At 40.8% G+C, this 142,221-nt stretch overlaps 1 protein-coding gene across 7 annotated transcripts; it reads right to left on the bottom strand.

Moving 5' to 3' along the window:
• Positions 1 to 31,795: 31,795 nt before the first annotated feature.
• Positions 31,796 to 141,398, bottom strand: LRRC8D (leucine rich repeat containing 8 VRAC subunit D). Of its 7 annotated transcripts, XM_036918378.2 has the most exons (4): positions 140,767 to 140,906; positions 121,236 to 121,381; positions 65,941 to 66,037; positions 31,796 to 34,738 (listed from the first exon to the last, which is right to left on the bottom strand). In XM_036918378.2, the coding sequence occupies exon 4, from the start codon at positions 34,734 to 34,736 to the stop codon at positions 32,160 to 32,162; it is 2,577 nt and encodes an 858-aa protein (XP_036774273.1). In that variant the 5' UTR covers positions 34,737 to 34,738; positions 65,941 to 66,037; positions 121,236 to 121,381; positions 140,767 to 140,906; the 3' UTR covers positions 31,796 to 32,159. The 7 variants fall into 7 exon arrangements, with proteins under 7 accessions (XP_036774273.1, XP_036774277.1, XP_036774274.1 ...); XM_036918382.2 differs by lacking the exons at positions 65,941 to 66,037; positions 140,767 to 140,906 and adding an exon at positions 141,261 to 141,398; XM_036918379.2 differs by lacking the exons at positions 65,941 to 66,037; positions 140,767 to 140,906 and adding an exon at positions 141,191 to 141,330.
• Positions 141,399 to 142,221: the final 823 nt, after the last annotated feature.

Below are 142,221 nucleotides of genomic sequence, written 5' to 3'. Positions count from 1 at the left end.
TATTGAATCTTTACAATAAGCTAGTTTAATATGCATAATTAGCAGAAAAAAATAGTGATACTTCCACTGGGAAAAGTGCAAGGCAGTTAGGAATGGCCTAGAACCTTCCTGGTATTATTATGAACACCAATCATTTTGTCCTCTCCAAGTGGCAAAATGCTCATTAATGGGGATTTCTAGTTAACTGGAGACCAGTAAGCACGGACATACTATATGTTGGGAGGGAAAACATTCTGTTCTGTTCTTCCACCAACGTGCTGAAGAAAGTGTGTCACTGAATCTGCGGAAGGGAAATACGAGGACCAAACCTGGCAACATGGGAGGTTTCTATCCACATTACTTGCCCTATCTCTCCAAAAAATCAGCCAATATATTTTAGTCTGGGTAACAAACTCTGAGAGCATAGACCTCTGCCACCCTTTATGACATGTTCTAAGGGTAAAATTGATGAAACCAGAGCACTGCATCACAGCTTTCTCTTCAGATCCCTGGAAATCTTCTTGAGGAAATGAAAATTTTGAGAACCCAAAATGCTCAGACAAAACACCCAAGATTCCCCTTACATAACAGACAATGTCAGGGCAATCCCAAGAAACACAGCTCAGGGTAGCATTGTTCTCAGCAGACTTTCAAAATCCTGTCGCCTTTCTGTGCTGTCTCAACTCTACAATTACATATTCTCTCACTGCTTCCCATAGTCCCCTAGTCTAGACACTGTAATTATCATGACAATTTCTCTAATGTCCTAATTAACAGAAAACAAAAAGCCATGGAAGGAGAAAGCCAGGATCCCAGGACTTGAGTTCAGCAGTCATATCTGCCAGAGCCAATGAAGGAATTAGCTAACTAGAGAGGAGAATGAGTCATCTCTTTCTTCACATCCCTATCTCCCCTTCCTTGTCCTTCCTGGGACATATCAAAACTAGCCTTCCATGGGTCCTATTCCCCTATTTAATCTTCCTACACCATGTGGCCCTTCACAGGCCCATCTCGGCCAGCAGAATTCAGTAGATAGTCTCTACTAAACCAAGACATTCCAGTTTGCAGTGTGTTTTGGAAAAACTGTTTTATGAATAAATCATGAATTTTTGCAGTATGCTTCAGTACATTTTTATGTGGCAACCTAAATGTGAGCAGCCTGAGCCTTCTCGAATGGGCCTGGAGGCCTTGTAAAGAGTTCTATCTGCAGCCACTTCTCCCCTTGCCTCCTGTGCTTGTAGAGGCACCTGGTGAGCTCAGCAGCAAAGCCACTGGACTCAGTGCAGGGCCCACCCTCATTCAGCTACCTCAGCAGTGAGTCAGGGAGTCCCAGGGCTGCCCAGATGCAGCTCTACCTAAGGTCAGGCCCACTTTCCATACAAAGGACTTGGTATTTACCAGCAGCTTTACAGGATGTTCAGTTATGAGCCAAAATTCCCCAGCAGTTTAGCCCTGTGGGCTGAACCACCCTGCCCTTTTGGGGAGCTCACACCCAGTATCATATGACTTCTGCCTATTTACTGTCACCTCTCTCTTTTCAACTCTGATTTTTAAATTTCCTGTTTACTTTCCTCTCTGTCTTTAAAGAAATTTGGAGAAGTTAGTGATGAAAGGGGGCCATGAGTAGAGGGGAGGAGAGGCTCAGAACAGATGGAAGAGGGTTCCTGTATTCTCTGTCACTCATTTTACACACGTGCACACACACACACACACACACACACACACACACACACACACACATCCAGCACCCAGAGCCTTGTAGGACCCTTAGGAGCAAGACTCCTAATTAACTACCCCTGTACATCCCTTAACTCAAGACGGCAGGAATTTCCTGCCCCCTAGCACTCCCCACCCAACACTTGTTTCCTGACACTTCTCTCTTTCTAGATGAACGGCTGGCCTTGATGAGAGATCAAGTGGGTCAAAATGACTTGAGGTTATTACTTTCTGATGATAATACCATTAGTATAATATTTAACAGTTTGCAAAGGACTTTCACCTATACATTATCCTGTTTAAGCCTCACCACAACTCTGTGAAATAGGTTTCGTGATTATCCCTTATTTACAAAAAAGAAATCTGACTGCTGAAGAGTCAAACAAAGTAGGTCTGTGATGGCACAGGGACTCAGTCAAATTCAAGCCCCAAAGACTATTATCTAACAGTGACTTCTAGTATAAACTGCCCTGTCCATAACCCCAAACCAGGAAAATTGATTCAGGCTGATGTCTGTGTATTGGTGACCACTGAGTGGACTAAATGTGGGCACCTGGCCTGAGGCAGCCTGTCCCTCAGCTGGTTAAGGGCTCCTGAAGATGCCTTGGGCAGAGAACTCTACCCAGAGGGACAATGTGAATGAGCAAAGTCGTCTGGACTAGCTCTTTCTGGCATTTGGATTGAAGAATCAGCCTGTTAAGAAAGAGAGGAAAATAGAGGAGATTCATCATAGAAGAAAGGCAGAGAGATCACAAGAGGGAGATGGTACACACCATGAAAGAGTCCGAGGGGACAGCCAGTCCCTTGAGCTGCCTTGACCCCTGATCAGCTCTCTGGTTCCAGTTTTACATCTGTGATAAATCCTCTCTTTCCTAGATGGCTTCAATGTTCCCTTGCTCCTTGAAACTGAGGGAACCTTTCCACTTCCTACTTTGCAGTGATCTTTGCTGACTTACCCCAAAGCAGTGGCCCCTGTGAGGGGGCAGAAAGAGGAAAGGTGGAGCAAGCAGGTCTCCGGAAGCCCACCGTGGGAGGTGGCTGGTCTTATTTCCAGATTTGCCACTGCCCCCCTTCCCCCTCTCTGCCTACAAGCCAAGGATCTGGCCAAGCAAGTAAACTCAGTTCACTGTGGTCTCCCCAGTTCAACTGGTGAGGGAGGCCACACAGAGAACATGCCGCTGAATCCGGGTGGCTACTCTGTCTTTTTGAAGATCAACTTTATAAAGCGCAAAATTTCTGAGTCAGAGAAAATAGTGTATGATAAGGTAAACAAGTAGTTTTGATTTACAAACTCTTGAGATTGTGTTCCAAGGGAAAACTTATAAACAAAAGTTCAGATTTTTTTCAGTAAGAAAATACTTTTGAAGTTATACTGCAGAGCAATGTGATTGCCTTAGAAAAATCTGTTTGGTAAATACCTCCTTGTAATTAAAAGATGTACTATTTGGAGGAAGGGAGACATGTGGAGGAATTTTCTATCTCAAGGAAACCCTCTCCTAGGAGGCTCTATTTTGCCTTCTCACCCTGACCTCAACAAAGGGAGTGTAGTGTGACAGTTGCCTGAAACTGCCCTTTGTACTCTTGCCTTTTCTTCTCTTCATTTTTTCCTTTTCTTTTTTTCCTTCAGCTCTATCTTTTTTAAAGTTTATCTGTGTCATTTTTATTGTGTTCAGACTCTGGGGAGAAGACACTCCCTGAATACTTTTTACCTGTTTTAACATGAATTAAATCAAGGTATTTAAATCAAGTCATTTCAAAAGGCAGCTAGCTCTGCAGCCCCAAGTACAACAATCTAAATTCAGTTTGAATTTGTGACAATACCCCGAGCCTCCCAACCAGACTGGGAACTTCCTGACATGAAGCAGAATACAGAAAGTACCTGCAGTCCTTCAAAACTAAGGTATAAATGCTCAGACCCCTACTTTTTGTTACCAGGGAGGTAGGGAGTTAAGGATGTGTTTAGCAGCAAATAAAAACAATGGGGGAAAACACCCAGAAGCCCTTAAGAGTGAGAGATACAGTAGCATCTCAGAACAGCTAAGACAGTGCTTAAGCAGGACCAAAAGCAGCTTGACTGGGCCTTGAAAGAACCATGTCCTTTCTTTACAATTCAACATCCTTAGCACGTGGCCTTCCTCCCCATGGTCACAGGATGGCAGCTGCCCTACCGGTTCATAGGTTTAGATTCAAGGCAAGAAGGAAGAGGGCGTGGGGAAAAGGGGAATTAATGAGTGCCAGCTGTTATTACCACTTTGGAGACCCAATGTACAAATACCATCACAGTCTGAGGTGTATAGGGATTAGAGCTTCAGCATTCGAATTTAGAGAGGACACAATTCAGCCTATAACAGGGGGCATTTAGGTAACAGCCTAAAACCTGCTACTACTTTCCTCTTATATCAAAATATCTCACACACAATCCTCTGGGGGAGGATAATAAGTTTCCACATGCAGGCAGCCTGCTAAGAGGATGATCTGTCAGTTACTCCCACTTTAATATGAATTGCTTCCTTAAAGGAAAGGCTTTCCTGCTAACCATATGAAACCCGGGATACTGGCAAGATAGGAGGTGCAAGAAATGAGAAATAAGTCAGTTGGTTCACAAGTTGCTACTGGGAGGCACAGAGCTAGGTAGGCCTAGGAATAATGGTAAATATAATGTATTAGGCAGCTACTGTGTGTCATGCTAAGAATGAGTGACATTAGTCCATTTCTTCTATTTATTCTTAACATTAACTGTGAGGCAGAGACATTATTATCTTCCTCATTTTACAGTGAAGGAAGCTTAGACATAGATGGTTAGGTCAGAACACAGATCTGAATCTAAGTCTGTGTGAGGCTAAGTTTTCAACAAGAGAACATAGGGAGCACAAGAATAGGAGTGTCAAAAAGAGGCGGGAGGGCAGCAAAAACAAACTTTTGCACTACAATTTTCCAAAAATAAAAATTATAATTGTATGCATCAATTTAGATGTGTGTGCTGGAGGCAGCCAGTGCCAGGAAGATAGATGGCAAATGCCCTGTGATTTACCTCCCCACCCCAACGCAGTAGCCTGTTTGGAAAGCGCAGCTCTTATCTTTGCAGGAAGGGCTGGACTCAGGCCTGGGTGTTCCCCATTTTGGACAGCCTGTGGAAACAGATCCTATTCTTAAACTACTCCATGAGTCAGGGCTTTCTCTAGGGCAATGGTTCTCCACCCCATCAGACCCAATACTCTTTTCTTACAACAAATGTTTTGTAACACTTCCTTTACCATCATGGAATTAAATTCTTAGATCGTGTAACCTACATACACATCCTTTAAGGGAAAAATAACACTATCAAGGATGACCAGCAGTCTTGGTTTGCCTGGGACTGGGGGGTTTCATTGGACACTGGATTTTCAGCACCAAGCTTTAATTGTAATATATAGGAGAAATAAAAGGTGAGTAATTAAAAATAAATTAATATGTATTAGAATCCTTTGCTTGGGCCATGTTACATTAGAAGATAGACTGAAGTAGTCAGTTGCTTATACTTGGAATGAAAAAGTTAAGAAATAAAAGAATGGATTTTATGCATCTCTGCTAATTTTAAAAGTTTGGATTTTAAGTCTATGTGCAGAGCCAAATCTCCTATGTTACATATTTGCACATGACAGTTCCAAATGCAGACTGATACAGTTGTATCATTTTGGTGACTCAAATACCATGAGAAGCATTGCACTGGATACTGTGATTTTCTGAAATGGTGAACAATTCTTGATAAAGTTCCAAATAAAACAAGTATGATCGCCCCTCCGTTTAGTTGCTGATTGCATTCCTAAACTCTCTGACATGAAACATTTCTCCACCACCACCTGGGTGTCCCGCATTTCAATTCAATTCTGATATTAACTGAAGTTAGCACAGACCCATATGGGTTAAGGCTCCGTCCCACAACACTGCCCCCAACTTGTGATGCCAATGGCAAGTCCTCTGGTTACCCATAATTCTGTCTGACTTGGCTACAGATCAGAGGTTCCAAGGACCCCTTTCTTGGATTAGAACATTTGCTAGAACAGCTCATAGAGCTCAGAGAAATACTTACTTATGTTTACCATTTAATATATAATAAAGGATATGATAAAGGATGTTGATGAACAGCCAGATGAAGAGATACATAGTGCAAAGTATGTGAGAAAGGGCATGGCGCTCCTTCCATGCCCTCTCAGGGCACACCGCCCTACGTGGCACCTCCATATGTTCACCAACTTGGAAGCTCTCCAAACCGTGCTTTGGGGATTTTTTTTTTTATGGAGGCTTCACATATAGGTATGATCAATCATTAACTCAATGCCTTGTCCTTCTGCCCTTCCTAGAGGATGCAGGATGTAACTGAAAGTTCCAAGCTTCTATTCATGGTTTGATCTTTCTGATGACCAGCCCCCATCCTGAAGCCATCCAGGAGCACAGCCAGAGTCACCGCATTGGAACAAAAGACACTCTCATCACTCAGGAAATTACAAGGGGTTTGGGGGCTCTGTGTTAGGAACCAAGGTCAAAGACTAAATATTAGAACAAAAGATGGTCTTAGTGCCATCACTTAGAAATGACAAGAGTTTTAGGAATTCTCTGCCAGGAATATATAATATATATATATGTAATCTATTATAATATATATTTTTTCTCATATTTCACAACTTTATGTGTATATGTAAAATGGAATTAGATCTTAGGTTTGGTGACTACAAACAGGTTTCTCAGCTACATGAGCCTTGATCTGGTGGGATATTTGATAACACTGTGTGATGAGGGACAGTTCTTTGTTGTGTGGGCCATCTCACTTATTAAAGCATATCTCTTTTCCCTGGTGCCTACCCACTAGATGCTAGAAAGGCTAGTCACAAATTTCCATATAGTCCCACAGGAGACCCACTTCTACAGAGGTAAGAGAATTCCAAGTGCTAACAGCACTGAAGTTCTACCTGTTACAGGTAATGTAGGAGATACTTTCTACCTTTGAGGGTATTATGATTGATTAAAATGAGATAATATATGGAAGCACATAGCACAATGCCTGGCCTAGTAAACACTCAGTAAATAGTAATCATCCCAACTTTATTCTGTTCTTTGAACATCCCAAATCTATTCTGGGCTGAGAGTTTTAGAATTCCTGCTCCTTCTGTTTAGAATGCTTTTTCCCAGTCTTGTCCCACTCAAGTCTTAGCTCTGAAGGTCCCTTATCAGAGAAGCCTTTCATAACCACCTACCTAAAGTAACAAACCCCATTCCTTCTTATGCCTGTCACATGACCTTGCTTATTTCATTCACAGCAATGGTCACACTCTGAAATGACCACGTTCACTTGTCTACTTGTTTATTGTCTCCTTCTGCACACCGAAATACAAATTCGGTGAGCCCAGGTACCTTGTCTGTCTCCCTCACTGCCCTGACCAGCATCTAGAGGAGGCCCAGGCACAGCATAAGGCCCTCAGTGAAAGCTGACTGAATGAGTGGCTAGTGTGATGGTTAAATCAACATCAATATGGCTGCAACTTGAAACTGATCTAACTGAAAAGATCTTCGAACTAGAAGCCCTCCCATGAAATCCTCCAGTCCAGCCTCTGGAATCTCTCCTTGTTACAGATCAGGCAAAGAAGGAGAAGCCTTCACAGCATGGACAAGACCAGGCAGCTGAGCATAAAAGTGGGGTAAATAACGGCTCACATATTTAGTCTTGAATGCCCAGGAACATGTCTTTTCACTCCTTACTGGGATCTGAGCAATTAATTTATAGAGAAGTAAAACAGGAGTGGAGCTGGAGCTGAGGGCTAAGAAGTTTGTACCTAGTTCACCGCAGTGCAACAACAACAAAAAAGTGTTAAAGTCGGCCAGGAAAATGCAGAGGCCAGAAATGCCTACAGGAGGACCAGTCAAAAGCTGGAGCCCCCCTTGGAGCCAGAAGCTCTGCAGATCTCCCTTGTCTGCTACTGACTTTGATAAGCAGCTGGAGAAGTGAATGTGTGACCAATACATATTGGGCACTTCATATATGCAAATCAAAGGGTGGAAATTAAATATCCATTTCCATCTTATCTTATTCCTGAGGATTTATCCTGAGGAGCTTGGAGGGGCCTGTTCTTTCATGATGACTAGATCTCTGTATCTTTGCAGACAAACAGCTACTTGTAGTGACAAGCCCAGCCAAGCAGGCTGCAGGGTGTCTTAATCCTCTCTAATTCTGTGTTTATTTCTGCCCCTTAGGGATTTAGATGCAGGGAACATCCTGTGGGAAAGGCACTAGAAAGGGCCAGAAATTTGGAGTCAAGTGGACACAGGTTTGAAATCCACCCACCAATGATGATTAACTAAGACCTTAGACAATTTGCATAACCTGCTGTGCTTCAGTTTCCCACTTTTAAAATGGAGTGAATATCTCTGCTACTAGGTTCATATAACAACTAAACCAAATTGCAATGTATATAAAATACTTAGCATACCATTCAGGGGCTGCATGCCAAGCATTTATTTCCTCACTATTAAGTGGGAGGGTGACAATTACCTCCAAGTGGGGGAGCATGATGAGGGAAAGCTTCCCATAGCTCAGGTTCTTGGAGAAAATAGAAAAGCAGAGACAAGGGGGAGGACGCAAAAGTGACTAATGCAGAAAGAGGTCACAGCTGAGTTATCAAACAGGCTAAAATTACCTGAGTTCATAATCAGCCCTGGGAGGTCCCAAACAGCTTTGTGACTTTTGCATGGGTTTTGTATTCATATCCCAGCTCTGCTGCTTGTCGGTGGGGCATGTCACTTCATTTCTCAGGCTCTGAGAGGCAAAAACCTTAGGGCCAGTAATACTTGCCTTTGAGACTATCGTGAAAATGTACTGCACTGCGAGATGGAAGGCACCTGGCTCCCAGCAAGGGTCTGATACGTAATGGCTGAGCAAGCATGTGAAGAGAGGCAGGACTGATGAACACGAACTTCAGCTCTTTGATGACATTTTAGTCAGGATAGGCAAGAGGATGCTGTGGTTCCAAGTAACCCTAAAATTTCAGTGACTTAAATGTGAAGATTTATGTCTTACTCATTCTATCTCTATCCTGTCAGCAGGAGGCTCTATTCCATGCTACTGTCGTCCCCACTCCAGGCCCCTGGCAGACAGACAGAGCAGCCACTAGTGGGAAGGCCGCTGGTTGCCATGACAAGAAAAAGATTAGATGGTGATGCATCTTGACTTTCAAAGCTCCCACTCACATTTCATTGGCCCAAATAAGCCGCATGGTGGCACCTTCAAGTGGGTGGGAAAGAACAGCCCAGTATATGTCAGGGAGGAAGAGAACGAGAATGTTTGTGAACAGCCCTAATGACTACTGAAGTTAGGGAGCAAAGACTTCAGGAAGAGTTAATTATCTCTTTTCCCAGAGAAAGATTTGCTGTGAAGTAGCTTGTGGAGAACTGGCACATTACCAAGGATGTTTTCTTTTCTTGATGGAAATAAATTATTAGCAAACAACCTTGCTGAGTCGTTGCACTTTTCACAGGATCGTCTGTCGCCATGCCCACTGCTGGGTTTAACTGCCCTCCATCATTATAGCCAAGACGACTGCCTTTCCTTCATCCGTGGAGCTCCTCCTCTCTCCCATGTATTAAATGGGTACTCTCTCTGATAACATTTTTGAAACTCTACATTTCTAACCCAAAAATGGAACACAGTATCAAAAGCCAATGGGTCTGAAATGTGCCTTTTTGTATTTGATTTCCCCCTAGAGTTGGCTCTCTTGTATTGTGACGTAGAAGCGCGGGACAACATTGCTTCCATTTCAATTTTCAATATGCAGGTGCTTCTCAGATCCTTCTTCTCTAGGGAGCTTTCCTAAAACTCGGGAGTGTGTTTGTTATCTACTGCTGTGTAACAAACTACCCCACTACTTAGTGGTATGAGAGAACAATAAACATTCGTATTTCTCACACTTTCTGTGAATTGGAAATTCTGGAACAGCTTAGTTGGCAGTCTTGGCTCAAACTCTTCCATGAGGCTGCAGTCAAGCTGTCAGCAAGGGTGGGACCCCTGAAGATTTGACAGAGGCTGGAAGGTCTTCTTCCAAGACAGCACCAAAAACACACTTCGAAATTACTTGTAAGGCACACTCATATGGTTGGGAAGTTGGTACTGGCTGGTGACAGGAGGCCTCAGTTCCTCCCTGTACATGGCTTCTTCACGAGGCTGTCTGAGGGGCCTTTCCCCTGATAAGTGATCAAAGGCAGGCAAACACAGGAGCTGTAATGTTTTTTATGACCTCAACCTGAATTTTGCCACATACTTAAAAAACTATAAGAACTATACTTATAAGCCTATAAGAAACTATTTCTGATTAACTTTATTGATTAGATTGTTCCCCCATAGGCACCAGGTTTGAGAATTAAATGTGTACATAGGTCTGGGTTTGTTTAAGGTCTGTAGGATCAGTTTTTAGTCACATAAAAAATTTCAGAAGCCTTCTGGGAAAGAATTGACTCTAACAGAAGTGAGAGTTTGGTTCAAAAAAAAAAAAACCTTAAAAATGGGAAGGGAAAGGCAATTTGAAAAATAGCCTCACATCTACCTATCAAATTATATGATTTCCTAGCCCCTGTTTGCTCATGTCTGATTGCCCAAGAGATGGGGCTAGAAATAAAATGGATGCATTAAAATCTGCAGCAGCTTGACACAGAGAGGTTTTTCATGTGTCACCAAGAACTGAACACAGTGCTCCTAGGGTGGTCTGATCACAAAGGAAGAAAATGTAAACATTCCTCTATCTGGTGAATTATGAACTTAAAATTCTATTTTGGAGGGGGTGGATTTTATCAACTCTTAATTCACAGTGAGTTGACAAAAATCAAAACTTCATGCTACATTGTAGTAACCACATCTTCACCTGGACTTTATATTAAACACCATCTTGTGAGAGTCATCCCATTGTTCTTCTCAGTCTAGCTCCCTCTGGATCCTGCTTTATGTTGTTAAGCAAGTGGTACCTCGGGTAAGCATCCCAAAACTCCACACTCTCCCCCTCCTGCATTTGATATCCTGTTGGAGCCCCTTCTGGCCGGACCCAACCATAATCCATGGGAACCCCCTGGCATTGGGTGCAGCTAAGTCAGCCTCTACAGAGAGCAGGCCGGAGGTAGGAGAGTGCCTCTGCAGGAGCAAGTCCAAGCTAGCCAGCACAGGTAGTCTTTTCTGGGTCATTAATTAAAATGGAGACCATCCAGAACCATGAATAGAAATCTTCTGCACAGCCAGGAGAAATTTTTCATTTGATATTCATCTATTCATCTGAAACGTGCAGTCTGTACAACGTATCTTAACCAGGAAAATTCTTAAGGTACTAATACCTCCTTCTTCTAGTACTTTTTTTAACAGTTTGACATATAATTCACACATCAAATAGTTCACCCTTAACAGTGTGTAAATTAATGGACTTTAGTATTTTCAAAGTTATGCAACTATCACAATAATCAGCTTTAGAAAATTTTTTATCATGCCAAAAGAAACTCCATGTTCATTATCATTCACTCTTCATTCCTTCTCAGACACCCCAAGCCCCTGGCAACCCCTGATCTACTTCCTGTCTCTATAGATTTGCCTATTCTGGACATTTCATATTAACAAAGGTATACAAAATGTGGTCTTCATGTGTTTGGCTTATTTCACTAAGCATAATGTTTTCAAGGCTCATTCATGTTGCAGTATATATCAGTGCTTCATTTTTTTTTATTGCCAAATGATACTTCATTGTGTAGATAGACCATGTTTTCTTTATCCATTCATCAGCCAGTAGACATTTGGGTTGTTTGGGACTTCTTGCCTATTATACATAATGCAGCTACAAACATCCAGGTACTAGTTTTTGTGTGGACATATGTTTTCATTTCTCTTCAGGCATATGTTTCCTTTCTCTACCTAGAACAAGAATGGGTAGGTCATATGCTTATTCTATGTTTAACCTTCCTAGGAGCTGCCAGATTGTTTTCCAAAGTGGCTGTCCCCTTTTACATTCCTGTAAGCAGTGTGTAAGGGTTTCAGTTTCTCCACAACCCCCACCAACACTTGTGATTTGTCATTTCCATTATAGACATCCTAGTGTGTGTGAAGTGGTATTCCTTTACAGATACAGACACCAAGTGGTATCTGCAGTTTTAATTTGCATTTACCTGATTGCTAATGCTGAGCATATGTTCACATATTTACTGATCATTGGTATATATCCTTTTTGGAGAAATGCCTATTCAGATCCTTTGCCCACTTTTAAAATTGGGTTATGTGTCTTTTTATATTGAATTATAAGAGTTCTTTATATATTTTAGATAAAAGTGCTATTAGACATATGGTTTGCGATTTTTTTCTCCCATTCTGTGGGTTATCTTTTCATTTTCTTGATGATATCCTTTGAAGCACAGTTTTTAAATTTAAAGATGTCCAATTTATCAATTTTTTCCTTTTGTTGCTTTTAGAGTTATATTCTAGTGCTGTTTCTAAAGCTATTTTTCTTCTAGCTTGCTATTCAGTTTTAGAAAAATAGTTCTAATTTCCCTTTCCTGCCCCAAATTACATAGAATTGTGGAAGCTAATATTTATTAAGCCCTTACTGTGTGTCAGGCTCTTGCTAAGAGTTCAGACAGCTTAGGTAACCGGCCTCTGGGCTAGGAGAGACCAATCCAGGCAGTCTGACTTGGGAGTCCATACTCTCAACCACTTCACTGTCCTACCGAATGTATCGTCCTCGTCTTGACATTTGTTTCACTTTTGCAAGAGGAAAATGCTACATCAGCTGTTGGTGTTGGACAAGTTAAGCAGCTCTTGTTCTTTGTTCCCTTCCCTGCCCTGAGGTGAGCCCCCACCCCACCCTTTCCAGGACTGCTAGAATCTACAAACTGTCCAACACACACACACACTCATCCAAGAAGGCAAAACAACACCCTTGCTCAGCAGAATACTGAGGTCCTGATGCTGCAATGGCAGTCAGTTACTCCCTGACTGTCCCTCCCCAGCTGTGCTGAGTCTTTTCTTTGGTTGCGATCCTCTAGGTTTTGACATCCAGGGCAGATTTGGAACGGAATTCCACTCTGTGGCTCACCTTGGAATCCACGTTAAAAGCCCCCAGGTTTAAAATATTTCAACTATCAGTTCGATCAAGTAAAATCATGTGGAACAGTAGATAGTGAAATCCTCTCAGTTCTTCCTTTCCCTTTGAAGGTACTGATGTTTGACTTCAATTTTATTTTCCTAAGAGAGGTCAGAATTATGTAACAGGAGCCGAGGAGCTTCTTGCCCCCACACTGTCCCCTTTCCCACTATATCCAGTTGCCTATCAAATCTGTTTGAAACTACTTCAGAAAAATCTGACTCAGCCTCCTTCGCCCATTTCATCAGCTGCATCTGTTCTGATCCTTGTTATCCCTTAGGTGAACAAACTGGCTCATTTTGCAGTCTTCTCTTCAGTCTAATTGAATTGAAATGAATCATCTCTTCATGATGTCTTCCCTAGTAGATATGAGACCCTTCAGGTCAGAGACCAAAAAAAATTAATTTCCCCAGAACTTAGCATAGGGTCTGCTATCTAACACCATTTAAACAGCACTTGTGCAAAGAATATCAGTGCCAAAATGAGCCCAACACCTGCAAATCCTTTATTTAAAAAAGACTTTTTAATAACAACCTTTTAGTGTCACATGCCCCAGATGCTCCAGGAACCCCTTCCTGTCCTCCCACATTCATGGACTTTGCTAGCACCTGAGGGAAATCAAGGTAAAGTAGGCATCTGGTCTGTCATGATGAGGAAGTCATCTGCTGGTTTGTAAACTCTTTATCTTAGTTACGGGGGAGTCTGGCCTGTGTCCCTCTTAGACCTGTCTCCACCAGGGCCCACCAAGCGATCAGGAAGTTTGCAGCCTTACCCAAACACATCCACACTGCTTTCCTAAGTCCAGGCAGCCCCCTGAGCACTGATGAAGGAATAACCAAAAAAGGTAGGTAGGCACTGCAAAATCACTCCTAGTATGAAGACCTGTAGTCTGACCCTATGTCTTAGTAACCTGCTCCCTCTGACCATATCGGACAAGGGGAGGTGAGCAGACGGAACCGGAACTCACAGGTCAGGCCTTCAGGAGCTACCCCAAACGGCAGCTACCTTGCTCTCTAATTCTGTCGTCCTCGGCCTCCGCTGTCCTCCCCCCGTGTGTTCCCTCTAAGGGCCCTGGGTGATGTTCCCATCCCTTTGCCACAGTAAACTGCCCCATTCTGCCCCATTCCCCACAAAAGGAAGTGGTCCCAAACTGCCGCTTGCCTCTTCTCGTTAAGTGCAAAAATAAATGTTTGAGCTTCAGCTAATGTTGATAGAAGATTTCCTCTGCCCAGCCAGCAGTTAGCCCTCAAGTGGGAGGACCATGGTAGGGGAACACACGGGAGGACACTAAATGTATTTCACTCTCAGGCAGCGTAGGCTGCTGGCGGGACATTTCCTCCTGAATCACCTAAGGACAAGTGTCTCCCCAGGGGCGGTAGGACTCTTCTTCCAGTGTTGCAAAGGCCAGTAACACAGGAGCATGTCTTTCAGCCTAATAACATGGTTTTTGCCTGATTGTATTATTAAAACTCTGGCATTATTGTGGTGAAGTAGTCTTTGTTTCCTCCTGGATCTATTTTCATTACAGAGGCTGCTTGCTGGTTGAGAATGTTTGTTTACTTCCTATGATAGAATTTGTTGATCCCCAAATCTCTTCCCAGATGGAGGGGGTGTGGGAAGGATCTCTGCTTACTCCGCCAGAGCAGTAAACTTAGAAGTTAGACTATAGAATTAGCAGGGTAATTGCAAAGGGAATGTTTAGGGATTCAGGGCCTTGATCTAGTCTCCTTAAGAAATCGACATCTTCAGTTTCAAAGGAAATAGTGAGATTCCTAGCCAACATGTGTCTTTCTGCCTAGGAGCTAAACTCTGAACTCCTTCCCACCCACTTTCAGCTCACTGTCTGCAAGATGAAAGGAAACAATCTAAGATTTCCAGAAGATCCTTCAAATTCTATGTAATTCAATTAATGTCTACTGAGTATCTTCTATGTGCAGTATTGGGTGGTGAAAATGCAATTTTGTATCATTTGGGGGAAAGTTCCCATGATTTCTACAACCCTTCTTTGAGAAATCCTGCTAGAGAAAGGTTAACACAGAGCATTATTTCTTTTGCTACGTCAACCTAACAACAAAAGAAGAAAACTTTCCCCAAATGATTTATCTTAAAAACCTTGAGCACAACTGTAGAGTCTGATGGCACAGGTCACTGGGGTCCAGAGTTTATGGAAAGGCACTGAATTCCTTCTGTTCTTTCCTTCAGTAGTGACTTCACTTAACCTTGGTAGTGACAAGGAAAAACACCCTTGAAGAGAAAGAAAGTATTTGAACAATAATTCAATCTTAACCATTCTTTCAGCTGGAAATATGAGCATATTAACGGTATAGAAAAATGTGTTAGAAGTTCAAAGGGAGCAATCTCTGAGAGTAGAACACTATGATTTAACAGTGGGTCTTCAGAAATACCCTCACTTTCCATCCACTCCTATTCTAAGAAATCATCTACTTCCATTGGAAAATTCCAGGCTTAGGCAAAAGGGTCTATTTAAATTGCACTATATTGCAAAACATTGTTCCCAGAGAACTCCATCACTTATCAGGGGAGCTTTTTTTTTCCTTTTTAATGATGTTAGCAAATTATTCCAAATTCTCAGATGCATTTATTTACCTTTCTACCTTCCTTATAAAACCAGATTCTAAGTGACATTTTCATCTGCATACTTACAAACAGATGCTTTAGGAGAGTCATTCTTGATTTTCCCTTTTCCCTTGGCCAAAAACACAAGTTTCGTTTTTTGCTTTTGGTTTTCTTTCTCAGAAAATGGTGTCACCTGCTGCTTGTTGAGGAAAACACAAATCCAGTGGACATCCTTGATACATCCTTCCTATCTCCCCTCTCTCCCACCTACCCATTTGTCTGATTGGCTCTGCCAGTAAATCACAATCCAAGTCTTCCGCTCCTCTGTTTCGATTGCTACTGTCCTGGTCCAAGCCACTAGCACTGCACACAAGGGTACTACTCTGGTCCCCTAAAATCCCTTCTCCTTTCACTCCTGCACTCCTAAAGTTCATTCTTCCCATGGTTGCCAGGTTGATCTTCAAGGTTTAAATTTGGTCATGTCAATCCTTGCCCCTTTGAGATCTTCCCATGTCCTCTATCATAGTAAAAGAAAAGTTCAGGCCTTTGAGGCCCTGTGTAGTGTGGCCTCCTTCTCTGATCTTACTGCACACCCCTCATCCCTCCCTCACTACTCCCTGCATCTGTAAAATGGTGTTTCTAGAACCCAAATATCAAACTCTTTCTCACCTCAGCACCTATGCAACTGCTGTTTCCTCTTCCTGGAACTCTCTTCTTCAGATTCTTTTCATTATCCTTACAGCAAGTGCTCCTTGGGCTAGAACGTAAATATCACTTGGGACCTTTAAAGAAATGCAGTATCTCAGGCATCAGCCCTCACCTATGAAATCATAATCTGCATTTAAACAAGATCCCCAAGTGATTCATATGCAAGTGAAAGTTTGAGAAGGTCTAGCTCAGGTATCCCCTCAGTTGTTACCTCCTCAGGAAAGCTTAGCTGACCCTCAATCCAAGCTAGCTTCCCAAATCATTCTCTATTATTTACACCACATATTTGATTTTTCTCACAGCAATTAACTTGAGATGAAAATACCTTACTTGCTAACTAGTACCTTTATTGTTTTTTCTCCCACCAGAGTGTAAACTCCATGAAAGCAGGGGTCATATTTATATTGCTTACTACTGTTTTACAACTTCACTATTTCACTACAATCTTCAATATATATTTAATAGAAGAATGTATGTTCAAGTACACATTTAATCTTAATGTTCAAATAGATAGTGAAATAGAACAAGTTTCTGAGTTCTGTTTATCTGGTTCTTTTCTGACCTAATTATCACACAGAAAAACCGTGAATCAAATCAGTCGTTTTGGCACAGATCACTTGTAGTAGCCTAACTGAATTGAAGGAAGGAAGGAAGGAAAGCAAGCAGGCTGACCTTGGAAGATGAGATGGTAATAAATGAAACGGCATTACAAAGGACTACATAGGACAGGGCTGCAGAGACAAGCAAAAGAAATCACCAGGGGACTTCCTGGCATGGTGTAAAATTATGCCAGTTTCTCACCTTCTAGAGCTTGTAAAACACTGAAGATTGAAGCTTTCTATTTCCTATTGTACTGCCTGGAATAATCACCAGTCAGTATCTATTAAAAAGGAAAAAAGTATGTTAACATTTGTGTAGTAAAAGCACCTCAGTCCTGGGTTTCTTCTTGCCTCTCACACTACTACCACACTCACACCACTTAGGACAACAAGAAATTCTGCAACATCAGCTGTGTGTCCCGCAATTAACTCAATTCCCACAGGTTAAGTAATCAGTCCCAAGACTGGCCCCCATTTCAGATGCCAATTGCAAGTTACCCATACTCCTGTCTGACTTGGCTGCAAATCATTGGTTCTCATGAACTTCTCCTCCTTGGATTGATTATTTGGTACAACAGCTCACAGAACTCAGGGAAATACTCATATTCGTCAGCTTATTAAAGAATATGATAAAGGATACAGATGAACAGCCAGATGAAGAGATATATAGGGTGAAGTCTGGGAGGGTCCTGGGTGCAGGAGCTTCTGCCCCTGTGAGGCTGGGATGTGTTCACCCACCTGGAAATTCTCCAAACCCTATACTATTGGGATTTTAGTCAGGCTTTCCTCACACAGGCATGATCAATTATTAACTCCGTTTCCATTCCCTCTCTCCTGTCTGGACAATGGGGGACAGGGCCTGAAAATTCCAAGCTTCTTCTAGTCAGGCTTGTCCTTCTGGTGGCCAGCCCCCACCCAGGAGCCATCCAGGAGCCCACCCAGAGTCACCTCATTAGAATAAAAGATGCTCCTAGTGCTCTTATCACTTAGGAATTTACAAGGGTTTTCAGAGCCCTGTGTCAGACACAGGGAGCAAAGACCAATCTATATTTTTTCTATTATCTCACAATTCAATTAAGAAATTAATCACATGACAACTTAAAGCAATGTATGATCCTCGATTGGATCCTGGGTAAGAAAAAAAAAAAAAGAATATTCTGGGGACATTTGAGGAAAGTTTGAATATGAATTGTGTATTAATTATTGTTTTGTACCAAACCATTCCAAAATGTAATGGCATAAAAGAATAATGTAATCATTTAGTTTCTCACAATTTCTTTGGTCAGGAATTGGGAAGTGGCTAGGTTGGGCAGTTCTGGCTCAGGGTCTTAGAGGGTGTAGTTAGATGTTGGCCAAGGCTGCAGCCACCTGAAGGTTTACCTGGGGTGGGAGGATTCGATGTCTGTTAAGCTGGTGCTGGCTAGTTGGCTCCTATCCCGTGGCTGCTTGGGAATTCTCGCTACCAGGCAGCAGGCTTCCCCCAGGATGAGCAATCTGGAGAGACCAAGGTGGACCCTGGAGTGCCCCATATGGCCTAGGAAAACACAGACCAGCACCTCTATCCTGTCGTGTTCTATTGGTTACATGAACCAGGCCTGGACCAAGTGGGAGGGAAGTGCCTAAGGGTCTGCATACCATGAAATGAGGATAGGGTGTCGACCTGGTAGCTGTCTGTACAGAATTTATATTAGACAGCATACTATAGTAATTTAAATTTCCTGAATGTGATCACTTTAATGTCTCTGTTCTCAAGAGAAACATGCTAAATAAGGTATTTAAGGCTAAATGTTGCAATATCCATAATTCACTCTCAGATGGTTGAGCAAAAATAACTATAAACAAGAACAAAAAACAAACAGAAAAACTTAAACACTGCATATTTCATATTGTTGCATTCATATAGAATTATTATATATATTATGTTAACTGTTGGAAGCTGGAAATCAGCCATCGTGGGAATTTTACACAACACAGAAGACAGCAAACATTACAAGTGTCCCAGGAGGGAGAGAAAGAGAAAAAGAGAGAAAGCAAATGAGGCAAATGTTAAAAATTGGGCAACCTAGGTGAAGAATGTACAGGTGTTCTTATACTATTTGTGAAACTGCTATAGATTTAAAATTTTTCCAAATAAAAAGTTGCAGGAAAATGTAAAATATACTCATGTGTAAAGGTATATTACAAATGAAAAAACATTAGCCATAAGTTGATATAGTTAAATTGGATGAGGTGCTCTTAAGGTTTATTATAATATTCTTTCTACTTCAACATATTTGTGAAACTTTCCACAATAAAAAGCTAACAAACTCACACAAAATAAATTAATATATAAAGGCATTTAATTAGAGAGAAACACATTGCTGAAATATGACAAATGTTAAGGACAGAAATGTTCTTTGAAATGTACTAATTTTGCTCAGGCCAGGCTCTACCTGGCACGCCTTGAAGACAATGCATTCAGAGGACAAGTGTTTGCAAGAAAATCTGAACTTTCAGTAAGTAACCACACTAGGAACAAGTTACCCCTATTTTTATGATGTCCGAACCATAAAACCTATGATTCTACTGAGAGTCAAATTGAATAGTTAAACATCGGGAGTTTGTGCTGTCCACACAGTAGGCAATCAGTACCTATTTACTGAGTGAATTAAGAAAAGAAAGGTATCCTTCCTAATCTCAGGATAGGTAAGTGCACGAACAAACATTAAGACACTCGGGCCAAAGATGGAAACTGTGTGGTGAGAACAAGGGAGGGCACAGTCAGAAGGTGTGTGTCACAGCTCCTGAAGCACACCATCCTTCCCCTTGGGGTGTGGAGCAAGGAGCAAGGTCTGCTTTGAGAATGCGAGGCCTGTATATGTCTCACACTTGGTTTAATTCTCTGCTGTCACCTTCCTGAGATTTTTTATAATTTTATCTTTGAACTTGGATTTCACAAGTCATTCTGATGGGCCAAGGGAGCAGGTGTGTAAGCAGACAAGCTTGAATGCAGCAAGAAAGAAACGGCACTTTAAATGTGTTAGTTATTTAACAAATGAGGAACTCCATCATACCCTTTTTCACTCATGGTACTTGCCTGACACAGTCAAGCACTTAGGCTCAAAGTGATGATGTAGACAGAAAGAGGAAGATGGCAAACTGAAGCTTCTTTTCCTCCCAAGTTTTCCCTGCTCATCTGTAAACTTGAGGTAAAGTATTGATAGCACATATTAGTATTGAGAGGTGAAATAAAAACAGCCGAGTTAGTTTTGTCTAGCATTTCCACTGTTCTGGTAAGAAAAAAATCCATATGCATGATTGAGCTATGAAATACAAATTGTGTAATTTCACTATTTTGCACTTAAGAGTCATGCTCTTATATTTGCCTTTAACTGGGACATTGCACAATATAAAGATGAATGGCAGAATATATGCTAATCATCTAAAATTAAGATTTTTCTTTTCTTAGAATATAAATAGCAAATTAAAAACATCCTGACAAGTCAAGAGAAAGAATGAGGCAGAAAGGATAAAGCTTTCTATTTAAAAAATGACTTCTTTAACTCTAACCTCTAACTTGCTTCTAGCTACAGTTCACAGGCTGCCAAGGGGCTTTTTTTAAAGGAGATCAGCCTTCCTCTCCACCCCCTGAAGCACTGCACACAGCTGGAAAGTACAGAGTTGAGTACCTTCTCCATCTGGCATCCTTTTCCTTTGATATGGAGATTTGCTCATTAACCAAACCTTCTCAACAGCTCAAGGGGAGACGGAGAGGAGATTGTTTTCTGCTCCCTACAGGCTCAAACCAGGGCTTACCCAGACCAGAACAACCTGTCAACCCAGGGTTAGGCACCGTGGCTTTAAAGTTTACACAAACAGTGCAGTGCAGTCCAGGGCAAGGTCCATAAAGATAGGTCCCAACACCCTTACCTTTTAGTGTCTTGATGGCTCTGAATCATGAAGACTTTGAGGTTTTGGCCTCCATGGGAGATTTCAGAGAGCCATTTCTTGTCTGGGCCCCACGGCCTAACCCAAGGAGAGGGAAATGTAAGAGGCAAGAGAGTGCGTTTCAGGTGGAAAGCTCTATGGTGGCTGGTAGAAAGCCTGGGATGTGAAGTCAAAGCTCTCTTCTTATCAGCTGTGTGACCTTGGGCAAATCACTCTCCCTGTCTAGGTCTCAGTTTCCTCCTCTATAATGTGGAAGAAATGATACTTATCCTGCCTGCCATATGAGACTGTTATAAGTAAGTAAAGTGGAGTAATTTTATAGGAAAGTGCTGTTTAACAGTAAAAGCACGCTGAGTTATAAATTAATAAAGATGAAAGGCTCTGGAAAATATTTTCAAGTTAATGTGTTCAGTCACTTAACAAATATGTGTCAAACACCCACTATTGACCAGGTTTTATTCTAGGCAAAGGAGATAACATAGGTGAACAAAAACAGGCAAATATACATCTTGAATTTGTAGTTTGTTAGCCAAGGATAATAACTACGAAAAAAAGTAAGGGTAGAGTTGCAGTTACAGATAGGTTCAAATAGCAGATAGTTACAACCATGGTCCCTGGCAAATCATACTGTCCTATGTCCACATCCCCTTACAGTGGACTCCACTGTTCCTGACTTGCTCATCAGGAGCCCAGGCCCTGAGGGTCCTTGAAGCTTACATTCTTGCCCTTTGGAAGCATTCATGCTGTTGTGTGAGGAAGCCAGACTAGACAGTAAAAGAAATGAGATACCCTATGAAGAGGGAGACCTTGCCAACAGCAGGACTGAGGACCAGCTACGTGGGTGAGGCAAGCTTCCCCTGCCGTCTCAGTCAAGGTGCCGGATGATTGCAGCTCATGAACATCCTCAGGGAAATCAGCTGGCCCACAGAACTCTGAGAAATAATGAAATAGTGCTCTTAGGAGGAGGCCAGAGAAAGCTTCTCCAAGGTGATATGTAAACAAGGATATAAGAAGGAAGCTGTCAGGGACGAATGATTGTCCTTCCCAAATTCCCATGTTGAAGCCCTATTCCCCCGTGTGGCTGTATCTGAAGATAGGGCCTCTAAGGAAGTAACAGGTTAAATAGGTCATGAGGATGCCCCCAGAAAAGGCCATGTGAGGACATGTCAAGAAGGTGGTTGTCTGCAAGCCAGGAAGAGAGTTTTCACTAGAAACCAAATTGGCTAGGGCCTTGATCTTACTCTTCTGGTTTCTGGAAATGTGAGAAAATAAATTTCTGTTGTTGAAGGTACCCAGTCCATGGTATTTTGCTATGGCAGCACAAGCTAAGACAGGAGCCATGCAGACATCCAGGCAGCGCATTCCAGCAGGAGCGGCCGGTGCAAAGGCCCTGAAGTGCAGGTAATCTGGAAGGTTGTGAAGGGGAGCACAGTGAATGCCGGCAGAGCTGGAGGACAAGGGATAAGGAAGGAGTATGCAAGTCAGTAGGCCATTTAAAGACTGTGCCTTATACTCTAAGTTAAAAGGAAAGTCTGTGCAGAGTTTTGAGGGGTGGAGTGATTTGTTTTCAAAGAACGTGCATTTCTTTAATTTTTGACTTTTATGTAACAATGAACATATGTTACTTTTGTAATCTGGAAATAAAGGCATCTGAACACTTAGAAGATGACATAAAAATAAGGAAACAAATACAAGCTGTGTCCTTTAATGCCAACATGTGGGTGCAGAGGAAAGCAGGGAGAGGCAGTGAGGAGTAAAAAAGGGTTGGGGGAGAGATGGCAGCTGAGTAGAAGTGTTCATCTCCCCACACCACTACCCTTGCCTTGGGAGGATTTGTTGTGTCTTTTGACTGCTCTCCCCCTGGAAATTGCACTTCTGGACTAGTGCCTAGCAAGCAATGGGGTCATGGAGTAGAGGGTGGGGCAAAAATAGAAAACAAAGCATGGATTGAATTCTTTCTTGATAGGAATCAAGCATGTCTGATTTATCCCAGCACTGAGCACATTGCCCAACTTACAGATGAGCAGGAGCTAGATTCTTTCTCAATGAAATGAATGAACTGGCCTGAACAGTCTCTCTAAATTATTCTGCACCCCATTCTCTCCCCCTTCTCTGTTGGCACAATTGAATTGTAAAGGGGATCTTTTGAACAAAGAGTGGGTGTAGTAGGGGGCTGACCTCTGACATAATAAAACAGTAAAAGTCTGCTGTATGTAAGTCCTGAATATTTCACAGTCTGTGACAGACTGAGCTGAACTTCCAAGTAGAGGTTGAGATCTCACAGGTTCTCAGATAAGCCCTCCATCTCGTCGTCATTTATAGCTAAGTGTGGCCTGGGACTTGCAGAGTTAAAAGCGCAGTGGAAATGTTGTACGAGTTGTGTTATCTTGTGTAAGTTCTATTCACTTTTGTTTCTTCTTTGGTTGGCAAAGGGACAGATGACTAGACAAAGATGCTCAATGCAAGCCTGGACCAAGGATGCTATTTAAACAAGCATACTGTTTAAAGTGCAAGTATGCTTTGCTATAACCAACAGATGCACTTTCTAAACTTCCTACTGTACATAACCCACTTTTGCTGAGTTCCAGAGGAGCCAGCCCTGAAGTACAAATGGAAAGATTGTTTTGTTTTTGATTTGTGGATGACCTCTTAGTCATTTGTTCTATAAACTTGGCATTTTATGGATCAGGTATTTTAAAAACAGGGTACATATCTATATTTTTAAAATGAATTCTTTAAAGGGAGCAATGACCAATTATTTGTGATCACAGAGATGATTTTTCATATTCTTGGATAAGAAAATGTCAAACACTTTTAGCCCCAATGACCAGTCTTAGTATGAGTTTCAAGTTAACCAAAAAGCAATACAAAATACTGCTCATCCCAGTGAAGAAGTATATGCCATCCCAAAATATGCCACCTTGGCATAAGGATTATTTTGAGCTAAAAGCAATTGAGAAAAAGCATACAAGGAAAGCTCTCTATCCACATCCATTTGCCTAAAAGCAGCACATAAATTTGCAAAGCTGTACTGTCCCCCTCTCTACCAGGGAGGACAGAAGTTAACAACTGGAGACCTGTAGCCCTTTATCATCTCAGAGTTGGCACCAGAGAAATCTACAAAACAAACTTTGCTAAAGTTAACTCTTATCTGCTATTAGTTTCCCCATATATTTGCCTGCCCACAATTTGCCACCTCTAGAAGCTCAAAGTCCTTTTCCTTTGCTTGTCGCTTCTCTAAAAATGGATTATTCTTTTGTTAAAATGTTATATAAGCCCAAGATCTAACCATCCATTTGAGTTACTTCTCTTTGGGTATTCCCATGTGTATGCACAATGCACAATGGGAAAATCAAACCTCTGCTTGATTTTCTTTTGTTAATGTCTTTTCTCAGTCTAATTTATACCAGTGAACCTTAGTAGAGGGAAAATCATTTTTTTCCTCCTCAATACCAGCAACCAATTCCTTATCTTCTGCACAACTAACACAGTCAACCTTCCTTAGTGAGGACCCAGAGCATTAGTCCGGGGCAGTTCCTTGCAGTTGTTCATTGGAAATCTGTCTTTAGGCCTTTGGCCAAGTGGGTCACTGGGTCTGACCCAAGTTTGGAGAACTGCTTAGACACATTCATAACCAACCAAAGAGAGTTCTTAATAATACAAAGTCTGGTTACTCTGATTTGCCAAGCAAAATACACAAATTAATACATGTATGAAAAGCTGCTTGTGAGATGGTCATTGCCCAATGACTTTTGAAGAAAGAGAGCACAGTTAGTTATTTGGGCAGTGTTCATATCCTTAACCCTAGATTAACATCACATTTAAATAGCTGTAGTTTCTTTTTTTCTTATGGACACATCTTCCAAATGTTTTAGAAACATTATTAATGAAAACCATTAAAATGTATTAAACACTCACGCTAGACATTGTCCCAAGTGTTTTATATTTGTTAACTCATTGAATCCCACAACCATGCTCTGAGGTAAATACCGTCATTAACCTCATTTCACAGAGAAAGAAGTTAAAGCAGACCCATGCTAAGTACCTTGCCTGCAAGGCAGTTCCAGTAGCTTGAACCCTAGTCACTAGACTCTGCAGGTTCTCAGTTCCAGTGACAGAGCTAGTGGTCAGACTTTGGGCAGAAGGCTGTATTTGTACACAAGGAATTAAGTCTGAGGCCAAGAAAATTTATTTAATTTTATACCATTAGGAGAATTTTAGCGACTAAGAACTCAGTACAAGTAGTTGACTACCTCTTCTAATCTTCCCCAAAGCAATTGCAACAGATCCTGATTCACTGCAATTTAGCACACATTATTTACTACATTTTTAGCTCCGGCTGGTGGAAGAACTGAGGCTATACTCAGAATGTGTCATTGGGTTAATTTTATTCTGTAAATAATAGAATAACTGTTTACAATATTTTAAAACCTTTTTCTGGGCCTCCTCTGTGCTCCTTATTGATCCATCTGCAGACTTTCTTGGTCACTACTGACTCTAATTTTAGTCCCGGTGAATGAGAAGATTCTTCTGCTTATATTGATTGTATATGAGTTGTTATCTTATAAAATCTCTGCTCACTTTTACAAGGGGTTAAAGATATGAAACACACATAAATGCTTTCCTAGGGATGATTCATGTTTTGGTGAAAATTCACTCTACCAAACTGAGCTCACTTTAGGCATTAGGACTAATTACAATGGATAATGAAGGAAGAAAGGCACCTACCTGCCTTCCCACCCCTCTAAAAAAATTAAAATATTCTGGAGGCTTTGAAATGTAAATCTGAAGTGTGGGGGATGCAAAGGCAGGGGAATGTTCTTTCTCTCAATCTACTTCATTCTTTCCTTCTTGTAAGCAGTTTATTCCATGTAAAACTGTTTCTTTCTCCCCACGGACCACAAATAACGGCTTCTTGTCCTAGCCCAGATGGCGGAGTACAGTGCCTATCAACAGAAGAAAGAGATTCACTGAAAATAAAGGTCAGGACGATGCTGGCGCCAGTGCCGCCTGGGCTGGTGACAGCCTGGGAATCTGCGTCTGAAATGCCATGCTGAGAAGAAAAGTCACATCTGCCCAGAGGGCTCAGCAAATGTTAGTGTTTTCCTGCACCCACCGTTCTGGACCTGTTGAATGTCACTCAACCACATTCACTCTGCAGCAAATAGCTAGGAGATAGAGCTTTCTCATTTCTGAGTAAATGACCATGAGTAAAGATGGTCATGAGTAAAGATGGTCATGCCTTGAACATTTAGTGAGGGGAAATAATTACATTACCTTGAGTGGATTGCCCTTTCATGACTGTCAGGCAGCCGACAGAGGAAACAAGTTGTATCGCTAAGGACAGGTGCTGAAGCACATCAAAAACTTCTCTCTAATGCTAACAAATGAAGGAAGATCTTAGCTTGGGGCAGACTTATGTAACCGGATGTCAACACAGATTTCAGAACCTCCTCTGAGTTGCTGACGAAGCAGCAGGCATCTGCCATGTAGCTTGGTGGCAGAGCATAGGTCTGGTTGTAGGTATGCTTGAGTTTCTGCAGCTTACCATGTGGAACCAGAGACAAGTTAGCCTCTCTGTGTCAGTTTATTCATCTCTGGAAAGGGAATAATGCTCTTCTCTTATTGGTTTTCTGAGGATTCCATGAGATAAGATATGTACACTGTTTGATGTATCAGAGCCCCTGTCTCCTGCTGGCTAGGTGACCTTGGGCAGATTGTCCAACCTGTTTCTTCACCTGTAAAATTCACACCTCCTGGGACTGCTGTGGTGAGTAAGTCAAAATAAGCCAAATGCCCATGTGGCAGAGAATCAGAGCTATTAATATTGCTACTTACATGTTCAACCTGCTTCTTAATGTCTTTTACCTTCAGAAATGGAAACCTGAACAACAAAATCTATAGAATACAGTTACTTAGAATTGATCAGTGGAAGGTGTAGTCTTGAATATACATCAACTATGTCTCGGAGATGAAAAAACTGTCTTCAACTGAATTTCCTGCCTACCACAATGATACATTAACAGCAAAGCATATTTATGCACCGTTCATCACCAGGGAGCTCCAGGCACGGTGCTGATAAATCTTTGCAACATCCTGGGGAAGAGAAGAAGATTGGTTAATCACCATCTTCAAGATGAGTTACTATCTGGATGGTGACCAGCTACTTCCACCACAGCCAAAGGCAGATAAAGAGCCATCAGGCCTAAGTTGCAGGAAAGACTTAGGTTAAACCCTTGGAGATACATCTTGAAGAGGTTTCCATCCAGGTGGTACTTTATTTCAAATCACTGAATTATATGCCTACTGTTTATAGTTTTATGGTGGCAAATTGAGAAATGTTTCTTTATAGTATCTATATAGTTTGGCTCAACACGTGGCTGATTCCTTTGGGTCTTCCCTTAAACTACTCCAGCCAATTTTCACAAGCTATTTGGCAGTTTCCCAGGGACATTCTGAGAAGGCTCAAAATGAGCAGGTTATGATGCAGTTGAGTGAGTTTTATGCAGCTAACCTGGACCTAGCCCGAAGGTTCAACAATGGAACGGAGTTGTTTAGCGACCTGGGCTTATGAAGGGCTAAGCATAAGCATGTGTGTCCTTAGAGCAGTTACAGGACCTTCAACCTCACAGTCCTGGGAGAATGACATACAGTACTGAAGCCTCTTAAGCAGCTGGACTGCTAGCCCTCCTTCCTATGGCTGCTGTGGTGACTGATATGATTACTAGCAGGAACTAATGGGGGGTATGGAAGTTGGTATAAACCACAAGCATCAGCAAAACCCTACTTCCTCCCCAGTTAGAGCCCAGCAAGGAGCTGATGGGACAGACCCCGATGACGGTAGAAGCACCTGTCACCAGTGCCCTCTTCTCCCTGGCTCCTGATGAGGACTGGCTGACTGGCTCTTCGCAGGTGTGTTAAGTAGCACAATGCTTCTCACATTTTAACATGCCTATAAGCCATTTAGAGTTATCATGTTAAAAAAACAGATTTTGACTCAGCAGACCTGAGCAGGGATCTGAGACGCTGCATTTCTAAGTTCCAAGTGCTGTCCCTGCACGGCAATTTGAGTGGCAAGGTCTTTAGGAATTGCTGCATGTATCAGGGTCTTAATCAATAGAGGCTTAAACAAGACTGAGTTTATTCCTCCTTTATGTAATCCTGCTCCTTGAAGCTGTCAGGGGCTCAGGCTGCTTCTACCCTGTTGCCGTGCCTGGCTTGCTGCCCTGCTCTGCCCAGTCTACACTGGACTCATTTCTGTGTCTGCAATTTAACCAGCAGACATGGGACAGGGATGGTATGCTCTTTCCCTTTTAAGGGCTGGAGCCAGAAATCATATATTCCACTTCCATTCCCACTCTGTGGACTAGAGTTTAGACACATGGCCACATCTAGCCCCATGTAAGGGTGAAAACTGTTTCATTGTAGGCACATGTTATTCTGTATTCCTATGTGTTCAATGAAAATTCTATGTCCAAGGAAGGAGAGAACACATATTAAGAGAGGTTAAGTCACAGTTGGGGATAAAAATAACAGTGGAATGTTACTGAGTGCTTACTATCTGTCAGGTGTAGTAGTACCTTAAATGAATCACCTCATTCAGTCTTCACAAAAAATGCCGCTGATAGGCACTATCATTATTCCCATTTAAAGAAACTGAGGCATAAGTAGTAAGTAACTTGCTATGGTCCTAGACAGGCAGGATCCACTCCAGATCCTGGAATCTTAGGGGTCAAAAAAAGGACCGATGACAGAGACAGCAGGCAGTTCCTGGGCAGGTTCTACCTCAGGGTCCCACAGCAGTGGGAGGGTGGTGATCCTGAGCCTACAGGATGAAACCCTGCAGGACTGATCAAGCAAAACATCTCATGCATTTCCACAAGGAAGACCATGCTTACCTGGGACAATTTATACATTGTATTTCCAGAGGCAGAAGGATGAAGGACAGCTATTCTTCAGAGTAAGAATTTCTCTGGATTTGTGAGCTAAGGGGCTTCTTCCTCTGATGGTGGCATGACCATCACCCCAGACTGGGTCAGACTTGAGAGGCTGTCTAGGCTGCTGTTCTGTCCCTTCACCCCACTCCCCTGCAGCAGACATCACTCTGCTGCACTTGTCACAGGAGAGCCACAGCTAGCTAGGACCAGATGGGGCCACTTCTTTGTGTCCTAGTCACAAGTTAGAGGACATTTGAAAACTGTTTTCCAGAGTTTCTTTCCCCCCACTTCTTTTCATGAAAGGGGCTTTTTGTTAGTACAGCTTTTGTTTGGGGATTCGGTTGATAAAGGGACCATTTTATTGGAATGAATTACTGACGTAAGTGCTGCCAGCAATCTTCGCAAGAGCACAGCACTCTGGCTTTTATTCAGCAAGGTGAATGGAGACAACTACAGTGAGTCAGTATCAAGAGCACTTGGGAACTTGCTGCCATCAGCAGCTAGCATTTAGTTACTGGTTGAAGTACAGTCCAGGGGAGACAGTCAGAGAAAGTGTTAGCAGTAGTATTAATAAAATACAAGATGTTTTCCTTTACATATGAAAATATATCAAACGGCCAGAAACTGTTGGCCAAGACTTACATAGAATGAAGTCTTTCTACCTATTAAATTGCTAAATATCTACTCCTAAGAATGGGGTCCCTGTAACAATTTCAGTTCATCTTTCTGAACCCCTAAAAAAGCCAATCCTCTCTGCTGAGCCAATTCAATGCTGGTGAAAAAGTCAGAGAGCCAAAACTAGATTCTCTCAGACTCTGTGGGGCTCACATAGATATAGAATATTTAAAGACACTTTATAGTAATTTTCTTCAGATGGTGCTCAATGGACTTTGGAAAAAAATATGAAAATACTGGTAAACCAAAAACTTTACATTCTTATGTGTCCACCCTCCACCCACCCCTGCCATGTCTGGTTCATGCAGCGCCAACATAAACTTGTGGACACATGGGTTGACAACAGTGTATTTGGGCCTATGATCTCATCTGCTGCTTGGTGGAGTCTCTGAGCCCAGTATATTTAAAGAGCCCAGTATATTTAAAGACTGTTAGGTCAATCAGTATTTCTTAGGATACCTCTTTTAAAATGTTGCTATTTGCAAGCAGTGGCAAGAATGTGGCATTTAAATCAATTGACCATGAACTCTTCAGAGTTCAAGGAAATCATTAAGGTCTGATAAAGTCAATAAATGTTTGGGTAGAAGAAATGGTACCCCTTGATATAGTTTGAAGGCATGGAACACCAATCAGGTCTAAGTGACTGAACCCCAAGTACTGATTAGGAAACAAGCACCTATGGCCAAGCTTTGGGAGTGCCAAGCTTTGGGAGTGCCACACAGACTCTGATTCTCACAGGTCTCTCCTCTGAAAAGCAAGGTGAGCAGTGTATCACTTGTGCCCTTCAAAAACAAGCACTCATTTTAACAAGAAAGATAAGTTTCCTGATCTTTAGAGCAAGGATCATAAGGTCTGGCCTGTTTATCTCACAAGCAAGATGTTGTGGCATCTACTAAAAATGCTGTACCAATTTCTGGTGGTAGCATTACTATACAGGGAGAACAGTGTCCTATGTGGCTGGTGGGAAGGAAATATCCAGGATAGTTTATAGGCAGTTTGTAAGTGCAGAACTTCTCTGAAGCTCCTCTTTAACTAAATGTGCCCCCTCCCAGCTATTACTCATTCACACAGATTCTATACATGTTCTCTATTACAGTTGCAATTCATCCGTAGAATTATTATTTCCTTCACTTTGCTATAAAGCTCCATGTAGCCAGGGGCTCTGATTTGTTCCAACAGTGAATCCCCAGTTCCTTGAACCAGCTAGGTGCAAATTAGGGGCATAATCAAGACAAGCAAATACATCAATGAATGCTGAGAGAAATGAAAGATGCACACATGAAAGAGAATTTGCTTTTACCAAAAAAATGCCCTCATCTTCTGATTTTCTAAACTTGGGCTTTTATAAGCTAGACTTCTACCTCATGTCTTTTAGGAGGAGAGGGAGCAGCCAGGATGCGGGAGCTGGGGTCAGTTCCTAAGTCAGCTGCGTGGCCTCAGCCTTTCTACTAGTGACAGTACCTCTCAGAGTGTTTACAGGCTCTGCAGCACGCAAGAGTCACCAGAGCTTGTAACAGGCCAGTACCCCCGAAGACCAGTTTGGGGGAGAAAAAGCAAGGATGTGAGTCCATCTTTTCACATTCCCTGCAAAACCCTTCAAGCCACTCAAAGGTGTGACAAGCACATGTCCAGTGTTTCATTAAATGAGGCCAGTTCTATACAGAGAGGACACTACTTTGTCATCCAGAGTTCCAAACAGCTCTCTCCTTTTGAAAAAACACTCCTGTAGAAAGGCCTACGAGATACCTGCCAACTGATACCTAAACAGGTGGCAGGGAAATTCTGAGATGTATTTAGACATTCTGTTTATAAGTTAAATAAAGGAAAACCATCTTCTAAAAATACATTCTACCAGCAATTCTTAGGACATGAAAGGACCCTTCCCAGCTACAGACAAACACAGGAAATACAGCTTGTCACTAAAATGAATAGAGAAAGCCAGTTTTCCAACTCAATGAATCACAAGTCCTACTTTTTCTAACAACAGTGGAAAAGGCAAGAAATTAAATGATACTTGCTTTGAGTCTGTGTTATTTTCCAAACGGTGAAATATTTGTTAATCACTAGGCCATTAAAAATTGTATTAAATTGTAATTAAATTCTTTTTAGAAAACATTTTCTATTTATAGGCAATCCTATAGTATTGATAGAAAAATATATAATATAGTCAGAACTCCAGAAAAGCAGCTTTTAATAAAGGGAGTGCTATTTTTATTTTTTCTTGTTACTCATTCTTAAAAAACAAACAGTCCTCCCACCCTCAACAATTTCACGCCTTTACTGCATTCTAGGCCTTCAGGAGTGTAACATCTATAAAATGGATTTTCAGAAGCAGGAGTACCTGCTTCTGAAATTAGTAGTGGCTGAATTGGTAGTCAAATATAAGAAGTGCTTATTTGAGGTGCTTTAAGTTAAAACAGGAAAGAAATCAGTATTTCAGCAAATCTAAATTTACACGTTTGGACCTGATGTGTCTTTAGTGGCCTGAGTTAAAGCAATATGGCACCGATTAAGAAAGTAAATCAAGACACCTCCCAAAAGGTGGTATAGTAAGAAAATGCCAATTTAATCATTTACGTTAGCAGGCAAGCAATTTGTAAACATTCAGTAGCGGCAGCATCCAAGTTACAAACAATTTAAAAAGAAACCAAGATTAGTGATTATAATTTTTCCTTCCCTTTCCCCAAAAGAAATAAGAAAAGAGAGAAGATTTGGAAATGAATGACTTAAAACACTACAAACATGGAACATTCAGTTATGTCTTCTATCAGCTTCTATGCATCCTCTGTGTGTTTTATTTTTAAAGATGTATCTACTCCTAAAATGCATTACCTTGCACTAACTTGTAGGTGAGCATTTGCAATCTAGGAAGTTGTCCCTGCACATGGATGTGCACAGATTATCTCAGTTTAAATCCCATTTGCAAAGGGAACATTTATGTCTTGATTCAATGCTTCTTTGACTTCGAGTGGCAGGGTGTCAAAAAGGTGATCTTCCACAACAAGCCCGCCTTTCTTGAGCAGGCGACACTGGCCCAGCTGGGCTGGCAGGCGGTCCAAGCAGTTCCCCTTCAGCTCCAGCTGAGTGAGCTGGGAGAGCTGACCAATTTTCTCTGGGAGGGAGGTGATGCAGTTTTGCCCCAGACTCAAAGTCCTCAACTTCACACATTTAAACAACTGTTTTGGCAGAACGTCCACCTTGTTCCCAGTGATATGCAAATGCTGCAGGTTCTGAAGCGATCCTATTTCTATGGGAATCACTGAAATGTTGTTGTAGCTCACATCTAAGCATCTGAGTTTCTGTAAACTAAACACTGCCACTGGTAAGGATTCCAGCTTGTTGTTAGAGAAATAAAGTGACTCCAAGTTTTTGACATGGGTAATGGAGGAAGGAATGGTAACAATTTTATTATGCCATAATTTTAAACAAGTCAGACGTTTTAAGTGCTGGAAACTGATGATTTCCTCAATTGTGCGGATGTTATTTGATTTTAAGTCCAGTTCCTGTAAATTAGAGAGGCTAAAAATAGCATGGGGGATTCTTTCTAGCTCACAGTTCTGGAGCTCGAGCTCGGCGACATTCATCATTTTCTTAAGGCTGTTCAGTACCAAGAGTTTAGTGCCATCATTATGAATGACTAACTTCGTAAGATGTGGAGCCACATCTGTAATGTTGGAGGGAACTTTGGTCAAATTGCTCTTGACATGGAGAATCTTAAGGTGCCGCAACTCTCGGAGAGATTCAAGTCCTATCATTTTATTGTTTTCAGAGTTCAAATTGCCTATCAAGTACAACTCTCGAAGGTTTTTGAGCAAATATACCCAGGCAGGAATTTCAGCCACATCGGTGAACTTGACATGAAGGCATCTCAAGTGATCTCGGAGGAAGCTAAAAGCAGTCTGTTCGACTTTTGCAGGGCAGTGGCAGAGATGAAGCTCTTGGAGATTAGTCATTTGAGAAATCTTAGCAGGAATTTTAGCTTCTGGAATCAGTTCAAGTTTTAGCACATCCAGGTCTGTGAGGTCGAAAACGGCATCAGGCACCCCTGACAGCATGAACAGGTGCAACTCCTGCTTGTCCTGGGCATTCCGTGACACATGCTGCCTAAGTTTTTCAAATGTCCACTCATGATTCAAACTGATCTCCCTAAGTTTATTTTCACTGACTTCAGATAAGAACACACCAAAACGCTTGGAATACAGTTGGTCATACTGGTCTACCATGTGTAGAAGGAACGCAAAATCATTTTTGACATCTGGAATGTCACTGAAACTGCTCTCTTCTCTGACTTTTTCAAAAGAGTATTCCTTCAAAGGGATCCTGAATAACCAGAAGAGAGTGTAGAGGCAGATAAAACCGTAAACACAAATAATGGATATGTAACTGATGAGAAGCTTTTTCAGCATGTAAGCCATATTGTGGGTACACTCAAATACCTCATAACCAGTCAGGTGCTCGACTTTTGGCTTGCAGACGTGTTCAAAGCTGATGGCGTTGACGAAGTTTGCAGTATAGCAGAGAATGAAAATGAACTTGGCTGTTTTGATCACTGTTTGGACCACATAGAGCTTGTAGATCAAGTCACTGTCTTCCACATGCGCCCGGAACTTCCTCACCTTCTCGAACAGGGCTTTGGCCTGCTCCCCGTCCTTCTTGTCCAGGATGGTCATGCTGGGGACTTCGATTACCGGCTTCTCGGCTGAAAACCTGAAGCCTGTCTTGTTGATCATCGGGGTACTGGCACTGGGGCTCCCTTCATCACTGCTGGTAGACACATGCTTTGGTAGAGTCTGGGCACCAGTTATTCTCTGCTTGTTTTCCTCCGAGTCTTCACATGCTGTCTCAGACAACGCTTTAGTGGTCCAAGGAGACTCAAAGCACTTTCCTAATATTGACACAAAATGTTCTACTTTTGAGCATGTTTTGGGATATTTGAACCAAAAGTTGCTACTGACCATGAGAATAATAGTATGTATAAGAGCAAGGTATGGAAAGTACTTAGAATACCATGGAAGGGCCAGATGGTAACACATCTGATTAATAAATACATATTGCTGAAAATCCAAGTTTGTTTTTCGGCCTGTCGGATCTTTCTTCTCCTTCTTTGCCTCCTGACTTGGAACTGTGGAATCTAGGTGAGGATATGTGGCTCTGAGAGGTATGTCAGGTGTCACAGCAGATGTGCCAGAGGAAATGTCATTCATTGTTCGCCCATCTTGGTCTTGGCCGGTGGCTGCGTCCATCTTCGGGATACTGGTGGTAACGTCGGCATTTCCCGGTGGTGCTTGTACCTTTGAACTTACAGGGGATGGCAATACTGGCAAGCAGACCACCTGATCTTTGGTAAGTTGCATGGTTCCTGCAAAGATGGCTACCATCAGCATAACGACAGCCAGGTAATCCATAAATACGTCCCACCATGGTTTCAGGATTCGGTAAGTTGGCTGAATGTCATTAAGTGAAGCAACTTCCGCAAGGGTAAACATTCCTAGAAAACAAGAAAACAAGAGACATTACTCCAGGGATGTGAGTGAGAACATCTAATGAGAAGATCTCTTTCCTTGTGACAAACTACAACTTTCTCATCCAGGTTCTTTTTATCCAAGATGGGTGTAGCAGAAAATAAATGAAAAGGAGCAAATATGAGAAAGGTAGTGGTTCGTTGTAGCAGCTTTTTCCTTCTATCTCATGAGAAGAGAAAAAAATGGGTGGGGAATAAAGATGCCTTCCAGGTAAGAAATACAGTCTGCACGAAGTCTTTAGTGGTTAGAGTAAAGAGGGTGGGGGAAATCTGAGAGCTATTTAGGAAACAGAATTGAAAGACTGGAAACTTACTGGACTTGAAGAAAGATATGAGAACAGTATGGTATTTGTTGTGGATTAGACTGATTTAAGGTTCAGACTCAAGTTCTGGGGTAAAGAGAGGGGTGGGATGATTTCTGTTTTGTACAAGCCAAAACGGAAGGGTCTGGGCATATTATTAACCTCTACATAGCCTTGTGTACAGGACTCAGGCTTACCACTTACTAACGAGTCATTCTTTAAACTTTTTATCTCACATCTGTATAATGGGGACGATAACTTCTAAGGACTGTTGGAAAGCTTAAATTAGGTAATGATTGTAAAGCTCTTTGCACACCCTCTGGCCACAAGTATTTGTTAGCTCTTATCACTCTGGTGGAAATTTCTCATGGATGGTTGAAATTAAGGGTCTAGAGTTTAGGAGAAGCCTTAGTATACATAATTGGGATTTATCAATATACATAGCCGGAACTCTGGCCTTGGTGCAGCACCAATGGGAAGTGAAAAAAGGAATGAGAAAAGGGCCAAAGACACAGGTGGGCATGGAACCATCAGTGATGATGACACCGAGGAAGTCAGGACCAGAACGACCTTCTGATCTCCATCAAAGCAGGTGACCCTGCAGCAATGAAGGGATTTCCAGTGCCAGGACACTCAGAAGCATGGTAACAATATACTAACAGCTGGCAGCTTTATAATCCTGAAACTACTTATACAGATAATAAAATACAAGGACAATCATTCTGGAAGTAATAAAGAAAAACACAGAGTCAAGTAATGGGAATGGGTTTCTGTATTCATGAATGTGAAAAAAACATTTATTTTCTTGAATTGGGAAGTTTCAACTTCTTGAAAAGTAACATTACCATATTCTACTTTCTCAGAAGGTTCTCAGGTTCCAATATTCATACATAAAATGTTATCTTTGAAAAGCTAGCCAGATAGAACAAAAAGGTAAAAGGCAAGGAAAGTACTTAAGTTTCTGGGAATATACTTATTTTTATAACAATGGATAGAAGATTTTTATCTTCTATGCAAAAGTTGCCTGGGGCGCTGTGCTGGAAAGGATTTTGAGGCTGACTGTGGCTTCAGTAGGAAATTGTGCTATGACTGGTTACTAGTGTCTTTTCTGGAATGACCGAATGGAGAGTGGTGCCACTATCACTTTGATTCTGCTCGTGCTGTTTTAGATCAAGTCTCTGAAAGCAGGGACCACGTCTTATTTTTTTCTGACGCTCTCCCACATACTTAACACAGAGCAGGTATGTAATATTTCTTTAAAAAATTCATGAATATCTATTCAATTGTAATAGCAATTCTCATATCTGTAGGTTTTTTTAAAGTGAAATATCTTTCACGTAATCAGGTAAACATAAGCCCAGGAACTCCAAACATATCTAAACTATTGAGTTGTGCTTGCAATTTGGGGAAAATTACTAGAAATCACATTTCCATACTTCAGGGCTTAAGTATGAACTGCCTGGCACCCAATCTTTAAAAAAAAAAAAAAAGACAGAGGAACTGGGGAAAAAAAACAAGAAATATTTGTACCCCAGTAGGGCAAATGGGAGATAACATCTCCAAGGGAGCCCTTTATTCTGAGCTCCTGTATCTTCTATGTGTCTTGCTTTTGTGAGTGGTTGGGAATTTAAGCAGGAAGCAAGTTTACTGAAATGCATAGTGGACTAAATGAGAAATAGTTCAACCACATGTCAGGTGAGAGCCTGAGTCCCTGTCTAGAAAACACAAAACACAACACTGAGCCACAGGTTGTACAGTGACCTGACATCATGTACAGAGACCGAAGAGCACACTTTGCACAGGTTTATTCCTGGCAAGGAACTTCATATGGCCACACCCAAGGACCACAGTTTTCATGGGCGATCTTGAAACAGAAAAATATACATTTTTGTATATAACACTTATTTCTCATAGCATTTTTCTTTACTCTTCAAATAGCTGTATTGTATAGAGGAACCAGGATGTTGGGGTTGGAGGATTGAGGCAGAAGGGAGTTTAAAGTCACCACAATGAGAAGGTTGGTTACTTGTCTTTTAAGCCCCATTATTACAACCGGTTTCTCTGCCTCTAGTCTTAATTCCTTTCAATCCGGCTTCTACTCTGCCTTTGGTCCTTCGGTTAAAAGCCTTTTTCTCTTGAGATTCTCTATGCTCTAAATTGATGACTTCTTCCACTTTCTCCAACCAGCCATTCTCCCTTGGGTTCAGCTCCTCTACACATTGCTTCCTCTACCTGGAATACTTCCTTTCCACTCCCCTTCATGAGGCTATCAGGTTTCTGTTGCTTTTTCCAGGAAGCTCTCCCTGATTCCTAGTCTGGGTAAGGTGTTTCACCAGTGTGCTCTCACAGGACTGTACCTCTCTCTACCCGTCACAGCCATTATCACACTGGTAGAACCAACTGTTTACCTCTCTGATCCTCCATAATTATAAATTCAATGGGGACAGGGACCATGTCCATCTTCCTTATTGCTATATAGCCAATGACTGACACATAGTAGGTGCTCAATCAACGAAAGATGGTATGTGCTCGATCATCATCTTTAGCATCATTGTCATTATCATTATTAATAAAAATTCCTCAAGAAGATTTATTAACTGCCTACAGATGGTACTGGGAAGAAGAGCATTTTATTTTACTTAATTGCCATCACAAAGCAACCTGGGCCCACACAAGAATAAATATCTAAGTCAGGCCTCAACATAAAAGTAAACAGCCAAAGGACCACACGGCAAAGAAATTGTGGGATCTTTGTAACCAGTGATATTTTGCAGCTATCAAAGCTTCAGTGGTCATCTTCAAGCTCTTGTACTTGGAACAGGCTTTGACCCCAGGAGAGAGAAGAGACTGATCATGTTCCCACAGGAGAAAGGAAGAGGGAAAAGGTGGAGGCAGAGAACACAGCATTACAGAGCTGTGACTCCACACTGACTCTGAATGGTCTGCAGCCCAACAGCCCCCCACATCCCTGCAGGACGACAACACAGAACCACTGAGCTGAGTAGGCAACGCCTTCAGCCTTGGCTGTGCTCTTCTCCCTGCACACCATCCATGCTGTCACTCTCTCTTGTCATTTGTGCCCCTGCCACTTCCTCTAGCCCACTTCCCTTTGTTTCTTTGGTGAACTCTGATTGTTTAAGTTTCAGCTCAAGCACTACCTCTGTCGCTAAACTCCTATCATACTGTCTAACAATAATCTGTTTCCAATACTGTTTTCTTCAACTAGATCCTGAGCTCCTGGTGGGTAGAGACTATGTCTTATTCACCTTTGTAATGGAACACAAGTGGGGCACTGCTTAAATTCCATCCAACCTTCACATTACTCTAAGCTGCCAAAATGCTATCATTTTCCTTTGACAGGTGAAGAAATAGACTCCCAGGAGTTAAGCTGTGGGAGTCAAATAATTAATGGTGGAGTCTAGAATTAAAATCTCATCCAAGACCACACCTCTTGTTCTTTCTGCCAGATTACATGGCCTCTGTTTACTTCTCACATTTGCAGTGTTTTACAGTTCACAAACTACTTTTCTATAAAATATCTCAACTGATGTTCACAATAACTCCATGCATTAGGCATTACTATTGCACAAAGGTATGAGGAAGGCTGAGGTACCAAAAGCTTAAAGACCTCTTTGAGCTAAGTGAGAGAACCAACACAATCTTCCATCTCCAAACCTTTCTCTATTGCAGTCATCCAATGGCCATGCAGTTGGCTAAGAGTTCGCTGTTCATGAAGGAACTTCTCACCATTGTCCTCGGCTTTGAGGACCCAGAGGCATAAAGTTATGTAATTATCACCTTCCCTAAGGCTAACTTCCCTAAGAAAACCAAGGGCCTGATACCATGGAGGGGAATACAGAAATGATGTAACCTCGTCCTTGCCTTCAAGGAGCATCTAGTCTAGAGAGGTTTGGCAAGCAGTAAGTGTGCTATTACTACACAGTAAGAAAAAATTGCTCTGACTTGTTTAATGTAAGTACGAGAGAGACACAGGACTGGGGAAACCCATGTCTGCATCTGGTAATTGGGAGGGCTTTCAGAGAGGTGGATTTTAAGCTAAGATCATACGGAGGGAGAATGTCATAGAGTGGTGGGGAGGGGAGGGAATACAAATTTGGCAGAAGAAACAGCAAGTACAAAGGCACAGAGACATGGGACAAATTATATGTTACAGAAACCACAAATAATTCTAATGTCATCCATTACTGGCCTTATAGGCCCTTGTAGCGATACTGCATTTTATGAGTAAGTAAAGAGATGGAAATCAAGGCATGGAAGAGCAGTTTTAAGGAAGTGCTTGGGCCACAAGGCAGGAAAACAATACTTTTCTGCAATTTCTGCTACTGACTAGCTCTTATCTCAAACACGAGACTTCAATTAGTCTTGTTATCCTACCTTACCCCTTAAGAACTGGATAAAACTTTTCTATCTCCCATGGAATGTTTCAACCATTAATTGCTCAAAGATGCAGTAGCACTCTGAAAATAAAAGTTGCTTTTCATATATCATGTATGTGTGTGTGCACAAAGTATATTAAATGCATATTCATATAGTATATTAAGTCTATCACAATCCTCATGTGACTTTCTAATGTAAAAGTCAACTCAATGAGAGTACCTAGCTTTCTGAATTCCATATCTTGAGGTTTGATCTTCTTAGTGAATGAATTCAGGACTTAGAAGGGCTATAAGTGGTTATCAGGGGATTTTTTTTTTAACCCCAAGAAGAGGCATTTAGTATTAACTGCATACATTCTTTGGGTTCTCCTTTGTAATATGTCTGCTGCAAAAGACTGAAAGAGTTACATTATGAGGAAGTGGATTTCACATTCAAAGGCTTCTCTGTCTATCGCACATATGAAAATCAGCTTAATATTCCTATAAGCTAAGATCATACGGAGGGTTGGCACTCCCCTTCATGAGGCTATCAGGTTTCTGTTGCTTTTTCTCATGGAAGTTGAGGAACCTTCCTGTGCCAGAACTGAAAAGAGGAATTTACTGGACTTTGGTTGAAATAAGATGAATCAGAAAATAACAAATATTTCTATATTCTTTTATGATATATGATTCTATTTTCTTATCTGAAAGTATGGCCAGTAATAATGAAATAAACCAATAACCAAAAGCCAGGTTCAAAAATTAGAAGCTATGGTGGTTGGATAACCTAATAACTATACTAAAAAACACTGAATTGCACACTTTCAGTGGCTGATCATGTGGTACATGAATTATATCTCAATAAAACTGTTAAAATGTATAAACTACACCTCAATCTTTGCTTATGTACCACCTAAACTGCCTTTCAACAGAGATATGGTAGTGTAAGTAGATAGGGCTGTAGCCTAATTGTAGATAAGCATGCTAAACTACATTTTAAGTTCAAATATGTTTTTAAATGATTGTTGTTACCGTCACAATGAACTGGTTCTGGAGAAAAATCTTTAGCATTTTATTTATCCTCCCTAAGCATGCCTCATCTATGAAATCTTGATAACAGTACCTATCTCTCAGGGTCGTGTATGGAAATACCCAATTAAGGGTCTAACATAAAATAAGCCCCCATATATCATTAAGGAGAAAAATAAATATGCACATCTTAATCAGTCTTTAACTGAAGATAATTAGGTCTTTCTTGAATTTTGAACTAACACGTAGCACTGTGTACACAGAAGAAATCCTGAAATAAATGACAATAAAACTTTGTATTCAATTTCATTTATTCTTTCAAAACCATTTCAATTAGCAGTACTTATATTAGGAGGTATCAAATTATACTAGAGAGAGCAAAATTTGGATGTCAAAGGGACCTGGATTTAAATCTTGCTCTTTGTTCATGTGTATTACCAGTGTAAATGTGGGTCATTTAGTATTCATTGGAAAACTTACATTAATGAGGTCATTATTAGCATACAGCAAAATTCTAGCACCAAAACAGAAAAATATTGCCTAATTTAAAACTTCAAAAATTATTCCCATCTGCACCAGGAGGTCTTGGATACCCCAACTAAAAGGAAGTCAAATGGCTTTGAAATGTTATTTATGAAAAGAATTTAGTGTATGAAGAAGCAATCAGCTTGATTAATCAATTTAATATAAACTTTTCACATAGGCATGAGTTCCCTACCCAATCAAATACCAATTTTCATTTTCTTTCTACTGTGTTCTGTGAAAAAACAATCGGTTTTCTTACCAAACAGGGCGAACAAGGGAACACTCAAGACTGGTGAGGATCAAATTCTCAATCCTTCATTGAAATAAGTCAAAGAATAACAAATTAAAGTTCATAAAGAGATAATAAACTGCACTATCACTACAAATAGCCCTTTGTCAACACTAAATATACACAGAAGCCTATCTATATATATCTATACCTATACAGATATATAGAGATATAGATACCTGTACGTAGATGCATACACATACCACACTCAATTCAGATTATCAAAAATTCATATGGTTAAGGGAAATAAATACTTCTGAAGAAAAATGAGAAAGAAGAAATGATTCTGTTTTTTTCAACCGAGCTTGTATTACTGGGATAAATATCAACAGTTATAGATGTTACTATTATGCAAGATACTCCATAGCTGATATAATTCTACATACAAACAAAACAATTCACTAGTGCTTACTCCCTCTAAAAAGATTATGCTAAGAGATTATACTTTTTAAAACTGGTTTTCTTCTAACACTATCTTGGTGTAGATACCTCAAAAATTACTGAAGGAATAATGTTTAGAGAAAAATCTGCCCAGATTTTATAAAACACTTGTTATAGAAAGCCTACCCAAATCAGAGTTCACACTGGGCAAAATCCACCCATTTGGTAATCTCCCAAAGCTTCTTATAAATCCATTTAACACCCAAAAGTAGAGAACTATAGAAAATTCAGAACTTGTGAACTAGAAGAACTTTACACAAAGTATGTTTTAGTACCTATTTTTTTCTTTCTAGAAACAAGTTTCTTTGTAGAGTACTACTATTCACAGAGAAAATTTACTTCAAAGCCAAGGAACATGACTCTAAACACACTTGGGTAGATCTAAGGCTAAATACCTTAGGAATTAACAGAAGTGTGTCGAACACTTGTGAATTTTTGTGCTTTTCCTCCTAGCTCTAAATTCTAAAAGTCAAGGCCCATGTTTAAGAATTAGAAAATGAGTTCTTATTCATGGAACTATATAAAAGAGCCTCTAAATCACTAGCTGCCACATTTTCTTCCAGTATCAGTTTCTTCTGTAAGTTATCACACTTCCACAGTATCAATTTCTCCTGTAAGTTATCACTAACATTCCCTTAGCCATGAACTCAGACCAACAGAATTTCACAAACGCTTCCATAAATACAGACCTCGCCTAGTGTACCTTCTACTAGAAACTTCATTCAAGAAATATTTATGGAGTATCCTCTAGGTGCTCGATACAGTTTCTGGTAGTAAAAAGGGAAATAATAATGAAAAAACTAGTAGCTGTCCTTACCGAGAAAGCAGCCCAGAGGAAACACAGAGAAGGACATAATGACAATGGTCTGAGCTGCAGCTAATAGACCTTAATAAGGGCTCCAGAGAAGTCAAACCACGCTCAGAGTCAAGTATTTGGTCAAATCTTTAAAATCGAAATTTCATCCAGTTTACGAGGCAGCCAGGAGGACTGTCTAAGGGCAGCTTTGCACTTTTAAATTTTCTGCTTTTTTCCATCTGTACCAAGATAGACAATTTAGACCAAAATTGACCATTGTCCTTATAAGTTTACTCACTTACATATTGTTTCTCTAGAGTATACTTTGCACATGAAACTGCATTGAGGGACGTTAACTAGGATGGAGCTCCCTCACAGCCTAAGCAGCTTTCCAGGGTCCCAGGAAGTCTGCCACATTCTCTTCCAGTTGTCTTGGGGACAGAAGTCCCCTCTGATCACAAACCCATGGGTATCTCTGCTGTGGAAATGGAAAGCTGGGAGCTGACCCATCCTTATTCCCAGTTTGGTAAAGACTGCTCAAAGCAACTAAGTACTTTGCCCTGGTGCCCATCTTACTAATCCTCAAAAAACTTCTCAAAGTTAATAAAAGATACTCAGATATTGATACAATATACCTTGGATAGATAGCTTGCTTAATTAAAAAGGCTACTTGGCAGTTTATTAGGAGACCCTAGCCACCAACACTAAAAATGAACCTAGAGTGAGACAGTGGTTGCTCATGACCCTTGCTGAACTCTTAAGTTCCATCTGTTTCCTTTCCTCCCTCCACCTGGGTTTGAGTTTCTAACCTAAGGGAGAGGAAAGTTTTAGCTTCTTTTATCTGCATGTCCCCAGGGCACCGCACAGGCTAGGCCCCTAAAAAAGGTCTGTGACAGAATGAGTATCAGGCAGATCTCTAACAGCATTCTAGAAGTGATTTCAGCAGGCACTTGAACCTGGGAGCCAAATACTTTCACTGTAAGTCACAGTGACACATAAGGTCACTATCATGTGGCAGTCAAGATGATCAGCTCCAAGGCGTCCAGATGGACAACAAATACAATTCTTTCAACAGGCTATTCTGAAGGTAACGTTAATAGACCCTCTGCAGGCAGTTTGGCTCATATTAAAAATTCTATAGGAAAACAGAAAGACCAAGGTAAGTTTGGGCAGACCCTCCCCAGGAGAGAAGACTAAGATCTGACTCCTGAGGGAGGGGAAGGGGTAAGCCAGGGAGAACCCTGGGGCATAGGCAAAAGAGCACACACTTTGGCACACAGCCCAGGGAGATGCTGGCCCCGCAGGAGGGAGCGCCACAGGGAGCCTGCCTGATACTGGGAAGCACCAGAGCCTCGGGCCTTCTGTCTTTTTGTCTTCAGGAGGGTTTTCCGCCTTTCCCCACAGGAAATGGATGCAGAAGTTCTGACTGTATCTAAATGTGTATGCAGTTTACTGGAGTCAATAAAAACTTGATCATAACACCCTGTCAAAGGGTTGAGCAAAGGCCCAGCACATGCTAAGTGCTCAATAAAACTTAGCTGCTATAGTTATTCACTGCCTTGAATGAGGCACTTTATATAAAGAACCCTATAAAATTCTTCTCTACCACTAGGTACTAAGAGAAGTTTGTATTTCATGATATAAAGAGCCGTGGAATCCAAATGTTAGCTTTCAAGAAATTCAGCGAAATTTTATATAGGCATTACAAGCACTGACCCTTGGCTTGTGTCTTCATTATTCACTTACTTATCCCTCCATCCATGAAGTGCATACTGTACACTTGAGTGCTACTGTGAGGCAAATCCCTAGAGAAACCTTGGTGAGCAAATTCAGACATATTTCTTTTCTCACAGAGTGTACAGTCAAGGGGAGAGAAACAGTCATGCAATTAACATAAAATGGTTAACTCAGGAGAGTTGCCCAGGAGAGGCAGACTCCCTTCACAGGCCCCTTTCAAGGCCCTGTACCTACTTTTCTATTTCGAGTGTGGTGTTCTTTTTTCTTAAAGAGAGTCCTTGATTTCAGATTCTGGAAAACCCAGACATTCCCCTGCTTGCATGGTATTATGAAGGTGGACAACAGGAGTTTTTTCCAGTCAATGAGATCAGGGAGGAAGTCTCAACTGAAGGGAGGTGGGCAGAAAGAGCACAGGAGGAGGCTGGACCACAGTGGAAGAGGCCCTGAAAGGGCAGAGAAGGAGCAAAGACCAGCTGAGGAACTGAGAGGTTAACAGCCAGGAGCTTAGAGAGTGAAAGTTCTGCATGAGAAAATGCAGGGTCCTGTAAGCCACGTGAAATTTCCTGATGTCATTAAACTAAGGCCAGTAGAAAGGAAGCCACTGATGTGTGTTCAGCTGGACATGGCTGGTGGATGAAAATCAGCTTTGTGTCTCTTCAAAGATTACTGTTGGCCCAGTGAAGAGGTTAGTGAGGTTAGATGTGAGGTCAGGAAGGCAGCTGCTGCATTCCCCTGGGAAAGGATGGAGCTAAAGACTAGGCTGTGAGTGGTGGAGAAGGGAGTAAAATTGGCTAATAGGACTTACTGTACCCTATAGGGGGGGTGGGGTTGAAGGGAGAAAGGTGTCATGGGTGACTCCCAGATTCCTTCTAATTGTCCACTTTACTGTTCCATACCCTTGTTCTTTTATATCCATTTACATGATTTTATTGAAAATTAGTATTTTTTCATAAGCTCTCCAAATTATTTTTCTCACACATCTTCTAGAATTTTTTTTCAAATTCTTTTAAAAAGTAGGCAGATTATGTATAATAAGTGGACAGAAATATAAGCCCTCACATGGGTGTATAGTTCATGCTTGGGCAGTGAGATCTACAAGCTTAGGTAGTTTAGAAAACATTACTTAGGTGTTATCAACATACTGATTGATAACTCTTTTTACAGTACTTCTGAGATGACGAAAAAATTTAAAACCAAAAATAGTTCTATCTTAATCTATCTTTAAGAACACATACATTGCACTGTGCAACATTATGTGTAATACAATCAAAAGGAACCAGCATATAATACTCTGAAAATCCTATAGTCAAAGCTATAGGATTATAGCTATTAAAGTTATCAAAGTTAATGATTACTCATGCTAATAAAATCTGGTTTCTGGAATAAACCAAAATAGAAATTATAAAAACAAACCCAAAAAACCTTCATTACAACCTTTTTTTAGGGAGGTAGGGGAAGACAGCATAATTCATTCTTCACTGTGTTTTCTTTAGGTCAATATTAAAATGAGCCAGGCCGTGGAGTAGCAGTGAAGGTGTGGCAAAGATGTAAAGGTAATAGTATGGGAACAAAACTAAATACTTTAAGCCTGTACAAAGATAATCAAGGAAAAAAACATAACAAATGCAGAAATAATCTAGAGTCTCTTTTCACTGAGCTAATAATTTAAAAAAAGAATTTCATTTCTTAACAAGTTGGTAGCATAATGGACAAGAATGTGGCTGAAGGAGTTAGCCTGCCTGAGTTTTCATCCCAGCTCCACCCCTTAATTCATCTGTAAAATGGGACCCCAGATAATGTCTCACATCGCTCGCTCTGCACACCTGGGCCTGCATCTCCCTTACCAGTGAGATGGGTGACACACATCACCCAGTATCATGCTGAGAGACTAGCAGGCATGCTCACTGAATGTTCCCTCCCCAGCTACACCCCAAAACTGGCTCTCCACATCCAGAAAAAATGGAGGAAGGTGGGAGTCCCTGAGGAAAACCCAGGATTTGGGATGTGGTGGCAAGAGAAAAGAAGAAGAACCAGGATGGCTTTAAAGGGAAAAGAAAAGAATCAATGAAGAAAAAAGAGGAGAATAGACAATCAAGAAAACCAAAATAATGAGGAGGAGACTTAAGAGAATAAAGGTATAAATCAGTCAAAAAACTGCAGAGATGAAGGATAATCAAAACTCTTCAAAATTATTGACCTTTGATAATATAAGCTCCTTTATAGTAGAATTCATTATTTGACCTAAGAGACCATCTTAAGAGTTAACCAAAAATTCCTCGAAAGGGTTACTTAGCCTTTTAATGTAACACAAACTGAGCCTTATTTTAGAATAAGTGAGAAATTAGTAAATGTGACTGATTATCACTTTTGTCCTATTACAAAGGATTTAAAAACAAAGGACTGTGTTACTCCTATTCAATTTACTTAATCTTGTTTTTAAGTACTTAGCATCTATATGAATAGCTCTTGTGAAAATTACAGATGATCTTTAGAAAAGCAGGTCTGATAGGATGTTTAAATGGAAACTGTTCACTAGCTAAGGGGTGTGTAGAATTAATGGTCTCTTTTCTTTCCCAAATTGTAATGAACTAGTAGAGTTTTAATACATAACCACAGTCATGATGTTATAATTTATAACGTTTCCCCCGGGTACAAAGAATTAGTGGAGCTGTAAAACTCAATCACTACCGAGCAGCCCACAGTTGTGAAAACCCCTAAACCTTGCTGTGTTGGGAAGGTGGTGTATTATCAGCTTACCTATACATAATCACCTTAAGTATAAATAAGCATGATTTTTAATGCAGTATTCTTTCACTTATTTTAGATGAGTTACTTCTTTAAAGATTATATGAAGATCTTTGACTTAGGAAAATGTTGGATATTTACTTTCTGATAAAGTAGGACTTCTACTTAACTCTGAAAAAATGGCCCCAGGTAACATTTTTAAAAAAATGTGTTATACATGTAAGTGCCAGTGGTGCCAATGCATTTATTTATTTAAGCATCAGCTATTTTAACTGTAGAGATCATTAAAAGTACTCCCCAATCCATTCCATGTCATGGCCCACAGAGGAAAGGACATTTTTAGTGCCCTTGGGTAAACTGAAGAGGGTACATGCATACAATCCCAGGGTGTTAGGCTCCACCCAAAGAAACTGATATTTCATCCATCCGGTACTTATGACATAGACATAAGCCATCTAAATAGTATGTCCCAATAGGATATATGTAGGAAATGATAATATTTGTACTTAACCAAGTAGAAAACTGTTGAAGCTGCTCATAGCTGGAGCACCCTGCATTGTGGGCTAAAAGGATTTGTATTTGGGCAAACATGTACTTTTCTGTTACTGGCGTGCCACGCCACTCTGGCTGAGAAATGATTCCTGGCACACCTACTGGTAATTCCAGACTAAAGAATCATTACAGGGTGTAAACTAAGGTCCAAATCTTCTAAGTCACAGAATTTATCCATCGGTGATATACTACTTCATGGAATGATTAAATGGTACCTTCCTTCTTTCCTCATGAGAGCTAAAACCAGTAAAAACAGATCATTATAACCAAGAAACAATTTGCTCATTTGTGTAATTTTACATGCAACACATCAGAGCTATAGTAATAATTACTACTGTCTTGATGGACCAATATCATTAGGTAGAGGCTGCTAATGCTCAGATTGAGGTGGACTATTGAGTCATTCATCTCTTCACTCTCAAACACTACACACTGTATTAGCCATTAGAGATTTGTAGTTGAAGGTAGCTTGTCTTACCCATCACTGACTTCAGGAAACCTTTGTTGTCATGAAGCCATCAGACTTATACCATCCACATTTGCAACACATATTTGGCTTAGCAAATGTGATATGTGCTAAGAATATGTACATAATAGAGCAAGATGGATACAGTCCTTGCCCTCCTGGAGCTTAGAGATTTGTTCATGCTTACCTTAAGTGATAGGAAAAGATGAAGCATGAACCACTAGTACCACTACTGTGCCCAGAATTTTTTAGGGTAAATGGTCCTCAAACACCCTAATCTAAATGACAACAACGTAAATGTGTGACTGTTAAGAAACTGTGATAGCTGAGACCTGCAACATACTGTAAAAGCAAACATATAATTCACACTGTGAATCAGAAAACTTTTGAGTGTAACAAATGCTAAATAAGGTGGAATGGCAGGATAAAGCCTAACTGGGACCCTCCCAGGAAAATGAGGACTTAACACCCTAAGCGTAGGCCACATGGGCTAGAAATATCTGATGCCATTATATAGGGCTCATATATAACACAAGTCTAGATTTTTAAGGGAAATAACTGGTAGACACATTCTATCTTAGATATTTCATGTTACTATAGTTGATTCAAAGTAGTTGATGTCTCTGGATAGTCTTCACTACTTTATGAATGGGGACTGACTTTTTATCATGGTAATGCATTACATATCATAATTACTTCTAGTAAGAAATCTGAATTTAAAAAAGGTACGACATAGACATAAGCCATCTAAATAGCATGTCCCAATAGGATATATGTAGGAAATGATAATATTTGTACTATACCAAGTAGAAAACTGTTGAAGCTGCTCATAGCTGGAGCGCCCTGCATTGTGGGCTAAAAGGATTTGTATTTGGGCAAACATGTACTTTTCTGTTACTAGTATGCATGCTACACACTGGCTGAGAAATTGATTCAAATTAGGCAACACATTAATAGATGATGTTCATTTGCACATCTGAGAGTGAAGAATACAAAATGGCAGGATGAATAACTCCACTTAAAAATAGACTATCAACATTACATTTCAGAAAATGTCCTGAAGATGATGATAAAATGCTACCACAAGTTGCACTGAGTGTGAAAATAGAAGTGATGATACAAAATGGGTAGAGGGCAATTCCATGCTCTGAGTATCAGTCTGTAGATATGCTCATGTATCTTGTGCCGCCAATGTTTACCACAAATGCATAAGCTGAGGAGAAGAGCTACAAACTGCGCTTTTCATTTTATATGTCAACCCTGGATGGCATACTTTATGGAAGGGGAAGGAAAAACAGTAAGAGGTGTTTGATGACTCCTATTATCTACATATGGCAACTGCTGAAACCTTCCAGAGTATGTCCAGGTGGGTTTAAAAAAAAAATCACTCATTTTCTCCCAGTTCTTTGTTCCCGTGATAAACACAAGTAAGTGTCCTCCAGAAGCCATTCTCCCTTTCTGCTTTTTGGTAACAGACACCTCCTATCATCACCACTCAGTTTAACTGTTGCTCAACTGAAGATATTATTTCCAAGCCTCATTTGCAACCAGGTATGGACATGTAATTAGGCTAGGCAAATAGGATGTGAAAAGAAGTGATTGTTCATTTCCTGGTAACCTCTGTAAAGATAAAGCTATTTGATTTGGCCTTCCTTTTCCCTTTTTAATGCTGGCTAGAAAATGGGAAAGCAGGCACAACCTTAAGAACCCCGACTGAGGCATGGCAGAGCTGTTCCGCCAGCCCTCTGCTCTTATCCGGACTGTATTTGAGAAGGAAATGTCTCCCTTATTTAAGCCACTCTAACTTGGAAATCGCTGTCATAGCAGTTTAGCTGGTATCACAATTAATAAAAATTTGAGGTATTTGAAAATGACTCTTAAATAAAAGTATCTAGAAATTTAAAGATTTGGCTAGCCTCCTTTGTGAGTACTCCAACACAAAAGGGCAGAAGATTTTCCAGGAGTAAGACTCAGGGAAAGCACAAAATTATCAGATCCAAATTATACAGGGTCAATAAGGAATGCTGAAGGGTTTGAACAAAAAGGGAAGGAGATCTAGCACTCCGGTTTAGAAAGAAGTCTATCCAGAGTATGATAGTGAGGCTGCAGCGAGGAAAGACTGGAGGAAGAGAAACGCATGAGGGTTATACTAGTCAAGATGATTGCCAGGTAAGTTCAGAATTTCAGCTTGAATAGCTAGGGTTGTTGTAATGAATTTATGTAGAGATGTCTAGCAGTCAGTTGACCTAAATCTCAGAAGGATCTGGGATGGAATTTTACATTTATGACTAATCAGTATATGGAAGATGAGACTACCCAAGGAGAATATATATACAGAAGAAAAGGTCATAAAATCCTGCAGATCACTAACAGTAAACAGGTAGAAGAAAAGGATTCAGCAAAGGAGAGGGAAGGAAGAAGTACGGGAAGGGGAAGCCAAGGGGAACAAATGCTTCAAGAAGAGAATTGTACGCAGTATGATGTGTCACAAGTTGTCAAGGACCTTAGAGTGAAGAGTGACTGCTGACCTGGTATTTGAGAGTCACTTCAGACTTCAGCCCACGTACTCACAGTGAATAAGACTGGCTTGTGGTGGGCAAGGAGTAAATGGGAAAAGAAATGTTTGCTTCTTGAAGGTTGGCTGGTGAGAAAAACAAAAGGTTGGGACAACATCAAACAGGTTTGATGGAAGGGATTGCTTTTTAGGACAGGCAAAAAGCAGGGAGTTAGAGGTTAAAAATAACAAGGTGAGAAAGAAAAGAGATGTTTTTTCATATGGCAGTTTCTTATTTTGAGCATAAAGTAAAGTTAAATCATATGCAGTAAACACATTTCTACTAGTAGCTCTAACTCAAGTATGTAGCATGCCATTATGATTGAATAAAGGTTTCAAGCTGAAGGAATTCATAATTCCACAGAAATTGTTAAACAGAATTTGGATGTATATTGTTAATTTTCCCCTTCAGTAAATTAGTAAACATTAACCATATATTTCTTATCTAGTTGTCAAACTTGAAAGTGTCCTTTTTGGGAAAAGTCTAAAGGGAAAAAAAAAAGATGTCTTGAAAAAAAAATTCCACAACTCATAGAACTTTGAAAACACAGCATGTGGACATATCAGTGAGCAGCTTTGTATGTTCAAGTAATCCAAACAGTGCCAGGTTTCTTGCCCACTGAAAACTCCCGGTGAAGGTCTGTAAACATTAAAAGAACTCAAGTCACATTACACTGAAGGAAGAAGGTGGGAAAAGAATACTTCCTATTCCTAAGGAGAGTGTTAGTGACTGAAAGCAGCTTAATTTACTTCTCATTTCCCTGGCCACAGTATGGAGGGAAGAAGAGGAGGTAAGGAGGAGAGGTGGTGTGCATTGCTGGCATCTTTGAGGGGCAATCGCAGGTTGTATCGCTTGAGCAACACCGAGACTACTGCAAATATACAAGAGGAAACAGAGAAAATAATCCCTATCGATTACCAAGCCCTTCGACACTCGAGCTCATTAAATTCTCACACCCTCCCTGAGTGGTAGTACTACTGTTCTAGTTTTATTGAGAGAAACTGAGGCTTAGCAAGTTTGAGTGAACAAGATAATGCAGATAAAATATGGTCGTCTAGGATTCAGACCCAGACTGGGCTGGCCCTACCAAGCCCATGCCTGCCCCCTTCAGCTTGTTTTAAATTACAGATTAGCTCAAATTAAATTACTGCCCTCCCACAAACCCCCAATTTACAAATTATTAAAAGGAACTCTTAAGTGGAAGAGACAAAACCCTGGCGTTCAAAGGCTGCCTGAGGAAACAAGGAGCAAAGTCTAAAAAGTGAAATTATAACTTATAATCAAACTGCCATTTATAACAGTATTACATAATGTCTTTTTCATCATCTCAGTTTTTATGCACTTCCACGGATTCCAACTAATCTGCTGAGAGACAAAGAAATGGTGTCAACTTCACTTTTCAGCCAAGAAACCATTGCAACAAGGAAATGGCAGAGCTGAGATTAGAAGAGAGGAGTTCTGCAAAAAGGCATCCTACAGTATGGAAGAATATATTTGTAAATGACATATCCGACAAGGGGTTAACATCCAAAATATATAAAGAACTTATGTCTCAACATCCAAAAAGCAAATAACCCGATTAAAAAATGGGCAGAGGATATGAAGAGACAGTTCTCCAAAGAAGAAATTCAGATGGCCAACAGACACATGAAAAGATGTTCCACATCACTACTCACCAGGGAAATGCAAATTAAAACTACAATGAGACATCACCTCACACCAGTAAGGATGGCCAGCATGGAAAAGACTAAGAAAACAAATGCTGGTGAGGATGCAGAGAAAGGGGAACCCTCCTACACTGCTGGTGGGAATGTAAGCTAGTTCAACCATTGTGGAAAGCAATATTGAGGTTCAAAAAACTAAAAACAGAAATACCATTTGAAGCCGGGAATTCCACTCCTTAGAATTTACCCAAAGAATACAACTTCTCAGATTCAAAAAGACATATGCGCCCCTATGTTTATTGCAGCCCTTTTTACAATAGCCAAGAAATGGAAGCAACCTAAGTGTCCATCAGTAGATGAATGGATAAAGAAGATGGGGTACATATACACAATGGAATACTATTCAGCCATAAGAAAGAAACAAATCCTACCATCTGCAACAACATGGATGGAGTTGGAGGACATTATGCTCAGTGAAATAAGCCAGGTGGAGAAAGACAAGTGCCAAATTATTTCCCTCATTTGTGGAGTATAACAACGAAGCAAAACTGACGGAACAAAATAGCAGCAGACTCAGAGACTCCAAGAAGGAACTAGTGGTTACCAAAGGGGAGGGGTGTGGGAGGGCGGGTGGGGAGGGAGGGAGGGAGAAGGGGATTGAGGGGTATTATGTTTACTACACCTGGTATGGGGGATCACGGGGAAAACAGCGTAGCACAGAGAAGGCAAACAGTCATCTGTGGCATCTTACTACACTGATGGACAGTGACTGCATTGGGGTATTCTTACTTTAAAATAAGATATTTTACTTATCTTCAGAAGGAGTTGTTAATGAAGTCAGACCAAATATACAGTATAAACTTTTCTTGAATTATAGGTTGTGAAGATTTCCTTTTTATTCTGAACTCATTTAATATAAATGGTAATTCTTTGAAAATAAATAACTCACGTGGGCCAGCCAAGTACATACTATGTATGTATTATCCATCATCAACAGCATATTGCTGTTGCTATGATTTTAGGAACTGAAGGGGACTGAGGGGCTTCAATCAGAGCTAAGATTTTTTCCTCAGCCGGAGATTTTCGATGTTTACTACATTCTTATAATTCTACTTTGCCAAATAAATTTCCTCTAGTGTTTCTGGAAAGATGCACCGTTGGTGCCCCTACACACATTCTCTTTCTTACATTGGTCAATGAAAAAAATTGGCATTAGAGAAAATATTTCTACCTATTACTCTTACTTATGAAGTCATTGGTTATTATGCAGCCAAACCCACCGAGCGGCATCCTGGTCATCTATACACCTGACAGCTACTTTCCATAAACTATGTACGGTGGCAAGTGAGGAGGGAGTTATTTTTAAATGACTTGGGTCTTTATTCACTAACAACACAATCACAGGAGGAAGAAAAGCCAGACCCGAACTGTACAAGCATAACTGAGAGTAATGCCACTTATATGAATTACAGGCCTCCTCTAAATCAGACTGTCATCAATCTCACATAGAGCTTCCTGTCCAGTACAATCTGCCTTAACTAGTTTTCTTTCTGTTGTTATTGTTGAAAAACAGAGAGAATGAGCCAGCCCTGGCAGCATCGTGAGAATTTCAGACACACACACACACACACACACACACACACACACACACACGCACGCACGCACGCACGCACACACACACGCACGGACGCGCGCGCACGCGTGCACACACACGCTGACACTTTAAAGCTCAAGCGAGTACATCTAGCTTTTAAGGAAATACTAACTAGGAACAGGTTGGGGGTATTTTCCACTGGTTTAAAAATAAAGCATTTTACCCTTTGAAAAAAATAAATCTCAGAATTATAGAAACAGGAAGCAGCAGCTGGATTTATCATCCTTCATTTCCTCTGAGAGTCACAGTGAGGAACTCCCCATCGAGACAAAAGCAATGGCGGGGCTGGCCGCCTCCTGCCTGGGCCCGCGCAACCCACACGCCGCTGCTGATGGTTGCCTGGTTGGCCACTTCAAAATCAAACTGTTCACTTTATCTTATAAAGCTTTCTGTCTCCAGACCCTGCATTTTGATAAAATGAAGAATCAGATTGGAATCTGAACACCCAAATAGAACGGCCCTGGTTAGAAGAGCCCATGATCAACTCTCCTGTCATCCCTCCCAGGTGTGTCTCTCTGGCGCGGAAGCTTCAGGACCTTCAGGAGGACACACCCTGTGGGACTCACTTCCTGTTCTGGTGGCTGTGCTGGAAAGAGCAAGAGAGCTGGCTTCAGGCTCCTTCAGGCACTTGTGATCTGCAACTGGACTACTTCATCTCTCTCAGCCTCAGTTTTCTGATCTGTGAAATGGCCATGACACCACAGGGGTATAATGAACAGTAAATGAGATGCTGAATGTGAATACTTTGTGAATCACACACAAATAATAACACACTAAAGTAATAGCAATATACACCCTTGTACAAGGGGTTTTACCAGTTCCAAAACTTTTACAAATATTATCATTTCCTTTGATCCTCAAAATGATACAGTATGACAAGTGGCAATGCGGCATCATCATCATCAACACTGTTATTTTTATTGTTTCATAAATGAGCTATGGTAGAGGAACAAAACAGGAAAATTTTGTTCTAACTCCTTAGCAAGCATCCAAATCATTTGAAAACATTTCTGGAAGCACATGAGTGATAAGTACTAGACTGGGAGTTACAAAAGCCATTCACATTTCAGGTCTGCTGCTCTGGGCAAGTCCCTTAACCTCTCCAGGCCACATGATTCATCCATTTGTCACCAGGCTGGTGGGAGACAAAAATAAATTAGACCTGTTTCCAGCTCTTGAAGAACTCACTTGGAGGTAAGAGTGGGGGATGGAAAGAAGTGACATATAAACAGATTAATTACAAAATAGTATTTACTTAAAATATAGAGTTGAACAAAGTGCCTTGGGATCACAAAGCAGGAAATGACTAACTTTGTCTGGGGGACTCATGGAAGAATTCCTTTCATCTGTAAACTGGAAAAAGAAGGAAATCAGACTACATATTCATCAATGTCCCTTGTGGGGCTAAAACTCTGAGAAATTTAGAGACTGTCAGCAATCTCAACACACAGCATCACTCCTCTTACACAACTGCTCATGGCCAATACCTCATTTAAAGTAACTGAGCTATCTTAAGTGTTAGAAACCTATACTACAGGGAACTCCAAAAAATAAGATTTTTTAGAATATTAGTCAAACACCTCTATAGCATTTTACTATGCTGATTGACAGTGACTGTAATAGGGTACGTGGTGGGGACTTGGTAATAGGGGGGAATATAGTAACCACAATGTTGTTCATGTGAAACCTGAGGATAAGACTCTATATCAATGACACCATAATGAAAGAAAAAAAAGAATATTAAACACAAATCCTACTCAGAGGAGTTCATGGTAGCTGAATCTATAGTTGGCCCTACCCGTAGTAATTACAAGACTACATCACAGAACCAGACTGTCTGAGTAAATTCTTGACTTTACTAGTTACTGGCTTTGTTACTAGGCAACCTGCTTGATCTCTGAGTGCTTCAGTTTCCTCATCTATGAAATGGTGGAGGTGGTAACAGGAGTAGTAGCAGTAATAACAGTAATAAAGCTGCCACCGACCTCACAGGGTTGTTGTGAGGAGTAAATGAACTAATATACACAAGCACTCAAAACAGTTTTTAGAACAAAATGCAGGCTGCCTGAGTTAGCTGCTCTTCTGATTTATGGAAGTGTAATAATGGGCATTTTTGAATTGCTCTTCTGAAAATACTAAGCCTAAACTTTTCTAATTTGTTCTCAATCCACAATTAATATTTTTTTGAAATTTATGGGAAGTTCAATTAGTCAATCATGATATATAGGTTGTCTAATTCAGAAAACACAAGTAAATTTTGGGGAATGTAACACACTAACTGTAATTTTAAAAACGTATTTCCAGTGGCAGGTATGAAATTAATATAGGCAATACAGATTTAAGGTGATAGAATCAGAAACGTTTGTATTTCAGAAAATTGTGTGCCTTTAAAGTGACTGAATCAGAGTTTTGAGTGGTATTTTGGAAATTAAATAAAAGCAGAAAATGAACAAAGGGGGAGATGCTTAGATTCCTATAAAAAAAATTTTTTCTCCTACTGTTTAGTTTTAAATTTAAAACAATTTATAGTACTTCAAAATTTTAAGCATTTGGTAACATTCAAGTTGTAAATTTAGCCACTACCAGAGAATAGAAACATATAAAGAACAAAGTTACTATTTTCATTTTTCTCATCAAATTCACAGAGAATTTTAGGAAATTATTTGGGCCCTAACAGTATTTTATCATTATATAGTAATTGTCAGGAGAAATGGGTTATAGCTAGATAAAATTAAACTACTGTAAATCAAACTGGATGTTTTAATTGGCAGCATTAGCACCATGCACCAAACCAAAGGATTTTGCATTTAATATTTAATATATTAAACATCATTCATCCATTGGCTCTCAACCAACATCAATACTTACTGACTCTTGGGGCCTGTGGTTTCTATCTTAGTCAACAATGCTTACGTTCAGGCTTCAAAACGAACCCTTAAAATTTGCTGCTGCAAAAAATGTTTGCCAGAAACTCACAAGAATAGAGAAGCAGGATATTTACCATACTCTTACTATGTTCTGGAAAGAATGGGATACTTTATCTCAATACAAAACAGGTTTGTTTTGTGACTCTTCTTAACGCTTTCTAACATATCCATATGAAATGAAGCAAAATAATTTAAGCTATGATTTACTGAGAGTCAAGTGCATGATGGGCATGTCGCTGGTGGGATTTCACAAAGATTGTTTCATTGAATTGGTGTAACTCTTTGAGGCAAATTATTTCTCTAGTTTTACAGATGAGCAAGGACAGAACACTTGGAAATGTTAGGTAATGTCCTTATAAAGTCACAGAGCTAAAAATGGATAAACCAGGGAACAAAACTGCGCACACACACACACACACGCAGTTTTGCAGGTTGTCCGGGTAATCCTTTTACAAAAATATAAGGAAGGAAGGCATTCAAATGTTTCCTGATGAGGGTATTAGTCTCCCTGATCCTACTCATCAGAAATTAGACATGATATGCTGAGATACTCTTCTAAGTGCTTTGTTGGGTACATGGTCAAAAACTTAGGAATAAACTTTACAGGGACAGAAATTTTTGTAAGGTCAAAAGTCCACTCTAATTCTCACCTAACTAATTCTTATAATCAGACTTAATAAAAACAAAGAGTATAGTGGTATTTTAATAATTTTATAGAAAAGATTTATTTAAGACAGGGTTCAACATTCAAATAATTCTGTGCCATTTATTAAGTTTCTGTTATGTACCAGGAGCGATGCTCAGAAAATAAATGAATGAGATTCTTTCATCCCTTCTTTTATCTGCCTAATTATATTACGTGATGTGCTTATGTATTTGGTGCAATGATTTATAGCTCCTAGATTACCTGGGGGCCACAAACTATTCCAATTAGCAAGTTTCCAGAGTGCCCTGCCTTTTACTATTTTTGTAATAAAATATTAAAACAATGCTGTTAGTCCATGTACCAGGAGAGCTATTACTTCAGGCTCATACAGAAGAGAATTTATCTGTTAATCAACCCTCCTAAGACAGGTTTACAATAAACGTGTCTCTAAAAATACAGGGTTGTTCCAGGAGAAACTATACTCAAAGTCGATCCCATTTCCCAAAAAAATTATTTCTTTGAGTACTCCAAGTTATTTTCTAGAAGAAACTGTAAAGTTCTGACACTGATTAGCTATTGGATCCTAGCAATGGCAGTTAAAATCTCTAGGTTTCTGGTTCCTTATCTGTGAAATGAGAAAAACTGCCTGAGGTTGTTTCTTCCTCCCTGACATAAAATTCTAAGTTGTAGTCCACACTTAAAATCAAAACGTGAATATATCCTTCAACGAAAGCCATTTGCCTTCCATCCTCACCATGAAGCAGAGTTAGCTGCTCAGAGTAGCTGCGTCCCACACTACCTCACTCACAGTTCATTAGGATATAATTATGTTTACCCAGCAAATTCTAAATTATTCCAGAGGAGAGACTGTGTCTTACTGATCTTAGTATAGTCTTCATCTAACAGATTCTAATTGCCTGGTATATAAAAGACATGCAACAAATGTTTATAGAATAACTTCTTTGAACCACTTTATCAAGCATTCATTGGGTAAGTCCTTCGTTTGGGCCCTAGACCACACTCTGGAGATACATCAAAGTTCCTACCCATTAAAGCATTTCCAATATAGGAATGGGATAATCATGTGTGATGATGAATAACAACACAAGTTTTGTGCATTTAAGCCATACATTTAAATGAGTTCTATAGGAAAAAGCATGCTTTTGGGATTTAAGATCTCCAGGATCCTTTGCTGCTTTAACATTTTGTGACCCAACATGCATGTATACCTCCTCTATCCCTCCTCTGTACTATCGGCATGAATCTGTGTCATGCTGATTTTTAGTGGTTCAACTGTTCAGGAGAAAAAGTGATATCAGAAGGGTAGAGACCAACTATGAGCTGGAGAAAGTGAAAACACTTAAAGATAAGCAAAAGAAAAGAAGTTTAGCAAAGGTTGACAAAACATTTTAATGGGGTGGTATAAGAGTGAGGTTACATCAGGCCAGAGCAAGGAAAAGAAAAGAAAAGAAGATACATGTTTTTTGGCCTGGAAATGTTTAGCTTTCAAGTTCCAAAATAAAATTTCATGTGGTACTTGTCTGTTCTTTGGTATTTTTCTTATTTGTGCACATCTCTGGCAGTTAGCAACAAAGGAAGTGGAAGCTGTTGGCACTTGTGCATAAAAGCACAGTGGAAGACAGGAAGCCCAGCACCTGAAGGATGGCCAAGAAGCCCTTTGGGACCCTTGCTGAACAACTCACAATGGATTTTCTGCATGAATAAATGCTGACAGGTTTTATGTGGAGGAGCTTGAGTTACCCACTCTTTTGTGTTTCTTCTAAAGTAACAACTGAACCAAGATGAGCTGGGGTATATATTACAAATCCAGCTGCCTGGCCTCTACTCAGACATACCCCTTTCTACATGAGCCCCCACAGATCTGCAAGAGAGCCTCTGACAGGCTGGAATGCAATGAGCAGTAAAGCAAACTAAAAGCAGGCTAGGAGCGCTTGCCAGCCGGGCCGAGCCAAGATGACTCAGCAGGTGAGAGCTGTGGCCCTTTACTTCTGGAGTCATTACTCTGGTTCTTATCCAGTGGCTACTACACACAAATGCAGATGCATGACTGGTCTTAAACCAGAGTCCATTAGAGAACAACATGGAGTGGCTGATACAACTTGGCATGATACACGGGCAGGCTTTTCGGAAGATAGCTAGCCCCAGGTCCTGGTTGACAACCAGCTCCAAAAAGTCTGGCTGAGAACACTAACAGAACAGTCACGGTCCTACTTTAAATTCTGTTTTTTAGAGAGGGCACACAAGTTGGGGAAAGCAGAAAAGTGGGGTGGGAGGTAGGATTGTGGGGTTGTCAGTTAAATACTATAAATCCATTTTCAAAGCAATGAAACAATCACAGGAATAATAATGACAATGAATTCTCTTCAGTGGTGAGGTTTACTCTACTTTTTCCTATTCTTCAGCAGCTGCCATGTACTTGCTTCTGTTTGAGGGGAGCCACACAATGTGCTTTGTATCCTGCTTATTATATATTTGGGGTAAAATTCACCTTTGGGCTATGTTGTTTACACCTCCAGATGTTTGGAAAGCAATTTATGAAGAGGAATTGTTCCTCTCCTATCTTTTTAGTCAAATAAGGATTAACTTTTTAAGGCCTAAAAGTGGTGCTCAAGAAAGAAACTGCAAACGTAGGCAGGGAGCCAGAAGTGTAAAGGGATGGGGGCCAGGTTAAAAGAGAGGGGAAAATGTGGCAGCCACATAAAACGTGCTCCTCCTCCACATTTAAAGCTTTAGCTAAAGCCATGAGGGTAATTTTGGGTTCAACGTAGCTATACAGATGCCTTATCTCCCTCCCTCACTGAGTGTCCCTGGGGAGCAGGGCCAGTCTAATCCATCTGAAGACCCCAGAGTTACAAGAAGACTTTGAATCACTCTCCTAATGCTATTATTTGGAGAAAATTCCCCATGTAATAGACCTGGCCTCCCTCTTCACCTCTTTCCTCCTCTTCTCTTTGGGATCTGCCTGCCTGCAGAGATGGTGAATTCTGTACTCCTCTCCTGCTGGGTGGTAGGAGGCTTTTTCCCTGGCAGATGCCAGCTTCTGTGGTCTTGCTATGCCAGGGGAGGAGTGGATAAGTCTATCTAATTCAAGGATGAATTTCAGAAGGTCCACTTGGCTGCAGACCCAAAGCCACATTCTCCAAAAGGCATTTTGAGTAATAAAGATGACATTTTGCTGTCAATGAGCCTGACTCCTTACTTAACCTCTCTCCACTGCTTTTTAATTTGGGTCAGGAGGAGGGGTTATTTGTGGGCCCTTCACCTCAAGAGTGGACAGGTCTCTTTGCCTTGTGTATCTTATAATTTTTTGCAACTATTTATTGAAGATAAATGTGCAAAAACTGTGGTGAGAAGGAAATTAAATAATGATTTGTTCATGGGTGGCTATGTGACCATATCCCATGACACCATATTCCTGGAAAGGCAGTCCAAAACACAGTATCTAATTTATGTGTGGATTCTTAGAGGGAAACTAGTCATCTAAAATATATCCAAAAGAGAAACAACCCTAGCAAAACTATTGATGACTTAGCATGTGTAAATAGGTTTTTGACCTATGAGGAGTATCAGCCACCTGGAAAATTTCTTTTAAATATTTTCTAAGCCAAATGACACAGGGGAAAACTTAACCCTTAGGATGATTGCTTTGTGTGTGCTAGAATAAACTGGAAGGGCACCATGGCGTTTCTTCACAAGTTCTTCCCCGTTTTTACAGCCAAATATTTTGCACTATCAATCCTTTATAAAAGGGTTATTACAAACCTTCAAAATGAAATGCTTCCATTGTAACAACTCACATAGCTAGCAATTTGCCTGCAACTGAAAAAGCCAGCTGTGGGTGGAAACCAAACAGCACGTATACTGGATAGCTAACAGAGTGACTTGAACTTGTGTCATCACTTTAATTCCTCTTCATGATACCCTGCGAAAAAGGTGTCACTATCAACACCGAACTAGGGAAGAAAACTGTTCAAGAAGTTCATGTCCTCACCCTAGATTTCTCAGCTAACTAACGGTGGCAGCAACAGCACTCAAACACAGGTGTCTTGATAATAAAACATAGTGCTTTCCCTGAAGTCATGATTCTGGAGCTGGGATACCAAGGTATCCACATCCTTTCCTGCAGGGACTGGGCACTGGAGGAGTGACCCACAGAGCTCTAGGTACAACACTCAGCCCCAGACAAAAGTAACCTGAAGCATAAGCAAGCTCACCAAGTTCAGATTCCCCCGATCTTCTGTATTCCTGCATAGTCCTTTGCAGAAAGAAAAGTGAATGAACTTATTTATTTCCTTCCTTCCCTTCCCTGGGTTTGACCCACAGAGACAGCTCAGGAACCGAACCAGTGGGGAGCCATTATCTCTAAAGACAGTTTCACATCTGTGAAACTCCAGGATTCTCCATTAACTCGAAAGAGAACCTCAAGGTCCTGCTTTCTTGAATTCCCCAGTGGTCAGATGGTCATTTACAGCTGCGATGAAAACCGCAGCTGAGCCTGGGGACTCTCAAAAGAGCCAAGCTAAGGGTGAAATGCCTTTGGCTTTGACTGAGCACAGGGGGAGGGTAAGAGAGATCCTTCCAGAGTGCTCAGAGAACTCTTTCCACTGCTAAATTTTCATCCTGTCCTCTCACTTTAGTTCTTTAGACCTCACTTATCTGGTTTATCTTTGGAGTAACAGCAAAGAGGCTTGAATCCTGAAGGGAGAGTTGCATGGTCTCAGAGTAAACTGAGAATTCCATGATGACAATTATCCTTAAGGGCAAAAACACTGAGTAACTGGAGCCTCCCAAGCCACTAGAATCATTACATAAAATTCAAGTGTATGTTAGATATGAGATATTAAGAGAATCTTAAAAGTATACTTATGTTTTGGAAGAAATCAGTTCAGAGATAACTATAAAATATCTGGACTCAGAATGACCTTGAGGCATCAAATTAGTCTTCAGAACTCCATTCATGGGAAGTACTAGACTGAAATGATCATAAAGTAAAGAGACTCCTGTTTATAACTCTTGGTTGTCATCACAGTTATGAGCACCAGCAAAAATCCCAAAATGTCACTGTGATAAAGAAGCAGAGGAAATATCTGCAGGAAACCTGTCTTCTTAAAACAAATCTATCAACAATACCAGAATCCTGAAGACACATTTCAATGTGTGTATCTGTGTTTGCCTGCAGAGTGAGAGATACCTAACATCACCCTTTCTGGCTAATCCTACCATTTATCTCCCTGGTAAGAACAGTGTCACCTGAATGGAAATCATACTTGGCAATGCGATACTGTGTACCTCATGGAAAAGGCATCCATATCAGACAACTTCTGTTTTAATCAAATTCGGGGTAAAAAAAAAAAAAAAGATGAGGAATACTGAAAAGATGGGACTATAGAGAAAAGATATTACTTAATATATTCAGGTAGGTGGAAGACCTTTCTGGAATTCTTGTTAACAATTCAAATAACTTTCATCTTGATGCAAAGAAATTCAGAATCAGGTGTTCTTCCCAAACACAAAGTACTACTACTTTCCCCAGGCTGCCCCCAGCCCCCCACAGTGCTCAGCTCCTCTTCCTGTGAACACATAGTACAGTGTAAGAGTCAAGAACAGGGCTCAGAAATCCCATTGCTAGAGTAAAAATTGTGGCTCTGCTACTCAGCATCTGTATCATTGCCAGCTGGGTCAACGTCTCTGTTCCCTCCCTTTCCTCATCACTAAGATGGAAAAAATAGCACTCATGTCAGAGGCTGTGGTAAGCACTTCATGAATCCATACACACACTGCATTTAGTACAGTGCCTGGCACATAATAAGACTCAATATATTTAGCTTTGACGATGATGACAATGACAGGAGCCTAACCAGACTATGTGAACATAAGGAACTAGGGACCAATCAGGGCCTGTGCAAAAAGCCCCATGATCCTCTAGGCAGCTACACAGACAGAATCCACTAGAAAAAAGCCTTGTATTCCGTGGGCACAGGGAACTCAACTTCATTCCTCATCTCAGTGGCTACAGCAGCTTATCAGAAGGGGCAGGCCCAAAGGCCCACGGCCAGGACAGGGCCGATATGGAGGAAAAGAGACAGGGTACCTGAGCCTGGGAGAAACTAGTCTGGAGCAGCTCTGAGACTGTGCCAACAGTCCACAGGCGTGGGATTGAGCACTTAGAAATGAAGTGGCCATTCAGATACCCACATTTTGTTAATGTGGTAAAACTCCACCACGTTTCCTCCAAGGTCCCTTCATGAGGGAGCACCTTCCAGAAACCACTCTGCCTCTGAGTTCCTATAACACTACTTCAGATATTTATGGCCACTTTTGGCATTCAATCTTCTGGAGAATAACTTCTGTCTCTGTTTGACTGTAAACTCTGAAAGGAGGTGAGTGTGTCTTACATTTTTGTGTCTCTCTTCAGGGCCTACCTCTGTCCCAGGGCCTAACATCTACCACAGACATGTTCAACTGGAAATAAAATACATAATAAAATGGGAGACTCAGAGTGAGCCAGTGCTAGAGATACATGTTATTGTACTAAAATAGGCACACAAATGGCTGGTATGCATGCAGAAAAGGGCAGAGCACAGCAGTGTGCTTGCCCCTGCCTCTGAGTCCAAGATGTTTAGAGGAAGAAGATTAAGCCTTCAGTGGTCTTAAGTTCTGAAAAGACTGTAGCATTCCTCCAGACAGAAATTAATTTAAAATAACAAATCATAACATAGGAATAAGGAAGTCCAGCAAAAGTCTGCATTTTTCCCATGACGCCTGCTTTGGTATTTTTTTAAGCAGTGAATATCAAATTCCTTTAAAAACATTTTCTAGTGGTGTCTTTGCTTTGCAGGTGCCTTAAACACATGTTGAGTCTGCTTATCTGGTAATCTAGCCCTACTTGGGCACCGAAGGAGTCCCTCCTGATACAGAGAGACAGGGTGAACAATGGAGTCGGGCAAGGCAGGGGGAAGGGGGGAAGGATGAAGGGGATAGTGGGAACCACGGGGGCAGCAGAGATGGGGGAGGTAGGGGTGGGGCAATAACGCAGTTAAAGTAAGGTTAGCAACTTCGATTCTTATCAGCTCAAACCTAGACAGAACTTCAGACATGATCTAAACTCAATCTTCACCTTCTACAAGAGAGAAATTATAACCCACTGATGATGACTTGGGGCCAAAGCTGCCAGCTTCAGGCAGAGCTGGAACTGAAATCCAGGTCTCTGGGCTGCCTCCTCAGAGCTCCTCCTGCTCAGCTCATGTCCTCCCCTCACACTTACATTGCCTGGGGATCAGGGCTCAGACAGACAGCTCAGAAAGCTGCCATGAGGAAGCCCTGCAGTCTCCCCTGCCTCAGTACCACATGTCGACAGAATCAGCAGAAGAGGCCAGAGAGATTAGTCCCTTGGTTACCACACTATTTTTGATGAAACCAGTGGGACTTCTGATAGGATTTGCTGGACCAGAAATGTATGGGTACAGTCTGTTTCCGAGCCAGGAGGAGGTGTGGCTGGATCAGGCTCAGGCTTGGCAATTCACGGCATGAGAACATACAGCACATGAATTCTGCACCCCTTACGTTCCCTGCCCCACCCCACCTCTGCTGGCTGTTGTAGGAGAAATGAAATCACCACTGGATACCTGGCTTTGTGATTCCTGACTTCCAAGAGAGTACAACTGGGAAGGATACATGGTGAGGATAAGACACGTAAACCAATGGAGGCAGCTGCTTTAAGAACAGCCTTGAAGGGATGTCCTGATTTTGCTGGCTGTAAAACCAGGACAGACACAGAATATTACTGTGAGGCTCACCAGCTGCTCCTGGTCAGGGCTCTGTGTGCGTGGACCATGTCAGTTTAACCACAATTCCGACCTCCCGAGCTCTAATGGCTTTCTTTATAAAAATCAGCCTCCTTCCTCCGAGAGACGCCCTGCAAGTAGCACTATGCTGCAATGCCTACCTCAAGTGTTAAACGCATATGGTACCGGACCTGGACAAAGGGCTCTTTTTAATCACGGGGTTTGATGATGTACCTAAATCGTCAACCTCACTCCTGCTCCGTATTTCAGACACCTATACAAAACAATCGGGCAGATGAAGAGGAAAACACATGATGACTGCTTTAACCTCTACTGTCTTCTTTCCTCCTTGAATCCTCTCCAGTACACTCTACTCAACAAAATGTCATTTCTCCTGAGGGAAAGCAAACAAGAACTGAAAATGTCTATCAGTATTAGTGTCACATCATCCCTCTTCCAGAGTCTCAACTGTGAGCCTTCATCTACTCTGTTCCCTCTGCTTTCTCTGATTCACCCTGTTAACTTCCTTTTTATCTGCCATCAGCATCCATGGAAAGCCTTCTCTGAAATCCCTATGCCAATATCCTAGTCCTTCGAATCCTCCCTTGATGCTCTGAGTATCCTGTGCATTTCTGCCCCCTGACACCCTTTTACAATTACCTGGTTTTGAGTCTATCTCCTTCACCAAGCTGTAAGATCCTCCAGGGCAGGGATCAGAATTTATTCATGTCTGTTTCTCCAGGGACTAGTACAGCACCTGGCACACAGCAAAAGCACAACACACACAGTTTGTAAGGTATTATCATACACATTCATTAACGGAGTTTTAAAGTGACACTTAGGCAGACATCATTAGTCTCATTTTACAGACAAAGAAACTGAGGCTCAGAGAAGTTTTATAGGCTCCCCAAGGCCACCAGATCTGGCACCTTCTAGCTCCCAGGTTAGATATGCACTGGAACAGATTATCAGTTAACTATACACGTTCCACCAATAAGCTAAAAGAGAAAGCACTGATCCCTTAATGTAGGCACATACACAGTGACCTATTCAACTGAAGAAAAGGCACATAAAACTTTCAATATGTGTAAAATCATTGTTCTGAGAGAAGGAGCACTGACCATAAATGGAGATGGAGTTTACACTCTTTTCTCAAGAAACTTTCCATCCCCCAGCCCTGCAGAAATGTCTGGTGGGCATGATGAATTAAGATAAAAACAAAAGTTCATCTGGGTAAAAAGGTCATGAAACGTTTGTCTCTGGTTAAACTACTAGCACTGCCTCAGACACCTTGAAAAAGCTGGTGAGCCTGGCAGCTGCCAAACCAGAAGTAACTCGGCTATGGCTAGATCGGCGCTTGGGCTCAGGGAAGCACAATGGGCTAGAACTGCGGCAGCAGGCAGGATGGGGCTGGTTCAGGCCTTTTACCCTTCATGACCCTCTGAGAGCATTCAAGCCTCTCCTCAGCTAAGGAACTTAGATTTCAGCACAGCCGCACCCTAGATAGAATAACACAGGGCAGCCTCTGAAAGGCATCCAGTCAGCCCCAGAGGTGCTGACTTAGCCTGCCCGGCGTGTGGCCCTCACGTCTGCCCCTGGTGCATGGCAGCATCTCCCCAGTCCTACTGGGCAGCCAGAGTAAGAGAACAAGCCCACGGAAACATCTTCTGAGACCTTCTCATAAAGGAACTTAAAATTTCCATCAAAGTTTAAAGCACTTAAGTGAGCATTGTCTCAGCACGCTAGGGAGTTGAAACTGCTTTAGAGTTACTTAAAATCAGCTTGCCTAGAGATGGAAGCAGAACATTTCTCTACTATATCCTTGACTGGGAGATTTTTTCCAGACTCTTCTACTCAAATGTTTCCCATGACAGGAACTTGCTACCTTAAAAGACACTTTGGAATCATATGCTTAGAACAGGTGGATGTTAGCCTACAGATGAGCAACATCATTTAACACAAAGTCTATTTTATAATAAAAGACCGAATATCCCCTGTAATTTATTGAATGCTGAACTGAAAGTGAAAAACAGAATGTGAGCGTATTGGCTATTTACCCTCATGATCGCATGTCTGACTGGGAGCTGGGGCTCGCTGCTACTGCCCAGCATCACAGGAGAGGATCCTACTGCAGATTACCAGCCCAGGAAAACATCACAATTAAAAATTTGCAGTAAGGTTTTCACTGAATGCTTATCGCTTTTATACCATTGTAGGATTAAAATATCATAAATCAAACCATTGTAAATCGGCGACCATCTGTATATCTCAGCAAGCTGGTGCATGCATGTGTGTAAGGCACTTTGTTTCATTTGGGGAACAGTGCTTATTACAAGAAAGTGCTTTTGGATTAGTGTAAAAATCAGCCTTGCTATACACTATACCTACTGCTTCTAGTTTTGCTACTGGGCCACTCAGACTTAAGTCTAATTCCTCTTCCACTTGACTCTGGAGTCAAGCATACCTGGATTTGAATCCATTTACTCACTAAGTGACCCACAGCAAAAGATCTTGATATTGTAGGATTTGTGAGGACTGGAAAGCCCCTAATACGTGAAACATTGTAAACTGATCAATGAATAATGCAGGCCTCTTCCCATAAGGTGGTGTGCAGGTCTTCCCCCAAAGTTCTCCTGTTTTAGACTAAACATAGTGTTTAGCAATTCACAGCTATTTAATGATTGCACATTGGGCTGTGGTTGTTCCATTCTTCACCACCTAGCTCTCCTCTGAGCTCCTGACATTTGACAAACATTTGTGGTGGCCTCACCTCTGTCACATCAAGGGATTCTGGCAGAGTGAAGTTGGTATACCATCAACTCCTTATGGCTCCCTGTTAAATGGTTTTCAAGGTTTAAGAGTCCAAGATTTCCCTCCTGGCATCAGTTGCCTGTGGGCACAAAACTATCTATCTGGAGAGATTCAGCCACATTTCGAGGCAATGAGTCATCTTTGCTCAGTTCCTCAGGAGTAGGTTCAGGTGTCAGGTGGGAATTCCTTCTGTTTCCTGCTGCGCTGCAGGCAGAGATGGCCTCCTGTTACTGCACCATGACAGACTTGCCCTGTCACAAGCTTTCAGGACCAGGCATACATTTTGCATGCATCTCATGTATCATATTATGTCTATCACAGGGTGTATTTGTAAACTACATTGAGATTATATTAAGTCTACAATGTCTACTAGTGATTCCAACAATAGCCTATTGGGAGAAAGGATAACATATATGCTATGTAAAATATTGAATAAACATTTTCTGACATGCCTTTCTTCTCCCAGTGTTCTCCGTAGAAACCTTACCCCAAAGTGCTGGGGATGATATTTTGCAGTGTCAGAGTCAGAGACAATCTATGCTGGGCTTTACAGATTATATACAGATGTGAGCCACTTCAAGAAAACATGATGAAGAAATCACTAAAATCATAAAAAAGAAAAGTTATGGGTGATTCTTTTTCTTTTTTAAGAGCTTTTTCAGGATACCTAAAAATAATTTAGCTTATAAAAGTTCAAGATCTCAACAAATTTTCAGAAGCTTGATCGCTATATAAAATGAAATATATGTGAACAGAAACTTATGAACACGTAGACAATTTAAGTAATTTTAAAAATTACATGCCAAACCTGTTCACATAGAAAATTAGAAACTAAACATAAGCTAAAAAGAGAACGAACAGACATTTCTTCATATAACATTTTCAAATCAACATTATGTGCTACTTAGAGGATGCATGTATTACATAGAAAAAATTCACTATACAAATATTTATATACAGTTTTCAGAGCTTGCTCAGGGCTAACTTAAGTTGCCTTTGAATTTAAGCAAATAACTGGGGTAAAATTACCTACCTGTGACTTTTTCTAAGCTGTTTGCTTGTTTACAGTGATAGCTTGAAGGAAAAATAGTCTGCCATGTTTGTAAGTACAAAGAATTAAAACTCTTTGTCAAACAAGAAAAACAAATTGAAACACCATCTAATAAATAGCCTTCCGGACATATTCTATGAATATAGTAGGCTTATCTTTTTTTGGCAGTAATCTAAAAGTCTTGCATTTGCTCCCAGTATATTCAGTTATACATTTAGGAATATGTAATAATTTTGCTTCACAAAAATTTTACTGTATCATCATGCATGGTGTTCTTAATTATCCGGCATATCTAACTGTCTCTGGGAAGCAATTAGAGGAGTCAGTTAACACTATTTTCTGTAGCCACTGAAACACCAGCCTGTCTGCTCACTGAGTAATAGGGTAGGTGGTGGAGGACACATTTGGGTCCTGGAGCTAACAGTGAAGGAACAGGAATATGCTGTAGGAAAGAACAGCCTTTTCCTTTTTTGGTCGCATGGTTCTCTCCAAATTTGACAGAACTTTCTACAAAGAAACCAAGAGCTTTCTCACCTGTAATATATGTAACACCTTGTACGTTGAGGAAAAGAGAAATACCCATTTAAGTGGTTGTTTACACTGCCTTTATGAAAATATTTATGTCACACACATCCAAATAATAAGTGTAAGTTATTTTCTATAATTCAGCTTAGTTAATATTGTGCTGATAATGTACATGAATTTTGTCTTCTTTGTTTACTCTGTTTTCAATTCACACTTTTAGCCAATTTCTGTCACTATCCTTGATTATACTACCTTGGAACCCAAAGAATATGACTGTCCAATTCACTAAAAAAAGGATTAATGTACTTCTCTAAATTTCCATGTAAAATGATGTTCAAGAAAAAGGACCATCTGAGTTTTCTATTTCTGAAAGTTAACTCTGTGATAAACAAGAATCAGCCACTTGTACTATACATTCTAGTCATCTTCTATGATTTCCTTTCATATTCTGTGTTACTGATATCAAGAATGCTATACACTTGGCTCACTGTGAAACAAAGAGTAGAGAAGTGTGAGAGATGACATGGAGATACATCAGCATATACTGCTCCCGTCAGTTACAAGGGAAGGGCTTAACACATTTTAATCTTACGTCCATTTAGAAAGAATCAGTTAAAAATGCAAAAAAAACACACAATTATCTGTAAATACCAAAACAATCTGAACTAATAAATTACTCCAGATGTACATCTAACAAAACTCTCATTTTCCACTATGCTCTATTGAAAAGACTAAGAAAACAACTTCTATCATCTGATTTACACCAAGTCTGCAATCATCAAAAGGTCTTCAGTCTAAAACCCAAGTGCATGTTTTTAAGGCTGTATCTACACCAGATATTCATGCATTCAAAACAATAATCCATTACAGTACAGATGGGTATTCCAGTTATGAAATACCACTGTATCTACACTAGGGAAGACATGTACACTTGGTAAGACAGGAGCATTCTTACCAACCCTTCAGCATTCATAATTTCCAGTATTTTGTTTCTTATTTTCAGATGATACTGTTTTCCTGGGAAATGTACTGATCCTTTCTGCAATTCTGTTCTCCCTTTTTTTCCTACCATTTATGTGAGCAAAGAAAAAATTCTAAGCATAAAATTAGATGCTTTCTAGAATAAAAAAGCATAAGCAAAACTTAAATAACTGAACCATGCCCTTCCTTTATTTGAGACATGTCACACATGTCTCAGGACCTTTGCACTTGCTCTTCCCTCTGCAGGACTGTTCTTCTCCCAGATTTTCTCAGTTTCTTTATTCTTACCATTTAGACTGTTTCTCAATTATCACCTCTTTACTGAGGACCTTGCTGATTAAACCCCACCCTACTTTACTGTCTTCATAGCTTTTATAACTCTTGGAAATGATCTTATTTATGTTTTCATTTGTTTGTTTATCCATAAGCTAGGACCTTATCTATTTATTCACACTATAGTCTTACACCTAGAACAGTGTCTGCCATATAGTAGATGTTCAATAATTTTATGTTTAAGGATGAATGAATGAAAGAAAAAGTAATTGGATATCAATGAAAGGCCATAAAAGACATGTAATTTCAAATGAATTTTGTCCCACCCAATTTCACCTTTCTGTGCTACAGCAGGGAACATGAGAGACAGTCTATCTTGATCTCATAAGTCTTTAACAGAGATGAAGACAGTAACTGAAATATGACAGAAATATCAATCCAGTGACAATTGTGTAGATTCCTTACACATTGAACCACTGCACCTAAAGGGTGAGAAAGAATGCTAGAGGGGTTCCTCTGTGTACTTGGTCCTGCCTTACCCTACACTGCTGTCACTGGGAAATAGAAAAAATGTTTAGATTGCACAAAGCTGAACAGATAGCAAATGGGCTGGAAAACAGAATTAGATATCAGAAAGATCTCCATCAGGAAAGACAGGCTAAACCAAACAAGATGATATTTAATAAGAATCAGCCCAAAGTCTTGCATAAGAGTAGAGAGATGGAGTTCAGGACACCTTGTTTAACAGCGGCAGTACCTGTGAAAAAGACCCAGTTTTCATCACTGACGGTGAGCTTCACAGGGCACAGCACCATGGCTTGGCTGTCGAACAGCCACTACAAGAACATGAAACAGAACAATGTAGCATGATTAGGGAGGCTGAGCCAGGGCTATAAAGACCCTAAAATTATTTCATTCAAGTTTCTGGGTACTTAGGATGTGGCAGGCATTCCACACAGAGCTGGAAATGCAGGGGTAAGAGACCAAAGGCCTAGTGTGGGAGAGACAAAACCCAGAATGACCACAGAGGGTGGTAAGGATGATGGCAGGAGGGCAAACTCTAAGTGAAAGGAACAAAGAGAGTTATTCAGTCCACACAGAGAAGCTGGAGAAGGTTCTCCAGAAAAGGTAACTCCTGTGACTGGATGATCTAATTCAGAGGGTGTTATGAAAAGTAAGTGAAATCAAGAGCTTAGCACAGTGCCAGGCAGACAGCAAATCATAATAACAATGCTGGTGTGTTACTATTATTATTATAATCAGTATTACTGTTGTTTGTAATGGTTATTACTAGAAATGAATGCACCCCAACAGCTCTCCCTTAGAGCAGAATTCCAATTAGAAACAATGATGGAAACAAAAAATCACCATAAGGCAAACACTATAAATTAACTGCTGCAGGCAAGAATCATTGATGGATGTATTAGTGGGTAAAAGTCTGATGAGAAAGAGGATTTTTACAGTCTCCAAGTATCTCTCCACAAGATGCTTATTACAACGGGAAAGGTAATAATTTGACAATGGAGAAACCTAGCAGATACCATGCCGACCAAGAGGCCAAAGTTAAAACCACCAGTGATAAGACATCAACATCGCATACTTCTTGGTGTGAGGGACCAGGAAGAGCATGTCTCTTCCGTGGGATTCCTGCCAAAAATGCATAACCCACATCTAGTCATGAGAAAAAAAACTGAAAACCCAACTGAAGGACAGGGTACAAAATAACTGGCCGATATGCTCCAAAGGACCAAGGTTATGAAAGACAAACTGAGCAACTAGCCCAGAAGGTCAGAGGCAAAGTGCCACATGGGATCCGGGACTGGGTCTGAAGTAATAGGACATTAATAGAAAAAAGGAAAATTCTAAGAAGGTCTGCAGATTGGTTCATTGTATCGTATGAGTGTTAATATTCCAGTTTCCGTAATTATTCTATACTATGTAAGATATTAGCATTAGAGGAAGCTGGATGAAGGGTATTTGAGAACTCTTATTATTTTTGTGACTTTTCCTTAAGTCTAAAAATACTTTAAAATAAAATAAAATGTTAAAAAGGTGGATGTACCTGAGCCAGGAGCCAGAGATCCTGCCAGGAGATAAAAGGAATGAGAGGATGCCTCAGACCTTAGTTTCAGATACTGGCCAAACTCTATCAGTCAGACTGAATGGATGATACAGAGTGTGTACAGAGCCCAGGGCTAGAAATATAGAGAAGTTGGCTCTGACCAGGAAAATGTAGTGAGAACTACTCTGAGTTGAAGTGGTACACGGGTATAGTTGAACATGTTCTTGATGACTCAGCTCCGCATCAAGAGCATCAATTAACACGCTGTTTTGTAACATGGAGGCTCCCAGGCTCCTGGGCTATGATGGGTAGAAACTCTTTCTTGTAATGCTTTTGGAAACCTGGCACTTTTTTTTTTCCTTTTCTTTTTCTTTTTAAATGAACGCTTTACTTTAAAATAGTTCCAGATTTAGAAAAAAGCTGTGATGAGTTAGAATAGATCTCACACTATTTCCCCTACTATCCAATCTTACATTAGCATTACATTTGACACAATTCATGAACCAATATCAACACATTATTTTTCTTAAAGTCCATGCTTTAGGCAGATATCCTGGGTTTTTTACCTACTGTCCTTTTCCTGTCCCACCATATCACATATGTTTGGTAGTCCCGTCTCCTTGGGCTCCTCGTGGCTATGACAGTTCAGACTCACCTTGTCTTTGATGACCTTGATAGTTAGAGGTCAGGTATTTTGTAGAATATCCTCCAACTGGGATTGAAGTTTTTCTCATGGACAGACCAGAATTACGGGTTTCTGGGAGGAACACCCTAGAGGTAAAGTGCCAGTCTTATGTCACATCAAGGGGAAATACTACCATGACTTACTGCTGTTGCTGTGAACTGTAGCCACCTGGCTGAGGTAGTTCTTGTCAGGTTTCTCCCCTTTCCATACTGTATTCTTTGGAGGGAAATCACCATGTGAACCCCACACTAGTGGAGTGGCAGTTAGGACCAACCTCCTTGAGGGAGGGTATCTACATAAATCATTTGAAATTTATTTGCACAGATTTGTCTGTTCTTCCTCATTTATTTACTTATTCAACCATTTATTTATATCAGTATGGATTCAGCATATTTTATAATCTGGGTTGTAATTCATTACTACCTTGTCTTTTTGCTCAAATTCTTTGAGCTTTGGCTACCAGCTGGCTGCTGTGCATCTCTGACGAACCTCGGTCACTGTGGGCTTTGGTGAGCACTTCCTTACTTTCCAGTACTACAAGATGCTCCACGTTCATTGTGTACATTCCCTGCCCCAGCCCTAGAACCAGCCAGTCTGCAAGGAGTCCTGGTTCCTTTTATTAGAGGAATGTATTAAAAACAAAGATCTGGGTGCTAGGTATGCTCATTGTTACTGGGGTGGTGGTGTTTGTAGGCCTTCTCAGCTGACAGAGCAAAGAAATATATGTGTGTATACTCACCTGCATATACACACATATCTATAAATATATTCTATGTATGCATCTGTATCTATATTAAGCTGAGCATGAATTCATACTGGTGTCTCCAACTGTAATCCATTTCCACAGATCATTCCTTCCCATTTGTAACTTCCCATTCCAAAATGAGAAATGTGGCTCCCACCATCCACTACCCATTTACGTAATTATTCAATTTCAGTATACATGTATTTAGTGGTTTCAGAATCATTAACCTGTAACCTCAGCCTCCTGGGAAATAACTTTTTCTCCCAGAGTTGATCAAGTGCTTAGGCAGGCCCTCTGCCTTTGGCCTTGCTGTCTCCACTCACTTCCAAAGCTTATGTCAGCACCCTTTTAGTGCACTCCCCTCAGTGAGTTCACTTCACACACCTGTAATGCAATTAGATTCTTTTGTCGTAGTCTGAATCCCATCCTGGGATCTTCTAACACCCTAAATGTCATGTATCCCCTGGGGACTTTTATTTATTTATTTATTTTGCCTCTTCCTGCCTCCTCCTGGGGCATCAGACCATCATATCTCAAGATACGGTCAGGCCACGAACCTCTAAGAATCCTCCTCCCTCTTCAACTTGTGGCTTCTAATCCGTCATTAGGCCAAAAAACTAAACAGATGAGTTTTGTTACCATTACAAGTAAAATCAGAATAAGTGGGTGGTGAATGAGGGCTTGAAGTGCTCATCCATACCAACCTATGGGAAAACCTTGAATGCCAGTGCACAGGGCTCTCTGTCTTGTTCCTCTCCTGTCCCACATTTAAAATCAGTGATATCACTGCAAAAAAAAGTTTTGATTGTACAAAGCTTAAGAAGATAGCAAATGGGAAAGACTGAGATTTGGCAATAAAAAAACCTCAAAAGGCTTATTAAAGATGAGCCTAAACAAAATAGGTTATAGATTTAGTAGGGATCAAGTTAAATAATTTAATCCAAAAATCCAAGAACACAATCAGGGTAAGATAACTGACCCAACAATTTCTGCACCTATGAGAAAGATGTCAGTGTTTTCATATATTGGGAGCTTACTATGAGGGAAAGATAAGACGTCGCCACCAAACAAACATTACCAGAAGCACAATGTTCATGGTGGGTGGATATGGTCCCACTCTTCTCTGTACTTCTCATGCTGTGTTCAGTTTAGTTCTGGGCATCCAAATCCAAACGTGACACAACAACTAGATGAACCAGGGTTGTGAAGGGTCTAGAAAAATGAACTCCACAAGCATTTTGTGAGTACTACTATCTGTACAAGGTATTATAAAGTATGCTAGTACCTAGGGGTGATGATGATGAAAATAATTAACGATGAAAATGATTAGCTGATCATATTCCAAGCATCACTCAAAGCACTTTCTGGTCCAGGGGTTTTATTCTTAGGTAGTTTTTTGATTACCAATTCAATTTCATTGTTGGTAATTGGTCTGTTCGGATTTTCTGTTTCTTCCTGGGTCAGTCTTGGAAGGTTGTATTTTTCTAGAAAGTTGTCCATTTCTTCTAGATTATCCAATTTGTGAGATCATTTTTCATAGTATTCTCTAATAATTCTTAGTATTTCTGTGTTGTCTGTAGTGATTTTTCCTTTCTTATTTCTGATTCTGTTAATCTGTGTAGATTCTCTTTTTTTCTTGATAATCTGGCAAGGGGTTTATCTATTTTGTTTATTTTCTCAAAGAACCAGCTCCTGGTTTCATTAATTCTTTCTATTGTTTTATTCTTCTCAATTTTATTTATTTCTGCTCTGATCTTTATTATGTCCCTCCTACTGACTTTGTGCCTCACTTGTTCTTCTTTTTCTAGTTTCATTAATTGTGAGTTAGACTGTTCATTTGGGATTGTCCTTCTTTCTTGAGATAAGGCTGGATTGCTATATACTTTCCTCTTAGAAGCCTTTACTGTGTCTCACAGAAGCTGGGGTGCTGAGCTGCTATTTTCATTTGTCTCCATATATTGCTTGATCTCTGTTCTTATTTGGTCAGTGATCCAGTGATTATTAGGAGCATGTTATTAAGTCTCCATGTGCTTGTGGGCTTTTTTGTTTTCTTTGCACTATTTATTTCTAGTTTCATACCTTTGTGGTCTGAGAAGTTAGTTGGTACAATTTCAATCCTTCTGAATTCACTAAGGCTCTTTCAAAGCACTTTCTATTAATTAATTTAACCAGATCAGGATTTTTGCTTCTTGGTGACTCCTCCAGATTTCTGCCCAAGTGACTAACCACTATATTCAAGAGGGCACATGAAATCATTTGTTGTCCCACATTATATGCCATGTTTTTTCCTCATTGTTTCTTTTAAAAAAATAAAATTTAAATGAACACCAAATTGGTATACACCCATCATGTGGCATAACTCTTTAAAGAGCAACTTTTCAAAAATGATTTTTGATGACAGTTGATAACACTCAAAGAAAAATGGAAGACTACAGACAGAGGGAAGCAAGAGAAACAAAAACAAATCAGATAATTTTCCAGCCACTGTTATCATGTGTGCCTGTTCTCTTCCATTTTTGGCTGTGAATAAGTTGGTGGTTTTCATTTTCCAATGAGGCTAACATACTGCATATGCATATTTGTATTTGACCTGGTTAACCTGATAGGCATTTCCCCCTTTTGCTAAACAGGCTGTGTTGCCATCAATTTATGGGCTGTGAATATACCATATGTTTTGAGGTAAAAAACAAGGAAAATGTTTCCTCCTCCACCCCATTTTAAATTACTTATAACCAAGTGCTTTAAGGTTTCTAAAGAGATATCCTCGTCCTTGGAAAAGAGTGTTAATAGAAAAAGAGATGCAGCTTCTTAATTGTAAAGATGATTTAATGAGGACTTACATTATTGGGTAAGGAGAAATTTCAGTGAGTGACCTAGACTGTGAGAGCTAGCGGTAATTAACCCTCTAAGAAGAAACTCAGATAAAGAAGAAAATCCTTAATGTCACTGTTATCTTTCAGGCTGTTACAAATTACTACTCTTTGTCTGGGCCTCTTGAGAGGAGCACATTTCTGTCTTAAGGAGGTCTCTTCCCACTCTTCAGAAGTGAACTGACAAAAAAGAGAAATCTTTGGATATTTAAGTTCCTACTACCTGCCACAAATGAAGAGCTATACGTTAGAAAACAGGAGAGAGAATTTCAAAGAGGAACATCTCTCTCCTTTCCCTCACCTTAACCTATTATGGAAATAAAGGGATTGAAGGAAAAATGCAATTCAGTGAGGTAAACTATCTGTACAGACCAGAGTAATTTTAAATTTTGAAGACCAAGCAGAACAGCATATTTTTACATGTCCAAGAAACATCTGGATACACCTAAAGAACACCCCTGGGAAGGAGCCTGGGGGTGAGCCCACATTAACACCGTCCCTGCATAACCAATGCCTCCAGTCATGCCTTGCTTTCATTAGTTCACAACACAACATCACAGACGTGACTTCTGATATTTGAATGAGAATATATATGGCACTCGGGAGCTCTAAAGTGCTGAACAGATGTTAGGTATTATTTTTATTATTATGTGGGCGTTTTCTTTCAGTGACTAATGTCAGGAAACAGAAAGGGCTCCATTACACACACAGTCTACCTCATCTACAACCCACCCTAAAGATGAACTTATTAAGGCTTACAGTGAGATCATTTCCCTTTATACCAAGATACACAGGACAAACAAAGACTATGTGTTCACACATTTAGGATTCATGCAGGAAGGCCTGCCTGCAACTTTAGGTACAGGCTGCGGCATGGCCAATGCTGTACAAACAGCCTGCCCTAAAAGTAGCCTGCCCTAAAAAGTTCAGCAATGACAAAGGGAAAAAAGGTTAACATGAAACACTCTAAACTAGCTGGTTTGTTTTCCTATAAACTTTACCTACAAAGTATTGGTAATGCGTAAGCAAGAAATGGATCAAAGCAGCCACATTCTGCCAAGCTGTGAGATGCCCTGTGAACTGGATGCTGGTAGGGGGTGGCTGGTTGGGTTTTCGGAAATCACCCAGCTTTTCGAAAGTCCCTATGTCTCCATGGACAGATTCATAGAATGATGGTGCTCAACAGGATCTGATGGGTAATTTGACAAAGGAGGGAATTAAAGCCCTAAGAAATCAACACTCAGCATTCTGCATTTTCTGCCAATCACCAATATTCCAGTTACACCACTTGTACTACATGTTGGATCTACAAAACATACAAGCAGCCCCTTTGGGTTTTCCTTTCTCATCCCCCTGCCCCACCGAAACCCCAGTACTAGGCATTTTAACAGTGGTTTCAAAGGCCTGGAATCTGCAGCTTAGTCCAGCTCCTCCGGGAGCACTGCTCTCCCTAGCGCGGCTTTGCTGAGGGTGTCTTGCACCTGTACTGACTAGGCCCCCCAAAGGCAGGCAGCTCACCTCACCCTCTCTTACCATCTCAGAGTAACCCTGCACCTCCTTCTACCACCCAGCCCCTCTCCTCAGCCTTCAGTCATGCCTGGTCTCCCCCCATTCTGAGAGACAAAATCCTTTGATCCTGCAACCCCTCCAATTTACCCGTCACACTGCCCTCAAAAGGCAACTTCTGAAAGTGCCCTCCAGAACCCCTTTTAAACCTGTTGCCTGCAAATAAATCTAAACTCACTGCCTGGCAGTGGAAGGCCCACCATGACCTGCTCCCATCCTTTCTCATCTCTCTACCTTTCCCTACATGCCCATGTGCATTACCAGGGACCTCAAGTTATGTCCTGGGCTTACTGAGTGGCTCATGCTATTTTTAATACTTGGAAGGCCCCAGACCATGTCTTCTCTTCTCATGTGGCACTGCCATCTCTTTTCCCAGGCCTGGCTCAAATGCCACTCTTAAAAGAACCCCTCTCTAGTATAGCAGCAAGTTAATTTCTGTCTTGTAACATGTACTTATTTATTCATTAATTAAATTAGTATTTATTAAGCAGTTGAGTACCAGGTACTCTGCTGGGAATATAAAGATACTTGGAATTGGAAAGACAAATTATCAGGTAGGGGAGTTTCCATAGTGGGATGTGTTTCTGGAAGCACCATGGCTTCCCTTTTCCTGAGTAGATGGTACACTCTCTGAAGACAGGGTGAACCCTTTTCTTCAGCCTCTTCTCACGGCACTCAATACCAACTGTAGATGCACAGAATTCTCAAGCTATCTCAATTACAGAATAAACATAAACGTATGATAATTTATCTGCTTATCCTTGAACACAGTGACATTTGTTTACATTCTCAACAGACCGTCCAGTGCATGCATGTAGCAGTCACTCAGTAAATCTGAGGAATGAATGAATGGAAGGGAGGAAGCAAGAAGCAAGCCACCTCGACAGAAGGGGTGCCTGCCTTCTTCCCCCTTGTTTCCCAGGAGGCCCAGGACAGGGCTGGGCACATCTGAGAACACACAGTTAGCAAATAACCACAGCCACTGTCCTTGAAGAACGTATCCCTCAACCAACTGTCAGATTTCTAGTCTTGTTGCCCAGTGTAAAACCAGGGGAAGTTGTGGAGGAGGCAGGTTTATAAACAAAAACAGAAGTCCTGGTTCCAGTGCCAATGAGAAGAGGCCTGAGCTCTGCTTCACCCTCCCTGGCAGCTGCTCTACTGGGCAGGGCCTTAGCGCCCGCCCCTCCTGTGACTTTACTCCATCATCTAGGCAGCGATGTGGATGAACTGCTTCCACACTGAGACTCGTGCACGGCTCACAGAGAGGTGTCAAAGAACCAACTCCATCTCCTTAGTTCATGCCAGGGGTACCCTCAGCATGGTCTGGGCCAATGACCGCTTCACTCAGTTATCAATTTGGAAATGAAAAGCGGAAGATAAAAATAAAGTTCCCTGAAACTGTTCAAAGTTAATGGGATGGAAACCACGGAGAATTCGGGCCTGAGGGCAAGGCCCTTGCTTCTGGGAGATAGCTCATAATCAGCACCTCGCGGCTCAGTGCTTTGTAACCTCTCACAAGCCCCTTCTCAGAAAAAAGGAAAAAAAAAAACCTGCTCTTGTGTCTGGGGCTGTACGATACAACTCAGTATTGAGTTTGCTTCCACCTAATGTGGCTTCAAGTTCTTCCTTGAATAAGGTGAGGCACAGATGCCGTTTCATGTCTGTGAACCTTGCCCTGGAAGAAAGGAATGCCCTCCAGAGAAGTGGTGGCCAGGGATCTAAGTGCAACTTGCTGCTGCTAGCAATTTTAAAGACATTAAAATTCTGACTCTGTTTTTGTAAAACTGGAAGATGCAGCAGCCTGGGATCCACACACCCCATGGTAGTAACAACTATAGTGGAGCTGTCCCCCTTCAGGAGGACCACGTGCCTGCAGATGACCACAGTCCCCTCCCACACTTCATTTTTCATTTTTTGAAATTCATACTCGCCTGACCCCATGAATACCTGAGCTTGGAGACCACACTTACCTAGGCAACGCAAGCTAAAGCCTCAACAGCATGCCCTACTTCACTCTTTTCCTTTCACTCCACATCTAAGCAATAGAAAGTTCTACTTACCTTTTAAACATTTATGAAACTCCCTAATTTTCCATATCACTCCCTCTAGTATTTACTCTAATAAACTGTTAATCCCACTGAGACTAAATCCCACTAATGCCACACTGTCACCCAGCCCCCTCACATGCTCTCTCCACCAGCCTATTATAAGCCCTGCTTTCCTTCTTTCCTTCAGCTAAGCTCCCCCTGCCTCTCTTTTCTTCTGCATCCCACTCACCTGGCTTGTAGGCTCAGTTCTCGTTATAAACCCAAATCTCTGCTCCCTCTGCACCTGAACCCAGGCTGCTCAACATAGCTGGAAAAAAAAACCCAAATCATGCTGACCACCAAGATCTATTTTAAAGTCATGACCACTGATCACCGGGGGCCCTCAGTTAGCCTTGACAATGCTACTATAGTCCCCTAACCCATCACTCCTCCCCTTTCCAAGACTATTTCATACTTTCTCCTCTCTGGAAACCTCCTTCCCACCCTCAGCTGAAAACCATGAGCTTTTAATTTCACTGAGAAAACAGACGCAATGCAAGCATTTCCACTTCCACTTTTACCAACCTTCCTGCATTTATACCCACACTCCTTCTGACTCTGTGAATGACCTATCTGCCCCCATTTAAAGCAAATCCTGCATTTGTTTGTATACTAGATGCCAATTTGTCCAACTTTACCACACCATCATTCCTCCAGCTTTCTCTCCTGTCACCAGTCTCCCCCTTGCCACTGGTTGTACCCTTCAGCAAACTGCAGGCTACAATTTTTTCCATCTTAAAAAAAAACCCCATCATCTGACATCCTCTTCCAGGTTCTGTTCTATTCCTCTGCATCCCTTTATAGAAAAATTCCTCAAAAGAGGTATTACACTCATTCCCATTCCCTATAAAGCCCTTCCATTCCATAAGCATAATCCACTCCAGCTCCTTAGGATTCCATGATGAAACTAAATGCACCAAACATCTCTTCTGCCTCAGGGCTTTTGCCTCGGCTAACCCCTGCTTGGCACATTCTTCCCTCAGATGGAGCCAAGCGGCTCCTGCTATCACTCCCTGACCGTCACATTCAAATACACACATCTCGACACTGCCTAGTCCCCCACCATTTTATTTTTCTCCATAGCCCTTATTTCCACATGACACATTCTGTTTGTGCCATTGGTATCTCTTTCCCCTCTCACCAGCTTTCTCATTATTAGGTTTTGAATATAATAATTTTGTGTGAGCTTTTGTCCTATGTGACCTGTGGATATTCTACTAAGATCACAGAATACTCCTTGGATTATCCAGAGCCTGATAAATCCAAGAAAATAACTAGTTAGCAGTCTCCTTTCTGTGCAATTCTGGGTGGATGCTGGGAAGGCTGCTAGCAAGCTCCTTAGGTGTTCATTCCAACACTGTAAACAGTTGTAACTCAATGCAAGTCTGCAGACCTCCTGATGCAATGAATTACACATAAATCTGCCACTCACATAAAAGTATATATTGAGTGCAAAACTATTCAGATGCTTCTCAACAACATTTTCAAGATTATTTCACAATCATCCAGATGCAAAAGTCACTTGATGGACATAGGCATAAAATTTCTTTTTTCCAAACCACTCAAAGCTGTGGTCGGTGTAATATATTCATCTACTATTTGGTTAAAATGATGCTATCATTTCTTTATCAATTGTCTAGGCAGGGGATCAGTAAAATAAGCATTGAAGTATTATGTTTTGAAAAAGCTATTCCATCAAATGGTTCTGCTGTTATTTTTAACATTTAGAAGGAGAAGAACAGCCTCTTTGGAAATGTCACGAAGGAAATACGCCAAACCCTAGAAGAATAACAGGCACATGATAACCAGCATTACAGGCTATAGCATTTTGCATGACAACCTGATTTCCCAAGCATAGCAAAATGATGATGGTATGCCACTCAATGGAACATTACATGGTAATATAACAATCATGATGGTATGTTAATATGGAAAAATGGTAGTACCTCCAATGTTCTGTGTACCACAACTTTAATTACATCTTTGGAAAGAGAAAGTGATCAAGATGTTAACAGTGAGTGTGGAGGTATTATTTTATTTCCCAAAGTTTATTATATTGCTGCTATAATTTAAATGTGCCCCTAAATTTTAAAATAAAATTAAGAAAATATAGATGATTTTGACACATATATTCACATGAAAGGGCTCATCTGCATGTGCTATTTTGTGACTTACTGGGTCTTGAGATTTGAGTCCACACCCTGCTCCAACTCCCCAGTCATTCCTAAGCTCCTCTTTAGTTCCAACCTTCTCTACTTAATAGCTCTGTTTTAATTTCCAATTTATACTTCTATAAAAATCACAACTTAAAAATATATACAGAAAAAATGCATACAGAAGACAACAGACACCTTAACATGTTATCTCTTTCAACAGACTAAATTACATATAAATATCTACCAATATCACTTTTTAATGTGAAAAGTCAAAAGAATAGCTATTTCCTTGCCTGCACATCACTTTTTCAATTACCAAGGAATGTTATTTTTTTTGTAAATGCAAAGATTAAGACAGAATGAGTGGTTCATTGTCTCACTAAAAATTCCTCAGTATATCTACAATTTTATACAAAACTGGAATGATTTTGCTAAACTAACATAAATTCAACCATTTATTCAACAAATATTTAGATGTCACTAATGTAAGGTGCTTAGTGCTATAAATACATAGTTCTAGCCCTCAGGTAGCTTCGGCCGGGAAGGAGTGATAATGTGCCCCTGCATATGTCACTAGGTGACTCGAATGGGGCTGTGACTTCATCTCATCTGTTTCTTCATCACCTGATAGTATGTGACACGTATTAGGTGCTCAATCATGTTGGCTGAATAATTGACAATGAAAAATGACACAAGAGATATAGAGCAATAGAGGAAAGAGAAATTAGTTTGTACTAGGAGGATTAGGGACGGAAATGGCACTGAAAATGAAAAGAAGCCAGAGAAAGGCAAGTGAGAAGGAGAGATTCACACTGGGATAGTTGGAACCACTAGGTAATAAACCTGCTTTACATTCTTCAGGAGACGGAATGTCATTGAAGATCTTTTAAACGGACAATAACATGTACGTTGCACTAGAAAAAATTAGTCTGACATTCTGCATTTAGGATAGCTAGTGTAAAAATTGGTTCAGAGATTTGCAATATGTAGTCCATGCAAGAAGAAATAGGTGTTAAACCTAGGAGATTGACATGGGATAGAAAGGAAATAAATTTAGGGTATTTGGATGACTGGGCAAGAGCCTTCAGCCTTTAGATCCTATTTTTTTATTTAGATTCAACTGATAATTTTATTAAGTTCCATATATGTGTATATATATATATATATATATATATATATATATATATATATGACCCCAAGCCTCAAGCAGTCATATATGGGGCAGTATTTTTGGCCCTCATGTTATGGATGAAGAGACTAAGTCTCTGCAGAATGCTTTACCCCTAAGCAGTAGGAAAAAAAATTAAATCAACCCAGGTCTCTTATCTACTCATTGGGTATTATTTCCGCTTTATGAAAAACGTTCAACTTAATGAGATTTCTCTGTAGTACAGTCTAGAACTGGTATCTAAAGTTCATCACTCCAAAGCCAATACATTCTGCATAAACACTTTGCCTCTGATTGCCTCTGGCAGTCCTCGGAGTGACTGGAAAGTCAAATTTTTCATTTGGATTAGATAATTTGACTCCAGTATATCATTCCCATCTCTCATCTCGTTTTCTGTAGCCCACAAATCCTACAATGAGCTACATCAGATTACTCAACATTCCTTCCCTCACACGTCCTGGCCCAATTATCTCCTATCCCTAACCAATTTTCTGATCTATCGAATGAAGAAAACAGTGCCAAATCTCCTGGAGATATCAAAACACATCTAAAAAAACCTCACACATTGCAGATCCCAAATAAATGTGAATTATTATACCTGCCCCTTCCAACCTTATTTGCCTTTGAAGTTTTGTCTGTGTCAACTCCCTGGACTATTGCAGGAAGAATTAAGTGACTCTCTCTTGACATTTTTTGCAATTTGACTTTAATATTTTTCATAGTCTCACTTATTTTCTAGCTAAAGTGCACATGTCTATTTCTTCAATTAGAATACAAAGGCAGTGTCTCATTTACATTTTTTATCTTCCATGAGGCTAGCACATGTGATGGGTACAGTAGGTCTCAAATAAATACCTGCTGAATTCATTCATGTATATTTTAATTAGTAATTTGCTAATTAATTTTAAAATGAATTTGCAGGGAGAATAATTATAAAACACACATCATTAAAACAAATGTATCTACTAGAGTGCACATTTAATGTGTTAGTCTCATTCACCTGTGACTTAGGAAAAAATAATTAAGGTAACATCACAGATTTAAAAGAAGTATTTTTGCTATAATATCTTTGAAGTGGACAATATCACAGCATAAAATAATAGCTAATCCAGCTTCTTACCCATTTCCACATCCCCACCAGAATCATCTGATTGAGCACGTCCAAGGTCTGATAACAGCAGACTGCCAGCCAGCTCCAGTGCTTCATAAATGTTTTCTTATACTGAGCTTAAACCAGTCTTCTCATAACTTCCATTCATTAATTCTAGCTCTGCAATTTATATTAATAAGGTTTCTACCCCAAGGAAATGTATAACTGGAACCACAGTCCTCTGAACCACAAGCTGAACTCCTCTCTACAGTTCAAACAAAAGGAGAGGGGAAAACTTTGGATTTATAGCAGGAGGAAAGTTTTTACTGCTCTGTTTCAGCTGAGGTGCACAAATGGGTGTCAATGGGTGGTAGACAAATGTGCTAGAAGAACGTGGATGAAGTCTAGCAGGAAATGCAGAAAGGTGATAGGGCAGGTTGGTGCAGATAAGTGCATGTAAAAACAGAGTCTGCAGTCAAATGGCTGTGCTTACTGGACAAACTATTCCTTCACAGGCCACATCACATCAGAGACTTCGATTACTTCCATATCTTTCCCCTCCCTAAGTTGGCGGAAGTTTAAGGCTGTACATGGTTTCCACCTAGAGGATATTAGTAGTTGATTATTTTTTCATTCTTTCTGCCCTGTGTAAAATGAGTCCACAAAAACTCTCAACTTGACACATCTCAGATACAGTTAAACATAACCTAGATTTCAAAAATCAAAAACAAACACTATGGCCTAAAGGATGGGACTGCTACTTGTATGATGAAACTGCACTTGCCATCTGGGCAAGGCTTTCTTTTCATATTATTTTCTTATCAAGAGTGTTGTAACATGGTCTTACAGATCAAAAAGGCAGCCTTGGAGAGTGACTACTGAGCACATAATATCTGCTGAACACTGTTGTTGCAGCCTTGGAGAACAGATCTAAGGACTAAGAAGTATTGTTACATCATTACTGCCTCAGAAAACCTGAAAGCAGATTTTCAAGAGGCTGTATTCATTGGCTTCTAAGAAGCCTTTAATAGATATATTGTTTAGCCATGGCAAGATACAACGCTGGATTATTAATAGATAATACCCAAAATGAGAATATTAACAGTCACTCAATCTTTAAAAACCCACAGTGATATTCTGAATATTTTTTTCTGACTTCTATTACTGTTATCATTTACACAAACAATTGCCACTCCCACCAACCAGTATGTTCGTGCCAGCCTTGCTCACGCTTCTTTAAAAAGGAAGACATCAAGCTTACTCATGTTAGGAGATTCTGACATGTCTCAAGATAAAATAGGAACAAACTTCCTTTCAAATATTACTAGGACTTCTTCAGCTTAGGGACAAGCATTAACACTAAGAAATGGTCTGCTTCTAATTAAGTATGTCTGTTTTATTTGTTAAAAGTTTATGCGAAATAATCTGGTCAGATATCTAACAATATTTACAGTAACCATCAGTAAAACTCAGATAATATCAAACTCAGACAACAGGTTAACTCAAGAACCTGCACGGAAGGACAGGAAACATAGCTGGTCTCCAAATTAGAAGAGACTACCTTAGCCAGGTAAATGTACAAATTGTCCTAGAATTCAGAATCAATTTCTTTAAAAAAAAAAAAACAAAGAAAGGGGTAAATAATAAGGATTGCTTTGCTACACTAGGTCACAAAAAAAAAACTATGAAGCAATAATAATAAGAGCAGCAAACAGCTTTTACTACATGCAAGGCACTGTTTAAGCACTTAAACTTTATAACAATCTTATAAGGTAGGTACTAATTCCCTTCCTGTTTGACAAATGAGGAAATTGAGGCAGACAGAAGCTAAATAACTTGACCAAGGTAAAAAAGCTGTTGAGTGGCAGACGTGGATCCTAAACAGGTAACTTAAAACTCACAATGGAAAAAATGAAAAGTTCTAAAATGTATCCTTTCTAGATGCTTCTGTCCCAGGCTCCCTCTTCCCAGTGGCCTAAAATAAACCCTTGACAGTACTTAACTGACATCCCACAGCCAACCCTAACCTGAAACCTTTCCTCTAGTCCTGTACAATCTGTTACAGTTACCAGCAGTCAAATGTAGCTATTTAAATGCAAATTCATTTTTAAAATTAAGTTAATTAAAGCGCAATAAAATGGGAATCTCAGTACTCAGTCACATTACCCACCCTACTCAACTTCAATGATCAGTGGCTAGCCTATTGGAGAGTATAGACAGAAATGTTTCCATCTTGACAGCGAGCTTCTCTTGGATAGCTCAGCTGCCTAACAAACTTTTTCTGTGATAAACAGTTCAGGTTTTGCAGGCTCTATGGTCTTTGTAGCAACCACTCAATTCCACCATTGTTGTGCCTAGCAACCACAGATAATGCATAAACTCATGAATCTGGCTCTGTTCCAAAAAGCAGGCAGCAGTCCCACAGGCCAGTTTACAAACCCTTATCCTGGATGCCTCTGGAGTTTTCAACTTTTCTTCCTTACCCAGCAGAGAAAAGAACTGTAGAAGAGTAAGTATCCCCTGTATGCTCTGGAGAGAAACTTGTGTCCCACCATTCTTCCCTATCTCATCTCTTCTATGGGTAAGTGCACATCTTCTAACCCAAGAGCTCTTAATCAGTTTTTAAAACACAGACTTTAGGGCCCCATGTGCAAAGATTGATTTTGTGGGTCAGAGGTGGAGCCCGGGTGTCTGCATGTTAAATGAGACCCACAGTGGTCTGTGGACCACGGTATGCAAAACACAGCCTTTAACACACTAGGTGGGGGAACAGATGGGGAGTTAGGAGGTAAATTCCCCTCTAGAAGTTGTAATCCCTAGACAAAAGAGAGAAGCTATCACTTAACTGCAGAGACCCAGCAAAGTCCAAGTGTCAAGTGCACAGATGAGGGAACAAATTAGGTCTCAGATGGGTCCATCAAGAAAATGCACTGAGTAGATGGGAAGCCTAGGAAGAATGGAGTCCTCCTGGCTTGAAATGCAGAGGACATAAAAGCTTTTCAGAAGGACCTCAGTGCTGACATGCTCCCAGTGTGTGGAGTCCCATCCTGTCTGATGTTTCTGGAGCCCAGAAGCACTGCAAAGAATCTTCAAGTCTTATCCTTCTTTATATTATTTTTTCTTCTTTTATAAACAGATTGATTAATTATTAGCTATAACCTCCAAATTCCTCAACATCTTGATGCCTTAGTTTCTTCCTAAAATTAAACAAAGTATACTGAGGTATTTGTGAAAATCAAATGAAGTAATATTTGTAAGAACTTACAACACTTTTTTGAAAAACGAATTTTTAAAAAAATCACTATTCTATAAAACACACAAATGACGACAACAAAAACCTAAATGGAGAATGTGCTCTGTGGCCCAGGAGGCCTGAGGCGACCTGCACACCTCCCTGCTCTGAACTGTCCCCCTGCTCTTCCCATAGCTCACTCTGCTCTGCCAGGGTGCCCTTCCTCAACCACAGAGCTGTCTGTTGTAAGGCCTTCGCACTTATGTTTCCTCTGCTCAGAATGCTTGTTCCCCTAGTGTCCCATCTGGCTTGTACCTTCACTCCTTTCAGGTCTCTGGCTCAAGTGTCACACAATCTGAAAGGCCTTCCCCAATCACTAACACCCTCTTCTCCTGTTGCTGTGTCCCCTTATCTTGCTTGATTTTTCTTATTAGCACTTATTACAGGACAGCTAACAGATATCCATAGAATGCATGCTTATCAGCCCCATCTACTATACAGTCTCTTTGAGGTTAAGAGGACTTTATGATCCCTACTGTATCTCTAGCTCCTAAAACAGTTCCTGGCAAATAGCAAATGAACAAAAACTATTTATGACATGAACTAATGAGTGGATGAAGAACATTTAATGAACTCTTATTACATTACAGTATTTTGTAAGGGCCAGGTAGTCAAGTATTTTAGAGCCTCTCATTTTTTAAATCACATGCATATTCTAAAACTTATAGTCTGGTAAATTCCTTTCACATTAAAAGAAATAAAACAGGAAGATCTGACAATCTAAAGAACATTTATACTTTGAGTCAAGTCCAAAGATTCTGCTTGGCTACTTAACATATAAAATAACATTGTTTATGGCTTCATTCAAACATCTCATTTATCCTCATAATGATCTTGAGGGTAAAGATGGGATAGATATTTCTCCCACTTATTAATGAGAAATTATTCAAAAGCTGCCTTTCACACACACCACGGATCAGTAACAAAACTGGAAATCAGACATCCTTTCCCTCTCACAAGTTTTTACTGAACCACTAGGGCTAAATGATTCAAATGCCACTTATGAAATATTCCTATTATAGAAACTACTGGAATGACAGTCACAGCAAAGTCTTAGTAGAACTCAGAATTAAATGGATATATGAATAAACATTCTCATTAGCCAATCCAGCCAGCCTCCTTTTCTACCAACCTCTTAACATTCTTGACTATTCCTTAAGACTTTATCTCTACTTTTATTTGTGAGTGGCAGTTATAGTCATTAAATGTCACTTTCTGGCCACAAGTCAAATTAAACATCTCCAATTCAGATTACTGCATACTTCTCATCACTAGATAGTATCTGCATCCTATGTCGATACATACTGAGCAGAGAAGAAGGCAGGATCCACAAACAACAGGCAACATGTAGAAAGTCACCCCATTCCTTACTGAGCGTGGATTTTTGTTTTAGGTGATACAGTCTGCAGTAATCCTCATTATTCTTGATATGAGACACATCTAATCAAAACATCTCTCTAAATAAACAAAAAATTTCATACTTCTGTAAGAACAATGAGGAAATCAGAATAATCATTTAAGGGTCACACAGTTCAACATCATCTTATCACAGATGAGAAAATTGAGAGCCAAGTGAGTTAAAAGATTTTCCAAAACCACACAGCTAGTTTTTTGCAAGAGCCAGAGCTGAACACCCAGTCTGCTACCTCCCAATCCAGAGCTGTATATTTACAGGCTGATAATCCATATAAACAGGGACCTTTTCCTCCTAGTTTTCCCTGTAATGAGATTTTTGGTTTTGTGTAGAGGAAAATTAGTCATTAAACAAAGTACCCACAGACCTTTTGACCATTAAATGCCCCATAAATATTTGAAGTGAACTGAACCAAAATCTGGATATGACCTATCCCCATAAAAAGCAGAATGCTTAATACTTAAAGACTATCCCATTTGTGATTTTTGGTTTCCATAGTGATACATAACATTTAGTGCTACAAGTGGTCTGGCTTACATCTATGAACAAGCATTCCTGATGAATGGCAATTCCCACAAGATATAATTTCCCAAATATTTTAGACCGCTGATGAGGAAAGAACATTCCCCATCGAAAAGATCAATAACTAATTAGGTCATTCAGTATTGAAAGGCACTGTAAGTTTGTTATGATACAGCTGATACTCTGCCCTTATAAATTTGTTTTAGGAACATAAGGGTGACATTTGAGCTCTATTAGCAAACTTACTAGACAGGATTATGAATTTAGGATTGTAAGAACCATGTCATAAATTTGATTCAATAGTTTAAATCAAGGTACTTTCAATCCTACACAATGACCACGATGTATTTCATATTTTAATTCTTCAGTGGTTATCTTGAGCTTTACAGGACGGTCCTACTTTATGACACTGACACCCCTCCTCTATTGTATCCAGCATATTTGGAACTCAGCAATGCTGTCATTCCTTCTGAACATAATCTCAGAGTGATGTACAAAGGAGAAGCCATGGCAAGGAGCCATGAGCTTCAATAACCACCTTTCCCCTCATGCCTACAGCTGTCTTTTGTGTGAGATAGTTCAGTGTTTCCACAAGAACTAAACTTAACAAAAATGTTTAAGGTAATAAGTAATAGAGGAGGCTTCAGAGTTGGTTCTTTTGAGAAAATAAAAATAGATAAACCCCTAGCCAGACTTATCAAGAAAAAAAGAGAGAGTACAACATAAGCAAAATCAGAAATACAGAAGGAATAATTACAATGGACACCACAGAAATACAAAGAATTACTAGAGGGTACTATGAAAAATTATGTCAATAAGTTGGACAACCCAGAAGAAATGGACAACTTCCTAGAAAAATACAACCTTTCAAGACTGACCCAGGAACAAACAGAGAATCTGAACAGACCAATTACCAGCAACGAAACTGAACTGGTAATCAAAAAATTACCTAAGAACAAAACATCTGGAACAGAGGGCTTCACCACTAAATTTTATCAAACATTTAGTGAAGACCTAATACCCATCCTCCTTAAAGTTTTCCAAAAAGTAGAAGAGGGAACACTTCCAAACTCATTCTATGAGGCCAGCATCACTCTAATACCAAAACCAGATAATGACACCACAAAAAAAAGACAATATCCCTGATGAACACAGATGCAAAAATCCTTAACAATATATTAGCAAACCAAATTCAAAACTACATCAAAAAGATCATCCATCACTACTGAATGGAATTTATTCCAGGGATGCAAGGATGGTATAATATTCACAAATCAATCAATATCATACAAAACTTAATGAAAGAAGGATAAAAACCACATGAACTCAGTAAATACTGAGAAAGTATTTGACAAAATTCAACATCCATTCATGATAAAAACCCTCAACAAAATGGGTAGAGAGGGTGTGTACCTCAACATAATAAAGGCCATATATGACAAATCCACAGTCAACAGCATCCTAAATAGCAAAAAGCTGAAAGCTTTTCTTCTAAGACCAGGAACAATACAGGATGTTGACTCATCACTTTTATTTAACATAATACTAGAGATCCTAGCCCCAGAAATCAGACAAAACAAGAGATAAAAGGAATCCAAATTGGTAAGGAAGAATTTAAACTGTCACTATTTGCAAATGGCATGATATTATACATAGAAAACCCCAAAGATTCCATCAAAAAACTATTAGAACTAATAAGTGAATTCAGCAATGTTACAGGATACAAAATTAATACACAGAAATCTGTTGCATTCTTATATACTAACAATGAACTAACAGAAAGAGAAATCAGGAAAACAACTCCAATTACAATTGCATCAAAAATAAAATACCTAGGAATAAACCTAGCTTAGGAGGCGAAAGACCTATACTCTGAAAACTATAATACTCCTATGAGAGAAATTAAGGAAGACACCAAGAAATGGAGTCTATCCCATGCTCATGGATAAGAATTAATATTGTCAAAATGGCCATCCTGACCAAAGCAATTTACAGATTCAATGCAATCACTATCAAAATATTAACAGTATTTTTCAATGAACCAGAACAGTTCTAAAATTCATATGGAACCACAAAAGACACCAATTAGCCAAAGCCATCCTGAGAAGGAAGAACAAAAGCTGTGGGGATTACATTCCCTGACTTCAAGCTCTACTACAAAGCTATAGTAATCAAAACAGTTTGGTATTGGCACAAAAACAGACCCACAGAACAATGGAACAGAATAGAGAGCCCAAATATAAACCCTGACATATATGGTCAATTAATATATGATAAAGGAGCTATGGATATACAATGGGGAAAAGACAGCCTCTTCAACAATTAGTGTTGGAAAAACTGGACAGCTACATGTAAGAGAATGAAACTGGATTACTGTCTAGCTCCATACACAAAAGTAAACTCAAAGTGGATCAAAGACCTGAATGTAAGTCATGAAACCATAAAACTCATAGAAGAAAACAGGCAAAAATCTCTTGAATATAACCATGAGCAACTTTTTCCTGAACACATCTCCTCAGGCAAGGGAAACAAAGTAAAAAATGGACAAGTGGGACTACATCAAACTAAAAAGCTCCTGTACAGTAAAGGACACCATCAGCAGAACAAAAAGGCATCCTATAATATGGGAGAATATATTCATACAATGATTTATCCAATAAGGGGTTAACATCCAAAGTATATGAAGAACTTACGCCTGGGCACCCCCAAAATAATAACTGATTAAAAAATGGGTGGAGCACCTGAATAGACACTTCTTCAAAGAAGAAATATGAATGGCCAATAGGCACATGAAAAGATGCTCCACATGGCTAATTATTAGGGAAATGCAAATTAAAACCACAATGAGATACCACCTCACACCAGTTAGGGTGGCTGCCATCCAAAAGACAAGGAACAACAAACGCTGCCAAGGATGCAGAGAAAGGGGAACTCCTGTACTGCTGGTGAGAATGTAAATTGGTGCAACCACTATGGAAAGCAGTATGGAGGCTCCTGAGAAAACTAAAAATATAAATATCATTCGATCCAGTAATTCCACTTCCAGGAATTTAACCAAAGAAAACAAAATCCCTGATCTGAAAAAATATATGCACCCCTATGTTTATCGCTGCACTATTTGCAACAGACAAGATATGGAAGCAACCTAAGTGTCCACCAATAGATGAATGAATAAAGAAGATGTGGTACATATACACAATGGAATATCATTCAGCCATAAAAAGAAAAGAAATCCTGCCATTTGCAACAACATCGATGGATCTAAAGGACATTGTGCTCAGTGAAATAAGCCAGGCAGAGAAAGAAAAATACCATATGATTTCACTTATTTGTGGAATATAAAAACAGCAAAACAGAAGGAATAAAACAGTAGTAGACTCATAGACACAGAGAAGTGACTACTGGTCACCAAGGGGGAGGTGTTGGGTCAATGGGGAGGGAGGGTGAGGGGAATTAAGGGGCACATATAAACTGGTCACTGGACAGTAAATACAGCATGGAGAATATCGTCAATGATTCTGCAACATCTTTCTATGTTGATAGATAGTAACCACACTAGAGGGGGTGAAGATTTAATAATATGGGTAACTGTTGAACCACTGTGTTGCACATTTGAAACCAATATAAGATTGTAGATCAAGGATAGTTTAATAAAAAAAAAAAGGGGGATGCTAAGAAGAGTATACATGCAATTACACATTTAGAAATAATGCCCCCCTCCACAACCCCCAGCATTCTCTTTTCAGAAGGCTGTAACAGAGAAACTGATTTTGATCTCTTTCCTATTTTTGCAACTTTGTGTTGACAGCTTTGAGGGGTTGCTGAGTTGGAGGGAAGGGGTCAAATATTTCTCAAAGAGGACAGGCTGAATTAGTATCTTGATGTTCCCCGGATCTCTATGAGCTCTCCCCTGTTCGATTACAGAAGCCTGTACACACTGTTTCTAAGAACATTTCAACAAAATTGCCTTTGGTGAGAACAAGACAACTGTTCACAGTCTGGACAGAATAAGCTAATCTGTACTAGAAGCCTGGTTTTAATTGGCTTAAAAATCCATCTTTAATCATCTCAGGTCATAAACTATTCCTACCTAAAATTCTCAAGGTTCTATCCCAGTTTCAGCTCTACACTAACCCTCTCCCAAACTTGTGAAAATTAAGCAAAATATTAAATAAGAGTCAGGCCTTTAAAAAATATTCATTCATGCAAGCTTTGTCCTAACATAAGCACTTATTATACACCTGGCACAGTGCAGGAGATAAGTTAGTACAGTCCCTGAGGTTATGAACATCCATTTAAGAGAAGAGGGGCAAAGTTCGGGAAAAGAACGAAAAAACACTGCATTCACTTCAAGGAAATGCCGCTGAATTTAGCAAACAAATAAAACCCAGAGGAAAGTCAAACAGCTAAATACAGATACTGTTTGGTTTCTCCAAAAGACAGCATAGATTTACCCCTTCAACATCATTTGGATATGTTTCTCACAGTAAGGCTGCCCTCACGGAAATTCTCAGAGAGGTGGAATGAGTAAACCAATGCTGGGGAATGCAGAACAGACTGCTAGTGTTTGGTAGAGAACACGGCTGACGGGTGATTCACCTTATGCCTCCTCTGTGACGTACAGCCGAACAAAGTCCTGGTCACTAAGGGCCCCCATAAAGAGTGAAGAAAGCATTAACGGCTAACTAATTGCTCTACTTCCCACCCCACTGGACAGTGTCAAACCTCACGTCTTGGTAATGAGTGGTTTTGCCTGGAACGCATATATGCAACATCTCTTGACAGCAGCCAGCAGAACACTCTATGTTCCACTTACAGATGATAAAGCTGCTCATCACGCATACCAGGCAACTCACTTCAATGAGCACAGACCATCAAAGTTTGATATTTAGTTAGCTAGCAGCATGTTAGTTGCTGTAAGGGGATAATTTACATTTAAACTACAGTACTTGTTCCAAAAACATGCATTTAAGTTGGGGACCATTTATACATTCTCAGGAAAGTGATTATGTATAGACACCTAAACCATATTCCAATTCATAAAATATAAATTTGAAATTCTGAAAGAGGTTGACAGGTACCGAGGAAGAAATTACTCAAGGGTCTGAGCCACACCATGTCAACAGAACTGTAATGGCCCCAATGCCAAATGAAGGTAAAAGCCAAGGGCACCCAACAGCAAAACTGGAGAAATATGAGGTAGCATTTAAAAGCAAATAAACAAAACTAAAGACCTTGAAAGTATGATAAAAAAAGAAAAAAAACCTCATAATATTTTTAATGCAGTTTTACTACAAAAAAGAGCCACTGAAGATACTGAAATAAACCTGTCCACCATCTGTACCAAGCCACAGGCAATCAGAAACTATGGGTCACCAACATTTCCAATTGCAAATCACTAGTAAGTTTTATAACGAAGCTGACTGACATAAATCATTAACTCTTGCAATGATAGTTAAGGGATCTTGGTAGCATTCCTGTAGTAGTATTAATGAAAAAGTGGAACTTTCTCGCTATTAGAGACCTAAGAGTAATTATACATTATGTAAATTAATATAAATGCGAACAGCCAAAGAACTCTAAGCTTTGAATTCTGTTCAAATATATTTTAAGTCTCAAAGTAAATACATATTTTCAGGAGTGGTAAGCGGAAATCTCCTGAATATTTGAACCCTGAAAGACAGTTATGTACCGTCACTTGGGAGAAAAGCATTTCTGTGTGTTTTTAATTAATCATTAATGAGGCTCCAATACCAACTCAACCTCAGGTAATCATCTACTCACTTTTTTTTTAACAAAGTACAAAATAGGAACTTTATTACACTGCCCATGACATGTTTATTACATTAACCCACGACACTGACATTTAACCCTGGATATACTTGAGATAATTTGACTCTGTAAACATAAGACAGCTGCAAGACAAGACCAGAGATAATCACCATACTTCCTGTACCTTCTAGCAGCAGCAAATGACTTTTCTTTACTAGTATTTTACCTGTAAACAACTAACATAACTTCGCAAACTTGAGGAATGAAAGAAACAGCAACACAGGGTAACTTCATCATGTGCCACTTCAATTCTATATTGCTAAGTATCTCAACTCAGAAATCAACTGTGAAGCAGAATTATTAAAAGTTTAATTATATACCTAAATTGAAGGTAAGGAGTCTCCTATAGAAACTACTTAAATTCTTCCAAAAATAATAAAGTGCTGAGACTACTCCTGGTTTACTTAAAAATTATCAAACTGGACAAATGTTCATTAGGTTGAACTGGGAGGGACACCAAGTCACAGGCTGTCATTGTTCCCTACCGGGTCTGTTTCCCTGAAATGAAAGCTCAGTCTTCAGGAACCTTATAGTCAGGGACGGGGCTGGATGGATGTTCGGACCTACCATGTGAAGCACTCGTGTTGCCAGATTCAGTTCCTTTGGGGAGCGGTAGAATGTGAATTTCCTTAGTGACAAAATGTTGTTTCTTGAGTTCCCCTTTCTCAATGTTCCTGCTTTAAAGAAAATTCTGCAAAAATTCAGGAAAACTTTAGTAAAAGTACTAATTGTTTAAACCCTTTTCTTGCCTTCTACAACTACCAGAGGCCAAGGGAAACTTTTGAGTTCATCAATTTTCTAGAAAAACTACAAGGCAAGCAGACACAATGAACTTCTTTTATCTTCTAATTGACTAAAGTACCCAGGGTCAAGAGAAACACTAGGTTCTTGGACCAGCAGAGTAGAGCCTTGGGCCTAAGCTGACCACTGGCTTTGATAGTAATTCTCACCCCAGCTCTCCCCAGTCCTACCGTTCTGCGGCAAGAGGGCTCCCAGTCCACGTCTCCCACGTCAGAGTTCTGGAAGCCATCGTCGAGTCTCTCTCGCTCTCACACCCAGAAGGTTGCCAGGTTCTAACGGTTTCAGCTCAGAAACCTTTCACACTGGTCCTCTCCTCCCCACTGCCTAGATCAAGGCTGTACCCCAAACTAGACTCTCTCCTGTCGTCCATCTCTGCCTGCTCCAGTCTATACTTCACAAGCCCTCAGTTCTACTTCTTCAGAAAAGGAAAAGAAAATCTAATCATGACTCTCCCCAGGTTAAAATCCCCCGCTGATTCTAGGTTGAGTCCAACCTTCCCAGGTGGGCACAAGCCACATGACCACCGAAGGCGCACTCATGGCCACACCTGTGAGTCCCTGCCACACTCCATTGTGCCTGCAGTGAGCACGCCAACTGGGCGGAGACAGACTCTCCCTCCAGGTAATGGCTGTGCTAATAAGCACACCAAGTTCTTATTCTACATCTTCCCAAGCCCTGCAGCAAAGACTGAGAGGATTAAGGAAAGACTTTTTTGTGCTGAATACAAGGGTGGAGAGCACTGGCTGCAAGCCTGGAATCCTGGCCTGCCTCTTTGGGCCAGTGTAATACTCGGCAAGTTACTCAGTTGTTCTGAGCCTCAATTTCCTTTGCTATAATATGGGAGTAAGAGCAGGACTGACCTCACTCAAGTGCTGTGTTAACTAAGTAACACAGTGATAGTATGCTGCTTAGCACAGTGCCTGGCATATAGTTAGAGCTCAATTAGCTTTTTATTACTATGAGAGCTGATTCACCTTATACTGGGAGGAATAAGGTGAGGCATATTTAGATAAATAAACCTCACTGGCATCACGGAGTTCACAAGTACCTTTTATGTGTATGTGGTAGCAGTCATGGGACAGATTAGGCAGGTTTTTTTTAAAAAAAAACCTGTGTGATCTGAGGAGGCCTGGTAGCTTTTAAGGAAACCTAAGGATGCTTTATTTTGCAGCCCCTTTTTATATAATGTAAAGATTCTGGCAAGAGATCACTAGCTTCAAATTCTTCTATTTTATGATTCTGAACTCTTAGTTTGTCTGCTGTATTCAAGGTTTATCTTCTTCAAAACCAAGAATAAATACTTTGTGCCAGACATCAAACAAGGTAATGGAGACTATAAAGATAACTTTTGTATTTTCCCACCATTTGCTTTGGCTTGGTGGTGCAGGTAATTTAACACCTTGCAAGGGAATCTCTTACATTTGGGCCCATTTTCCATCTTCTCCTTCCTTTGCTTATCAGACAAGGACCCCTTTTAGTAGGTTTCTAAAAATGAGAAGATTGTTCAACTGCTTTTGCTTAAATTCTGACCTGCCTATAGTCCTTTTGATGAAGGCAGCTATTTTCTCTCAGTCTTCCAATCCTGAAATCACAGTAATTCGGATCAAAATTGTATCTTCTTAAGTGAATTAGACTTCCTAAAAGTCAAGGAAAACTTCATTTTAAGAAAAAAGTGTTTAATTAAGTGTCTTCACATGAAAAGGTGCTCTATATCATCAGTCATTAGAGAAATCAAAATCACAACGAGATACCATTTCACCCCTCCCAAGATGGTTATAATAAAAAAACAGAGATAGAAACAAGTATCGGCCAGCATGTGGAGAAATCGAAACCCTGGTGGGCATGTAAAATGATACAGCTGTGCTGAAAACCAACTTGGCAATTCCTCAGAATTATCATATGGCCTATCAATTCCACTCCTAGGTACATACCAAGAAAAATGAAAATATACGTTCAACCAAAAACTTGTACACAAATGTTCGGAGCAACATGACACACTACAGCTAAAAAGTGGGTACCCAAATGTCTCTCAACCAATAGACTATCAAAAAGTCTTATCTATCAAAAGTTCGGGAGGTCGGTTTGACAATGTGAATATACCACCACTGAACATGCATTTTAAAATTTTGGCCTATGTATACAATGGAATATTATTTGACCATAAAAAGAAATGAAACACTGACATGTGCTGCGACACAGCTAACACTGAAGACATCATACACGATGTTCAGTGGAAGAGGCTGGTCACAAGAGACCACATATTATATGATTCTATTTATAGTAAATGTCCAGCAGAGGCAAATCTACAGAGACAGAAAGTAGATAAGTGGTTGCCAGGGGCATGGGGGAGAATGGGGAACAACTTGTAATTGCTATAAACTTTCTTTTGGGGGTTAAATATTATAAAATTGATTGTGATGATGATTGCACAACTCTGTGAATATACTAAACACCATTAAATTGTACACTTTAAATGCACCAATTGTATGGTATGTGAGTTATGTCTCAATACAGCTGTTAAAACATAGAAGAAAAAATAAATCAAGTGACTTGCTAAGTCCTTAGGCTGAAGTCATGATGTTGTTTAGCTTAATCAATGCCTTCAACTTTTGGGTCTACATCAACAAGATCTGCATCAATTTTTCCTTTGAATGTTGAGTCTAAGGACCTGGTATACCTGAAATCTTCACTGCCCGCCAGCTGCTCCGCTGTGCTCTTACTGTGCCCTCCTCAACAGGTGCTCTACGCCCCTGAGTGGCAGGGCTGCTTGCAGGGTTACCTAGGGAACCACACACAGCCAGTGAGCTGACAGCAGAGAGCCTATAAGGCCTTAGTGAGATCAGAAAACAAGGATTCTCCATCCTTTTCACCAAGAAGGAATTTTGTTAAGATGAAGGGACAGGCTAGGACGTTAGATAGGTAGAGAACCAAGGGAATGACTCACATGAGCCAGACCACCTCAAGAAAAATAATGACCTAGCACAGTGATATGTCTGACATGAGCATGTGTTCTCAAATGGGGGTCTGAGGAACTCTGGAGGACCACAGACACATGCAAGAGTTTGTGACTTCTCTAAAATGACCTTTCAATTTCGTGTTTTGGTTTCAGTGTTAATGTAAAAGAAACTGATGCAAATGCACACCGGACCACACGAATGATCTCCTGACCCGCACCTGGTTGCAGCGGCACCAAGGGACCCTCATCAGTGACAGGCTCAGGTGTGCCAGCAAGCACAGGCGGGAGCGGTAAAGGTCAGCTGGAGACTGAGTGAGGCTTTGATTTCATGACGCCATGAAATGGCAGGGGGCGGAGTGCTGTACTGTGTTAACTGTTGCAGGCTAACGAGGAAGAGACAGAGGCAGATTTCATACATAATCGATGTGGTCACACTATGCAGAAGTCAATCATATTGAAGAATTCATAGTCATACCTTCATAATGGCACGAAAGTGTTGCAGGACAAAGGTTTTGTTTCAGTAGTTCAAAAATTACAATGAGGAGGTAATGGTAAGAAAAAGAGTTCTGTTCAAGTTTTTTTTTTTTTCTCGGAATAGTGTGAGTCATTGCTATCATCTATTGACATCCTTCAGCAGACTGACACTTAGCTGCATGCTGAAACTTTAAAAATGTTCCACATCTGTAAGAACTAAAATTAACAAACATTATATTCCTATTCTGATTCTAGTAATAGTTGGATTAGATGTATGTTTGAGGTTGATTTCAGTAACTGGAGTACTAATCTTATCTGCATGAGACATTACAGCACTAGCGAGAAAATTAGAAACCACTAAAACCAGCAAAATTGTAGTTCAAGGACTGCTGACAGTTGTGGTCTGATGGGGTCTCATGGTTCTAAGGCACCAAGGAAGGCCTTCAAGTCCATAATGTGCTTGTGAATAAAATATTTATTGCAAATAAGTATTCTTTGAAGTACTATTACCAAAATCAAAGGACTCATACATATGCATTAAGTATATATTAGGACCCAAGGCAACAACTTTGTATTATTTTTAGAAACCAACAGAGGTGATTTAGTTTCAGCAAAAGAACATTCATCATTAGTACTTTTTGTTTACCTTTTAATGGTTCTTAAATACTTTTGCTATTACTTGCGATTTTTCAAACGTTTCAATAGCTGTGTAAGAGCTATAAGGACAAGGAGTATATATATCCTCCATGTTCGTACATATTTAGTAGAATTGAGCAAAGCTAATTTAAGACAACAGGGGGAGTCTGCTGAAACTTCTAAAGGAAAGAAATTCATGCGTGGGCTGTTAGTGATCAATACTTTAAGTAATAAAATGGGAGTGATTTGGAACATATTCATTCAAAAAAACATTTGAGATCCTACTGTGTTTTAGGCATTAGGATACTGTGGGGAACAAGACAGGGCTTGGGATCCATTAGAAAAGGCAAGTAAATGCAATAAATGAACTGTTGAGGGGGGACAAGGATATGAAGGATATGACATTTAAGTTAAAGCAAAGGAAGAAATAGGAGTTAGCTAAACAAAAGTGAAGCAGCAGAGAGGGAAAATGGCGTTCTAGGCATCAGACATACGCTGAAGGATCATTGTCATGGAAGTGAAGCCGATTAGAGGAACAGAAGTTCCGTGAGGCTGTAAATGGTGGGTGGGGAGGTAAGGCAATAACTGGAGACTGGAGATGGGGGCAGACTTCCTCCAGCAAGGTCAAAGTCTTCTTAAGGAATCTGGTTTTTAACTCCCTATGAAGGAATCCTGCCTAAGGGCAAGGAGAGTCACTGAGCACTCTTATGCTCTTACACAGGTCAGTGACACACTACATTTTGTTTTGTGAACACCCGCAGGCTTCAGTGTGTAGAGAGCACTGGAGGTCAGAGTGAGGGGGGGCAGGCGGAGGCAGCTTCAGCAGAGTCCCCGCCAGACCGGACAGTGGCCACGCTGGGGCTGCGTCCTGCGGCAGCACACTGGGAAGTTTCAGGAGGTTCACATCAAATTTAAGAACTTAAGTTTAAGATAGAATTGAGACAACTTGGCAAATCATTTCAGGTGGAAGGTAAATGAAAAGGATATTATGAAAAATGACGAAGGGGTAACTGGGGGATGGTGTCTTTCACAAGATGGAGGAAGAAATGCAAATCCTTGTACGCTGAGGACCACTGGCATTCAAAGACTGCTTTGTGCAAGTTGTTGAAAAAGTATTTTTGTTTTTCTTGCAATTTCATACCTTTGAATCTATTATAAAGAGTTTTTGTTTTTTTTTTTAAAACAAAAATACTACTGACTTGCATAATCACTCGCACCCAGAGGCGGCAATATTCCAAACACGTCTGTTCTTTTTGCAAAGTCTTGGTTCAAAGACAAAAATCAGAGAACAGATGAATCTTTTGATCCTTGCTAATGACATGGTGCTTCAATGTAACCCCAAGTGCTACTAAAGACCTCTCTTTGATGGGACAGAGGGCAACAGCCCAACATAGGCACTCAGAAAGTTTAAGAGGCTGCTGCTTAACACTTTTTGCCATAGAAACAAGGATTTAAATATCAGAGGAATTGGGAACTCAAGTTCAAGTGACCAATGCACCTGGCAGAATTTCAGCCAGCATTAACCTTTCTATGCAAATTCACAATTTTATAAGAACAAGTCTGAGAAAATTTTCCCATGATCTACCCCCTCGTGAACATTTTTAATATTTCAAAAATGCTTGAAAACCGGAACAAAGCAATAAAAAAATCTCAAAGGGTCACAGCAACTGGAATTAGTTTAAGAATGCATTATATATGAAAGACACCAGGGCCCTATAAACAGGGCTTCTTCACACCAAAGCACAAGAAAACAAAGGAAGAACTAAACCAACCCAGGCCACAGAAAACATCACGTGGAAGGAAATTCATGCTTGGCCTACCCTATACCAGAAACATCTCAAATAAAAAGGTTTGGTTTCTGTGTGCTCCCCAAAAGCAAAGAGTAGAAAAAGGAGAACCATGTTTTTAACATCTTGGAAGTGAGAGACAGAACTTTATTAATATTCCAGGTAATAAGTAGGCGAATAGAAGCAGAGGGCCCAGAGCCACACTCCCTGCCTGTTTCCATAGCTCAGCCCATTTTCCACCCACTGCAGTACATGATCTACATTTTGGTTGGCTTCTACCTCTTCCTCCAGGGGCTGCAGATGGGAAGGCCATTCACACGGGTGATCATTTGTTTTATTTAGTCAACACTTGTGCTGTACTTACTATGGGCCAGGCACTGTCCTAAATGCTTCACAAATGAGAAGCTACTTAGTCTTCGTAACAACTGTATGAAGCAGGCACTAGGATTATTCTTGTTTTACATACAGGGAACTGAGGCATGGAGAGGCTATAAAATTTGCCCAAATTAAAAATGCTAGTTAAGTGATAAAGCTGAGATTTGAACCCACTCTTAATCATCTGACTAGGGAGCTATAAAGGTTATTATAACCGCCTCCTTTATTGCCTAAATTTTCATAGTTTTTTTAAATGAGGATTTGTTATTTTTATAATAACAAAAAGCTCTAAGATCACTTTTACTTTGAAATAGCAAACCAAAAAATAATTAAAAACAAAGCCTTGAAAACTCCATCTCTGAAATTATAGGAACAAACACTTCACCTGCTGGAGGTCATGGGCTAGGCCAGATGATCTTCCTTGGATCACCTGCCACAGACCGTCTATTTCGTACGCTGTTTCCCCATTGCACAGGCAGTAAGGGGAGCAGAAAATGTAGAGAAGGGCAGAATTATGAACATGTGGTCTGGTAAAACTGACCTGGGATCAAGCTGTATGACCTAGAACAAGCTGTTTAAGCCATGGACACTTCAATTTTCTGATCTGACAGAAGGGCATAGTTATAGCTGTCTCCTGGAGTTAACTCATATAAACCACTAAAAACATAAAAGCACCTGGCATAGCAAGAGGTCAAAAAAAACTGTTAAACACGGAGGAATCAAACTGTCTAAATATGTGTCTATTTAATTATTCCTGGGCTGGAGCTATCAAATCAACCAACAGCTTCATAAAATCATCAAACATGGTCAAAAAAAGAATCTGAATAAGAACATAGGGTTTTCCATCCATGCCTTAGTTAGCAGTAAGGGCTAACAGGGTAAAAACCATCTTTGAGCCACAAAGAAATGACTCCCAGGTCTATAGGCTGGCATAATGGTGCTGCCTGGGAATGTAAGAAAATAAGTACAGTGTTAGGGGCCATGTCTCTCTGACCTGCCTTTTTTTTAATACGAAGAGTTACATTTCAAAGAACAAGTTTCTTCACCTCTCTGACTTTCCATTTCATTATTTATAAAAGAAAGTAATTGGACTGAGTGGCTCCAAAGATTCCTTCCAGCTCTTAGTCATGAAGTATGCACTTACAAGATTCTACCACATTTCTAAGTGATACCACTCTGTCAAGACAGTGGGTTTTCAAATAGCTTTGTAATGAATCCATTTTTTATGTTGCCCCTTTAGTACCTACAGGAATTCCCCCAAATTATGTTAGATGTCCTCTTAAAATAATGCTTTTGGTCCTGATATTCTTCTTTTCTCTTAGATACAACACTTGTAAAAAAATACAAAACAGAAACTTAAATAGAAAAATTAAATGCTACCACCACACCACAGATTTCTATTCCATAAGCCTTTGCATAGAAAGACTTTTCTGTATCTATATCCAACTGCCATTTAGTGATTTTACACCCACAAGTGACGAAGCACACGGTGCTGTGGGAAAAGCTCATGGAAAGCCTGGGTGGTGGCAGGCCCTGGTTTCAGCGCTGTCCCTCGTGCCCAATCCAGAAGGCCCAGAGGAGGATGGCTGTTTGCTGACGTGCCCAGGGGTCAGGCCCTGCTGGTGACGCTACCAAATGAGCTCAGGGCATCCCTGGGCACCACACAGACCCAAAGGCCAGTACAGGGAAGAGGAAATAAAAGGAGAGAAAATAATTAAAGGCTCTAAAGAAATGGGAGGGCAGGAGAAAAACAGAGAGGAAGGAAGAGAGGCACAGATTGGAAAGCTACAGAATCACAGCCAGTTCGAAGGAGTAACTATACCAAGGGTCTTACATATATTACTTTCACATGATAAGCCTTACATCATTTTATACTCATTTTAAAGATGAATAAATTGAGGCGTAGAGAATTTAACTTAAGACTGAATGGTAACATGCATTTTGTGACCTCAGAGAGCATCTCCAGCCACAGTCCCACAGGAAGTTTCCAGTCTCTACACCCTTGGCCAAGGATGGTGAGCCTCCAGGAGGTGCCCTCAGGGCTGCAGCTCTGGACACTGGGCACTTCAGTCCAGCCCTGTGCAGCTTTGAAGACTGTTCACCATGTTAAGACAATGTCTGTCCCCCTGCAACTTTCACCTGCCTTTATCCCACGAGTTTGCCACATCTGAGCAAATGAGATTTCCTGTCAAAGCCCCTCAGTAACTAAACAGAGGAAAAGAAAATCTTAGAAAAGTTTCTAAAAAAATCTCAAAATATCCTATAAATTAAAAAAAAAATAGGACTTCTAAGGTGTGAGTAAAGAACCTTGGGATTAATAAATTGACTACAGAGAAGGTTGAAGGTGGGCCTGTCTTAGGGTGATGTACATCTTTTTCTATTAAGGAAGGAATCAGAACTGCCTTAGTTTTAGCATAAAAGATTTAGTTAAAAATATTATTGGTTTGAACAGGGCATAAATATGCAAAGAAGTAAAAAGCTAACCTTTTCAAACAATAAGGCTTCTCTCTCACTTACCAACTTTACATTTCCCTGTATGGCCCCGGAAGATGACTGGTTAGCCAGAGACGGGTAAGATTCCTCAAGGGAGGAACAACCTAAGACAGGCACAGTCGCAGGGGGCCATCTGGTGAGAAAATGGGGAGCAGCAGAGGTGAGGCTTAGAACCTCACCCCCCCCCCGTTCTGAGAGAAATCTTCTGCATACATGGATGTTTACTGCCCTCGTCTAGCTCGGATTAACACATAGTCTACAGGCACACACCTGATCATCTACATTTGCTCTCTTACAACACTAAACTATGTTTTCTACCTTTATCTCGTATCTACCTACCACTTCAGCATTTTATTAAAAATAATAATAATAAATAGAGAAATGTGGTATCCACATATAAATCAAGTTTAAAAATCAAATGAATATTCATATTTGAACTGACTGTGTATAGTTCATAATGCATGAACAAAACCGAAAGCTTCTGTGATGACTGCCCTTGCACTGTTCACCATGTAACTTATTCACTAGGTAAGAACTTGTACTCCATGTAAGAATTTGTTCGTTATGCCTCAGAAGATTGGAGACTGACGAAAATTAGGCTTGGGGTGGATTAATGATTGTGCATTGAGTATTGACCCCCCTATACAGAAATTTATTGTGGTTAACAACTATTTGATCAATAAATATGAGAGATGCCCTCACAATATATATATATATATATATATAAACACACTTCCAATTGTAAAATAAATAAGTAACCGGGATGTAATGTATAGCATAAGGAATATAGTCAAAATATTGTAACAACTTGGTATGGTGATAGCTGGTACCTAGAATTATCATGTATATAAATGTTGAATCACTGTGTTGTACACCTGAAACTAATGTAATGTAATACTGTTGTCAATTACCCTTCAATAAAAAATTAAAAAAAAAAAAATCAAAAAAAAAATATTATTGGTTTGAGAAAGATCAGAGAGTGCGGAGATTTTTATTTCTTGTAGAAAAGCTTAAATTATACATTTCCTCTATGTTGGATTGGTTCAGATAAAAGCATGCCTTAAGTAGGAGATTTGTAAGCTTTCTTCCCAGCACTGATGAGAGCTTCCTTAGGAATGAAAACCTCATCTAATGTGTGACCTTCAACTTACTATCTGGCTTGTAGGTGCCATCCATAAAGTGGGAATACTGCATGGTAAATCGCATTTAAATACTTTTGTAAAAGTGTTGCTTTTCAGCCTTACTGTTACTGCTCCCTATATACAAATTACTCATCTAGAATTAAACACTAAAAAAGACATGGCAATTTACTTAAGCAAATTATAAAATATTTCATGTTATGTCTTAAACATTACATGTATTTATAAAATGTACTATTTAACCTGGCAATTATATAAATATTATGTTAATGCTTAATATATTTACAGGATGCTGACAAAATCACTTCTGCAATTTTAAAATTTTCACTTCACTGTTTACAACTACCTCAAGAAAGCACAAAATGGGAGTTAGCCTCTTTGTCAATGCACTGCTCTAATATCTAGATCTCATACTGGGCATTTGTGACAGGATTGAACACAAGCTCCTATTTTTTTTCAGAGAGCAAATAATTGGGAAACACATAGAGAAACCATCATGAAACAGATGGACGAAAATGCAAAATTAGTGCCCACCGACACTTTCCCTAAAAGGATTATTAAATCATTATGGCTTACATTTACAAAAGCAAAGATGATCTATTATACTATCAGTTCTTTTGGGGATGAAAGCTCAGCGTTGCAGATAATCCTCTTTCCCTGTATATAAAATAATGAGGATTATTTATTTCCTCCAGTTTGAGTTCTTACCCCCCTACCATCCCTCACTTCCATAATTTTCACAGCTGTACCTGAGGAACAAAAAGGCAGACAGTATGTTACAATGTAGACTTTGACAGGTTAAAACCAGAGTGAAGGGATCAACGGCAGGAGGTCAAAGGCACCAAAGCCGACACAGGTAATGCTGAGATTAAGTGGGCTAACACACTAACCATCCCTAGTTTTTAACATTGTTTTCCACTAATATTTCTGCTCAACAAGTCTCTCATTCAGAAAGGAGTTTTAAAAAGAGTCAAATTACTTACCCTTCTTACTCCTCCCACCTACTGAGTAGTTGGCTATATGTTTATACTGTAAACATAAAAAAAATCAATAACATTTCAAGGTTATCTTAATAAGTATCCCAGAAACTTGATTTCTGCCCTTTCTATTTCTTGCGCTATATCTATCAAAATTATTATACAGAAAATTTATTAAATTTTACTCATAGTCCCTTAAATGCAGTATTTACTTTTGTATTCCCCTTAAAGTGTGTATGTACTTTGACATAGTTGCAATAAACAATGTTTTGTTAGCAAATTATTTTTAAACTGATTTTGTAATTTTTTTCTAGTAGTTTTTGTGTATATGAAAATGTTCAATTTTATTAGCTGTAAGCAGAATATGAATGACTACTACTTCATTTCTGACCCTAAGTGAAATTTCCTGGCTCTAAAAAGATACATTGAAATGGACACCTGTAATTTTTTTACCCAGAAGTGCAGAAAAAAAGTCTCTTTTTTAGACTCTTCTGTCAGAAGACCCAAAAGGTTCACTTGTGTTTTTTTATTTGAATGCGGCAGATAAGCAGCAAAAGATAATTGGTCCCAATTTTACAGGCTAGCAAATGATGGTATTTATAAAATTTATAACTTCATTGAAATCACAAGGCAGATTAATTGGTGCTAAAAATAATTCCATAAACATCTACATTTCATCTGTTTCCACACAGCCATGCAACTTTCCTAACCTTAACCTGGGTTTGGTTTACATACAAACCTAAATAAATTCAGAAGATACAGTCAACATCAGAACAACAGTAACAGTAATTTTCTTCAAAATTACACAAGGGGAACTGAGTTCCCTGAAATCCAGACAGAACAATAATCTCATATTGTTTCTAATATCTTCACATATTGCCATAGATGCTGCTCCTAACACCCCCTGCCACTCCCCTCCACCCCTGCCCCTAAAGAGAGCAGGTTTCATACCAGCAAGCCACAGAATTCTTACAAGTTCTGCAAGGAAAGCGGTACTTTATAAACTGTTTTTCAAGTGTTCTCAATCTGATCTTTTTTCTTTTTTTGAAAGACAGTTTAGAGGCATAAAGACTTTCCATATAGAGGAAAATTTAATTATGCAGAAATAGAGGGGTTTGGTTAACTATTAGTGTATTATGTCAAAACACAAGGTAAATTAATCCTAAATCATTCTGAGAATTCATTCACCCTGTGTAGGCAGAGAAGGTACAGGACAGGAGCTGACGACGTTCCAAGTGCAAGGTGAGAGGCAGCCACCCGCTTTCCTTTTTCCTACCTGCAGAGCTGGGCGGTTCTGGGACAACGTGATTATCTCCAACTGGAAGCTGAGAGACAGTATATCTTTTAGAACCATGGGGGTTTTTCAGCTTGTTTTGTGTGTTTGCCGTTTCCCTTCTCTTCAAAATGAAGAGCCTTGTTGTTTCTGATCGTAGAAGTACTACCTGCTTGCAATTTAAAAAAATCAGACAATACAGAAAACTATAAAAAAGTAGAAATCATCTATAATCCTAGCACCCAGGTATTAAGTACTCTTAATGTCTTAGTACACAACCTTCCATTTTTTTTCCTATGCACACACACACAATTATGTTTTTGCCTTTTGGGTTTTTATTCAGAAAGTGAAATAACTTGGGAACTCTAGAGTAACTGCTGAAATATTCTGGAAAGGAAGTATGCTGCAAGAGGAGATAAAACAGAATCATATATGTTCACATAAACCACAGAAGGCAGAGAAAACAGAAAGAAAAAGAAATGGAGTGGATGCAACAAATAGAAAACATTTATAAACATGGTAGATATTAAGCCAATAGTCACTTTAAATGTGAATCATCTAAAACATACCAATTAAAAGACATAGATTGTCAGAGAAGATTAAAAGAAAAAGACCCAAATATATGTTGTCTATGAAAGACCTACTCTAAAGACTTAGTTTAAAGACAGAGGGGGAAAAAAACTGAGATCATGAGCTGTACAATGCTTTTAAGGTCTGCTTTTCTACTTTTTCTTATAAGACAAATACAGAAAGAAGACTAGTTTATTGAGAAATTCTATAGAATTCTCAATGTACATATAATTTTCCCAATACAGTTGACACTCAAACCGCATGGGGTTAGTGCCAACTTCCAATGCAATAAAAAATCCACATACAACTTTTTAGTCGCCCAAAATTAAACTATTAATAGCCTGTGGTGGAAGCCTTATCAATAATGTAAAGTCAATTAACACATATTTCACACATTATATGTATTATATACCATATTCTTACAATAAAGCTAAAGAAAATGTTTTTTCCAATTGTCACAAATCTCCAAAAAAATTTCCAATATATTTATTGAAAAAAAAAATCTGTGTATAAGTGGACCCATACAGCTCAAAATGTGTTGTTTGAGAGTCAACTGTATATATATAAACACTGTCCAATACTTCAAAATGTTAACCTATTTTATACTATTTTGAGGAATATAGACTCATATATTATTTGAGTCCACAAATGAATGATAGATGACTATTTAACACATACATTTCTCCCAAATCCTTCTTGTATCTCAGAAAAATCTGCCAACAATAACACATCTGATTTCCTTTAAGATGGGCTCTCACTCCTTGTTTCTGGAAATAGAGAAATATTAACAAATGTCCTTATTCTGACCTGAGAGTCTGTGTGTATGTATATGTATATATATATATATATATATATAATTACTATAGCAGATTCCTTCTTCACTGTAATTCAGTGTTCAACATGAGCTGCTTTTTTTACTAACAGAGCTTTGAAATAATTCACTGACCTAGCAAGTTTAGGTTCAAATTTAGATATTACATGGATGCAGAGACTCAGCTGGTTTTTCTCTATTCTTCCTAAATTTAATGCCCAAGAAGGACATTTTTCATTGCTGCATGTCTAGCATGTCCATACTGATCAAATGTATCTTGGAAATGAACTCTCCTAGACATACTATTTTAACATTCAGGCTATGACAATTTCACATATGCCAAAGTGTACTTCTGAACTGTACATACATATCCTAGTTCCTCGTGTTAAAAAAGAAAGTCTTAGATTTGACTTTTTGAGGTTAGAAGAAATGACTGAAAGTTTCCCATTGTGTGGTGATGCCAGAATCTTTGATCTCTACTACTCTGAGTTCAGAGTCAGGCTACTTAGTTTATTTTGAGAAAGCAAATCCTTCCTGTTGTTTCTCAGGAAATGGAAGAACACATTTATAGACTATGTTTTAACTTCACATTTAAACAGTTTTAATTTTTTAACTATGTTTCACTTTGAAGAATATTTAATTATGCAGAGAAATTCAGACTCTCAGAAAAAAACTAGAGCAATGGGGTGGAAGAAGAGTATCCTCAGACTTAAACTAAAAGGGTGAATTTTTAAAAAATGTCTCACACAAACTGTTACACCCTGTTTCTTCCTGTGAAGAATTTTCCAAGCATTAAGTTGTGTAATAGCTTAATGAGGAAAAAAAGGAAATGCCCAAGGTTCTCTCAAATATGTTAGCAGCATAAAGAAAGATTAGAGGCTTAACTTTAAAGAGTGTCCTATTACCTGTTTAGGCTTGTTAAATTATTACAATAATCTCTGGAGTCACTCACCTGATCTGGAGTCACTCTTTAATGTTAGCCACCCCTCTAGGGCTTTAAGATGCCATCTCTGTTCTAAGTGGGAGGCAGAGACAACTAAATGGCTTTGAAAAGTCAACGTTCCAGGGGAAGAAAATATCCAACCAAGAAGGATGATGAAACGCTTCAAACTGCTGATTTCTCTACAAAGAAGTCAAGGGGTAGTGAAGGAGATGGGAAGGATTAAGACTTTTATGGTAAGATGCTCTAAATAATGCTCAACGTTCCTCAACTGTTGACTTCTTTTACAATGCCACACTTTCAACTAAGATGAAGCAATAAACCCAGCAACAATAAAATGCAATCATACAGGGAAGGAAAGAACACAGACTGTAAACGAAAGACCAGGAGCACGCTTATGATGCGACCCATGAAGCCTCAGGGCACTGCAGCCCCCAGCAAACCCATCTACCTCTGCACAGCCCTGAGCACAGCCACACTTCCAGCCCTGCTGCCTCTCTTGCCTCACCTGTGCAGCCAGAGGAGGACACTTGGCCACGGTGATCTGACAGCCATCCAGGTTCATGTCAGCTTCCCAGAGACACTGGTGTTGGAGTCACTATTCGAACAACTCATGAAGGACAAATGACAGGAATCTAGCTACACTTATCCATTTGTCCACTAGTGGTATGCAAGTCTCATGGAAGCTCTGCAAGTTGCAAGACACTTTAAGAGGACATGAAGTGTAACTTCCTCCACTGAGCTGAGGAAATTGAAGCTCAGAGATTAGCTGACTTCCCAATGGCCGTCCTCTGTTAATGGAAGCACAGAGACTGGAACTCAAGTTCCCTAATGCTCAATCTATGGCTCCTTCTGTCTTACTTCTCCCTTCCACCACATCTCTAGGGTTTCCTTAAATCACCATCTAAACTTAACATTTCAGGCAAGCCCTGTGTGTTTTATTTTAAAAGGTCATTCATGGTATTCATCTTACTCTATCACCCAGAATAAAACCCCACCATCACCACCTAATCCCCACTGATAAAACCCCAACTGGGCCTTCATCAATACACGACTGTTACTCATCCTAAACCAGTGAGGTCCTTTTCCCAAACGAACCGTGACTTTCGGCCTCTTCTCACGGGTTCCTCATGCCAAGCCTGTGTCATCTGCTCCTACTTTACTGAGAAAACACAAGCTATCAGGAATGAACTTTCTCAACCTTCTTCCCCTCCACTGGCACACTCATCTACGGTCACACATACCTTCTCCTCCTCCTGCTGTCCCAAAGGAATGAATGTCTCTGTGGCCTCCCAAGACAACCCCTTTGAGAGGCTTGCACTCCAGACCTTGGCTGCCCTATCTTTTCTGGAATGTTATTCCATTAGTTTTTCTCTTCTACTTTTAGTCACTTCCTCTCCACTCTTCTCAATGAAAACATAAGCTCCAGTCACCATTATGCACAAGACATTATTGCACAGACAAAAGTACACATACACACACTCCACTCGGGACCTCCACTTCTCAACTGCTACCCTTTCCTTACCAAAAACAATCTAGATTTAGACTTCAGAGCTCTTCTGACTACCAACTGAATACCTAATTGCCAAATCTAATCTCCTGTTTGCAGTCTTTTCCTGACCTCCCGTGGCCTCTGACAGACCTGACAGCTCTCCCTTTTTACTACCTGGGCAGTCTGACAAGGTGCTTCCCTGAGTTTCAGATAGCTCATTTGTAACAGACAATAACAAGAACTATTTCAGGGGGTATTGTTGTAAGAACTGTATGACATAATATATGGAAACAAACAAAAAATACTCTGGCGCTCAATATTACCATCATTTTTGTCTGAGGCTCTTTCAGATCTCCTCTTTCTCTCTCCCTCTATTTGTCTGCTTGGTCTCGGTCTTGGGCCACCCTTGGGGCACCTTGGCTGCATTCCTGGCCACAACCATCAGCTCCAGTCACTCCCTAATAAGCGTCTCCAGCACTGACTTCCCTCCTGGGGCCCTGACCCCCTGACTGCCCCACTAGCCCCATAACTTGACTTCAAACTAGACTCACTATTCTCTCTCTGAACTTGCTCCTCATATATTTTCAATTCAAACTAATGATATCTTCAGACAGTGAATCTCCCACTAGGAACACCAAGGGTCAGCTTTCTTCTTCTGTCCCCTCATCCCCTCCCACTCTGTATCCACTCAGTCGCCGGTGCTTTCTCCTAAATGAGTCTTAAACCCATCCCCTCCTTTCCTTTCCTGCCATCATCACCTTAGTTCTGATCCTCATAATTTTTCCCCCATGTTATCTTAACAGTCATTGAACTTCCCCCTGCTTCCTTTTAACATACCTTAAGACAACAATCTAAGAATTTATTTCACCTCCAATGACTCCACAGTGCTGTCAGGAAAAGCCCACACTTCCAGAAACAGTATGTATGGCCCTAGACGTGGCTGCACCAAGAACGAGGACCAAGCTACATCTCCAGCCTCTTGTCCCCTCTGCACTGCAACCTCTCTGCTCCAGTCACTCATTCTCCATGTTCCTCACACACTGAGCTATTCCGGGCTCTGAACCTGGGCTGTTTCTTCTGTTTTTTCCTCCTCTTCAGCCTGGTAAATAATCCTATCCCTCCAATAATCAGCACCAAAACTACCTCCTCCATGAATTCTTTCCTCACAAACAAGAAAGAACAAACCACTCCCTCCTTTGTGCCCCACTCTCTGTTATTATTTATTACAATGTATTGCTGTGAAGTGCCTCACATTGTAAGTTGCAGTGAATGACCTATGTGTCTGTCTTCTGAGGTCAGGCACTTTGTCATATTCACATTGTAGCTTCAGAACTTAGCACAGTGACTGGTACACTGCAGGTAGGAGGAAGAGATAAGGGAACTAAGAGTTAACATTCTGGAGCTCAGCAAAGTGTCTGCTGAATGGATGAAGAAGCTTGGCTGTCAACCACATTAGAATAATTGAATGAGAGAGGCAGCTAGGAGGCAGGTGTATCTGACAGCTGGTGAGGTGTGCACAGAGGAATGTGAATGAGAAATGGAGAACAACCCTACTGATGAAGTCCTCTCCTGAGTATGTAAGTACAGTCAGGTCAGAGCTGGGGCTTTATAATTAAACTCGGGTGAATACCTAATAAATCCTGTTCAAAACACAATAGGAGAGTAAGTCCAACAGCTCAAGGACATGGTCTTACCTAAGCAGGTTTTGGACTATAGAACATTCTGTATTACAATTTTATCAGACTTTGTGAAAACTTTGTAAATTTCAGTAGACTATAATCCTCCCCTATATCTATAAAGCACCTTAACTGCAGGCAAAAGAAAAAGAAAAAGAAAATAACAGTCTGTCACCCATACGGTCCTAGAACTGGTACCTAAGGTAACATTTTTGGCCTTGACAAACCATGTCATGCAATATCTATTTTGAGACCACAATTTATCCCCCACAATAATTTCAAATGTATATGATAACAAGCCATGTTATGCACAACATGGTTTCATCCCATTTTATAAAACAAAGGAAAAAGTATATTGTATTCTGCATAGGCACATAAATGTCTGTTTATCAAACAAACCAGGCCAGCATTCAGTGTGACACACATTAGGAACGAGAAGAGGGATGAGACCCAGCGAACTGAGTGGAGCAAAGTAAACTTGGAGAAAACCAAGCCAACACTGGTAGTGTTTTCCCAATGCTAAAAAGACATCTATAATTAACAGGCTTTCAAGAGTATTCAGCCATGTATTATGGCATCACACCTCATAAAACTTTCATTCAGAAGCCATACTCGGAATGCACCTTCCAGCTCTATAAGCACAAGCAGAGCACTGAGAAGAAAGGGAAGCCTTTGAAGTGAGATGACCAAGTGTGAAAGGGAACCATATTGATATAAATAATAATAAAACTGAGAAGAAAATGTAATGTCAGGGATGTTAAAACTGAATTAAATTTATGTTACTAAGTAAGTTAAATAATGTCCCCAGGGAAGTAAACACCTTTCTAGAAATTATGTTTGCAGGTATAAAGAGTTAACACACAAGCAAATAAGGGCAAGAAATCTACCTGAAATATTTTTGAACTCTTAAACTTTAGTAAGATCAAGTCATAGGAATGTATATGGGACAAGATAAGATACTATGGCTTTTATTTCAAAGCCATAGTAATTTTTAAAATGTATCAATGACCCAGGAACACACGAATAAGCCACCTGAACAAAAGAGAGATCTCAGCAAGAAATCTGTATAAATGTGCACATAAACACCAGAAGATAGTTACAAAATCTGTGGCCATTTTGGTAGTTCCAAAAATCTTACCAAATAAGAGTGGCTTATTTGGTAAATATTGTTGGGGACACTGGCCAATAATATGACCAGGTTTTAAAAATAAGAACAGATTTATATGTCATTATCTTGAATTCCAAATAGTATAAAAACTCAAATATGAATAAATGTATGAACCTAATCAGATGAAGACAGAGTATATTGTGAGCCCAGAATAGGGAAGGATTTCTTAAATGTCTCAAAATGCACAGATCACACTACTATTAAAAAAATGGTGGGTGCAACTACATTAAAGATTATTTTGTTGCTGTTAACGAAAGGCACTATACACAAAATTATCAGGTGACATATTAGAAAAAGGTATTCACAATATCTAAAGCTAACAATGAATTAATTTCTAGACTATACACGGAACTCTTTCAAGGAACTTCTTAAAAGAAAGAGAAGAGATCCAATTCACAGAAAAGGAAATTAAGTAAATTAAGAAATGCTCAACCTCACTTGCAATCAATAAAAGGCAAAATTAAACTATGAAGTGTAATTAACATGTATCAGATTGGAAAAAATCAGAAATTGTGTTAATAAAAAAAGATCATCGTATGCTGTATTGGTGGAAATTTGTTCAAAGAAAAAGAAATGATTATGCATAGAAACCTGACAACAATCTGTAAAGTTCCTAGGAAAATTAGTACCCTTATGTCCTAAGATTCAGTAGTATATTGCTTGTGGAAAATACTGCCTCAAGAAACTCTCATTAACAGATTCAACATACCTAGGCTTCTTAGGGAAAAAATGAATGAATACATACTGCATGAAAGCCAAAATTATTTGTAAAAATGTTGGCTCATTCATGTCCCTGTCCCTAACATCTGCATATTCTCTATGGTTTTAAGTTAACCTCTGGTGGAAACATAACTAAGACCAAACAAAATACTGGCATTTCTCTTCATAGGTGAGAATAAGGACAGAGAAAGAAACAGATGTAATAACAGAAATGTTTGCATCCCAGTCCAGGCCTTAGTTGTCCATGTTGAGTTAGCTGACTTATATCTCTACCTGCCTGTTTCTCCCATCTATAAAACAGGGATATTACTCACCCTGCATGACACCAGGAGGATGAGAGGCAATCCATTTAAGTGTCTAGCTCCTAAGAGGTGTTCAATAGTGACTTTTTCTTTTTACCAGAAAAAAAGATCATGCACTAACCCTAACAGATTTTGGTGTCCTGCCTAATCCATCTTAAACAGAATATCAAAGCCCGAGCAATATGCACAGAAACCAGAGAGACTGATTCAATATGACCTTGTATGTCAGTTTTTTCCACTTCAGACTAGGGATAAATAATATCTCTCCTGCCATATACTTATCAGAAACTGTAAAGGTTAAGGTTGGGAAGCCTCTTTCAGCTTCTAGGAAATGAACGTAAGGCTGCTGCTAGTGGCAGTTAATAGCAGGGGTGATTCTGCAACTGGTGTCAGAGTCCTGACTGTACGAACATAAGGAAGGGATATTCACATAAATTCTGTTGGGAAAATGCTCTTATGGGAAATCCACTTATCTATGACTGAGTAACTAGAAGACCTTAAAGCCAACCATGAAAAACAACTCATAAACAAGATCAGCTCCAAAGCCAGGACTTTACAAATGACCTATATAATGTACAACAAAGAGGAAAAATTCCACCTAGGAATCTTGTAACCTGATGGCTAACATACTGTATACTTTACAGCACCCTTTCAGCATCCTTCATGTGGAGCATGTTTGACTTTGGTCCTGATTCCCAACCTGGGGACTTTGGGGTTCTAATGGTCTGAAGACTGAATCCCTGTCTCACACATGTATGTACCAAACATGGGAAGATGCTGTGGTCATTATTTACAATTTATATTCGGTTGAGTGATATTAAATAGCAACTTTGTCACTAAATATTAGTGACCTCAGAAATAAGACATAAAACTCCAAATCAAGTCAAAATCTTTGAAATCTTTTAGTATTAAATAAAAGCTTCCCAACTTGTGTAAGGGTTGAGAACCACTGCTTTCAAGTTCACAATTTCTAATTGAAGGTAATTTTTACTTCATAATACATATGAAATATGTATTCATATACAAAAAAAGACAGGGAAAAAGAGACAGGATTTTGGAAACTCTGAAAATCCTAACACACAGTTATCTGCACTCTTAGTCCTCTCTTAGCCATAACTTTTCCTTGGCATTTAACATCAAAGCTGGTTACCCTTTCATTCCTAGTTCACAAGCTACTGCAACCATCCAAAATGGACAGAAATGGCAGTGCACAGTGTATGAAGAAAATATACATTATATTATTTCATCCCTCACTTTTAAAAGATCACTCTCTCTCTCTCTTCTCCCCCTACTTTCTCCCCCTTCTCTTGATACTCTGACACAATTCTACAGAGAGGAAGTTATATATCACTCTACAAGAGAAAAAATATATTTATCTAGCATTTCCCAGTGAAAATGTACTCCAAATTTTAATTTCTATTCTTCTAAATGCAATATAAATACTAGCTAAAGAGAGCCTCAACTCTGAGTACTGCAAAGAAAAGTAAGCTTATTTCCATCTGGAGAACATTATAAAAATATTTAATATATAACTTTAAGTACATAAGGCTTCACCCAGGTCTTTCTGCAATATGAGCTTTTCAGTGGGTTATTCTGAACTGGTGGGAAGGCAAGGGGGCTTTGCATTGTGGTGGGCTGCAGCAGAGTCATATACATCATTTATTAATTTATTATTTCTTTTCTGGGGTGTAAACTGTCCTAGGAGTAAACCAGAAGTGCTGTTTTATTCTAGAACATTAAAATATGCTTATCTGACCCTTTAAAAAGATACTGTTCACTGAGACCTGATGTAAGATATATGTAAATTAAAATAGGACATTAGAATTTTGGCAGCAGAAAACAAATCACATTGATACAAATAGCTATATTTAGTCACTAACACAGAGGAAATGTAAATTTCAATCATGGGAAAAAACAAAACAAAAACTCCTCTGAGCTCTGGATGGAGAGTAGTGGGAAGAGATGAGATTTAGGTAAAGCTAATCTGAGTCAGTATTTACCAGCTCTCTTGGAATGGCTAAGGGCCACCTGAATTAGCACGGCCATCTCCTCCTTAGGCAGCAACTTGCCAGAATACAAAAAAGCAAAGAACTATAAATCGAAAGACTCTTGTTCAAGCCCCAGTACCTCCATTTACTAATATGACCACTGGCAAGTAGCATTTTATCAGCCTCAGTTTCCTCTCTCCAATAAAGCAGATTAAATAAATGCTATTTCACCAGACCATTGAAAGGATTAACAAATTACAAATGAGATTTAGAAAATGTGCCCTGTACACAGAAAATGAGGATCTAATGGCCAGGTATTACTACCTGTGGGATATTATTTAATTACTGTTACATCTACTATGGTAGGAGCAAATCCTAAATAGGGTACAGGTTTAGAAGGTCCGAAGGCTGTTCTATATTATCTTGAAGGAGGGGGGCAGATGCTAAAGGAAGTCCTCATATTAATGAGTCAGAGGGCCAGGAGTATACCTGTATATAAAAATAGAGAAAAATACGACGGTTATGAAGAGTCTCTCTTAAATCTCATGATGTCTCTGGCAAGAGATGAAACATAAACACAGATCTCACAATTCAATTCAAATTTAAGAAGTCCATGGCTGTCTATCTAGAAAAAGACCAAAAATTAATTGCTCAGTTCTCACAGTATATTTTGGCCACTTATTGCTAACACAATTGTGCCAATTATTGATATTATCACAGTGCTCAAAGCAGCTTCATTTTAAAAGAGGTTAAAGTTCTGAAAGGACTATTGGAATAATGGGACCTTACAGCTCAAATTACCTCCATGCTGCTGATAGGAAAACAAAGGGAGGGATGGGCTAGTACAAATTTACCAGGCTACTGGACTACAAAAGATTGTCCTTTCAAAGCAAAAGTAATTATATTTTATTATACATTTTTCCAATTAGAATGGTATGTTCAGCATATGACATCATGAATTTAAATTCTACAACTAACCCTGTTTCCTGAGAAAACGTGGTGACCCAATAATGTAAGGGAGCTAAGTGCATGTAGTACTATGATTATGCAGTTTCCCTCCTTGCTACAGAAAGAGACCCTTCTTTGCAGAATCTCACTTTCCTCGCCTCTAGTTATTAGCTCACAACCCCTTCCTCCAAAATAAAGAGGAAGATAACGCCACTAGTTTTAACATTGTTCGAACATTTAACTTGAAGCCACGCAATCTTCCCATCCAACGATTCTTCTCAACCATCCAGCTCCCTTAGTGTCCCTCCACAAGCCTGGAGTTTGACCAGGTAGACAAACATAGGCAGAGAGACCAGGCCAGACTTTCACTGGGGGAAAAGGCAGAAAGGAGCGCTGCCAGGGAAAAAGCAGCAAGAAGCCTGTGCATAGAACCAAACTTTCCTCTAGCGCTTTGTTCTCCAACTGTGAGCATTTGGGATGGAGCAAGATATGGATGTGAAAGTATCATCTACCTACTGAACGTGAGACAAGTCAGTCCCAATTTTACTCTGATGAAAAAACGTAATTTAATGAATAAAGATATCTGGCTCCTCCCTTTAAAGGTACCTTCTGTCTCAGCAAGGGAGACTGGCTAAGGAACCACAACTGGAGTTAACAAGCCAGACACCAGACTAAACACCTCAGAATTGGCTCTCTCTCATTCCTGGTCGCCACCTTTCCAGCGCGTGTCTGCCTCACTTATATCCTCCATTCCTGATGGTCTGGCTCTCCCAAAAAAGAAAGCAAAGAGTGGGGCTCTTAAGTTTCACTGGCTTAAGAAGTGGGATTTCTGAGCCTGGATACCAAGACTTGCTCTCCTTCCCTCCTTACGCTTCACCCACAACTCGCCCTCTTTCGCTCCCTAGGTTCCCACCTCTCCCATTCACACCACCCTTACAACATCCAAGCCTCTTGTAACATCCAAGGTTCCCAGAACATTGCTGCAGATAACCCCAGGTCGGCAGTGAGCCACAAGGGACCACACTTAAGCAGCAGCAGGCGGAGAAAGTGGCGGGGCAGCTGGGGAGCCCGGCGGGGCAGTGCAGCCTGGAGAGCTCCCGCCCGGGCTTAGCGAGCGCCGGCAGGTCCGGGAGGGGCGCCGCCTAAAGCCTCCTGCCCAGTAACACCCCCAAGGCGGCGCGACAGTCTGGTAGAGACCCCCGAGGGAGAAAGAAGCGCGGGACGCTCCGCGAAGGGCTCGCGGCTCGGCGGCACTCAGTGCGGCGGCCAGTGGCAGCCCGGCGCCCAGCCCCCTCGCACCTGGACCAGGCGGCCACCCTGCTTCCTCAGGGCGCTCTCCGGGACTCGGCTTCGACGGGCTCCGCAGGCTGGAACCGGCGGCGGCGCGGAGACCTCACTCCTCCATCCTGGGACCCGGCAGCACGTTACCGACAGCCGTGCACTTCCTGTTTGAAAACGGGAGAGAAGAGCGAGAGCCGCGTGTTGGCGGGGGACCCGCCGGCCGCGCGCACCGAGGGGGCTGCGGGCTGCCTTACCGCCGCCGCCCCCGCCCGCCGGGCCCCGGGCGCTCTCCCCACGGGCGGCCACCCGCCGCACCGGCCGCCCTCGAGGCAGCTCCGGCGGCCCGGGCCTCCCCCTGCCGGCGGCCTGGCCGCCAGCGCGCTCGCAGCCCTTCCGTTTCCAGCCCCACCGCGGCCCCCCCTCCCCGCCTGTACCCGCGTCCAGGGACTGCCCGCGCGCTTCCTCCCAACACCCGTGCAGGCTGCCTCCGCGGGCCTCCTCTCGTCTCCTCCCTGCCCTGCCCCTGGAAAAACATCGCCTTGGGGAAGGTGTAAAGACAAGACTGAGCATTTACAAGGGAGTGGAAGATGGATTTACGCAAAAATTTTAAAGTTAACAGCCACATCCCAGTAATCCACTACAGCTCAGCAGCCCAAAGAGCTTCAGGATGGGAAATTACTTGTCTTGCACCTGGCTGACTCAGGAGTGTGCACACAGCTGCCACAAACTGGCGGGGGTGGGTGGGTGGTGGAATTCTAGGTGCCTAGGGCCTGTCTCTTTCCTAGGATCAACCTCACCTTCACAGTCCCGATATTTACCTATACCATTTCCACACAAAAGACAATCATATAGCGCATTCTCCCTGACAACAATCAAATATTTCTCTGTGCACATAAATCATCCAGCAGTTCCAAAGTTTGGCATTTATGCTCATTTTGTCACCCTCTGACTCAAGTTAATTTCAAGGTAGTGTTTAAAAAATTGTAAACAGATGGTTTCCGAATCTGCCATATGCAGAGTGTACCAGCTTTATGAGTTCCCATGTGTTCAGTGGCCAGTTTCTGGGCTTCCTTCCGGGTGTGGACAGCTTCATCCATACTCTTGCCCTTGCAACGCAGATCTATCAAGTTACAAGGCACTTACAGGACTGTCTTTGATAAACAGTTCATTTAGTCATCAAGCTGCAGGCTTAAACTAAAGTTATTTATGTTTCAAAACTCAACATGGAGAACAGAGTATAAAATGATTACTCTGTATCAAAAACTAAATTTTGACAGACGTAGAAATTGATGAACATTAAACTCCCACTTAGTGTTAGATGGCATCTCATTTTAATCTGTTATGCTCAGTATTTTCCAGAAGATCAGCATAAGTCCTATTCTCATATTCCCACTTAAGGAAACAGAATCAGAGAAGTTAAATAATTGTCCCAATGTCTCTGCTAGAAAGTGATCAAATGGAGAGTTGAATAACAGGTCTTTCCTAAGTATAAAATCTGGGCCACTTCCTCTGCACTCTGCTAATTCTCAAAACAAGAGTGAATTCTGGGAGAAAACTCAAGCCCAGCCACCATCTGTGATCCATTCCCTCACTCCCAAATGATCCTGCAGTTTATATGCTATCACTCTGTTGAACTAGCTAGCTTCCTTACCCACCTGAATAGTATGTACCTTGATTACTCAAGCAGAGGACACTGTGCTCTTTCCCATTATCTACCACAGGCTGTCAGCCTTTTCTGCATTACTCAGTGGCAAAAGTTCAAAAGGTTTTAGGACAGCCACTCATATGCCAAGGTACAAAGTCTGTTCAGTTCAGAACCTAGTCAGCTCATATTTGTTCCCTGAATGGGCCTTTTCAAGAAGGGGGGGGAAATTCAAAACAAAACGAAACAAAAAAACACACAAGTGGCTTCAACTTTCAGTGAAACTGAAGTTCATTTCCCATTTCCTTCTGCTTTAGCACTTAGATTCACACTCACCTGTCAGTAGCATGCTGCTATTAGCCTCCTGACAAGCCACAAAACAGAGTGCATATAAAAAGATGATTAAGAACCTTGGTGATGGTGGGACCCCAGACACTTGCAGAGAGAGTAAGGAAGAAAGTGAGAGCTTTTGTCTTGTCTCCAGGTGAACTGCACCTCACTTGCCCTTTGCTACCACTTCACTAAGCAGCACAGGTGCACCTCACTAGGGCAGGCAGGTGATCGGCAGGGACAGTTCACGTGTGAGGGCAGGGCCCTCAGGTGTGACGGTATGGCCGGCAAGGGGCTGAGATGCATTCCCTTCCTTGAGGCATGCCTCATCTAATGAGGCCTTATTACTAATACCTACCTGAAGACTTCAGGGGCCAGCTCTGCCTCTGCTACAACTTTCACCTTCTCTCAGTCCCTTTTCACCCTAGACTGTCAACTCTTTATTTCTTTTCACAAACATAATATTTTTTCACAAAGTACTGCCATATATTTTCCACAACATATGGGGAAACACAAAACTGTAACTCAAAATTTCTCTCACTTCTATCTCATTAAAAAAAAGACCCTGTCAATAATTACTCTGTTTTAAGGATACAACTGTATTTTAAAACACCTTTGCTATCCCTGCCTTCCTATCTGTTACTCGTTATAACTCCAAGAGCCTAAAAGGAAAAACTCTAAAGAAAAATGAGACTCCTAAGAAAAAGCAAGGAAACACGGATCCCATAGTTTGTAATGTGAATGACAAAACACTCCTAAGATTGCCTCAGTTCCCAACATGTTTCCCAACAAATACAAGGCCTAACCATCATCTAGTACCTTCCCATGATTCAGCTATTCTCCTGTGCCTTCTGTATTTCATGGAGAAGTATTTCTTCCCTAGCCCTGTGAGTAGGAAAAAATATATATATTAAAATCATAACTTCATAAGAAGAGAAAAATATGCTCAAAAATATGATCAGGTAGGCACAAATGATACCACCAAAGATCAAACTGATTTTAGAAGAATACTGGAGGTTCATCCTGAAAGTCTCCACTCCCTAAGTACCATAATCCATGGATGAAGACAGCAACATTGTGAGGGCCATTTTGCAGGCTCCAAATTAAATGACAAGCGACAGCTTTTCTGAAGACTAACAGGTGTGGAGCAGATGATAAACTCATATCCAAAAAGGATGCTGCTTATCTTTCCTCCTCCTAAAAGAGAAAGACCTTATTTTGGTGGTTAAAATGTTTGCCACAAGATTTGTGTACAGATTCTCAGTCATTATTACTGCTGGATTTTGCAAACAAGAAAAATGGCAAGCCATCTGGTAACCTAAGAGATTGCCTGTATGTACTAGCAGCCTTCACATCTGTGTCCTTGTCTCTGATTTCACTTCCAGGGGAGCACATGCAACTGGCTTTTCTGTGAAGGTGGTTTTCTGGTCCTCACACTCCCCTCCAGGCCTCTGCAAAACCTGGGCATGGCTTTCAAGGAAGATGTCCTCAGAGCCAACTGGCTGGCTGGATTGGCATGTGCCCACAGAGGGTCACTGACCATCTTCGAGGAGCCAGAGTGGCATTTCCCATGGCAAAAATATAGCAAAGGGGTGCAAACTGTCTTTTTTTTTTTTAATCTGCTCACAAGATGGTTTAAGGTCCCCTCTGTGCAGTTTCCTGATTTGAGCTTTTGAGCTTAGAGCACCCCACAGCATGACGTGGAAGACCCAGCTACAAGGCAGAAACACATGGCCAGGGAGGCTACAGCCTGAGCTGTTAATGTCCTGCAGCTCAGTGCCTTGGTTCCCTCCACTTGCACGTACATATATGCCTCCCCTGTGTTGCACAGAATTGGTAACCCTCATGTGCCCTGCCTCACTGAAGCCTCAGAACAGCCTTTGCAAGGGGGAGTTGCTATCACTGTGCTGGGAGCAGCAGCAGGCTCACAGACACTGAGTCATTTTCTCAAAGCAGCAGGTAATGGAGCTAAAACTCACCCTAGGTCTGTTCTTCCTCCTTTGAACTGAACAGAAACGAGCGGTGCGTTTTGCTTGTGGACTTATTATTGTGTGCTCTACAACTCTACTCAAAAGAAGGTCACTTTTAAAACACAACCTCTAATGTTCTCTCAACTGCATCATGTTACTTCATCACTTGGCCAAATTTCTGTGAAGTGTTAACTATAAGCATGCATTTTCCAACAGGCCAACTGATTTTATAGCACTATAAGTCGATCTACATTAGGTTAAATATGCTCTTGGGCTGCAGCTGAATATTATTTTTAAAAAATAGTAACACAGATTCACTAGTCAATCAAGTTAGGATGGACAAAATCTTAAAGCTTTTTTCCCCCAAGTTTCCCCTCTTATTCTTCAGTTAGTAAACAGTTATAAAGTGGGCCATTTTGACTGATGTACTGTGATTCAGTGAACATAAATATGAAAGAATAGCAAGAAACCACAAAAGTTTGACCAAATGCAAATACCTGTGCACAAGTTAAGAGTATTCAAAATGTTCCTGGCACACACTGCTAGCAATGAACAGCCTAGGGTTATTTACTAACTGCTGATCATGATGGGTGTTGTGTAGACTAAACATTGTCCTATAAGACATTTCTCTTTGGAAGGCATGTTTTGTCTATTCATTTTCTGTAGTGGGTATTTCCGCTTCTTATTAAAAAATATTCTCATATTTTCTTTGGGCATCCAGTTAAAAAATAATAGGTTAAAATCCAGCAACTTAAAAGGATTGGTCCTAACAAGTCAAATAAATATAATGTTCACTACTAAGAACATAATGTTCTTGAAAAAAGAGTTAAAAATACATAAATGTCTATACAGTTACATATCTGAAGGTACCAAAACATATGAGTTGATATGGAATAAGTCACACACACCACTGTCTACTGAATATATCAATTCTCCATTATCTACTAGAATGAAGTCTTAGAAAATTAACTTACGAATAATTTAAGATGGCAAAATTGTATAGTTTGATTTTCATTTTCTTTCCTTTGCCTGCTGTGGAATGGCTAAGGCAAATAGCATGAGAGAAAAACAAAGTGCCCAGAAAATCCAGAAACATTATTATATACTTTTTAAAGATTATTCATCAATTTTTAAACCTACCTAAACAAATTCCAACCCCTTTACATGTATTGACTCAATTATTCCTGACATTATGAGGTAGGAATTTCCATTACCTCCATATTACCTACCAGGAAACAGACACAGAAATACTAAGTTATTTGCCCAAAGTAACACTCTCTGCTAGCAAATACCAGAACGTGGGTAGCCTGCTGGCCACAGAACCTACTTTTACCCAACACATCTTACTACCAATAGGGCGTAATTGGCTTGGGCTTGCTTTCTAGAGCATGAAACTTCAAGGGCGGCAGTCTCATGGATATGGCCACAGTAGAGTAAAAACTCAAGAGTTTTCCTTTTTGCAACAAGAATATAACCACTGGTTGTAGAAAGTCAGGGATGCAAAGCCTGCTACATGTTTCTGAATAAATGAATATTTAAAAGAAAGGAAAATATATTTATAAAACAGAAAAGCCACAAAGAACGGCTACTTCCTCACCAGAATTTGACCAGAATCCTAGAATGCAGGGCTCCAAGACTATTTGGCTACAGCACAACTGAATTATCATGGGAAGGGAAAGATATGAACCCTATGTACTTAGATCCTGGAGAAGCGTTTGATACAGTGTCCCATGAAATCAGGAGCGCTCACTCAACTGAAACATGTGGCTACAAGAACCCCACAGGAGTTAAGCAAGCTAGAAAGAAAAACATTGGATCTATCTACTAGGATGATGAAGAAAATACCCACAAGGAAGAGTATTCAATTTGTATTCAAAAGTAAGTTGGAAATTATTCACACTGTTATAATCAAATCTGCAAGTAACATTAACTTGGGAGGTGTGAAAAGGGCACATGAGGGAAGCCAACTGACTTGGTTACATGAACAGAGCAGTGAGGAGAAACAAGTTGTTTCATTTTTGTGCTTCCTTTAACTTTCAGGGAGGGGCTAGGATGCTCAGCAGGGAGTAAAAAGCCTCTAGACCTGAAATGCCAAGACTGATCTAAATAAAGTAAGCTATACCAAATTGGGTATGTTTAAAATTTTAGGACCATAGGTCTGAACTCCAACAAGCAAGATCCTATTATTCCACACACCATCAGTGAAGTTCCATGGGAAATAATATTCTTTCCAGCAAGAAGACTTTGTTAGCAAAACTCAAAGAAATGAGGGGGCTCAAAGGCTGAATTTAGAGGTTAGGTGAAAAAGTCAGTGGTGTATGTAAAATCTGGCCCCACTACAAATATGTTGCACAGGCAGAAGGTCATGAGAATGCTTTGCAAACACATGGCAGGATAAAGCACAGAGAAGAAGGAAGAGCAAAGAGCTAAAATTTGGACTAACATTATTTTTTTAAGCATAAATTATCATTTCTAATTTCTTTAATGTAGAGAACTCACTTCTCCCTTGGTAGAACTGTTTGCCTTCCCAGCAAAAATTATACTTTAAAACTCAGATTTAGAACTCAGGAAATGGGAGTAAGGGAGGCCTTTAACTCTTGGAAAAAAATGGCCAAACACCAGGCTGGGTCCCAGGAAATGTATGATGAATAAAATACCACTTCATTCAACTCCTAAGAAGCTGAAGAACTGAACAATTAGCTCCGTAGCCACCCTGCCCCAGCAGTAGACTGCAGAGCTCCTGCTCTATGAGAGACTGTTGATGAAGACAGTCACCAAGGAAATCCTACATATTCCATTTTCCTTCTAAATAAACAAAAAAGGGAAATTAAGCACAAAGCCTTACAGATTAGAGACCTGCTATATTCTAGATATGAATGAGAAAATGTATGTGCAAATAACAATGCTCTGAGATTATGTAGTATTTACAGAGAAGAAAAAGCAAACCATAAAATCTTGACAGATATTGCCCAAGGTTTGATTACTGGCCCCCTCCCACGGTTTAAAAATCACCCACACTGAAACAAACCCACAATTAGCCTCAGCCCAGAACCCTCTCCTGAGTGTCCTAGTGCTTACAGGGTGCATTCTGCAGCAGGCTGTACTCAGAATCACCTGCAGGGCCTTTTAAACACATCTTCCCAGCCCCCACCCCAGATCTTCAGCACAGGAATGGCTGCGGGGGTAAATCCGGGGGTTCCCGGAATCTGCACACGTAAGAAATTCAAGTGCAGCTGGGTTGGGGACCCTCTGCTGCAGACATTTGCTATTTCTTTCATCGCTCTATGACTGTATCACTGAAGTCAGGGATGAGAGCAAATGGTTTCCCTTCTCAAGAACCTTTAATGGAATAACCTTCAAAGGCAATGGAATGACGTCCAAATTCCTTAGCAGGACACTCCAGGCCCTCTGTAATCTGTCCCCAGCTGCTTTTCTGCCCTTCTTTCCTCCCATATCCCCTCACTGTCATAGCAGTGAGGGACTTTTCCCCCAAACACATCACACACAGCTGCCCCATCTCCTACTTGGCTGCCCCAGTGTTGCTCTGCTCTCCCACTCTCCCTGGCCCTGTCAGTCTCTAGATCATCCTTCAAGGCCCTGCTCAAGTTATTTTTCTGTGAAACTTTCTCTGATCTTCCCAGACAATATCAGTCTCTCCTTCTTCTGAGCAAATGTCCAAAAAACACTTAGTTCACACAGGAAAGATAGTGCATACAGCATGCTGCACAAACCCCACTAAACTGTTCACGTGCCAGACTCCCTGTGAGCAGGAGCACTTCTTAACTTTCATGTTGTGGATGGGAGAGATCTAGGGTCCAAGTTTAGTTCTTCCAGCTTGTTACTGGCACTGCACCCTTGGCAAGTTATTTAAACACATGGAGCCTCAATTTTATAATCTTTGAAATGGAACAACAAAATGATGACCTACCTTCATGACTGATGTGAGGATAAAACACAAAAAATGTTTGATCCAGTGTGGACCACCTAAAATTCACCAAAATGAGATTTTATTATTTTGTTTCTTATCCTATGAGAATGTATTGCAGACACAGTGAGTGCTCAAATAGCATTTTCTTTCACACACAAAAAAAGGAAAGCATTTGCTTTCAAAGTTAATAAGCAGTGATTTCTTAAAGCCCATTCTCCTTACCCAATTTTGTTCTTCTGTGAAGGACATTTCACAATATTCCTATTGAGAAGTCCTTTCTTAGTCCCTTTCTTTCCTTCAAAAATCAATGTACAAAATTCTAATGAACAAACCCGGTTCGTGTCCCTCCTACTCCAGCTTGGCTTTTTGCTTTGAACTACAGTAACTGCCTGCAGTCACAGGGCCGCTGCCCGGAGAATTGCCTGCTTCACCGGCACAACAAACAGCACTTTGTAGGCAAACTGGAGGGGAGCCCAAGGAGGAGGGGGGAACCAAGGAAAAGAAGTTTGGGCCAGAAACTGAGCTAACACCCTCATTATCGTCCAAACTGTAATACAGGTAAGGAGAGAACAGGGCAGGAAAGCAGCTCAGATCAACGAAACCTTCCCCAGCTGCTCCCAAATAGCCACCTCACCACTCAGCCGCAGAAAATGACTCCCAGCCTCACAGGGGACATGCTGGCCCACCCGCCAGCTAACACATGCTGCTACTGTTGTCAATAAAATACTGTCCCGTATTTTATTATCCTTCTTACCTTCACCAAACCAATCGTATTGCCGTTATTATCCCCTCTACCATTTACAGGGGATAAACCCCAGGTCTCCAGAACTCCATAGGCACAGTCAGCAGAGGAGAACCCCAGGCCCAGAATGCAAGTCCTCTCAGCATCAAACCCTTGGTCCCTCCCAGGGCCCTAGAGTAAGTGTGAAGGCATTTTATAAACGTTCTCAGAAGCTCACCGAATCCACTAGCTGTAAAGGTAAAATAGTTTCTGTTCTCTTAAAACAAGTCTGGTGCCAAGACGGTGGGTTGTCACAGCAACAAGGCCCCGACTGCAGCATAGAATGATCAGTCTAGCATTTTGTGTAGCACTGTGTTCCAGGAAGATCCGTTAGCTTTCTATTCCTAGATGGAAATTCTCCTGACGATTTTGTTTGTTCAGTGGATCTAGGGAGGAGGTACTAAGGAAGTATAATTTTCTTTCTTTTTTAAAATCAAACCCTGCTCCTGAGTTTAAAGCTGAGGTGATATGGAAAGCAAAAGAAGTGTCTAAAGTAAATTTGTGATCCTTGTTGTGAGAGGACAGAGGCAAGAGCACAGACCTGAACAGCACAGGTTCCTGAATCTGTAGCCACAACCGCTTGGATTCAAATCACAGCTCTGCCACTCCCTGGCTATGTGGCTTGGACTTCCCTGGTCACTCTCTGTCTTGAGAAAGTGCAGCCAGACTGGGGAACTAAGCCTTGGTGTCCTCCGCTACAAAATGGGCTGTGGTGAGGGGCAAATGACCTAATACACATACGGTGTTCCAAATAATGCCAGGCACGTGTGACCACTACAAAACTGTTTCCTATTATTATTTCCAAAAGAGATTAGTCTTATGATTGTGTTCTTTTTTCAGTGTATTTTATAAGGTTAAAGAAGACTTCTTATATAATTTGTTAAATCCGTAATACCCCAAACCAACACAAAGATTATTTTACAAGTTTCACTTCCTGATAGGATCTTCTCAGCTTTCCATCTGTGGACTATAGTCCCTAGAAGAAAAAACAGTGGGATCTGAAAAATTTTCCTTCTTCTCAGCAACAGTGCAAGGAAAAAATCTGTGCCCATTCTCTCAATACTACAAACTGGCTTCCATAATAAGAAGACAAAGACACTTATTGCATTAAACTAATACAAGGGCACATCTTTCAAATGCGTTTTTTATTCTGAATACAACCAAGTGTTAAACAATTAAGGTTACACCAGCTGAAAATGACATGGTTCAGCTCACACACGCATGACAGTCCCAAAGACTGGAATAAAACCTGCTGATGAATCAAAAGGTTTCTTTCCCAGAAAATGCTGAAATTCCAGGAACAATGTGCTATAGTTGGGATGATTAAGAGAAAAATGCTTTTAAAAATCCCCTCTCAGGCTAGGATCTAGACTGTTAGTAATAGAGATCTACTAAAATATCGTCACTCCCCTCTTTCAGAGGGGTCACATGTACAACAAATTAAACCTAAAACAATGGAAGGACTTTCCACAATACAGCAATAAAACTAAAGACAGGAGTAGGGTCACAATACAGGTCTGAGGTCATGTCCCGCACAGGGGCATATAGCCAAGAAGAGGGGCTGACACTCAGCTACACTGTTCTCCCAGCAGTGTGCCCTCACTGGGCAGATACTTCACATGAAGGGATGGTGGTGGCTGCTCCAAGCAGCGCTGAGCACACCCGCCCTCCACACTGGTGTCCAGAGCCATCTGGGAGCTGGGGCTGCCATGCATAGCCCCCCAGACAATGCTGTAGTTTGGGGGGAAAAGAATAAGTGTTGGTTTGTACTCAAACGTAGCCAACTTTCTACAATGCAAATGTTTTCCAGCTTTCTTGGTTTACTGTTTGCTAACAGCTGTTCTGGATCTCCTCTCCTTTCCTCACTCTGTTTTCCCCTTTCTGATATAAACTGTCCCCTTCCTTTTCACTCCAGTTCTACTTTTGCAGAAGCCATGGAAACAAATTCATGTGCATGCACTAAGGCAAAATAATAGCACTGTGCCTACCACACAGATTCTAAGTATGTCTAAGTATTTACTGGGTCACAAGTTTCCCCTTCTCATGTAAGGATCCCTTTTTTTTCTTCCTCTCTTCTGATATTACCTCCAAATCAATTTTAAGATATAATGTTTCTCTTCCCTTATCTTCAGGAGCAGATGATCTCTTTCTTTACCTCCAAGTGGCACTTAACCCTTCATTCTCTACCACTGGGCCCCTGCCTGCTCATACGCAGATCATCTTCGTGCTGCTTCATCCCCATACTCTACATATTTCTCCGATTCTATTACCCCTCAGGCAAGACAGCCCCTTCAAATGCATCCACTCCAGATGCAGTGTATCAAATACGAAAGGCAGAAAATTGTTACCATCACAAGTGTGGGGCTTTTGGCTTGTTCTGCTTAGTGCACGTATGGGGCGGAGGGGGTACCTAAAACAATGACCTGAAGTTTTGATTTGCTCCAACTTAAATTGATTTCTAAACATTTTTATTCAAAGCCTATGCTTCCATTCACCTGGCCACCAAAGGGCTAGCTATCTCTAAGGGCCCTGAGCTCAGAGACTGTATCCAGCCCACAAAGCTATTTTGTCTGGTCTGCACGAAGTTATTTAAAATGTTGAGTTAGCCAACCTTTTAAATTCAGGGGATTTTAAAGTAATAATCCAGATTTCTGATTTACAGTGAAAAATCAGAAGATTTGTCAAGACTGGCCCACATTCCCATATGGTAACAATTGGCTGCTGAATAGATCTGCCAAACAGACCCCCTTTAAGCAGGACCTGCATTTTCCAGTTCAGCCCATGTTCACCCCTCCACTCCTTTCTGATCACCCTACCCAGAGACTGAGTACCAGCTGCCATAAATCATCTTCTGTGAGGCCCACTTTAGGCAGTGTTTGGTATTTGCCTGAGACCCCCAGGCCACAGCTAGTTTCCAACTTTCACTCACTCTATAGTTACTACAGAAATTAAGATGTAACTATTAAGTTTCTTCTTAGTACAGAATTTGCAAGGTATAGATAATTTATGAGGAGTTGGAACTAAGCAAAAAGAAATATGTTCCTTAATAGCAAAATGTATAAGAACAGCTTAGTGTCTCTCTCTCTCTCTGTATAGGAAAGGGGTGCATTTGTGCTTAGTGTCTCTCTCTCTCTCTCTGTATAGGAAAGGGGTGCATTTGTGCAAGCTGTGTAATACTGCAGATCATCTCTCAATTTGTACTTTATTACTGGCTAAATAATAGGTAAGATGAAAGTGTTAAGCAGAAACTAACAGGATGAATACCCATTATTCTTGAGCATAATAAATCTATAAATAAAACAGACTATAAACATAAGATATAGATGGCCATTTATTGATTTATTCTTTACTTAGAAGGTATGGATAATTATTTGTTTTAATTACACATAGTTGTTATAGTATTTATTCAGCATGCATTTGAACATAACACCTTAACAAATATTAACTACACGTTTATATGTTTACATATAGTTTTGACTGTAAGGTCAGATCTATTAGGAGGAAGGTATTTAATGTGTACTGTTACACCATTTTATCACTAAAATTGGTGACAGAAGAGAATAAGGCTAGAGAAAGCACCAAAACAAGTTATTTTAAATTACTCTCTTAATTCTAGGATTAAACTTTCAGGTAGTTTTACCAACAGGTTGTTATTTTTCTAAAACCACTGTTCTCTGATCAGAACACTGGCCTGGAAGCATGAAGACCTGGGTGCCTCTAGAACTCTGCTCTTCCCAGCTGTGTTCCTACATTTCAGATCTGATCCACAAATGAGGAGCACAAACCAGATGAGTCGTTAAGACCCCTTTACCTCAAAATGATTCTGTTTTTTAATGGAAAAATTAGTATTATAAAATGAATACAAAGAAAGCTAAGAGAAATTAGTATAGTAGGTAAGAGAATGAGATCTGAAATAAATGAGACTAGTTTCAAATTCCACCTCCGCCACTTTCTGTAATTTTGTGGGAAAAAACGTAACCTCTCAATCCTCAGTTACCTTATCTGTAAAGTGTGAGTATGTCCATGTTCCACTCAGGATTGTTAAATCCTAGGGCATAAGTTTGGACAGTCAGTAAATGGTTGTTATTAACTTTGGATATTACATAAATCGTCTTTCCTTCTTGACTAGATTTTAAAAAACCCATTCTTTCTGATAATAAACTAATTTTAAAGATTTATTCAATAGTAGGATGCTATTGCAAGCATCACAGGGGCCATTTTCCAAAGAATTTTAATTTTCAAACATTTCTTAGGACCGGGTGGGGACCTTGAGTGGAGAGAATTCTGACTGACGGCATTTCATACCCAGTGCGAGGGGTGTGGCTCTGCCCTGTTTCCGTGAGCTCTCTGGTGGGCAACACCCTCTAGAGAAGGGCTGTACTGTACTTCCTGTCTTCTGCCTGCTCTGTAGAATTCACTGCAGTGTTGGTGAGCTGTTGATGCTGAGATTTCACAGTGGGATTTATGGGTTGCTGGGGAAGTGAAGCCTTCTCCTATTACCAGCAAGCAGAGGAGTAGAGTGAAAAGGTTTTTAAGAAATGTTCATAATGGAATCTAACACTGGTATCCATGAGCCTTCCCTGATAGCAGGTGTCAAAAGGAGAATATAGATATCTTGAAAACCTTGGAATAGTAGTAGTTTCCAGACTTCTGATTTCCTAAGACTAGTAAAATGTCAATAGTAAGACAGCCATAAAATTGCCAGGTTTTAAGGTGATGAGGAAATGGCACCAAAAGGCAATCTTTCCCCATCCTTTCATAAAAGGACATAAAAGATACTAACCTCTCAAAGTAGGAAGGACAGCCCAAGATTTGGTGTGTGTGTGAGGGGGGAAGACCCTTTAAACTGAATAAACTTTGCACTAAAATTAAAACTGAAAAGCTTGCTGCATTGTCTTTATTTTTATTTTCCTAGTGGTTGGTGCAACAGTCATCACGGACTGACTCTGGAAACCACTAGTCAAGAGCGGACTGTGAGTTGGCCCCCTCACACTGTCCAGTCCAGGATGCAGTATCTCCGGGAGGCACCAAGCGCCACACTGTGGGCCATCAGCTACCTTGGTCATCACCTGCCAAGGGTCCAGACGTATCCTGAACGTTCCTTGTTTGTCTTACTTACCAGTTGTAGGCCTGTCAGCTACCAGTGTTTCAAAACCTTTTTGAAGATGCCTTCAGTCCCAGCCTTTGTGTACAATTAGGTAAGATGGTAGCTCTTGGTCCTGGCTGCCAATCAGAATCACTTGTGGGTAGGGAGGGCCATTCTTAAAGCGAAACTCCATTCCCACAGATTCTGATTCAGTAAGTAGGGGGAAGGGTCTGGGCTTTAAAACATTCCCCAGACTGATTTTTATGCCAGTCAGGGGGAAGAAAAACTGGTACCATATTTTTTTGCTTTCATCCTGAATATATGTCTTATACAAAGTTTAAAGGTAGACCTCTTCATGCATTCTTTCAGATGACAAAAATGGAGGGCCTGCCATGTATGGGGCACTAGGAAATCAGTAGAGAACAAGACAGATACATCCTTGCCCTCACCACACTGACAGAGCACTGGAGCATGGAGACAAGGAAGCAGGCAACTGCAATACCACATCAGGTGCGCTGGGATTAAGTGAACAGTCCAGGTTCCCACTGTCCCAATCCTAGTGGCTTCCTGGGCTTCAAAAACGTCTCCTCCCAGCTGTCTTCTTTCCAGATACTAGAAATCCTAATATTATTAGAAAAAAGGATGGAACAAGGCCCTGTCCTCATGAAGCTTCCATTCTAGCAGTAATATCTACACTTCCTAGGTATCACTACGTTAGTCGTTCCAGCTCTAGCATCCTTCCTAGAGTCAGATACCCATGCTTTGAACAAAGTGCAGTGGAAACTTAATTAAGACTGTGTTTTCTTCTGTTTCCAAAAATCTTGATGAAGCTTAGCATTTCCTGCTCTTTTTAATCTGTTGGGACAACACTGTCTAAGTATTTTTGAAGCCGTTTCCTGGGTTTTCCCCACCAAAATACCATCCTTTGACAGTTTGGTCATTTCCCTCTTAATACCCTGACCTCATATTTGCCCACAAAGAAACTCACTTGCTAATCTTCTGATGACTAGTACATCCTAGTCCAGTTTCCCTGGCATAAATTCCCACTGGTTAGGTATTTCATAATTCAGAGGAGCTTACTGTCATCTGTAAACCTAGAAATTCCACTGTGTGCTCCTTCTTTTGGATCAATTATGTAAATAAGACCTGAGGGACCCCACTGTTTACATACCTCCAAGCAGAAGAGAAATCTTTATCCTTGGCCTTTATTTGTGATCTTTAAGGCAGATGAATTCGAATGCCTGCTCTATCCATGTGTAAGCTGTAGCTAATCACATCATCTCCCTGTGCCTCAATTTTCTCATCTATAAAATTCAAGTATTGATTCCCTCCATCAATAAAATTCTTTTATTCAAAGTGATACATTGCATCCTTCATTCCAAAGAGACTTCAACTTTGATGCAGCCTTTTACTGTATAAAAGGACAATTATCTAAGGGCATTCAAATACATTCCCCCTCAAAAAATCTCATATAGTCACAAAACATTCCTTTTTCTCATAGGAATATCCTTGCTCTCCCGAAGATACAGACAGCTTGCCCCTGTGGACCAGCACAGAAGTGAGAGCAAGCAGACTGTGCCATCCAGACAGAAAGCATACCAGGAAGGGATCAGGGTGCAATGGACATTCATGATAAAGAGGATGCACATGTTGGTTAGGAAACCTGAAATTCTGTTCTAGCACTTTGGCTACCACCCAAAACAAGTAATTCATGAAGTCTAGTTTGTTGGATAGATCTAGAACATTTAGAGAACTTGGCACTAAGTTACCTATGATTTCTGACCTGCTTGCTTCCAAAGACATCTGAGAAGGGTAATTTTCTAATGTCGTCTCAGTGAAGACATGTTAAATCTCTAAGAATGAAATTACACCAACGGCAAGCCAAAGCCCAGTTCTGGGAAAAAACCCTTAAGTTCCAATCCTCCTTCCTCCCCAAAATGTAAATCTGTCACTAATTAAGTATTTTGGGCATACTAGCAAAAAGGTAAAAAGAGCTTGGCCCAAGTGGGAACTAAATGCATACATGGTTCACGCCAGCACCCATTATCCTGTTTACCTCTTCACAAATTTCAAAAGCAACTCTGATCTGGCAAGCTTTGCACAGAACATTAGAAACTCTCCTCCAGATGTCCAAACAGAATTACACAGGCCCTAGAGGAGGGAGTACAGAATTCAGAAGCTTGCAACAGACTCAAATAATTTCAAAGGGCACCTCAGATGCAAACATTAGCAAGAGCTATATGTGATGTAGCTGGGTCACGACCACAGATTTCTCAGAAGCCCCTAAAATCAGGTCTAACCAATGCCTGGGATTCACCATCATCACTCTGCATACCCAGATCTCAAATAACACCAGCAGTGCCAACTACTGGGTTTCACATAGTATTAATGTAGTGACTACAAAGTTTTCAGCCAAGTCACCCTCCACTCCTCTCTCATATGATTAGAAAGCAGAATCAAGATTTTTAAATCTCAGGAGACCTGAAAACAGGGCCAAAATAAGGACAGCGCTGATCAGGGGAAAAAAGCAAAAAAACAAAAACAAAAAAACACTTCTACTCAACTTCACACACAAAAAAATCTGCCCAAAGAATCCAGATGCAGCAGGTCTTACAATAAGCATCTGTGAGTCCTGACTGTCCAGGACCTATACATGAGTCTGTGTTAGGCCCCGCTTAAAAAAAAAAAGAGGCAGTTCTGTAAGCTAAAGCCTCAACCAGTAAAGTTTATGCCTTGGCCTCAGGAAGCAGCCATCCTACTGTACTTTTTGTTGACGAGATCACATCTCATTTACACTGTTCAATCCCAGACACCAGTACTCTTCACAAGAGAAGCTGACAAACTGAGAAGACATCCAGAAACATGCTTCTTGCAGGAATGGGAAAAGAATAGGGACTTTTTTGCACTGATTAAAGTTAATTGGAGGTGGGGGGGGGGGGACATCAAACTGTCTTGCGCATTCCAAGGGCTGTCTTGGGTAAGTGGGTAGTTCCTGAGGAAAAGAATCAATTGAACAAAGTTTCCAGAAGGCTGTCTTCAGCTCAAATAATACTCAACGGTATATCTTCATGAGAGTAGAGTTCTCTGTTCCTGGGGGTGTTTAAACAGAGGCTGCAAGTGTAAGAATTTACTAAAGAAGTTACGCCAGGGACTCGAAAATGTCCGCTTACCCAATATTATACTGCCCTGCTAGCTAATCTGCCACTCACTCTCTTGAAAATGCCCTTTTCTTCTGACTTGCCCAGGTCCTAATCACTTCAGCCCTGAGCACAGAAGGTCTCCTACTAGACTGGCTTCCTACCTCAATGTCCTCCTACACATTCAAGAACCATCTCCTTCAAGTCCTGTTCTCAGAGGTGACTTCACCTCACAGCGGCCTTCATGTTCACCATCTAGAGCCAGGGCTCTCCACCTTGGCTCCGCTGACATTTCCGACAGGATAATTCTTTGTTGTGCGGTGACATTATGGGGCACTGCTGGTGTTGAGCAGGATCCCGAGCCTCTACCCACTAGATGTCAGTAGCACCTGCCTCCCAGTTATGATGAGCAAAAAAGTCTCCACACATTGCCGCCTGTTGAGAGTCACTTTTCTTAAGGCAAATGATTAACACCACGGACTTGTGGTTCAAGTTTTCCACTTCCCAGATCTCTTCTACCTTCCTACACCAGTCATGTTCTCTGTCTAGCCAGGCAAACCTATTTAGTATTTTTGACCTGTGACATACCGCAACCCTTTCCCTAATATATGCTCCTCTCCCCTTCAGCACACACAACGCTTCCTTCAGGCTCCAGACACTCTCCATTTCAGGGGTCCTCGTCCTGCTAGACAACTTGTTTGCTTCTACTAGTGGGAACACCAGTACCTGTCGTACCTGTCCTCTAACAGTACAAGAATCCTCTCCACAGCACCTTCCCTGATTCTCTGTTAACTGCTAGTACTTCATAACATTGACTGCTGTTTCTCAGAATGTCAAACATCAGCCCCAACTGTACATGAAAAATACATGAAACTCCTTACCAACTACCATGTCAAGAACATATGTGATCACAAATACAGATCTGACAAAACTTTCACTTTCATAGCCAGTGCCAATTTACTTTCAGCACTGAGACTGAACCCAGTTTAATTTCCAAAATACAGCTACCAACACAATTTTGCTTTGGGACATGACAATCAAAATTTCCTAAAATTAATCAGATAAGCTCTGCACAATATAAAAATTAAGAGTTAAAAAAAAAAAGGCCAAGTCTAAGTTTTTAAAATTCTGTAAATAAAATCTTGGCGGGGGAAAACAAAGATACAAATATGGCTCAAAGCTTTAACTGTTACATCATTCTCAACATGGGAGTGGGAGACACTGGGGGACTGGGGCATCTAAGGGCAGTTTCCTGCAGCTTTCTAATGGGTTAAGTTTAAATCGGCAAAGTGTACAGTCACACACCCTCAATAAAAAAGAGACAAATCTAAGGTAAAACGTTCAAATATATAAATAAACCATGTTAATTCAAGATTTCCATTTTTTCCCCCAGCCCCATGGATTACCTAACCAAGTTATGGGAGGCTCCCTAAATAACCTACAGAGACTAAACACTCCAAATCAACTTTGCCAGATTCTTATTTTAACAACCTAATTTTCATCTCCGACTCTTTCTTAGCTTGCATTTTTAACAAGGGTTTTAGTAGACTGATGATGAAGACAGAGTAAGAGACAACTCTAACCCTGTCCTATCTGATGGTAGGTGTTTGGTCAGTATTTACAAACTAAAAATAAATGCTGTCGGAAGACCCTATTTACTGGTTATGACGCAGGGTTCTTCCCACAGGGCCCAAAAGCTTTGCAGGGGAAGGTCTGAATCACGGTCTTTCTGAGCACTTGGAAACGCCCTTTGGTTGTTTATGAGGTAAATAACCCTCACCATTACTGCGGAGCATTCTCTGCCTGTCCCGACTCTTCCAAAGTCCAGCACAGAACACATAATAGGTGCTCAATAAATGCTGCTTGAATTGAATTTTTATTATCAAAGCTGCTAAGGAAAGTTTCCGAAAGTCAGCTCTTCACCCCTGTATCTTTCAAAATATGTCCTCAGAACATTCTTTGCCCCAAAAGAAATACTTTTCCTAGTACGGAGGAGGACAGCAGGAAACCTGCAAAGCAAGAGCCCTAAGAGTAAGACCAAGTGGCTCCAGCTGGGCCCCACAGTCGGCCAGGACTCCCCAGTGCCTACTCCCCATCTCTCTGCCTACCTCCGGAGGGCTCCCTCTCTCGCTTTGCGCCTTTTCTTTCCCGAAACCCTACCTCCCCACCTTCTGCCACAACCGCCAAGGCGCACCGCAGGCACCGCACACCCCACCTCTCCCTCTCCAGCAGGAACCTACCTCTCCTCCCTCGACCTGTAGCAGCTTTTCTTCACTGCGGCTGGCTTTTTAAAAACACCAAAGAAAACCTAATTTCTTTATCCGCTAGAGACAGTCCAAAAGAGGGGGACAGAAAGAGGATGGCCCCTGTCAACCCTCCAGTAAGCGGAGGTGATAGCTCCCTGGACAGCCGCCCCAATCCTCCTCCTTTCCAGCCCCCTGCACAGGATTCGAGCAGAAGTCCTACTCCCAAGTGCCCACGTCTCCAAACAAGCTAGAAGCGGATTATACCGGTACCCGACCGGAGACGGCCCGCGGCGGGCTGGGTGCACCTGCGGGCCCCCGGCTCCCTCCCCCTCGGCGCGGGGCGGGGCGCGGCCCTCACTTCCCCGCCCAAACCACCGGGCGCGGGATGGAGGCGAGGGGAGGCGTTCCTGCCGAAGTTAAAGGGCTCACCTTCCGGGCACCGGGCCAGAAAGGCCAGACACCGAACACCCACGTCCGGCAGGAGTCGGCGGAGTCGCACCCGGGTCTCCCTGCCCTCCCGATTGCGCGGAAGGAGGCAGAGAGGGCAGCGCTCGGGGGCGCCGGAGGAAGGCAGGGCTGCCCTCCCCTCGCGGGGCCCAACGCCGGCCAGGCCCGCGGCGCCCGCCACTCTGATGGCCCTAACAGCAAGCTTGCGGCGCGGCGGTCAGGAGCCCAGCTCGGCCCCTCTCGCCGCCCGCGGCCCCCCGCCCGGCCCCCAGCCCAATCTCCTCGCCGCGAGGTGCCGGCCGCAGCCTCCGCTCGGGCCGCGGGTCTGGGCGCCTGCGCCGGGATGGGGGCGTGCGCTTCGGCTCCGGCGGCCCCCGGCGTCTGCCCGGGAGAGGGGCGCACCAACCTTGGGGGCAGCCCGGACAGCCTGGCCGCCGAGCCACGGCTTACGCTGAGGCGCAAGGCGGCGGCATCACCTGCGGCGGGCGGCGGCTGCACCGGGACGCGCCGGGGCGGCGGAGGGGCGCGGCGCCCTGGACCCTGGTCCCGCGGCCCCGCCCGCGGCAGCCACCTCGAAGCGCGGCGGAGGAGCCGGGGCACCACGGGCGGCGGCAGCGACGGCGAACGGAGCAGCAGCACATGACTCTGTAACAGGGGGAATTAGACAAAGCGTAACATGGACTCCGGGCCCGTGCAGGCGCTGCAGCTCCGGGACCAACCGCAGCCGGCGAGCGCCGCGACTGGCTCGGCCGCAGCCAATGGGGCGGGCGCGGGCCTCCATGTGATTGCGAGCACTTTCCCTGGTGGCCCCGACGCGCCGTCCGAGGGCAGGGGCGCTTCCGCCGCGGGGCGGAGGCGGGCTGCCCAGAGTGGGTGTGCGGCGAGTTAGGGGACTCGGGGCGGGGAACGGGGGCGGGAGGCTGCTGGACGCCGAGCAGGTGCAGGGGACGGGGAGGAGCGGCAGCCGTAGGTGGCCGTGGCCGGAATACCTGTCAAATGCCTACCTGGCCAGGGCGCGGGGCCAGGCAGCCGCAGTCGCCGGGCGGGAGCGAGCCAAGGTCAGGAACCTCCCTTTTCCCTGAGTCTCTTGAGTAAAGCTCTGATAGTAAAAGTTAGGGAGAAATGCAACGAAATAGTAGGAAGAAATTTGCGTAAAAGTATTAAACGGCTTCCAATCCTAAGGAAAAAGAATTTACCTGGGATTTAAGGCACACATAACTTTATCTTGGCACGATAGCTTCCCAGCTTCATTTATTCTGTCTCTGCTATGAAACATTCATTGAAGAGGTAGTTCTTGTTCTCATTGGGGCCTACTCTTTTTTTTTTCCCCCATTCCTTTTTTTTGCCAAAAATGTCTTATATCTGAAGCAAGTAGATGAAGGTTGTCTTCTGCTTAAGAAGTGTTTTCCAAAATGGTAGTTTTCCCTCTTCTGTTGT

The sequence above is a fragment of the Manis pentadactyla genome, chromosome 4, assembly GCF_030020395.1.
Source record: "Manis pentadactyla isolate mManPen7 chromosome 4, mManPen7.hap1, whole genome shotgun sequence".
NCBI lineage: Eukaryota > Metazoa > Chordata > Mammalia > Pholidota > Manidae > Manis > Manis pentadactyla.
The sequence above is the reverse complement of the archived record's forward strand: the minus strand, read 5'-3'. Positions and strand labels throughout refer to the sequence as shown.

Excerpts from the sequence above, each read along its gene's own strand:
- LRRC8D (XM_036918382.2), bottom strand. The coding sequence starts at position 34,736 with ATGTTTACCCTTGCGGAAGTTGCTTCACTTAATGACATTCAGCCAACT.